This window comes from Epinephelus fuscoguttatus, linkage group LG13 (genome assembly GCF_011397635.1).
Source record: "Epinephelus fuscoguttatus linkage group LG13, E.fuscoguttatus.final_Chr_v1".
NCBI lineage: Eukaryota > Metazoa > Chordata > Actinopteri > Perciformes > Serranidae > Epinephelus > Epinephelus fuscoguttatus.
In genome coordinates, this window is record NC_064764.1 from 31888832 (window position 1) to 31995782 (window position 106951).

A 106951-nucleotide genomic window follows, 5' to 3' on the forward strand; every position below is an offset into this window, starting at 1 on the left:
TTTCCATGTCAACCCACAACAGCCGCTCTTGTCGAAGCATCCTTGGCTCTCTGTCTACAAATGTGCAGGAACAGGAAAACAGTCTGTTACAGTCACAATATCACTGACGCACAGAATGTTAAAGGTCCCATTAAACAGTGTTAATACTTCCCTGATGAAAAGCATTGGTGGAGATCATTAAACAGTCAGTACGCTGAGCAAGGAAAGAAGAAATATCCCACAAAAATTAGCAAGAAATTAGTAAAAAGGGAAAATTAAAAACAAGAACAAGAACTGACTGTTCGCTGGGAGAGCTCTGGAGACAGTTCCTCAGGTCTGAGTCTAACTACCTTACCTGAATGTAACTAATATAATAAGGGTGCTTTCACACCTGCCCTGTTTGGTTCGGTTTAATCAAACTCAAGTTTATTTACCCCCTAACTGCGGTTCGTTTAGGCAGGTGTGAACACAGCAGTCACACTCAGGTGTGCACCAAAACAACCAGACTGAGACCTTCTTGAAGAGGTGGTCTCAGTCTGGTTACAAACGAACTCTGGTGCGGTTCGTTTGTGGTGAGAACGTGTTCCGACCTGGATGTGAACCAACTGCAGTCACATGACACATTGTTTGGGTTAAACATGAGCATGTTACAGTTCTGGAGGATTATTAATGTGCACCTCCTCCTGTACTGCCTGAATATGCACATTCAGCACATCCAATGCATCAAAACATTGTTTTCTAGTTGGAGCCGCGCCTCGTTTTCAAACTGTATGCTTTGACTAAAATGAACAATGACAGCAATATAGTCCACGATGAGCAGCGCTAAAATCAACCTGCGTAGTTGTCCCTCCATTGTGACATTAGAAAGTGTCACATTTATCTTGCAAGTGTACTCTTCTTCAACGTTTGCTTTACTTCCTGGATTTTTCCCACATGGAAATTCTGACCAATCAAGAGCAGCTTTCTCACACAAGGCATTTGATCTGGACCTCTTGTAAATACTGCCGTGAGAACACGAACCAACTCTAGACAATTATACAACTTCGTGACAAAATTAGTCCTTGATTCAGACCAAAGGAGACGACTCTAGGTCTGAAAGCAGCCTGAATCTCAAATCTTAAATTTGTTGTAACTACTGTAGTTTGCTGTTTCTGCGCTAATTCAGCATGTTAGCACTGCATTAGCATTTAGCATTTTAACATCTCCATTTCACAACAATATTCTTGACAAATGGTTTAAATTCAGTCTGCTGAAAAAGACTGTTCGATGTGATTGAAAGCTCCAGAGCAGCCACTAATGGACCTTTTGGTGAGACTGTTTTGAGGCTCCAAAACCAGCTCAAAGTTTGGTGAGATGACAAACGATAACGTGTCAGTTTGTGGCTGGCTGTCAGGTTGTGATCTCAGCCTCAGACTGAGCCGAGAGAAGAAAACAGATTCCCGTGAATAAAAAGGTGCACGTAAACCTGCCTGAGTGAATATGCATATTGTCTGAGAGCACGGGGAGCTCAGGGCTTGAATCATTTGCCTGTGATGTATGTCGAGCAGCGGGCAAATTGAAGCTGAGTGTTGACCACGCTTAATTGTCATCGCCAATTAGTGCATTGTGGGACGCCCACAATGGATCAACTGTAGCGAGTAGAACGAAGTCCTTTGTGCTTCTCCAATGGCCCGCGGGCCAGTCAAGACTCATTTAGGGCTCGAACAACGACGGAGCAGAAATGCCAACGAAAATGAAAACAAAAGACAGTTTAAGGAGAAAAAGAGGACGGAGGAAAGAAAAAGAGAGGAGGAGGGGGGGAGGTGGACAACGGTCACAGGGGAGTGAAGGACTGGGCCTCTGCTCTCCCAACATGAGAGGAGGGTGTACACACACACACACACACATATAGTGCCCCCTCCCCTGACATTTAGCGAGCTGCTACACAAAAGCTGGCAGGGCCCCAGTGTTCCCAGTGACCCGGTTGTTCAGAGGCTCGTTTGGCCACGTTGAAGCTTTCAGCAGGTTCGAGCTGAGCAGATTGTCTGTGTGCTTTTGTCAGTGTTAAAGGGTACATCCACTGTTTCTTTCTGCTACCCAAACTCTTATTAAAATGTGTTCGTAATGTGGCATAACATAACTTCCTCACCAGGCGACAGCACGGTCACAACAGGAAATCACTGAAGTAACAAACAGGAGTAAATTAATCTTATTAAGTTCACAGGTGGCGTGATAACCGCTGCCCAGTTTGACTATATGTCTGCAGCTCACAAGCAGTGATTGACATGACTGACAGCTGTGTTAAGCCCTGTTAACCCCGTTCTGTGGACAATAAACGACGTGCAGACTTCCATCTGTGTCACCGGTAATGAGGAGATACAGTGAGTGACAACAACCCTGCCCATATTTAAGAGCAAGTTTGTGGTGGAAACTCTAGGGTCTAGGTAGGTCTGCTTAAATTAATGTTAATTAATTAAAGTTAATGGAGGGACTGACTGAATTTAAACAGAACCGAGTTCACCTATCACTGGTTTTAATAGGCTGTAGCTCCGCCTCTGTCAGGAAAAAAATAAAACTGAAAACAATAAACTACAATCCAGATATAACTGATAACACTCAACGATTGATGAGAGATTAAATCAGTTACTTTTAAACATTTGTCAGAGTCTTATCACACATCAAAATGTGTGCATGTGTGCATGTGTGTGTGTGTGTGTGTAGAGGCTTTGTGCAGACACCTGTATGAGCCGACAGGGAGGGGAAATTAAACCACAGAGGAACAGATGTTGTTTCAAAAGGCTTTGACATGTAACAGCTCTGATATCTGAAGCTGACAGCAGCTGTTTCAAGTGACATTTCTCTGTTAAAACAATATCATACTGAGGCATGCTAACGTTTGGGCACCCCTGGTCAAAATGTCTTTTACTGTGGAAAGTGAACTGAAGACGAACTGATCTCCAAAAGGCATGGCGTCTAAGATGACACATGCTTAGCGACTTTTTAAGCAAGATTACTGCATTAATTTTTGTTTTGTGCAATTTTAGAGAGAAAAAAATTAAAGGAGCGCTGTGTAAAAGTTTGGACTCCAAGACATTTGAGCTCTCAGACAACCTTTAACAGGGTCTCAGACCTTAATTAGCTTGCTCACAATCATCATTAGGAAAGGCCAGGTGATGAAAATTTCAAAGCTTTATAATTATTCTGACTCCTGAAACCTTGTCCCAACAATCAGCAGCCATGGGCTCCTCTAAACAGCTGCCTAGCTCTCTGAAAGCTAAAGTAACTGATGCCCACAAAGCAGGAGAAGACTGTAAGACGATACCAAAGTGTTTCCAGGAAGCTATTTCCTAATTTCGTCATGTCATTAAGAAATGTCAGTTGACACAAACTGTGGAGGTCAAGTTGAGGTCTGGAAGTCCAAGAAAACTTTCCAAAAGATCTGCTTGTAGGGTTACTACAAAAGGCAAATCAAAATCCCAGTTTGACTGCAAAAGACCTGCAGGAAGATTTATCAGACTCTGGAGTGGAGGCGCACTGTTCTACTGCGACACCTGTACAAATATGACCTTCATGGAAGAGTCATCAGAAGAAAACCTTTTCTGTGTCCTCAACACAAAATTCAGCATCAGAAGTTTGCAAAGGAACATCGAAACAAGGCTGATGCATTTTGGAAACAAGTCCTGTGGATTGATGAAGTTAAAACAGAACTTTTTGGACACAATGAGAAAAGACATGTTTGGAGAAGAAAGGAACACCTGTCCGGCTGTTAAACACAGAGGTGGATCGATCATGCTTTGGGCTTGTGTTACAGCCAGTGGCACAGGGAACATTTCACAGGTAGAGGGAAGAATGGATTCAAGCAAACATCACACCATCTATAAAAAAAGTTGAAGATGAAGAGAGGTTGGCTTCTACAACAGCACAATGATCCTTAACACACCTCCAAATCCACAATGAACTACCTCTAGAGCAGCGAGCTGAAGGTTTTGCCATGGCCCTCACAGTTCCCCGACCTAACCATCATTAAAAATCTGTGGATAGACCTCAAACAGCAGTGCATGAAGACGGCCCAAGAATCTCACAGAGGTAGAAGCCTTTTGCAGGAAGAATGGGTGAAATCCAACACATTCTCACACCGACCTCGTCACATATCGACATTTGGTCATGGAATTTCCATGCCCAGAGACAACTTGAAAGGCACACTGGGTGCGTTGGTTGTTGACGTTCTGGGATGCCGTGTCAAGTTCTGCCTGGTACATGTATTGTCTTCTTTCAAAATAAAAGCACTGCATTGGTACAACACCACAAATTCATGTTTTTTTTTCCTTCAACAACTAACGCACGTGGTCAGGTTTAGGACAACAGAACAGGGTTTGGCTTTATAATCTTAGGGGACATGAAGACTGCTCTCGTGGGTTAAAGTCCGTGTTTGTTTGACCCATCCACCACCACTCTCTCTCACCCTACTTGGACTTTTGTCACCTTAACTTTTATTCTTGTTTGTTATAACTGTTTGCGTATCATGCCAGTGTTAAAGGATGGCTTTTTTCGTCAGTGTCTGACACCGCAAGTCACTGTCTAAGCACTGGATTTTGACGACTTCGGAGTGAGACTGGGGAGGTCAACCAGAAAAAAGGTCCAGTACTAACAAGCTGTAAGGGGGCATTTCGCCACCTATCAGAGCGGAGTCAGACATACTTCGGTCAATAAATTGATTCCACTCCTGTGCTTGTGTACTGGGACAGGGACAGTAGTCCAAATAAATGGCCTAGTCGAGCTACAACTGTACCTTGACGTAACTGTGCAGCTAAACATACTGAGTGACTTGTAGCGTCTTGTTCTTGATGAAAATGCCAATAAAGTCTACAGATTTTTGTACTCTGAATGCATCAAAATCAACAATATAAGCCCCTGTAGTATCATCAAACAAAATTAACAAGAGACTCCCACAGCACCTCTGCCTGTAGAAATTCACAGCTTTAGATATTAAAGTACTCTCAGGTACGTCACTGAACTCTAAGTTTTAAGACTTTTCAAACTGTCTCTCTCGATTTGTTTCCATTCATTCCACCACCAAGTCAAAATCAACTTGCAGGGACTCCATGCAGCCAGACGTAAACACAGATCAATGTAAGAAAGAAAGTCTGCCACAACATTAACTGTGACAACAAAAGCAGACGTGATGTTTGTTCACTGTGACAGATCACCTCACTCAAACAGGCGCCAAGTCTCTCCATGTTGATTCTCATGCAGCGCTGACATGAAAGTGGCTGCCACACAATCTACAGTACGCTTTGAAGAGAAAAATGTTCTGTAGTAAAGTTTGTAAGTAAATAGCCTCAGAGGTGTGTTCAGACTGAACACAAAGAGAGGTTTAGAGGCAGAGAGATTATAATCAAGTCAATAGAAACTCGCAGATTTGTTTGCCCGCGTGTCCTCTCTGTCAACCATCATGATAAAGGCAGAAGAAAATAGATTTGGATTTAATCAAGAAAGTGGTCATTTAGCTGAAGACAAGACCACAAGAGCTGCAAAAACTCTTTAAATATCCGACTACAGCTACAGCTAATGTTTGTACAGTCGGTGAATTCGTCAGACTAAAAGACAAACTGTTCCACGACCAGGACAGAACCCGCATTGCTTCTCCTGAATCCAAGTTCAACAATCAGTCAGAGCCTCGTTTCCAGCAACCTGGAGTAAACTTTCCCAGGGAGGCTGAGCAGTGTGACACCCCAGTAGTTGGAGAACACACTCTGACCCCCTTTTTTGAAAATGGAAACCACCAACACCCGGGTCTGCCACTCCACACGACACTGAAAAGGTTATCAGCCAAGACAGCCATATCCACGGCCTTCAGCATCTCAGGGCGAATCCCATCCACACCCTGCACCTTAAATACTTGCAAAGGGCGTCTGAAAGCAGCACAAGGAAAGAGATGTCGTTCCAGGTTTCAGAAGGTTAAGGTAGAAATCTACATCAAAGAATGCATATGTTGATAAGGTAGTATAATGTCTCTTGTGGTTACAGAGAGAGCTGAGTGAAATCTAATAAACTGCCTTGAGTGATGTAACCCCAAATTGCTCCTGATGGCTGTTCCATCGGTGTGTGAGTGTGTTAAAACTGAGTAGCAGGTGGCACCTTGTATGGTAGCCTCGGCCACCAGTGTATGAATGTGTGTGTGAATGGGTGAACGTGACTCATAGTGTAAAAAGCGCTTTGAGTGGTCACTAGATGACTAGAAAGGCGCTATACAAATGCAGGTCCATTTACCATTTGAGTCAGCATCTGTTGGTGCAGAGTTAGGACGCATTCACACTGCCGCTATTTGGTCCGCTTTAAACGAACCATGGTCCGCTTCCACAGATAGTTTGGTTCGTTTGGAGTGGTGTGAACACTCATTCGAACTCTGGTGCGGTCTGAATGAGCGAACCCTGGTCCGTTTGAAAACTGGGGGTCTCGGTTCACTTGCAAGTGAACCCTGGTGCGGTTCGCTCACTGTGGGAAATGCAAATGTACTATCCAGCAAACCAAAGAGAGGAAGTGAACCAAAGAGAGGAAGTGATGTAGAGCGCAGTACATTGTTTTTGTGGTGACCAAACCGGCTGAAGGGGATGGATTTCTGTTTTCGGCCCTGGTCAATTGATGAGCTGTGTTTTACTTCTTCCTCATGCTTTTTTTCTTCCTGCTCAGTGGTCGTCTCGGGCAATACTGCCCCCAAACGGGAAGCTGTTGTAACCGCGTGACGTTGTCCAGGCAACATTAAATTAAATTATTTTGCTTTAACATATTTATCATTCAGCATCCAGAAATAAAATGAAGACAAAGTACCACCCTCAAATCACCTTTTTGCTGGTCACCTGACCCGACCTGATTCAGGACTCTCTGATCCAGCTGTCTGTGGTGGAGGTGCATTATGGGTAATGTAGGCAGCAGGTTATTGGTTTTGGTTACATATATACATCGAACACGACATATTTGCATAGTTTGTTTCAGGTGTTGTGGTCTTGTTCAGATGTGTGTGTGAGGGTTAAAGGTGGTGGTCATGTCAGTGAGGGTCCAAGTACAAATCTGTGTGTGTGTGTGTGTGTGTGTGTGTATCATGTGGTTACCTGATCAGCAAGTGATGCAGGTCACATCTACGTCTACTTGTGTTCTCACCTAAAGCTGGGAAAATCACCACAACACGTCACATAAGCGTGTGTGTGTGTGTGTGCTTGTGTGTGTGTGTACCCATGAGAGATTGATTCGGTCCAGGCTTTACACATGAACTCGTCACTGTTTGCTTTCATTAGTCAAAGTCATCTGAGTGAAGGTAAATGAAACGCAGAGAGACTTGTCTCCGCTGATGTGTTGATCACACACACATATACACACACACACAAACACAAACACAAACACACCCTTTAAGACCTTTGTCCCCCAGAGAGCGTTGTGACCTTTGTCCGATGTGGGATGTTGGTTTGTGTGTGTGTGTGTGTGTGTGTGTGTGTGTGTATATAGAAGGAGAGCAGAGTCATGCAGTTACTGAGCTCCACAGATTTTTGATGTAATCAGGTTTAGGCATCAATGTTCAGTACTGGCAGTGTTCACTCACTATATGCGTTTGGTTCTAGAAAATCATCATGGTAATACTGAAACCAGGAAACTGGCTCTTAAATACTCTGCAGCACACACGTGGAACAATCTGCAGAAGCTTGTGAAGTTAGATAATATTCCTACAACTCAGTCTGGGTGAAAATGTGTGTGTAAATTAAAGTTTTTGGGATAGCAGCCATATTGGTAACATAAGAGATCATGAAGAAAATATAATATGATTTAAAAAATAAATCATAAATCTGAGTGTTCAAATGTGTTTCTAATTCTTAGAAATATGAAACAGACACCCAGTTTTCCATAAGAGTGAAAAAAAAAGAAAAACTTATTTACAAAGGAAACGTGATGGAGGATCTGCAATAAATTCTGCAATAAAATAACTGATACTTGAGTGCAAAATAAAAAGCAAATAATTCAGCAAATAACAGTTTTATTTTGAGACAGATTTAGAAATAAAACAATCAATAAATAGATACATTGAAAACAGATTGAGTGATCAGGAATATCTGTACATTAATTCCAGTTTTAAAAGAGAAAAAAAACTAAAAAGATTGATTTACACATCACGTTTACGTACAGACTTCAGTCCGTTCCCTAAACAGAGGGATTACATTGTGAATTTTCTTTTCGGGTCAACACCCCTGACATCATTTATGTGACAGTCCTGTTGGAACTTTAGCTGTCGGCCCTTTGATGTAACAAACTCTTATTGTCTCACTGACTGTAAAATCCTCTGAGGCAAATCTGTGATTTGGGGCAATAAAAAACTAAAATTGACTTGAACTGAGAAATGAGGGGTCCTCTTTGCCATGGCAACAAAAAACTTATTTGAAAATACAGTATGAAGGTTAGGAATAAATGGTGAATCATAAGAATTCAGATTGCTATGAGTGTGCATGTTTTTATGTCTGTTGTATGTGTGTTAGATGTGTCAGTCCATCCTGTCCTGTTGTCGTCTTCAGTGAAATCAGAGCTGAGAGGAAACGACAAACTTTGACAGGAGGTCTGTCAGAAGTCAGGGACAGTGTCTGTGAACAAACTGCATCTTAATATCCCTGTAGAAATACACCTGGGTATGCATGATCATGTTGAAAGCACTGATTAAAGGATAAATTTGCTCCCTCTGGGAACGCTGGGGCAAAAAGACAGAAGAAAAAGGAGCCTCCAAGCATTAAACAATGGACGGACATAATCCAGGAATGGAAACGATAAAATTTTCTCAGAGGTTTAGAGGAGCAATATTCCTTAGAAAATGGGAGAAATGAACTGTATTTATTTCAGAAGGCATGGACGCAGCCTCACCGTGAATGTCTGTGGACAATTAAAAGGACGTTTATGACATGGACTCGTGAATATTCAACTGGTGTCCCCACACAGTGTTCTCTGTGGCGTTTGTGTTTGTCTAAACGTCTAAAAATACTTCAAATAAGGAGTTAAAAAAAAAATTAAGAATTGCAGCATTTGCTGGAGCGACGAAAGAAACAAGCAATGAGCAGAGAAAATAAACTAAAACTGTAAAATATACCTGTCACTTTTAACATTAACTATGTGTGTGTGTGTGTGTGTGTGTGTGTGTGTGGTCGGGGTGTCAGTGGGTGGAGAGACCTCATCCATCATCCAATACCTTCAAGCTCTCCTGGTGAACTCCTTCCTCCTAATGCAGGAAGTCATAAATACAACTCACTGATGCGTTCAGGTGCTGTCGGTTGGAAACCAACCCAACATGGAGCGTGTCAAAAGAAGTTTTTTGGCTTCAGGCTTCACTGAGCTGCAGAATGAAACAGGAAATAAACAAGTCAGTTTTAATGAATTCAACCTGTGTGGATTCTACGTGAAGTGTTTTATAAATGACACATCCAGATTAAGACGGAGAGTTTTCTTTAGATTATACTGGAGACCAGAAGTTTAACTGAATTACAGTGTTTAAATGAATAGTTAGTTACATCTTTTCTTTAAGTGGCAAAAACACTATTTAGATCATGTATTCAAAACTTGAGGAAAAGTACAAATGTTACTTAATGTTACAGCAAAATGTACTTAAATCAAAAGTAAAATCACTCATTACAGAGAATCATTTTTTTTTCAAAGTGAAACATTAATTTATGAAGTTTATTATGGGCTAATATTGGATTATTAATGGTGATGCATTCATGTGCAAACAGCATTTTCAGGTTTTATACTTGTGTAGAAAATAAAAGCCAAAAAGTTTAATAACTGACAAATTGGTGAAAGTATTGTGTTAATAAAAACTGTCATATGAAACAACATATAGAAACATAAAATGGAAATACTCAAGAACAAGTACATTAAAATTACACCGAGCACTGGAGTAAAGTGTACTTTCTATTACTGCACTGAAGCTACTGTTAAACTGTATTATGCGCTGTTTGTCCATTTTAATTTGAGTTCATTCTTTAAAGTTCTTTAATTTTCCTCATTTTATTATTTTATCAAACTTCAATACATTTTCTCTCATTGTGTCTATTATTTTTAAAATTATTTCATTATTCATCATATTTTTTTTAATTATAATTACTTTTCTTTGTCTCATATAAAGCACTTTATATGCAAACTTGCTTATGGCTGGTGATGACAGTCCAATATTTCACAATTCAGAATTAAACGCTGAGTAAGAAAAATGTAGTCAGACAGTAACGATATCTAATATTCATCTCAGAACTGTCAATTTAATAATGAGAATAATAATAATGACTTATTAAGGACAAAGGAAAAGGTTTAAATCATTCAACATGTGCAAAATTTAATAGATACAATTAATAAATTGTCATTATAGTCTGCTGTATGTTGTCATAAATCAAATTATTCAACCGCTTTTGAGGAAACCTTTTATTCATTCATTTATTTAACCTTTATTTAACCAGGAAGTCCCACTGAGATTGAAAATCTCTTTTACAAGAGAGACCTGGCCGAGGTAGCAGCCAATCAAAACACATTTAAAATACAACTAACACAACATATAATAAAAAAAAAATCCACAATAAAACAAAAACTTTACTGCTGATGCTGTTAATCTTGTTTATATTTTTGTCATTATGGCTATTTTGACTTTGAAATGAGCTTATTAATATTTTTATTCTTGCACTTTTATTGATATTTCACATTTTTGTACTCTACATATGTGCACTTGTTCCTACTTTGTACTGTAACCTGTGTATTTTAGTATATGTAGTGTGGTTTATTGTGTCTTCCATTTTTACAGTGTATTGTGGTGCTTATGATGTTTTAAACGGTATATTTTACATAACATGTTAGGTCTACATGTAAAAACCCAACTAGGGACCACTGCTGAAAATTAGCAATACTTATAAACTCTCTGTGCAACACATCAGTCTCTCACTCTGTACTGGAGCTATGCTCAGTCGCTTTGTCCCTATCAAATAAAATGAAAAGCTGCACAACAAAAACCCTCAGGATAAATTAAGTCCCTTTTTTAATATTATCTTATCCATGAAATGTGGTTTAAAGAACTGACTTTGTTGCATTTCCCCTTTCCCTACCTGCTGCTGACATTTCCGACAGCCCCTGAAGGCATCAGTCCCTGTGTGTGATGAGGAGGTGCTGCAGCTTCAGACGGACTTTATTCCGTCCCGGGGTTCAGTGAAGGCTGCAGCCGCACAGTGCTGCTGCTGCTGCTGCTGCTGCACATGATAACACGGGACAAGTTTCTCCCCCTGAAGGACGCCTCGGATTATTCCTGTGTTTTATTTTATCTCCTTCAGAGGCAGCAGAGGAGACACCTGAGAAACTTTGACAAGGAGAAACTAACATGTGCCTGAAGGCTGTTTTCATGTTGCTGAGGGAATAAACGTCAAGTGGATTTTACGCACCGCGCACAGACTTTAAACACTGATATATGATTTTTGTTTTGCTTTTTTTTTTATTTTTAGCTTTTAGTCTTTTCTTCAAGGAGCGTGATGCGACTTTTAGAGGCGTTTGCAGCCCGTCGGGAACAAGCAGGGCTGGTGAAAATGTTACAAGGTCGTTAAATTTATTGGAACGTGACCACCGGAGATTAACTTTCTCCGTGATGATTGCGGAGCTCTGGTGAATGATTGACAGCAGAGACTCGGCCTGACGCTCTGTGGACTAACTGGATCCACCTACAGGAGTTTAACTGGTTTAGTTTTAATCATTAAGAGGCTGGAAGGAGCAGAATGAACCTCTGGACCTGATGCATGCAGCAGGAGAACAAAGTTTTTAAGGTTTCCGAGATGAAGTCATAAATTAAAGAAGATGTTTCACCCTCTTTAATTTTATTTTTATTGTTTTAATGACTCTAATGTTTCTAAAACATTTGATTTTCTATATGGCATCTTTGGTGAGGCACGCGCCCTGCAGCCCGCGGCCCCTCGTGCTGCTGCTGCTGCTGTTCCGGTGTCCGGGTCTCACGTCAGGAGCCTCCAAGGACCTGGTGTGTGAGCCCATAACTGTGCCCATGTGCAGGGGCATCGGCTACAACCTGACCTACATGCCCAATCAGTTCAACCACGACACCCAGGAAGAGGTGGGGCTGGAGGTGCACCAGTTCTGGCCCCTGGTCCGGATCCGCTGCTCACCAGACCTGCTCTTCTTCTTGTGCAGCATGTACACCCCCATCTGCCTGCCGGACTACCGCAAGCCTCTGCCGCCCTGCAGGTCCGTGTGTGAACGGGCCAAGCGAGGCTGCTCCCCTCTGATGAGCCAGTATGGCTTCGAGTGGCCCGAGAGGATGAGCTGCGAACAGCTGCCACAGCTGGGCGACGAGGTCTTGTGCATGGACCAGAACAGCAGTGAGACTACCACCCTGGCTCCGCCTTTCCCCAAGCCCACCCCTAAAGGCCGGACCAGACCGCCAAGCCCTCCGCAGTGTGACAGGGAGTGTCGCTGTCGAGACCCCCTGGTCCCCATCAAGAGGGAGTCCCACACCCTGTACGGCCAGGTCCAGACCGGCCCCCTACCCAACTGCGCCCAGCCCTGCCACCAACCCTACTTCTCAGCAGACGAACGCGCCTTCACCAGCTTCTGGGTGGGACTCTGGTCGGTGCTGTGCTTCATCTCCACCTTCACCACCGTTGCCACCTTCCTCATTGACATGGAGCGCTTCAAGTACCCAGAGAGGCCCATCATCTTCCTGGCTGCGTGCTACCTCTTTGTGTCTTTGGGTTACATCATCCGCCTGGTGGCAGGTCATGAGCGGGTGGCGTGTGGTGCCAGCGGCAGTGTCGGTGGCGACCAGCTGCACATCCTCTACGACACCACAGGCCCCGCTCTCTGCACCCTCGTCTTCTTGTTGGTGTATTTCTTCGGCATGGCCAGCTCCATCTGGTGGGTGGTGCTGTCCTTCACCTGGTTCCTGGCTGCAGGGATGAAGTGGGGCAGCGAGGCCATTGCAGGATACTCGCAGTACTTCCACCTCGCCGCCTGGCTCATCCCCAGCGTCAAGTCCATTGTCGTCCTGGCGCTCAGCTCTGTGGACGGGGACCCTGTGGCTGGAATCTGCTATGTTGGGAACCAGAGTCTGGAGAACCTGAGGGGATTCGTACTCGCACCTTTGGTGGTTTACCTCTTCACTGGCTCACTCTTCTTACTCGCTGGTTTCGTTTCCCTCTTCCGCATCAGGAGCATCATCAAGCAGGGCGGCACCAAGACGGACAAACTGGAGAGGCTGATGATCCGCATCGGGCTCTTCACGGTGCTCTACACCGTCCCCGCCACCATCGTGGTGGCCTGCCTGGTCTACGAGCAGCACTACCGGCCCGGCTGGGAGCGAGCGTTAGCCTGCACCTGCCCATCCGAGCGCCAGCGCCTGGGCCCGGACTACGCCGTCTTCATGCTCAAGTACTTCATGTGCTTAGTTGTGGGCATCACCTCAGGAGTTTGGATTTGGTCAGGGAAAACTCTGGAGTCCTGGAGGAAGTTTGTGGGGCGATGCTGCCCCTGCTGGCCGCAGAAGGCCACCGCTCCTCCCTCCATGTACAGTGAGGCCAGTAGTGCTTTAACTGGACATACTGGGACTGGGCTGACATCAGGGATCTACCACAAAGCTGCTCCGTCACATATATGAACAGAGTAAGGAGGTGTGATGTTCGAACAGTCTGGACACTCGTAAATAAATTGTCCAAACAGAAACTGAGTGTGGACGAACATCTGTGTGCTCTGAATTTCAGCTCTCACAAAAACTAGATGAAGATTCAGAGTGTAAAAAGGGAAAAATAAAAAGGTAATAGGAATTTAAACGACAGAAAATCCAACACAGCATATTTAAGAGTCTGACTTTTCCAACTCCAACAGTTGCTTTTCTACGAGGTCGAGCGGACGAGAAAACAACCTTTAAAAAAAACAGTTACACACATGCTTCTTCCTACCTGCTTCTCCTGAGCACTGAGAGACAAACATATTTATTAATGTACATATTGTATAAATGTGCTGTAAAGAAAATTAGGTGTATAGTGTGATATGTTTAGTTTGTAACCAACCAATGCCACTGCCACAAGCTAAGTTCAAGACACCAGAGAAACAAATCTGGTCTGATTTGAAACTGTATAAACGTGTACATAGATGTGCTGTTTGATGTCAGTGTTTGAATGTGATGTCTGGTGTGCGATTTCAAAGTGAAACTGTGCTGAGAGGGATCCAAACAAAAAAGGAATTCAGTCTTTATGCTGATACTGTTCTGACCTGTGAGCTCCGTTACAGGTTTCTACTTTAAGTTTGTTTCTGAGCGTGTTCTGTTCATGATGTGTGAACTAAGCAGCTCTGATTAGGTTAAAGCCGCAGGATGGATCTGAGCCTGGCCTTTACCCCCATCTGCTGGCTGATGGTGGAGCTGCTCACTGTGTGTTCCCACATCATGAACTCCCTTCGACTAGATCCATATTAGACCACAGACCCTCAGTCAGATAAGATTTTTTCAGACAAAAAAGGCTACGAATTACTGAAAAATAATGGTTAAAGTCATATTTACTGTTAGAATAATTATTTGTCCTCAATTATTTATGATTATTATGATTTCTGTTGGGGTCATAGACTGATAGATATTTCAAATAATAACTCGATTAATTGATTAGATGATTCAGTTTTGACAACCAGCTAATAATTAAAGTAATTTAAAACAGAAATGCCAAAAAATAAGCAGTGTCAGTTTTAAAAATATTACATTTTTCTGCTTTTCTCAGTTTTATAAACATTATAAACTAAATTTTAGCTGCTGATTGGAGAAAACAGACACTTTGCAGACATCTCATTGGTGACAGGCATTTTTCAACAATCAAGATAAAAATCAGTAGCTTAATTAATCATGAAAATTATCATTAGTTGCTGCCCTGTTTATTGTAAAAGTGTGGTGAGAGTCTAGATATTTTTTGTGGCAACATCACTTTGTCACATTGATGCGAAGTATTGATATTTTATTATATAAATTATTAAAATTACAAATACAAATGAAACGTTTGGTAGCCTACTAGAATAATATTTTTTTCAGTCTTCTAGATACATTTTGCTGCAATAAAAATGGCTGCAGTCGGATGAACTGACTGAAAGTTTAATCTTATTGGATAAAACATGATGACAAAGTTTTCCTTTGGGGACATACAGTAATTTACAGTTGAAAAAAGGTAATAAATTGCAATATATTTCAATATATTTTATCGTGATGCTCAGCATATCGCAACACCTGTCAAATCGCAATAACATCATTTTAAGTATCGTAATAATATTGTATCGTGGGGCCTCTGGTGTTTCCCACCCCCGAGAGAGTTATACATATTATTTTTAAATATTTCGTTGTCTTTATGCATTTTTTTTATTTAAACTTCAGTTAAACTAGATTTAATTAATCCTTAATTAGGTATAAACAGTGCTGAAATATATGTGATAATCAAATTTATAGAAGAAAAACAAAATGTTTGTTTGCTCTGCCTTATAAAATATGCGAACTTATGCTTTTAGATGATCTTTAAAAAATTGTAAATTTAATATTTTCAAGGTTTTAGGCTGTTACTTGGACAAATTAAGCTCCTTTAATAGTCCAATTTATTAAGTGTCAATTCAATTTTACTTATAAAGCTCAATATCACAAATCACAATGTGCCTCAGGGGGCTTTTCAGCATGTGACATCCCTCTGTCCTCGGACCCTCACAGCAGATAAGACTTTAAGTATTTGTTATATTTTTTACTATTAATAGCATAAACCAGCACTTTCAGACTTTTGGAAGATGCTACTTTTCTTTAATCACTGTATTCTCACTATTTATGAGTAACTAGTAAGTAAATCTGTGCAGAGATGAATAAAACATGAGTTCTGTAGGGCAAAATCTTATCAGCATGGATCTGTGGTCTAATGTGGATCATCTGTTTTTAGAGGCCTTCACAACAAACACTGAAGGACCCTCCCTGTCTCCTTATAGATCTCACTCGAGTACAAACTGTCTTAATGTAGCCTGAAACTTAAAGACATAAAACTACAACGATCTATCTTGCATAGTTCTGTGCAAAATGTCACATTACAGGACAGGCTGTGGATTAAATGACAGATTCGGTGAAAGTGAATTATTTGTCCTCTGCTGTGATGGTCTGTGATATTTTCATTCAGTGCTGTTTGGCCAGCTGTTGTTGTTTAGACTACTGTGTTACCACACGCTAGGCGATATCTCTAATTTATTAGCTTGATTTGTGTGAGTGAATGTGATCGTGTGAGTGATGATGAACTCCAGTAAGTGTTGGTTTAAACGGACATTTAGGCTTGTTTAAGTGTAAATCTGCTTTCATATTGATAAGAGTTCCTAAAAGGATATTAAAAAATATTGTAGATTTTGATTCATATTGTGGAATTAAAACTGAGTTGACCTCAACTTTGGTGCACGAGTATTTGGCATTGATTGTACTGATTTATACTGTGGTCTCTAGATTTGTAAGCACAACTGTTTCTTGTTCTGGTGTCAAAGGTTCAAGTAAGCAAGAATACATGTGTGTGGAACAGACTGACAATGTTTGAGCTACGTTTGTTTAATAACATGATTTAAAAGTTGAATTTGGGGACAAACTGCAGCTTCAGCTCTGATCATATTGTGAAAGTTTGGTGACGACAAATCAAATTTATGGACATTTTTTACAACCTCTTCCCCAAAAAGGTCTCCTTTCTTGAGAGATGTGTAAACATTGTTTCTTACTCACTTCATGCAGGCTCCTGTTTCTCTGCTGCACGTGATGTCACGCTGATGGCAGCTTGCTTGCCTGCTTGCTCCTCCACTGACAGTCGCCTCATAGACCAAAATACAATGCAGCAAGACATTCATTCATTCACAAACACCTATTCACTCTATAGGACTATGGGATTTGTTTTTTCTATTAAGTATTAAAGGACATTTGTCACATTCATAGATCAGACACTCAAATATGCTCCACTAGACTGCAGACAGGAAATGATTTCAGACACGCAAGCTCGTTAACGCAAATATCTAATCAGCCAATCATGTGGCAGCAACTCAGCGCATGTAGGAATGTAGACATAGTCTGGGGCCGTTTAGTGGCTGTTTTGGTAAGGAACCGGAACCAGGGCGAGAGAGACAGGATCTGGAATTCAATGGATGCGCCTTTCCGTCAAAATAAAAGCACCAAGCTAATAAAAATGCGGTGAAACTTTTTAATTTAAAGAATATAATTTACAAGAAAAGCCCCAAGCCATTAAGTTAACCTTTTTCTTTTATTGTAAATCGATGGTGCGCCAGAATTTAAAGTTTTACTTTGGTGAACACTTTTACTTTGGTGAATCTGGTGAACTCCGGATCCACTCTCTAGACTGGAACCAGAACCAGACAAAATTCAGAGTGAATGGAAACCAGGCTCTTCGCCGTACGTGAAGAGCCTGGTGACGCGAGGCTATGTAGACATGGTCAAGACGACCTGCTGAAGTTCAAACTGAGCATCAGAATGGGGAAGAAAGGTGATTTAAGTGACCTTGAACGTGGCATGGTTGTTGGTGCCACAAACTGCTGATCTACTGGGGTTTTCACACACAACCATCTCTAGGGTTTACAGAGGATGGTCTGAAAAAGAGGAAATATCCAGTGAGAAAATGCCTTGTTGGTGCCAGAGGTCAGAGGAGAATGGCCAGACTGGTTCCAGATGATAGAAAGGCAACAGGAACTCAAATAACCACTGGTTCCAACCAAGGTCTGCAGAAGACCATCTCTGAACCAACATTGTAGTAAAGGTCGGTGACCCCCTGGTATAGATCATCATCATCATCGCCAGACACTATTCCAGGCTCTATCATGATTTGTTGACCGCAGCAGCCCTGGAACCTCAAAGACTTTGTGAATAGTTTCAGACTGTCTCAAAAACTGTCTTAAACTCACTTATTACATCGGCTGTACAACAGTAAATTCAAACACAGAAAATATCTGCAAAAAAACTGTTTTTAAACATTAATGAGAACATAATTCACACTTATTCAACATGAGAAAAATCTCAGCTACAGTAGAGGAAGAATTGTTCCTGAAATCTTCATTAGCATCTGACGGATGTTACAAGAGTTTCCCAAAAAACTGTCATTAGAACAAAACTCATCAATCCATCCTCACTGTGACGTCATTAAGTTTAGTACTCTATCAGTTTTAAATTCGGCACACAAAGAGGGACGTCTGGAATACTTTGCTCAGCCTGCTGCCCCAGTGACCTGGCTTTGGATAAGCTGTTGAAAATGGATGGATGGATAGTTTTCAATTCACTTTATTTAACAGTACAGGCTCCGTAGTGTTTGTATGCTGGCGTTTCAAAATAATATACAAAAAAGAAGCATAATGAAAGCTTAAAAGGTGAATATACTTACAACTCGTCCAGCTGGTGAGTCACAGTGATCCTGACGCATCTTGTCTTTTCAGTGTAGTTGAAAGATGATGGCTGATACGACTGCCACACTAAATACAATGCCTTTATCCTTGTAAAGGCTGCTTCCCCCCATGAGAAAGGTTATTGTTATATTTCACAAAATTTTATTCACATTTTTATGTTTCAGGTCAAACACCACAAGACATCCTGCAACTGAGACTGGTTGTCCTGGTTAAATCCTCTTGGTGGTTTGATTGATTGATGATTTGATTACCATTCAGAAGATTACAATGCCATTATTATATATTGCCATAATTATCAAAGCGTTTTTATTAGGAATGCATAATATTGATTTGTTTGCAGATATCCGATATGTCAATACGTATTAACTTATTTGACTGATAACCAATACCGATATCAATGTATTCACTTTTTTTCCCCACCAAAGTTTAGTGATCATCACATTCTCGGAACCCATCGGCTGTATTCGGCGTCTGACTTCCGGGAGACGGCGATACAGCCTCTGGGGGCAGACCCCCGATTTTTTGGCAATCCGGTTTGATTTGGGCGGAGGAGGCGAATTTCCGTTTCCGACTTCCGTTTATATATAAGTAAATATGCTGAACCCTTGCGATGGATTCAGAGTTTGCAGTGACGCCAGTTATGTTCCGCCTCATTTGTTCACCGCACGGACCATTTAACCTGGCAACAACTGCAGCCGGCTCAAACGTGATTGGTCAATATCACGCGGACTACAAACAGCCTACAACCGGAAACCAGGGCTCTTCCGCTCTTCCTCCGGAGGCAAGCTCTCCGGGGTTTGCCTACAGACTCTATATTCACTGAATGTAGAGTCTGTATATAGAGACTATGATCATCAAGTCTCTTCTGTAGTGGAATTAACATCATATTATGCAGCGTAGTCTTATCATGACGTCAGTGTATGTAATATTCATTCATAGTGTAAATCAAGAAAAAAGCATGTTGGCTGATTCTAATGGTTAATTTTAAAGCCAACATCGGCAGATATTTTCGTATATCCCTAATTTTTATGCATCTAAATTTTTGGTTTCAATACATGATTTGTTTTTTTAACGGTGACAACTTGCTACTTTTAAAAACACAGCGTATTTATTGCGATCCATGATTAAAAGAAACAAATGAATTTACTTCCATAATCTTTACATTATACAGTAGTACTAAAAAATGTTCTGTGTAACCTTTCACTGTCCAATTGGTTCAGCCGTAACGAACGTAAAGCCCGGTCGTACAAAACTGTTTCAGGCAATCATCATGTTGAGAACTGATTATTTACCTTTTGACATCAATGGAAATGGGACCCTATTTAAACAATCTATAGCTCACAGTCTAAAGTGAATGGTGCAAGTACATTTAGGGCTCATCTAACTCCACTTCCGCTGGGGGTTTAAGAGTTCTTTTTAGTCTCTTAATTAATCATAGGTGTGTTTTGGGTGAAACCAGTGTCATCTCAAATTCCCTTAAAACACCACATGCACCTGCACCCAGGTAATACAGTCAGAGCTGTGACGTCACTGCAGCAAATATCGTGGGTAAGCAGCAACACTAAAAACTGTAGTTACAAATGTGACAGAGGAAACAGAACTAAACTTTTAGCCTGTGAAATAATCAATGAAGTTATGCCGCTCCTTAAATGTAAACGTGCAAAGCATCTCTTGTAATGGGGAGTCTGACAGCAGCTCTTGTCTGTTCACATTTAACAGAATGTAATTAATATTTCCCTCATTAATGATGTATTATTTCATCCACCCACGACCCATCTGCATGTTCCTGTGTGTGTCACAAGCAGAGTGTACATGTGTTGTGAACCCATTATGTAGGTGCATCTTACTATCTGAATATTGAGTCCTTCAAAGATACTATGAAGTTCTGACTTTAGATCAGGTTTCTGTTGAGCCTCAAAATAGCAACACACCAACAATGTGCCTGACCATACCGCATTTTAAGATGTACACGCCCATGGGAACACAGACAGGCGCTGTCTACCATATTTTGTGTCGGTTGTAAGATAGAGCCCCTGATCTTTCGAGATCATCCAAGAACTGATTTTTCCCCCACCTTCAAGTACCAAACACTCACAATCACAACACTTACAGGACACCTTGAAAAAGGTCACAGATCAGACATACAAACATTTTGTAAATACCACAACATATCTTTGTTACATGATTAGTGTTTATTTAAAATACTCCATCTGCAAATTTTTTTTTTTTTCAATTTAAAAACAAGACAAATTTCACAGCTAAGTAGCCTACATAGTAAGCAAAAAGGAGGGGAGTATCCATCAGTCTCTTTTCTCCCTCAGTATCTATGTAGTTTGTTCGAGAGCTCTGGCCGGGGGCCTGGGACAAGCAGGGGGTTGGTAATCTGATGACGGGCTCTTTGAGGCGGGGTCAGGGTGGCAGGATTTGAGGGGGCACAATACTGAGGGTGGACAGCGTGGACCCAGCCTACATTTTGTCGACCTAACTGCTACATCGAGCCGCTCGGTAGCAATACTGATCCTGAATCTGTGAAATCGCTCCTGTTTGCCCACTTGGAGTGTCTCTGGAAAGTGAAACTGACCCCAGATTGGCACTCCTGATTCTCAGACACATTAGAACAGAAGGTTTGCTAAATTCAGCCAACTCCTGCGGAATAAAGCTGACATGCTGTTGAGTCTATCCCAATTCAAATGTGAACATAATTTAAATAGTGTCCAACACCAGTGGAATTCACGTTAAACACCTCTTTTTACACTCTCAGAATTAACTTTTGGGATTAAATCTAATTTACAAGGAACTGCTTTGACATTTTATCTGTCGGGTGATATTTGTTATTTCCGTATTGTCAACAAATCCCTTGAAAAGACCAAAACCAATGATGAATTGATCCAACAAATACGGTCTGTTTATTTAAAACATGACATTATTTGTCTGAGCCATAGAGCTCCATTATTGTTCAGAAACTGTTAGAAACACATCAGCCACACTCTGGGCTGGGTACTGAACCCCTGTGCAACAGGTAGATTTTAGTGCCAGACTGCGTACGTAGCGAGTGTGCAAGAGCCAAAGTGTGCGAGAGATTGTGCAGAAGAGAGGCACGCTACAGTGAGGCTGCCGCAACCATCGCAGTGCGTGTGACGTTCAAACATAGTGCAATGTGAGTAAAGTTTAGTCTATTTGTCAGTGAATACATGCTACAACTCCTCAAGACCAAAGCCATGTTCCTGTGTCATGCTTGCCACCTGCTGATTAAAGAAGCAGGGTTAGCCCTGAAGTTAATGAGCGAAGTTAGCCTCTCATTCCAACCTGATCAGGTTCATTTAATTCAGCACCGTAGCGACTGTTTCACCGCTCCTAAACAGATAATGGAAAGATGACTGGCTTCTAGTTCTCTCCTGAGGTAGGGTTTTTAGAATCACCAATTAACCTGCATGTCTTTGGACTGTGGGAGGAAGCCGGAGTACCAAGATGAAACCCACGCTGACACAGGGAGAACATGCCTCAGGTCCTGTTGCGCCATTTTATGGACTCTCCAGAGAACTTTGCAGCGGGTGGTGCTTGAGCTGACGGAGGGACATCCCACTGGCCACACCATTACCATGGACAATTTTTTCACAAGCCATGCCCGGGGGAAGCTGGCTATGCTTGGGACAATTCGAAGAAACAAGCCGGAATCACCATCATCCCGCCTGGGAGGTCCTCTCCTCTGTGTTCGCTCACACCCCCACATGCACAGCTGTCAGCTTCCTGGCCAAGGGCAAGAGGAGGAAGCTGGTCCTGCTACTCTCCACTCGGCACAGGTAGGCTGAGATCGCTGACCCCCACCGCAAACCAGTCATGATCCTGGACTACAACAGGACGAAAGGAGGGGTGGATCATTTGGACCAGGTAATTATTCATATATGAATAAACATATTTTTTTACTTGTAGCTTACGCATGATGACAAATGTTTGTGTAATCATTTATTAATTTTTCTCTCTCTCTCCAGCAAGTTTCCCTGTATTCCTGCAAACAGAAGACCCAGCGCTGGCCACTCTGCCTCTTCTATAACCTGCTGGACATCTCCTGCTACAATGCCTTCGTCCTGTGGAGCAACATCAACCCTGATTGGAAACAGGGATGCTCATACCGGCGCCACCTCTTCATTGAGGAGCTGGGTAAAGCTCTGGTCACGCCGCTTATCCAGTCGAGAGCCAAGCTACGGTGAGCTCCCTTCGCCAGGGCCTATGTGGAGGCTGTCAAGGGGCAGGCAGCAGCTACAGCAGCAGCAGGGTCATCTGCAGATGCCGGACGAGGGGGAGAGAGAGGGGCAGTCGCATGCAGCACAGCTTGTGTCCCCCTCGAGCAACCACTGGCAAAAGGCAGAAACGGGTGACAACCAGATGCTGCAGCTGTGGCAAACCCGTCTGCAAAGATCATTCTTTCTTCCTTTGCAAGGACTGTAGTTCCTAAGGTTCTGGACATTTTTTCTTATAGTTCAAAAACTCAGTCTGTTTTATTGTTAATAATAATAACAATTGATGATAGTCGTTTTTAACAGGACCTGAGGGTTAAATGTATTGTTTGTCGCATTGGTATTGAGGAAAAAGCCCCAATGATACCCAACGGTAGCCAAACTGTTTCAGTGGGTGAAATTTTCCTTCATTACCATGAACACAATGTCGCTTACTTTGACTGAACCACATGCACACCATCCTGCTGCTGTAATAAATCACTCAGAGCACCGAATGTGTATTAATCCGCCACTAAAAAAGTCCCTGACACACGTTTTCCTTTTCTTGATTTAATGGTTGAAAAACCCTGGCAGCTGTTTTGTTTTTAATTATTGGATTATATATTTGTGAGCGACGTTATATTTATACCTTCAGCACAAAGCAGTGGGCTTGGGGCTGAATGCCACAGATGGACACATCGTTGGCTTTGGTCTTTTCATGGAATTTTGTGACCACAGCTAAAATATAGAAAAGCACCAGACTTGGAATAATTCAAATATTTAGGGGGGAAAGTTACATTTTTATGACAATACAAAGACTACCCCTCAGAGACAACTGCAGGAAATTCCTACTGAACACTTTCTCTGGGAAATAAGAAACAAGTAAAAAATAAATAGGGGATTTGTAAAAACAAAAGTTGTGTGGTCACGTTTTGGGTTAACACCTCAATTTCAAGTGTAATTTGACGATCACGCAGCTCTGCAGCCGTAATGCAAATTACCGTGTGGGCCGGTCTTACAGTAGCATTTCAATCCTGACTGACGTGGCCATGTTGAACCTGGGAGACAGCTGCATTTGTGCAGGGTTGGCTGTGGGTTAGCTGGGCTTTGGGAATGAGAGGGCAGCAGTCTGGCCTATGACAGCACAGCATTGGAGCGTCGTATACCTATCAGGTTGTCAGCGCTGAAGGATCGTCTCATTGCCGCTCGACTCAGGTCCTTATACTTGTCTTCACATAGTCTTGAAATGGCCTGGACGGATGGACAAACACACAAAAGGAGTTACTGAAAAGTTCTCATAGATCACTGTGTTTTAATAGCAGGTGTTTGAATTCAAGAACTACGTAGAATCAAAAATGATCAGTTGTTTCTCTGCAGTTTAGATCATGAGCTAGTTTAATTCACCCAAGTCCAACGACACAAACACACTTACGAACATTTAACCTACAGAAACAGCTGCTGAAATAACCAAGACAGCCTCTAATCTGAGAAATCAGATGCAGTACAAGAAGAGAGTGTTGGGCTCGCTGCAGAGCAGACAGATAAATATTACACGTGCATCATAATGAAACCAAGTGGAAGACCGGAAACTACTAATCAACATGATCTCTCGCTGCTCACCTCTAGTTTCTGGGCGCGTTGGTTGTTGAGAGGCTCCAGGGGGAAGCTGAGGTTGTTGTCATCGGCCAGCTGACGCAGATCAAAGTAGTACTTGGCGTAGACACTGGCTGGCACGTTGATATTAAACTGAAGAAGTTCCAGGAAGTGGCGTTCCATCTCATTCCTGAAGGGTGGAGAGAGGCCTGAGGGTTAATCCAGATGGACAAAACTTCCTACGAAAACTCTAGCTGATAAGCTTTCTTCTATAGTTAATAGGCTATCACAGGGCTGACACAGAGACAGATGACATTGCACACTCACACTGACACGTACGAGCAATTTTGCGCTTTTGTTAAATAGTGTTAAATATGTATTTTCAAATTCTATTCTTACTGACAGCGCTGAGTTCTGAAAATTCTTTGAACAATCTTGGTTTATCTGCTGAAACTAGGGATGTTCCCAACAATTAATTTCCTTGAAGTTTTAAACAGAAGTTTAAAGACTATTAGGGCTGCCCCTTGAAAGCTGAAGATCCGAATCATCAGTCAGAGCCATATTATGGATTTTCTGGGGACATTTCAATCCCTAGATTTAGCCGCAGGGTGAGCCATCCTTGCTGTCGTCTTACTCTCTGGTACACGTAGCTGCAGACCCAGGCCCAGGTTGAGTCTGAGTGAGACGGAGGAAGAGAGGATATGCTCAGTGAGGCTCTGTGATACATTATTTTCTGCCTTCTGCTCTGTTAACTTGGCTTGTTTACTATATTACTCGAGGGTCAGTGTCACCCTGAACGTCCCGCCAAATCCCGTTCAAACTCTCAAACTCTGCATGGGAAAAAAAACGTAATAATTAATATAATATTCATTTTGAAAAGTGCAATCCGATTCGACTGACATAATTCTGAGCCGGGTGCAGCCCCACAGAAAACCCTAAGTTAGTACAATTGTTTAAACAACATTGTTCTTCTGCTGAAACCTGCACACAATTTGTTTTCCCAGCAAAGCCACTGTAACATGATAATCACAAGAGTAGCAACAAATAAAAACCCTGTTTCCCGTTTAATTCTATTCTTCAAAGACGAAAACACTTCCTTCATCAGTGGTTACAGGTGATATTTTACTAATGAAACTGAAGGTCAGCAGCAGGAAGTTGTAGATCAGTTATTTGTGCACTGACTTTAAAAATTCAACATGGGAAGTACTTATGGAGATGGAATCAAATCTCTTCCACACAGACACACACACACAGACACACACACAGACACACACACACACACACACACACACACACACACACACACACACAGGCAATCAGACATGCATCTCCGAGCACCCACTTGGAGCATCACAGCTCATCTTTTTTCCAGACTACAACCTCCATCATCCTTCCTCCTCATCATCATCACAGCCATGAGAACAGCTAAGGGAGGTGGTCGCCAAGGCGACAGCATCTAGGATGCTTTGTTGGTCAGCAAAGGTGGTGAGAGTGAGCGTGAGTGTGTGTGTGATGTCTGGTCTCCCGGGGCAACTAATGGAGTGGGCGAGAGCCAGGGCCATTATGTAGAAGCAGTGAGAGCACTTGAGACCCTCCCCTGCATTTCTCTCCGTCTGTCTGTCTGTTCCTCTCTCTACCCTTCTTCCCATCCCTCCATCCGGACGCGACTGCGCTCACAAAGACACTTCAATGGCAGCAATGAAAACAGAGCAGAGAGAGTGTGGGTCAGACGTATATGAGAGGACAGAGAGGGAGAGAGAATCAGAGAGGGATGGGGGCTCATGGACATGCAGGCAGCGCACGCACCAAATCACAAAAAACAAGGAGGCACTTTCAACCTCTTTCATACACACACAAACACACACAGGGAAAGCAATTGTAGGAAATAAAGCCAGGGTGCTCCAAGTGCAGCCCCTGGCCTCTTCACCGGCTTATAGTCCAAGCGAGAGCAGAGATGCTCCAGCCTCCATCTATTCCACCACTCCTCTCCTTCTGTCTGCTTTAAATGCATCTTTGTTGTTATATTTCATTTATTAGGAGGACAAGTATGTAGTGCTGGAGGAACCATGCTGTATTTGTTGGCAATGTTCTTCTCCGTAAATATCTGGAGCTCAGAAGCACAAACACCCACAGCTACCAAATTTAGGATGATTTTGAAATGTCAGTCACAACTCAGGACACATCATGTTCAGATGTATTTTTATCAAACAAGCTGGACAAAGATGAAGCTACGCCAACATTTAAGTCATGCAAAGGGCTCCCTGGGTCATACCAAGGGAGAGGGGCTCGAACCAGACAGCCCTTCTGTGTGCAGTTTGCATGTTCTCCCTGTGTCAGAGTGGGTTTCCTCCAGGTACTCCAGCTTCCTCCCACAGTCCAAAGACATGCAGGGTAACTGGTAACTCTAAATTGTCCGTAGGTGTGAATGTGAGTGTGAATGGTTGTCTGTCTCTATGTGTCAGCCCTGTGATAGTCTGGTGAGCTGTGCAGGGTGTACCCTGCCTCTCACCCAATGTCAGCTGGGATAGGCTCCAGCCCTAGTATTAATATCACAAAATGGGTTTGGGTTGTGGTGGCAGCTAGGCAGTCTGGATATTCTTCCACCAAACCACATCCTCCAGCATTTGCTACAGCATACCAAGGTATTCTCAGGCCAGGTATGAAATGCAATCGTTGCTGTGTGCTCTGGATCTTTCCCTGGAGTTTCCTCAAGGGACAGGCATGAGTACTCAAATACTTGTTTGGATGTCCGACACAGTTGAACCGTTTTCGTGTCAGTGTTAGTTTGCTAGGACCACCAAATGGCTTGATGACAGATGTTAGCCACTGCTGTATTGGCTCATGCTAACTGGGCAGAGGTTGAACTGACTAAAAGGTTTAGTGGCTCTTTCATTGCTACATCTAACCTATGTAATGTTAACAACAGTGACAGAATGTTTGCTGATTTTTCTAATGTTCACTTTGAATTTATGAACTAATCAGAGGTGTGGACTTGAGTCACAAATTTGAGGACTTTAGATTTGGCTTTACAAAATTAAAAAGAGACATGTAACTCGACTTGGACTTAAACACCAATGACTTGTGACTTCACTTGTTCTTGAGCCTTTTGCCTTTAAAATACTTGAAACCCTCCCACAAGACCAAAAAAAGCATTTTATGTAAAAAGTGTGCAACCAATCGATTCATTTATTTAATGAACTAACATTAACGCTCGTCGCTAGTTAATGCTAGAAACTGACATCCTCATTCCTGATTTTTTATTGTGTTTTCATATAAAACCAACTCACATGTCCTCCACGGTGATGTCTTTAAGGATCTGGCAGTAGTCGACGTTCCACACAGCCTGGTCGTCCCAGACTTTGGAAGCCAACAAGATGGCTCCCAGGACGATGCGTTTCCAGTTGGCGGGGCAGATATCCAGCTCGGCGTAGGTCAGCAGGCGTTCCAAGTATACCTTTAAAAAGAGGAACGTTGAAAGGTCAAAAATGTAATGAGAAAGTGACAAGGGTTTGGAAATTGAATGATTATAATCCCCTTGCTATTTCCCTATGTGCTACCAGAGACAACTGACAGGTTAAAGGTGGGTTATGGCTGTCTATGTATTACTATGTACCAGCAAATTCCACTGTACCTGTATTTAGTGGTATAATACACATGTAACTGTATTACACCCACTAATCAACGAATGATGATATACTCATCTCCCTCCATCTTATAGCCTCCTGACAAAGTGTATCACAGTGAACTGTGCTTCATCACAGGTGATACATTTATCACTCACCGCTGCATCTTATATGAAAAGGCAGGATGGACCTCCTTAAAGGGGAAATTTCAGTTTATTTCAACCTGTCTCTTATCGTCCTAAATTTGTTTCAAGTGGCCAGTGACATAAAAATAATAGTTAGCATGTTAGCCGTTAGCTTAGATACAGCCGGGGCGCATTAGTAGGCCGCGCTTTGGAAAGCAGAGCTAAATGGTAAACAAACATGGCAGCACACCGGTAAGGTAAGACAACACGTTTACATGTTGTTTTCTATATGTTCTCTGACATTTATCCTAACGATATGAGGCGGTCTTTGTGGAGAAAAAGCTTGTTTAGTGGACTAACTTTGCACTTGAAGGTTGCCTGTTCACTTACGTTTTAACAGGTCTGACGCTACGGCTGTATCTAGGCTAACGGCTAACATGCTAACTATTATTTTTATGCCACTAGTCACTTGAAACAAAGGACGATAGGAGACAGTTTGAAATAAACCGAAATGTCCCTTTAACAAACAGAAGGCAGCAGCAATGTGTGTTGTTTATTTAAAAGCTCTACTGCAAACACTGCCTTTCTATCTCGGCTCTGTAGTAGCATTTATGTACCATATGTACAATGTCAGGTCAAAACGTGGCTTTAAAACTATACTGTGTAGAAAAGAAATGAGCTAAGTTATATTCTCTTACTCCACCTGAACATTTGAACACCCTGAATTTTGCACTTTTGCTAAATACTGTTACTTAAAGGACAACTAAAGTTGTAAAACATATATTTCTAAATTTTACACTTGTCATTGGTTTTCTTAAGTGTAAACTAGGGATGCTGCGATTGTGAAATTCTGGGCTGATGCTGCTGTTAAAATAACAATTTGGCTGATACAACTGTATTTATTCCAAATTTTGATGAAAACAACATTTTTTACAAAATAACATTTGATCACATCGTTACCACCACCTAATACTCAATTTTACTAAAGAGAGCTTGTCTCTAGTCCTTACTTTTAGCTCGCAGAACTGATATGACACAACATGAAAACTTCAGCCACAGCCATTGGTGAATGTCATCTTATCTACCGATAGGCTGTTGACAGTCGACAGGGTGAATATCAGCCAATAAATCAGTGCATGTGTCTGTGTTTCAGCTGTATATATTAATTTTGTACACAGTTAGTTGTCTCTTGAAAAACAGACAGATCTCAACATGACCACCTGTTTAAATTAAGGGTTAAATAAAACAGTGGTATCTTTCTTTCATACTTTACTCACTAGAAACAGATAAAACCAGAGCAAATCAAACAGTCTGCATGCTATTAACTGCAAAAACTACAACACTGTGGTGATATCAGTTTGGGCCAGCTTGCCATTTTAAAAACAGAACATGCATGTTCTTGGTTTTCACTGCTCTTTCATATATACAGTCTTAAACAATTTTGCTCAGTTTTTAATCATAAACTTTCATCTCATCAAATCATCTCTGATGTAGAGACTGTGATGTGAGACACTCACCTGCCATTTGTAATGTTTGGGAGGCATCAGTTTGTAGGAGTTTACTGCCCTCTGGTGCCCAGCTTATAGTAATACCTCAGTATTTAACTACATGAACTAAAAACGTTGCTTCTGTGTCCTAAAACTCCACATTGAACTTCACCAAATGTAGTTTCAATGATGTCATGTTAGATTTCGGATCAACTACAAAAATATTTAACAGATTTCAGCTAGAAGCATCTTTACAAATGGCCTTGGGACCTAATAACAGTATTTCATAGACTGGAGTGTCTATGAAATATTGTTCTAGTGTCTAAGACTTTAAGGCCCCTTTTAGGCTTGTTTTGCTCTCAAGTAAGCCTGTATTAAACTCCCAGGTTACCAAACAATGACATCATTATTCTATTAATATATTGGTGTAAGCAGAACTTGGTGTGTGAACCACAGCATCATACAGAGACAGACTTACTAGAGTGACGATGGCACATTCTGCGGTCAGCTGTGCAGCACTGAAGAGTGTTCTGACGAAGCGGTAGATCAGTTTGTGTTCTGGGTCGACACGGGAGTAGTCCTCTGGCACTGGCTCTCTCTGTATGGGACAAACAATGGCACACATATGTCTGAGGAAAGGAAGTACAATGTTAGGTTATAGATACATCTGGACTGATTTGAATGCAGGTGGTGAGTGCCAAATTAGCACAACTTGTGCAGTTACAATACCCACATCTGGAAATGAAAGACCACAATCTAATTTACTGAAAAGCAGACATTCAGCAGCAATGTTTGTTTCATCTGAGTGTTATTCTTACAAGGGCAGTTGTGATATTGTCTACTTGGATATCAGCTTTGTCATTGATTTTCCTCTCAGCCCTCCCCTCTATCTGATGTCATCTTCAGGTTGGAGTGGCCCTCCCAACAATGAGCTGTGAGGGTCAGTGGGAAAACAACTTCATCATGGAATGAGATGTCACACACGTCTCATCATCACTAGTCTACAACTAAACGGAAACCATTCATAAAAAGCGCAAGAGAGGATAAGAAAGGATGGTGTTTCGCTATGTTTATTTAAACCAGTGAATGACATCCATTATAATGATTCATAAGGACTCGATCAGACAGATTGCGTCATAGCAGCGTGGGTCGGATTTTTCATGTTCTTTCCGATGACAGTGAAGTGTTTTGCATACTGCTTTTACATTGCTGAGGACTTTGCGTCTCCCGCTCTATGTGCCTCGCATTTTCACAGGAGCACCCTGAACAGCTCGAGATGAAAATACTTCAACTCAGAGTAGAAGGAGCGCCCGACGTCATCAACGCTCTTCTGCATTGTCCATTCAGATGAACAGAGAGGCGGACAACAAGTAGTAGCATTCATGGTTTGTGCCAAACTAATGTTAGCTCACTTGCTAACATGTCCTACTAGGGGAGCTGCAAGGCAGATATGAACAAACTGACTCCTCAACCACTTTCTAACGTTCTACAAGTGTAATGAGGCGCAATGATTGACAGCAGATTGTCTAACTGTCCCTGACTCATCCTAAAATAAGACTTGAACCGACCATCATCCAGGTGAAGCTCCTGGACCAGCTGGTGGTACTCCCCATGATTTCTTCTCTTTCTAAGAGTCTGATGTACCCACACAGATATACATCTCCCTGAGTTCTGAGTCCAGTCCCCAAGTCCCCTCTGTCTGTCCATTTTTTATGCAGATTTTAATGGTAGAGATCACAAAATTATCACAAAATCCCACAGCACACTTGGATTGGCATCACGGCACACTGATACTGTATAAATCAAAACTACGGGCTTGACAGAATGACTTTTTGTTCATAACATACTCACTGATAAGGGGTGCAACTTCTCATCAAAGATGTCCAGTGACCTGTCTGAGTCCCTAAAGAACACACAATACATCTGTCAACACACTTCAAATATGTATCAATTTAAGCAACATAATTTGCCAAAAACGACATGATTAAGATCAACTTAAAAATGTACACCAACCTGTTTTTGATGTGGTAATATATTGCTAATGTGACACTGGAGAAAGAGAAATGAGGGGAGACAAACAGTGTGAATTCATTTTTGTGTTTCATAGCTTTAATACATACAAGAATACACGTGTCAGACGCTGTGGTGTGATAAAACATGTGCACACATCCAGCAAGGAGGCTTCATTTAAACACAGAGATAATCCTGATGCAATGTATTTCCCCGGTCTCACTGAAATAATGTCATTACAGACGACTGCCCTAAATTAGGCGTGCGAGCATCTGCTTTAGTCACGCATCCATTAAGTATTACTCCAGGATTACCATGCTGTGATGCAACAGGATTTTCTCATGTGAAATGAGCGACGTTTGGACAACACGGCCCCGTGTGTTTGTGTTTCCTGTGTGTGTGTGTGTGAAATTCTCTCACCATTTGATTGTGCTTTTGAGGTTTGGCTGGCTGACGGTGTTGTCGTCTATAAAGATTGTGGAGCAGGAGCTGTATTTCTTTGACAGTGGACCAGGAGATACCTTGAGACATCAAAAACAGACAATTAGAAACTTCAAATGATCACAGGACAGAAAAATTCTCGATGACAGCATTTCATTAGACTGGTTACACAATTCTGAATAGTCTCTTGCTTTATAATAGGTCTGGTGTTCTGCTCGCTGACAGCTGTTTCCCCAGCCTGAGCCAATCACAGTTTTGTAGGTACAATTTTAAATCACAGGGAAGTCATCCTACCTGTGCCAAAGCAAGGAAAAACACACCAGATAATGGCCAGATAAATGGTGACAAACTTTCATGAGGTGTTGTAAACTGACGCATCTACTTGACATTAGGGATGGGTATTGTAAGATTTTAATGATACTACAACTCTTACCGATAGTGCTCATCAATCCGGTATTTTAATGGTACTCTTAGGTGTTTTTTGCACCTTCAAATTCATTGTTTTCAATGTAGACGTGCAGCAGGCACACACTCAAATGCCAGGAATGTGCCTTAAGATAAACCGAGTTTAACTTTTGGAAAGCAGCAGCACACGCCACATGTCACGTGACGACGACCAACCAATCACAGCCAACAGATATCTTTCCCTTCCTCTGTAAACATCAGTCTGTGGTAAATATGGAGGACAAGTTGATCATGTTAGTGCAGGACTACTCAGAGCTTTACATCTGTACCACAGACGATAGGCCCACAAACTTCAGCTCCTGGAAGAGGATCAGCTCTGCTCATGATTTTAGGTAAACAGGCCATGACATGGTACTTGTTAGATGCAACCTGCTGCCACGCTCTTGAAAGCGGGCTCAAAAAAGGCACAAAAGTAGCGCCCGGTGCCCGACCTTGCTTTTTCCAGGTGGTTAAAGACATGTGAATGGCACCTTAGCACTTTTGGGGGGGATTTTAAGAGAAAAAAATAAACAAAGTAAGAACAGAACTATCATTGCTTTAGTTTAGGCCCTATGTATGCAAGTACAGTATATAAAGTAACAGTAACCGTAACAGTAACCAGAATGAATTACTGTTACAGATTATAACATACCTGAGGTGGACGGGGTAATGGGAGATAAACTACGAGCATAGCAGTCAAAAACTGCATTTCTCCACCTGTATGTGATGCACTTTCACTAGATGTTTCAAAAGACAGCTCGTGCTTCTGCCCTTACAAGCAACAGAGTTGTTGAACTTTCTCTGCCTTTGTCACCACGAGCAGTGCTCCCCCAAGTTTTTGGCTATGTGCAATTATCACAGTGCTGAGCTTTACAAGAAGGCGGCTGAAGGAAAAAGAAAAGAGGAAAAGAGGGAGGCTGAGTTCTCTGTTCCTCTTTTCCATATTCTGACGTGATAAAGGACATGTTAACTGGCGTATACATGGCTGCATCTAAACTAGAATATTAGTGGAATATTCATTTTATTAGCCATTTTGTCTTTCTGGGAATGAGGGCACGACAGTGAAAATTATGTGCATGTAAACAGAGTGAGTGTGAACTCACCTCCAGGTCAATAAAGACAATACAACTCAGGTCATATATTATTAATTCACGATTAAGATGTGTGATCAACATTTAGATCTTGACACTTACATGACTGATATGATTTATGTGGTTGCTTTTCCTCTTGTCTCGTACTGCAAAGGAATAGAAACGTTTTAACAAAGTCAAGTTTGAAGCAGGAGTCAGCGTTTAAAACAATTACGTAATGACTTTTAACACCAGTGCCAGGATTGGCACGACAATAAAAACAGGGCTTGTGATTAATGTTAGACAATGTATGAATATAATAATGTGTGGCACAGAGTTAACACCTCAGTTCCTGAAAAGTGAGAACATATCCTGCTTAACATTCAACACTGAATCGTGTGTTTCAAATGTGTGTGTTTGCTCTTCAGAGGATCTCAGTGAAGACAGCTACTGTGAATCATTGCTCTGTGTGTGATCATGTTAGGATTGCTCACCGTCTGTCTGGGACTTGCTAAGGAAGATGGTGCTTGCTCGGGCGTGGTCAGACGGGTTAGACTCCAGAGCCAGCTCTGTGAAAACAAGAAATGTACATAAGTGCTTTATAATGACAATCTGTCAACAAGCGGCACCTCGTGTGCTGCTTAGCTCTCACTTGTGGGTAGTGAGAAAGCCAGAGAAGAGAACAGGAAGCCATTAACTGACAGTGAACAGTATAATTCTGTTAATTGTCATTATCCGCCATGAAGAAATAATCCAAGTCTTCGGATTTATCTCGCAACAAAAAGCCTCAGAGACAAGCAGGAAGTGAAGTAAATCTGCAGTGCAGACTTGGCAGAGCCTCACCGGGGAAGATCGCCTATCTGATTATGTCTGTGGACTGGAGGCTGCGAAAGACTTGACACCAAACAAGACTTAAGATAAAGAAATGTTAACTTGACAACTGTGTATAATAAAATGCCACAATCTTTACACAGTTCCCTTTCTGCCGAAATTCATAACTTTACCCCCATAATGACCACTTCATTTCAAATCGGATGTGCCTACGTAGCAGTGTTTGCTCCTATTACTTTCAGATATTATTGAAGATTTTACCCATAACTCAGTGTTAGCATTAAAAGCAGACACTGAACTTCTACCAGAGACACATTTGATTTTTTCATCAATATTCCCACCACCACCCAGTGCAGAGCAGTGTGCAAGATTTAGGGGTATTTAGCGGCATCTAGCAGTGAGGATTCCTGGGGTCTCATTTATAAAACGATGAGTAGATTCCATACTAAAAATGTATTTACCGTCAAAAGCCAAAAAATACTCAGTGATTTCTACAATCAGTCATCCACTTCACCATCTGCAAAATGTTCGTTATTATGAGTTTAAGTTTCTTTAAGTCTCCCATCAAGTCTGTTTTTATAGATTACAACTTCTTTACATCGGAAGTGGCGTACACCTGAGCAGGAAGCAGTGACAAAGGCAACTTCAAGTTACAAATCAGCGTTTCTTCATTGTTGTTCCACTTATCGGAGACAGGCAGCAAGCCCAGCACCTGCTAATGTGTCCTCTCCTTTTTTCTCTGATAACTTAAGATCCACCCCTGTATGAGGTTTTTACCAGGAGCCAAATTATTTGCAGAGGTCTCACCTTCTCTCCTGCTTGTCTTGGAGCGCCTGCTAACCATGGTGGCCGACTTGAAACGCAAATGGCCCTGTGTAGAGTCAGCGTTTGGTTTGTCCATTCTAGGCTATTGTTGAAACATGGCAGTGAATATGGCAATCTCCATAAACGAGGGCCCGCTCCATATGTAGATGTAAATGGCTCATTCTAAGGTAATAAAAACACAACTATTCTTATTTGCAGGTGATTATACACTGAAGAAAACATACTATATTTCTGCCAGTATATCCCCTTCAATCCTACACACTGGACCTTTAAAGAATTGTGTTCTTTATCTAAATCCGTGCAGACAGCACATTACATAAAAGACAGGGGATTAGGCGATGGCAGCATTTGTGAAGTGAGGACAGCAAGAAGAGACATGAGGAATGTAGGAAGGACTGTTGGACAGATTCTGACCCTCACCCTGCCAACAGCTGCTCTCAACAAACTGCTCTCACACACTTCTGTCCACAACAACATGAACTGGAGGAACACTGATGCGCATGTCTGGGAGCGAATGAGGAGTGGCGACAGTAGGACTTATGGTACCAAAATGAACTCGGGCCTAGATCACAGAGAAATATCTGAGATGCTTTCCCAATCGGGGGGCCTGTATCACAGCATGTGATCACAGCATGAACAAAAAAAACTGAGGGGGTACTGTTTGGAGACATGGCCCATTTGCTAACCTTACACTATGTCTCTGTAACAGTGGGCACTGTGATGCAGTGATGCAGTTTGTGCACAAGTACATATATTTACTAAAAAACATCATGTTTGTTCTGGTTGAGGTGTCCCACATAAAAGCGTGACAGACGCAGAGTACTTTTATTTTATTTTTCTAATTGATACAGAAAAGAAAAACCTCTCATTTCATATGTCCAACGTCCAAACAAAACTTACGCTCTGGCCTACTTAATAACAGACTACGGAAATAACACTGAGGGTGTTAAAAGTCATTAATGAAGCAGGGCTTATTTTTTATTGCTAATCTCTGAGTGGTTAATGTGGCGCCAAGAAGATGAGGGATTTGTTTTCATTGTTAATGTCTGACTTGGTAATGTGATGCCAGTGTGATGAACATGATGCAGTGCCCTACTGAAGACTGCAAAGAATGCCATCGCCATTACATCATAATCATCAGTGCACTGCTGGCAAGGGGGTGAGCAATAAACAAGTCTGGAAACTTGGCAGTAACTATAAAGAGGGGGTTTGTGTGTGTCTTTCCCTGCAGTTGCGAAAGAGTTAAAGGTCCAGTGTGTAGGATTTAGGACGTATTGAGAGGAATGGAACATAATCGTTATGTTTTCTTCAGTGTATAATCACCTGAAAATGGGAAGTGTTGTGTTTTCTTTACCTCAGAATGAGCCATCTAAGTCCTTCATGTTGCACCACACCATGTTTTAAAGTAGCCAAGAGAGCACAAACCAAACACTGGATCCAGACAGGGCCTCGTGTTTTCGCACAGGTCACTGTCGTCAGATAGCCATCGAAAGGAGAGCTTCAGAAAAACACTTATGTTTTTGACATGAAACTGCTTTATTTACTCTTTTTACCTGTTCTGACCACCTGGGGTCTCATTTATAAACATTGCATACGCATAAAACAAGGCCTAAAAGACCACTTCCCAGGCAAATGTTGTGATCTATAAAAACAGGCTTGATGGGAGAAACTTTGACCCATGCTTAGGAGCATTTTGGAGACGAGAAAATAGTGGTGCTGATGGTGAGGTGAAAGCCTGATTGTAGAAAGTGTTGAGTGTTCTTAGGCATTTGTTCGTATGTACATTTTTAGTATGCATCCTACACACTGTTCTATAAATGAGACCCCTGGTCCATTTGTTTTGTAAGAGGAGAACTCCACGGATAACTTGGTTCCCAGTAAAAACCTCCTGAACAAAGAATACTGACTAAATTCTAACCAGGAGAAGATTCAGCTGGTTGCAATCTGGCCTAAATTGTACACACACTTCCTTTAAGTTGACGGATGTTTTTATATGAAGACTAACCTTTTGTGTGTCAATGTGTGTGAAGGGGATCCTTACACTGATCCAAGTAACTATATGTGTACATATGAAGTGGCTATTTGCCAACTCTGTCATCAAAGTCAGTCTTGGGAGTCATGTGAAGGAGCTTCTTCAATGAGACAGTGACTAGATTAAGATAAACCACCCAATAAATAAACACTACGGGTGGGACGCTTTATGGGTTCAAACACAGCAAAGGAAAAGTTCAAAGTCATCATCACGTGTGCTGGGAGTCAGGTGAGACACCTACCATCAGGGACCTCTCTGTCGCTTATGTGCTGCAGGTAGGGCACGGTGTTGTCATCGCTCACTTCGGTGCTGGTCTGGAACTCCTCCAGCCGCTCCGCCGGTTGTCTCGACGGGAGTTTGGGGCTCGACTCGGGAGAGACGCAGCATGACACCGTATTCCCCATACCAAACCGGGCGTAAGCTTCACACTATCGCAGCCAAGTCCAAGCAGTGCAAATATTTGTGGCTAGCTAAAATTAGCTTCCCCCAGCTTCATAAACATTACCAGGCTTTTGTCAGTATTAGCACAACACTATCTCTGCGTGGTAAATCGCCGCTGTCCACCAACTCCCTGGAATGGCATTCCTGTCCATTTGAGGGGATGTAACAGTCAAAGAGTTAGCCACACAGGCTCACCCTGTTGTAGTAAACCCGTGTCGTCTCATGAAATACTCGACGTGTTCTTGTAATAACAGCAAGCACTTGTTAGTTAAATGCAGTGGGACGCCGATTCATTCATTCATTCATTCATTCAACCTGCCGGAGTTTCGCTGCTAGGTAGCTAACTAGCATTATTGCAAGCTAGCTAGTTAGCTTGTAACTTTTTTTTACTACTCCGCATTAATTACAGTTTTCGCTGTCGTGTAAACACAAATGACTCTACAAAATAAACAGGTTACAACTTCAAACCGTCAAATTCAGGCAAACACATTTCACGAGACTTTCCAAACAATCCCGCAGATGTCCTCCTGCACTCGGCTCGGTGTGTAGCCAAATCTAGACCGAGGCTTCTGCGGCCTCCGTTGGAAAATGTAGGCAAAAAGAGAAAAATCCAAGACTGTAGGCGAAAATTTCTCAATGAGGTCAGACTGACTAAGCGTTGTTCCGGTTCCTCGTCAGATAACCAAGTCTGGTAGCAGGTCCGGACTCCCACATTAGAGCCTCCACCCCGTCAGATTTGTGCTGGACGTAACGTTACTCCCCGCCACCGCCGCCATCTGTTGCCGGAGCTCACAGACGGCACTACTTGGCACAGGGATGTTGTAGCCCCGCCCACTTAGTTATTCCATTCACTCTTATTGGCTGAGAAATCAAAACAAGGTCCATCTGAAGCCGCTGATTGGCTCAAGTAGCTGTCCGTTAAAGACGATTTAGACCGATGAACTGTATTTACAACGCTACTATTTTCGTATCGTCACCGACCCACACCCTTTTTTGACAGTGGAAACTAAAGCCAGTCCCCTATTGCACCATCCACCTGCCAATCAATGCATCCCTCCTCATTCATGCAATATGAAATATGACATTTTCAATCTTTTTTTACAGCTGATATATTTTTTTTTTCAAAAATAGATGTACCTGAAAAGTACAGTTACTTTGCAAATTAAGATTATTCAAAGCATATGACCCCATTGTAAAGTATGATACATAGCTATACTTTTAATACTGCTTTTCCCTCTTGTTGCTGACAGAGTGGTGCACAGAAAATAACCTTACTCACAATATCAAGATGGTTCCATTAATTAAGCGCTTGATAGCTAAAGGCTCTGGCTCCCATTCTACTTATTACTGCAATATAATAAAAATGCAACATCTGCATCATGAGTATTTTACTTATGATACTTACACAAGTACATTTTACTGGTAATACTTCTATACTTTTGCTTTAATTTTGAATGCAAACTTTAAATTGAGTATTTTAACTATTAGTATAAAAAAATGGTAACCTAGCTCTTCAAAAAGCTACTCAATTAAAACAGTTGACACACTACGTACTGTTATAATGTTTGTATATCAACATATATACACTGAACAAAAATATAAACGCAACACTTTTGCTCCCATTTTTTAATGAGCTGAACTTAAAGATCTAAAACATTTTCTATACACACAAAAGACCATTTCCCTCAAATATTGTTCACAAATCTGTCTAAATCTGTGTTAGTGAGCACTTCTCCTTTGCCGAGATAATCCATCCCACCTCACAGCTGTGGCATATCAAGATGCTGATTACACAGCATGATTATTGCACAGGTGTGTCTTAGGCTGGCCACAATGAAAGGCCACTCTGAAATGTGCAGTTTTATCACACAGCACAATGCCACAGATGTCGCAAGTTTTGAGGGAGCGTGCAATTGGCATGCTGACTGCAGGAATGTCCACCAGAGCTGTTGCCTGTGAATTGAATGTTCATTTCTCTACCATTAGCCATCTCCAAAGGCATTTCAAACAATTTGGCAGTACATCCAACCGGCCCCACAACCGCAGACCCCGTGTAACCACACCAGCCCAGGACAACCACATCCAGCATGTTCACCTCCAAGATCGTCTGAGACCAGCCACCCAGACAACTGCTGCAACAATCGGTTTGCATAACCAAAGAATTTCTGCACAAACTGTCAGAATCCGTCTCAGGGAAGCTCGTCTGCATGCTCGTCATCCTCATCGGGGTCTCGACCTGACTGCAGTTGGTCGTCGTAACCGACTTGAGTGGGCAAATGCTCACATTCGATGGCGTCTGGCACATTGGAGAGGTGTTCTCTTCACAGATGAATCCCGGTTTTCACTGTTCAGGGCAGATGGCAGACAGCGTGTGTGGCGTCATGTGGGTGAGCGGTTTGCTGATGTCAACGTTGTGGATCGAGTGGCCCATGGTGGCAGTGGGATTATGGTATGGGCAGGCGTATGTTATGGACAACAAACATAGGTGCATTTTATTGATGGCATTTTGAATGCACAGAGATACCGTGACGAGATCCTGAGGCCCATTGTTGTGCCATTCATCCACAACCATCACCTCATGTTGCAGCATGATAATGCACGGCCCCATGTTGCAAGGATCTGTACACAATTCCTGGAAGCTGAAAACATCCCAGTTCTTGCATGGCCAGCATACTCACTGGACATGTCACCCATTGAGCATGTTTGGGATGCTCTGGATCGGCGTATACGACAGCGTGTTCCAGTTCCTGCCAATATCCAGCAACTTCGCACAGCCATTGAAGAGGAGTGGACCAACATTCCACAGGCCACAATCAACAACCTGATCAACTCTATGCGAAGGAGATGTGTTGCACTGCGTGAGGCAAATGGTGGTCACACCCGATACTGACTGGTTTTCAGATCCCCCCAGACTCCCTCAATAAAGCAAAGCTGCACATTTCAGAGTGGCCTTTTATTGTGGCCAGCCTAAGGCACACCTGTGCAATAATCATGTGGTCTAATCAGCATCTTGATATGCCACACCTATGAGGTGGGATGGATTATCTCGGCAAAGGAGAAGTGCTCACTAACACAGATTTAGACAGATTTGTGAACAATATTTGAGGGAAATGGTCTTTTGTGTGTATAGAAAATGTTTTAGATCTTTGAGTTCAGCTCATGAAAAATGGGAGCAAAAACAAAAGTGTTGCGTTTATATTTTTGTTCAGTGTAGTTGTATTATATCATTTCCATGTATTAATTTTTGATATTTACAATTACAGTACTTTGAAAACATCTCAGAAATGGTGAAAATCATACTAATATTTTTTAATCAAATATAGAATGGAATAACTTGTACATTTATTATCTTAGCATCACTACCGTCACCATTTAAGGACAATTCAACTGTTTGGTTTTACATGGCTTTAGACAGTTAAAGAAACTATACTTATAATATTATTCAGCATACATATCTATATATATATATTGGATAACATTAAATGCATCACTGGACAACAATGAATGATCAGATGTGTTTTTCTTTTGCAGCCAAAAGTCACTTTTAGTTACATTAGCTTAGCTTCACTATCTTAAAAATAAAAGGACAAAGTAACCATTTGGTAAGCAAGTTTAAAAAAAAAAATTTTTTTGTATTAAGTACATAAATCTGTTAAGTAAGACCTCTGCAACTGTAACATGATGAAAAATATGCCTACCTTTGAAAATCCTCCCATATGTTCCAGTACCCATACTACCATACTACATAGTATGCCAGAAAAAGATTTACTATGTCCCATTGTGCAGTATGGCAAAAATACCAGGATGTTCTGCTCCATCTGGTCCAATTTTCAATGTTCAACACATTTTCATTGAGATATACGGACTCAAAATGTGCTCTACCATGTACTTTACACCTGTACCTAAAGCATAAGATGCTATTCTTGCTCCTCTCTACATCACTTTACTCCCTCTGTGCCTCCCGCCTCTTAACACGAAACTTCAAAAACACAAGTTTATTAATGGGGCCTTCCTTTACCTGTCACTCGCACCACCATGTCATGCAATTTTATGATATAAAACACAAAGCAACTGGAACATGTATTGTTTTTAAAATGTTAACCCTTTGTTTCATCAGTGTCTGTCATGAGAGGATCGTTCATACATATATGATTGACAATAAAATACATAACAATCTTCAAGAGCAGTTTATTGCGACATAGCAAGTGTTTACAAAAGAGTGATGTAATGTCAGAGTAACAGCACTTTCAAATAATGGGCTGGTATAGTTTCATAATGTGACAATGTTAAAAACAAACAGTATATAATGCATCATTTGGTGACCTTGTCTCTACAAGATACTTTACAATACATGGCATTTTAAATCGATAACTTGTAAAAGTGGCAATATATAAACGGATCACATTAAAAGTTAGAAAAAATGTTATTATTACTGTTCTAGAAATTCTCTCTATATATACTTTTACACACATGGATATCAACCTGTTTCATGCACGAGTGAGGCCCGTGGGTTTAAAACCGTTCTGGCACAGAAATGAAAAAACACTTTTGGTTTCATTGGTAAAGATATTGTATAATTGCACGACAAAGTTGAGCTCACTATATCAAATCAACAGAAAAGATTTTTTTTTCAGCACCAGCACTGGATGTGTGAATTACAAGATACACTTACAAAAGTTTTCATCTAAGTAACTCAGGTATCATAATGGCACCGGTATCTAAAAGTTTTAAGTGCTACCCCGCCCCACACACATATTTAACCCCTCGCACTGATTACTCTGTTATTCCTTAATAGTGATTCTGTCAAATTTACTGTTTCCTCTGCTCTGAAATTGACTTTACAATCAGCGAGGCCAAAGGTTTGGTGACACGTGTGGCTGCAGCACATGCCGATGTGTTGAGGGCCAGAACGAGATGATTCGCACAAACCCTTCTGAATTACTCCAAATATGAAATGCTGTGTGATCTCTTAAGCTGATTTAACCCTTTAATCCTCTATATATTACAAATACATACTGTACAATATCAAAAATGTTTGAAACTAGAAAAATAAAAACTGGCAGAGCTACCATGAACTGATGATCTTTTAAAAAGTAATACAAAAAAAAACAAAACACATTTTAGGGAACACACTAATTGTTAGAGCGAGTGTTAGTGGCCCCAAAGTTTCCTCGAACCTCTTGATTTTTAAACTTATCTGTGAAATACAGAAGTAGATTTATCATCAAAATAATGTTAACTCAAGGTCCTCTTACTAGCTTTCAACCAAACGAACCAAAGACCACCCATACTTTGTCATGTGCTGACAACTGAGCTTTGGAAAAAGCTGTAGTGGTTTTTTTGTAAGCCGACCTGGTTAGCGTAGCGCTGGTTCCCTCACCAACAAGAAAAAGCTAATGTTAGTCTAAAAACAAACTATACCACAGTCACGTGACTGGTGTTACCACCACAACAAGGATGTAAAGCCGTGTTCGGCAATGACCTCTGTAGCCTCATGTAGCCACTTGTTAGTAACTGCCTTTTTTAAGATATGTAAAAGCTTCAAAATTCACAAGTGGGACATTTACTGACACATTCTATGTCATAGAACAAAGCAGGAACATTTCTTAATGGTTCCTACAGTTAAAGGGAAGTTAGATTTAAGAGTTTTCAAGACTTTTTAATGACACTCAGAATAAAATTTAAGACCAATTTAAGACAACATGGCTTGACATCAATTACTTAGTGTTATGGATAATTTGGCCCAAATGTTTGGGGCGATTTTGTGTTTCTCGCTCTGCGTGTAAGCTTTCCATTTCCTGAATTCCCATCATACTAACTTTCAAAAACTTTTTGCGTAAAATACACTGAGCTATGTACGCATTGTGTTGTACAGGTTTCAATCATGCCACAATATCTTGGTAAACTTTTCGTTGAATTTGCACTTCCCCATGTCACTTGGCTATCCTGATCAGCATGACGTTATTGCGAGAGGCACTCTGTAAAGATGTGATCAATTATTTGTGACATTTTACATACTATGCCAAACAAAAAAATCCTGCCTCCCACATCTAAAAATCTTTAAGACTTTTGATAGATTGATTTAAGACACTTACATAAATTTAGGCCTTATTTTTTGATTAATAATTCAATGCTTTTGAGACTTTTTAAGGATTCACAGAACATCTACTTAAGCTTGTGTTAAACACAGACATTAATCCGCGCATCATACCAAAAACCCATTAAAAAAAGCCATCAACTTCAAGACGAGGGAACCTGAAGTGCTAAAATGCTAACTCATTTCCAAGTATTAGGACTCATTCCTGCAGCACTCGAAAAGGACCTTGAGTTAAGTAACAGAAGCTACCAGGATATAACTCCAGCTCTATGAGTATGCTCATAACAAGTTCAGCAGTGAGCTGGAGAAAGCATTAAACTTTGGAGTTTCCATGACAAAATCTCAGAGTATCTTATACCCCAAAAATGTCAAATATATTCGTTTACAGAAGATTCAGGTTACTTCCAGTTGAACTGAGCAAATACTGTGGTTGAGGATCAACTGAGTTAATCTGAAATTAAAATCTAATGTAAATTTGTAGTAAAATAAATGCAAAATACAATTTAAAAAAAAAACATAAAAAGGGCTCCAGTGGAAAAAAAGTTGTGCTTTCGTTTGATGAACTGGAAGGTATAAAAACAGTTATTGATGGAGCCATTTCTGCGAAAATCAATGAGATAAAAATACATTTACAGTTAAGAACTTGTGCGGCCGAGTTTGAAGCCACCGAGGGTTCTGATGTGCAGTTTCCAAATAAACAAAACAGTCAGTTATTAATGGTACATGTTGTGGACCTCGACTGCTTGAAACAGACTCGCTCTTCTCTACAAACATCCTACACAGAGTACAGCACTCCGAAATATAACATCTCCAACAAAGGCCTTTTCTCATACACTTAGCTGCCATGACGGTGGTAGGCCTGGTGGATTACATGAATACACACATACATTGTCTCCTATTATACATCGATGTATGTTACAAATATGCAAAGTCGGTTTTATACAAGCCATAAGAACATTTTTCATATCAAATAAACAGAAATACATGGTGGTCTACACATGCTGTAGAGTCTATGTACAGGAATATAAAAAAATAAACACACAAATACGCACATGTATCTTCTCAAAAACCACGCACAGTCCCACAAAAGTGATCTCTTTTCAACAGAACGCACGTCGTCATGGATTATTAGTGTTAAACTCATGTAGTTGTAGCCTATATCACAAAGAATCTGCTACACATTTAAAAATGGCTCACACATTGTCGTAATCCATATTTTACCTCCGTTGAAAAGACTTTGCAAAACAGACAATATTATTATTGAACACTTAAAAATAACATGTAATGGGAAAATGATAACTTTGATCATGGTGGTCTTGTTCTCTTTTTTTTTGGACTACAAACGTTTACAGTGGCACAATGAGATGATCTGTGACCTCGAATTTATCGCTAGCTGGGTTTGGAAAACATCTAAGTCTCTGGTGTTAAATTAGCTCAATAAATGTACATTTTTGTACAACCTGGAACTTCTTTTTAACTCACACATCACACTGATCTCTTATGAACCAATATTTTACCCACTCATAACTGGTGACACAGTGAGCCCAATTATCCAACCCAAGAACTAATCTGAATGAGCTCTGCTTTGAAAAACTACCTGTCTACAGAACTAAGTCAAAGCTGGACCACTAAGAAGTTCTGCAAAGTTTTTTGTCTTTTCTTCTTTTCTTTTTTTAGCCCTGTTTCCACTGTGAGAAGTTGTGGATGGTACCAATGGAACCGTTCCGTACCGTCCCCATGTTTGGTCCCCCCTCTGTTGGGGTACCTAGAACACAGATCTGGTACTAAAAGGTAGAGCTGTGAACACTGCAGTCTGATTGGTCAGTAGAGGACGGTCACTCTGCTCAGGGCTGAGTTGTGTCTGGTTTTGAGGCTCATGTAACCACTGTTCATACTGTGGAGAGTTTTATTAGTAAACTGTAACTATAAAATGAAAGGATGTTTTGCTGCCTCTCACAGCAGCTGGAGTCTGAGAAAAAATAACTTCATTCACTGGGCCGACTGCCGGCAACTTTTAAGGTGGAACGTTAACTTGTACTGTCACTCAATGCATAAGCTGATGATGAGAATCCATCAGCACACCTTAAATTTCACTGTGACAACTTAGACTATTCCCTTAGTTTCAGTGTCTCTCTTGGATGGCACAGACTTTTAGTAATAAGTGGATCTTCAAGCGTTTATATATATTAATTCCGACCAGGTTATGTGAACTGCATATATTCTAATCCTCACTTGGAGAAAAAAAATCATTGTGGAGCGTCGTTCCTGTGGGCTCCAGCAACACTAAACCCCTGCACTTGCCGGAACAGGACTAAATCCACAAACCCACTATATAAATATCCCATGGAGAGAGACTCTCACTGCAGCCTGTTTTACATCCCCACCCACATTTAAGGGTACTGTTTGCGGTGGAATCACTAGGGTCTAGGTACCATGTCTGAAGGGTTACTGTTGGTTCCAAAGGTACCATACCGAAAGCGTTTGGTGGAAACGAGGCTTTATACACAACCAGGTTAGGTGATCATTTCACTTCCAAATAATGTGATGTCGATAACACGGCCCTTTGCGTTGCTGCCCCACTGGACTTTGGCTAGTGTGTAAAATGTTTGCATAACTAATAGAAATGTTGGCCAAAACTATAAGGATGTGACCGCAGGTTGTAAAAACAATAATCTTTCTTTTAAACTGTGCTTCAGCTTGCTAATGATCTCATTTTAACAACATCTCTTGTGCAGGAGACTAACTTAAAAACAATCTACTGTCTGCTTACACACACAGCTCCACTTCCTAAAAGATCGGCAGTTGGAAGCATCTTTAAAAACCCTTAAAAAATGACATGTTTGTGCCCAATCAGTTGTAGAGTCCGCTATACAAGAAGCCATATATTTGAAAAGTTGGTTCACATCATGTGGATCAAGTAGAGATTCATAATTCATTCAAAGCCTTTAACTGCAACTGACTGAGCTTGTCTGATATGGAAGTGTCCCAATCTTAAGTCCACAAATGTTTTTAGGATAAAGTATGTTCTGAACATACTTTCAATGCAATAAATAGACTTCATAATCACTGCATTTTTTTACAAGCTGGGTCTTGTTGTCATAATTTTGGCCACTCACCACCGTCAAAGTAAAGTTTCACCACTGCAACAGGACATATTCATCCATGAATAACTGGAAGCTGTCCATGAAATCACATACAAGGACGCCTTAATCATAACTGCAGGTAACCATAGCAACAGTGGCTTCAAGAACAACTTGTTGGGCATTATTGCTTACCCAAATGCTTGACTGGAGTCCAACAAGGCCAATTAATTACATGCTTCAGACTGATTTTCAACACCTTAAAAACAACACTTGAGGTCTGAGCAGAGCTGACAAAAGTTTGTACCCCAGTAAAAACAGTATGAACCATTTGCATCAGAAGGTTGTGCACCATTTTGTTTGTTGTACTCTGGCTAGGACAACAAACAGAGGCCATGTAGATGGTTGATAGAACCTCAGGGAGAACAGCATTTCCTCAGCCTCATTGCAGTCTGTGGTCAAACATTTTCCAGTGAAGCATCCCTACAATGACCGTGATGAGTACAGCATTACACTAACTTATTTGGGTATAAGCCAAATCTACGACAATAAGACGCAGGCTCGGGATCGCAGCTTCTGTTTTAGACTTAAAGTTTCAGTTGGCACTTGTCTAACATCAGACCTGGATGACAGTACGCACGGGTTTTAATGTTCTGATACGGGAAAGGTTTAGTGTGTTTTAAATTCATTGTTACTGAAGATAACGTAGTGTAAGCAGAACTGGATTAGGCTGAACCAGCTGTGTGCAAACTGGAAGGCCAGGCAGGCTGAAACAGTCTGAGTATTTGAAGAGAACTGAAATGCTACTTGGCCCAGCTCGCTGTTCAGGACACAGCTACTCAGATTTATGGCAGTAAAGGTCTTTAAGGGCTTTCAGTTCTTCGATTAGCGTCTTGTTTTGGTTCTCCAGGACGGCGACTCGGTTCTCCAGACACTTAACATACTCCTTCTTCTTCCTGCGACATTCGCGAGCTGCCTCTCTGTAGGAGGGATAACACACAGTTTGTCTCGCTTATTCAATTTGGGGGGATTTGGGGCCACTAGTGTGACAATTTTAATAAATAAAAACCCTCGTTAAAACCCAGGCTGGCCTGTTATACTGTACATTGAGACATATTTCTGTCGTTAACCTTCTGAAGCAGCAGCAAAGCCACTATTGAGACCAAACGTACAAAGACACAAAATCCGTTGGTGTTCTTACCTGTTCTTCATGAGGCGGACTTCCCGTTTGCGGGTGACCTCCTCAGTAGCGCCCTGGGTGGGGAGGGCAGGGGATGAGGCCATGACCACCCCTGGGGCGATGGTGCTGGCGGGGGCTGCTCGGATCTGATAAGCCTGGACGTCACCGGAGGCGGCTGAAAGGTGGATGTTACATTTTATTTCTTGGTGGAGAGAGATCCACTTTGACTCGGAGAATCAATCAAGTTCACACGTTTGTTTGGCTGATTGAGAACAGTGACTTTTTTTTTTTTTGCTGCCAACATCTGAAAATGACCATGGATCTAGGTGCTGAATATCAGATACCACTTGCTTCTGTACACACCAGTTCATTAACACAGCTCGCTCTTACCTTGCACCACCACCTGGTTACTGGGAACCAGTATCTGCTGGCCGTCACTGGTCTGTGCGTACTGGAGTATGGTGGCTCCGGGCTGGGCGGTGGCTGCTGCATTTGTCATGGTCAGAGTCTGAAGGCCCTGGACTCCATCTGTACCATTGTTAGCCAGCTGAATGGCCCCACCCTGTGTGATTGCAACTGTGTGTTTGGGGAGAGGGAACAAATGAGAGAATTACTCACACCTAAGAAAAGGAAAATGACACAGTAGCCAAGAAATAATCTGATATATTGATCTATTTTTATTCTCTTTTTATTATCACTCTTTCACTGCTTTTATTCTTTTCATTAATATTTGCTTATTATCACTGTTGTCTTGCTCTTGTTTGGCCTTACTGTTCGACTTTCTGTTGTTATATTGTCTTTTGAGTATCCTGCGCCTGCTTAGTCTGCCTAAGCATTTTGTAAAGCCTGTTTTTATTTTTCTCTGACAAACTTTCAAGGATTTCAAGGACCTGTGGGAACCCCTACAATGCGATAATCATTTTATCCTATAAGCCATTTGTGTGAATTTTTGTCATAATTAGTGTATGAATTCTTGAGATATGGCCAAAAAACATGTCTTGTGAGGTCACAGTGACTTTGACCTTTGACCACCAAATTCGAATTAGTACATCCTTGTAGGGGTGACCCTAAATAGTTGATGATTTGATTCGGAGAAGTCTGATTCGACTGCCAGTCTCGCCGTCGCAAAATGTGGTTATGAAACAAGACCGTACCATTCTGACTATATGGGGGTGCTCACTGCTGCTGAACATCTTGATTTGACATAGAATGTATTTGTTTTCTAGTCATTCATGATATATAGCCTATTTTGATACAAACATCAGCCTAATTTCTGTTAATAAAAAACTGAAAATGACGCGTGCGTTTAATCAGTAGGCATAATCATTACTACGAATGATAAAATCACCCAGTTGCTCGATCCAAATAAGCTGAGGTGAGTGAGTGCGCTGCAGGACCATCAGAGCAGCATCGAGGCCTACGGTGATTTACGGTGGCGGAGTGCATAAACAAACACTTTGGAGGAGGTATGTGCTCTCAAATCAGATTTTTTGAAGGATTATTCATTTACCTGAAGTGTCTTGAAAGGAATTTCACCGCTGATTGTTTTCTTGATAGACTCTGATTTTTTATTTTGTCCAACGTGGCCAAACAATTGAGAGCAGTGACGTACGGTCCGTGTGGATGAACTTCTTTGAATCTGAGTTGATTAATGAAGTAACTTTAAGTCAGAAAGAAGGAAAACTGTTTTTAAACCTTTTGACGATGTTCATCATCTAGAGCATCATACCGTGATGAAGTGAAAGGAATAAAGATAAAGATAAAATGATAACCCTTTTACTTTTATTATTATCTTATTATGCCAACTGAAGAATTAAATTTGTTTATTTGGGTGTTTTAGCTCTTTTCTCTAGAGCGGAAACTGACGCAAATGAGCTCGTTAATCAATGAAGGGGAAAACAACGTGATTCCACGATTAGTCGGCGAAAGGAAAAATCTGTCAAATCAGATTCGACTATGAAAATTCTTAGTTGGGGACACCCCTACATCCTTGAGTCCAAGTTGACGTTTGTGCCAAATTTCAGGAAATTCCCAAGAGGCCTTCTTGAGATATTCATAAGAATGAGACAGATGCAGGGTCACAGTGACCTTGATCTTTGACCATTAAAATCTAATCAGTTTATTTTTGAGTCCAATTGGACGTTTGTGCCAAATTTAAGGATATTTGAGATGTTCTTGAGATATCACATTCATGAGAATGCGACTGACAGGCAAGACGGATGGACAATCTGAAATCATAATGCCTCCAGCCACAGCTATTGTTGGTGCAGAGGTATAAAAAACAGATCTATAAAATCCAAACAACCCTTAATAGTGACACACGCTGTGAAGTTTGAACAGGGTGTGATGGGTGGAGTTCACCACCCAAACTATGATCTTTGAATCACATCAACCTGCAGCCTCAGACTCAGCTCCACCAACCCTCCATCACCTACTGTATTGGCCGCTGCTGGTCTGGTAGATGGGCGTGGGCACAGTCACTGTGGTGATCGAAGGTGTGGCAGCTGCAGCAGCGGCAGATGAATCCTCCTCAGCCTTTTCCTCCTCGATACGAGGGACAGCAGGTGCGTCGGACGAGAGATCATTCAGGATTTTCCTGTTGGAACAAAGAACTGTATGAGTCACTCAAAACATGTTGTCCATGTGATGTCCTGTGCTGTATTATAGGCAGCTGGACTTGCTTGAGTTTCTTGGAGATGTTTCACCTCAGGCATCTTAACGACTCTGAAACCCAGAGCTCACATGTGACCTCAAGTACTCTGTAAGGGATCATATGCACAAAGGGTTTAAAGCCTGCTACCCTGCACCAGACATTAGAGCTCAGGAAGCCTCTTTGACGAGAGGTGAAACGTTGTTAAGAAACTCAAGCAAGTCCAATTGCCTACGATATAGTACTTAGGACACCCAATGTTTTGTGTTGTAGTTTGTGCTATTAATGCAGGGGAACACCCTTTAAAAATACAAATGTAGCCAAAAAATACCAAATTTTCAGTGTTTGATTTAGTTATGAAATATCCTGATCATCTTGGTGATCTCCTCAAAGTTTTGCACTGACCTGTATGAGGGGCGTCGTGACAGAATCTCTCTGCGCTTCTGGGAGTCAGTCACACTGTCCACTGACTCCTGTGAATCCTCACTCTCTGCTATGGTGGAGATCTGGAACAAACAAACAAACCCATAAAGAAGACAGAAAAACACTGCATATGTTCTTCATATTGTGGCTATGAAACATCTAAAACTAGAATTTCACACGTGTTTCACCTGTACAGCCTGGACCTGTGGGGACTGGATAACAGATGGCTGTGCAGCCTGGATCACACCGTGGACCTGAACCGTCTGTCCGTTGGGAAGCTGTACGAGTGTTACTGTGGGACCTGTTGCTGAGGCATGGCCTGTTGTCATGGTTACCTGAAATCAGAGGTGATTCATGTACACTTGAACTATTTTGTTTTTGGCACATTTGTGGCATTCAAAAAATTTTTTTTTTCAAAATGGTTGGAGCCTCACAGCTAAACACTACTTTCCCAACACCTAATGGCGCTGACGTCCTCTGTTACCTGTGCCAGAGTAGCGATCTGTGCCTGGGCGATCTGATGGGTCTCCGCCTCAGTCACAGCAGCCTCCACTCCCTGCTGAACCTCCACTGACTCCATCTTCATCGGCTAAGCTGAGGATGAAGATTAAAGAGAAGATGTTAACACTGACCTTCACAGCAGCCGCATCATCTGAAGTATCTGATTCACAGATGGTGTGTGTGCTGCAAAGACAGCAAACAATACAAACTGAAAAAACACACAAGTAGATTCTGTGTGCTGATAGTTTTATTATTTCTTGTTGATGACAAGATTTCACTAAAGTCAAAAGGTCCAAAAAAGGCAGAGAGATCATTTTATAACTCTCTGCGACTGATAAAGAGCCGACTGGGCTCCAAAAGCTGAACGTTATCCAAAATGTAATCAGGTGAAACAAAGGCAGCATTATTTCAACAGTGTCGCAAGTCATTTTGAAGCTGAAATACAAAACAACAATGAGGCATTCAGAGGGACAGCTTAGGTTTCTCTTGTTTACATACTAATGCCACCATGACCAACAACAACCAACATGAAGCCAGACGGTGACAAGAAGACTGGCTCCTCTGTGACATCACATGACCCTTCCTCCTGTGATAGACACTTTTTAAACCAAGTGGTGTGAATGACCTTTTTAATGGCCAGCCATAATTATTAACAAGAATACACTGAATGCATCACTTTCATTGAGGGTCAGGGTGTGGTAAATTAAAATTTAAATCTGAATTTAAGACTTTTTAAGGCCTTATATTAAGAAAACTTTACTTCAGGCCCTGTAGACACCCTATTATTCTTATTCTATTAATGTATATATTGTAGCATTATACATATTTTATATTTCTCATTGTAGCACTAGTTTATACAGTGTAATGTAGAACAATGCACATATTTGTATATTTTTTACACGCTTTGTCTCAGCACAGTGACAATATATATTTTACTTTTACTATCTTAAGTACTGTTATCAAACACCATCATATAATGCACATTTTGTTTCGGATGCACATTTGTATTTCTATTTTATTTTATTTAATTGCTTTATATTTATATACTTCTATCTCATACTCTTATACTTATTTCTTATAATTCTCTATTCTGTACATCATTGACTGTAATGAATCAAAATTTCCGCTTGGTGATCAATTATTCATATAATAATAATTATAATTATTAATATCAAGTATGTCTGATCCTGATTTACACACTTATAGTTTCAGCACAGCGACGATATATATATATTTATTTTTAATATCTTAAGTACTAGTGTTATAATGCACATTTTTATTATATTGCTTTATATTTAAATACTTCTATTGCATACTCTTTTTCTTACTTCTTATAATTCTCTATTCTTTACATCTGAGCGACAGTAACGAATCACAATTTCCCCTTGGGAATCAATAACATATATCTGATTCTGATTTTATAACTTTACATCACACCACAATGTCCCCTTGCTTGAGACAGTATTGCACCAGTATTAATTCAAATACAACTCTGTTTGCATTGTAATGTTTAGTCTAATCTAGTTTTAGATACTTCTATTTATTTTTATTGTGTGAATCTGTAATTATTTTTTGTCATTGATCTGCTTCAACACTCCAATTTCCCCACGTAGGATTAGTAAGGGTTTATCTTACATTATCTTAAAGTACAAGTACCTCATAAGTAAATGAATAAATGTATTTAGTTGTCTCAGCCTCTGGGATTCAAACTAAACACCAAACAGTATAAACTTATGAACAAACTCTGCACCAATCTAACTGCACATTTATTATCAGTGTAATAATCTGCAGAGGCTCTCAGGTCTGACTCCAGGCGCTACAGTGAGTGTTGATCTGGGGACGTGTTGTTCAGTGATCTCACACTGTGCGTAGCTTCTCTCCGCTGCATGATTGGCTTTACACATTTCTCCCTCTGCTTTTCAAAAATCACTTGTGTGACAGCAGAGCCACATGGCCGGGCAACGCCCCCTCAACGCACACACACCGGTCACATCCCGGGAGATAACCAGCCATTCAAACTTCACACACAACATGACGAGAGTTAAATCTCCAGGCCCGGAGTTTATGTTTACAACGTGCATGTGAACGCGACGGCCTGCATATGGCCCATATCTACCAGGAAAATTAATATAATAATAACAATAAGATAATAATTGACAAGGTGAGCAGATGTTGAATCAGAAATAATCCACATAAGATCGCAAAGATTAAATAAATGGAGCAAGCAGCAGGAATAAATAGACATATCGTGAATGGTGGGTTCAATGCGCTGTTTACGGGAAAACAGCGCAAATCTGTGCGCATAAATGTATAAAGGTTACAGCACCATCTGACATTTGGGTGTATTAACAAGGCTAAAGTCCTGTCAGGGTTCCTGGTGTGTTCACACACACACTGTCCCTCCTGGTTCACTGTCAAAGGCGCGTATTAGCCCCGTTTCTGCCCCAAACAGCCGCAGCCTCCCCTCCCTCCATCCTGCTACAAACACACCGCGGCGCCATGATCTCTTTGTTTCCTTCGGGCCGAACCCGACCAGACCGACACTTTCTAACGGCCGCGTCCCGCCTCCCTGAGACCCGGACACTGCTCCGTCCTTACCGATACAGACTCCCTTCGTCACTCCCGGGCCTCCGGAGCTCCACTTTTATTCTGGCCGACACGTAAGAGCCCGCGTCAGGCTACACCTCCGCCGCGTCACCGGGAACAACAACACGGAGATTGGAGAAGGACGAGAAAGCAGATGGCGACACTGGCCGGAAATGGCCGACGTGCGGACGGAGAAAGGCGGAAAGTGCCGAAGAGTGGCGGAACATAACGACACCCTCCTGCCTCGTAAAGCGTTTGGCTAAACGACAACATTTTTTTTTTTTTATAATAAGCAGTTTAATAATTATGTAACAAGAAAACCAATAATCTGTTGGATAAACACGACGGCCATTAAAGCTGCACCTGCCATAGCCTATTATTAACTACAACTTAAAGGGTCATTGAGTTCACCTGAATCTAATAACCTGTATTTTTATTTAAATATGGAAAATAGTTTTGGTTTGAGTACAGATATACACAGTATGGACAATTTTAATGAGGGGATGTAACAAAGAAAATGTACTTAAATACTGTACTCATTTATTTATTTATTTATTTATTTATTGAATTAATAATACTTTAAGTAAGTATAGTTTTGAGGTACTTGTACTTTACTTGAGTAGGCTATTTTCATAGGCATGTCCAAAGTCTGGCCTGGGGTAGTGGCATAAGGTAGTTACGATGGGCCCAGTCCATGCTATTGTGCACATACCATCTCCTCACATGACACTGGATAACATCAACATACATATTAACCAGCTATCATCATTTCATATCTTTATATAACAAAAAATATCTAAGAAATTATTAATCTAATTTAACAATTTTAATAGCTGATATATAATTAAAGAATATTTGATTTACATAATAGTTGATTTATTGTTGCAGAATAAGCATATCATTTTGTTACAGATGTGACTGACTATTTTACAAAGAAAGAAAAAACAAACTGCGCAACTGCACTGCCTTCAATGACTATACTTACACCTGGGGGCAAATTGTGGCCCGCAGGCCAATTTTAAACGGTCCTCTGGTCGTTGTTCAAAATAAACTATATGTAACATTGTTTGTTAATCAATCAAGATCGCTTACACTTTTTTCACTCACCTCACGATGGCAAGACTAACATACAGTTTGTAGACATGCACCAACCAGGAACTACCCACGCGGAATTAATGTGTTTTCATAAACAGACAGCAAACTGCAAACGAACGGCCACCTAATGGCAGACATTTTCCACTCCACTGTAAACCCCAATCCATCCATGACGCAAAATTTTATTGCAAAGTCACAAATGCCCCAGATTCTCAAAATGACTTAAAAACTTTATGTTCACTTGACACAACCTACTCATCCCTTGTGGTCTGGACATATCTTTTCTATATGAAGTCAACTGTTTTAGGATTTTGAGTTAATCTGACTAAAAATCATAAAGCCGATTTCGCCTAATTAGTTTAAGACCAATGAACAATACTACCATTGTGCACTTAACATATTGTGGTGTGTTGGGGCTAAATGGGTGGAGTTTCCCAGCATGCCATGAGACAATGTGTTCACAGCCACTTACATTACCCATTACACATTGATTAATTGATTTCTGTATTTCAAAATGGTTCTAATGGTCACACTTATTGTTGTGGTAAAAGAGATTTTACACCATGAGTTAGGTCATATACACAGTTAGTGACATCCCATCTGTGTGGCCAATAAGGTAATAACATAGAATTGTATTAAGGAGAAATGTGAAGGACTTCCCAGTTCAGACTTAATCTTATGCCTGTCATTCTTGCAATAAAGACACCAGAGTTCACCACAATAATCTTTATAAAACAATAAAATGTAAAATAGCAGTAGTATAATGTGTACTTGAAGTTTCTATGACATATAATTTTAATGTGCATACAAGAACACCATAAAGTTATGTTAAAATGACATAAAATTCCTGCAAGGCAATGATCACGTGCTACATTTATTTTATGTCTGGAACTCTCAAAACTTTTATGTCACCGTACTGTACTAAACTAAAAGTTTTGAGTGCAAGCTGTTTCCAGAAAAATGTAAGTTGAGTGAGTGAACTGGGGTTGTCAGTGTAGATAACAGAAATGGCCACAACAAAGAAGTGTCAAATTGACTGCAAGGGCTGCTGCCTTCATGAGAGGTGTGAAGTGTGAATACTTTTTCACTGAAAGATGAAACAGTTCAATTCAATTCAATTCAATTTTATTTATAAAGCCCAATATCACAAATCACAATTTGCCTCACAGGGCTTTACAGCATACGACATCCCTCTGTCCTTAAGACCCTCACAGCGGATAAGGAAAAACTCCCCCAAAAAAAACCCTTTAACGGGGAAAAAAAAAACGGTAGAAACCTCAGGAAGAGCAAATGAGGAGGGATCCCTCTTCCAGGACGGACAGATGTGCAATAGATGTCGTACAGAACAGATCAACATGATAAATTAACAGTAATCCATATGACACAGAGAGAGAGAGAGAGAGAGAGAGAGAGAGAGAGAGAGAGATGCAGGTAATGACAGTAGCTTACAACAACATTAATGAAAGTAATAATATTATAGTTATAGTTCTGGTTACTGCGGTACAATATGTTGAAAGTATGTATTAATACCTGGCAGTATACATGTGTGACAATAATCATATGTGTATAATAACAGAAGAAGTATGACTAATGACTAGACAGTTGCGTTTGTCTTGTTTGTATGAGATTTTTTTAATAACTTGTATTACGTGAGAAGAAGCTGGCTGCAAGTATTTTCACATTATCTAATCTGACTCCCATTCATAAAAGTTTGGACACTCCTGGGCTTGAAGCAGGGTCCATCCTTGAGAGGTTGCCGGTCTATCATTCTCATTCACACATGAATTTAGTCCTCAGTAAAGCCTAGGATCACCCTCTCGCTGTGAGGGGACAGTGGCAACCACTGTGCCACCATCTGGCTTACATACATCACTGTGACATTACCTAAGAAAAAAAAAATCAATATACTAATGCTACTCACTAGTCATCCAAACCCCTCCATATGCATACTTTGACATTTTGACATGTCAACGTAGGAAAAGCACAGGTTTAGATTGTACTGTAGCCTCAACAAGTCAAAATGTTTACAATAGAAAGAGGTCTATTTTGGAGAAAGCATTCTCACTGTAACCACCAGAGGGAAGCATGAGACCATTAATGCACACAGCAGCTGAGCTCTGCAGGTATACGGGAATACATACCTCACATAAAATACATATAGATAGTCTTGAGGTTTTGAAGATAATAAATCTATAAATAATAAATAGAAAATAACAGGATTTTGTCCTCATGCTTCATTGTGATAATGACGTGATTTATTTGACCAAATTACCACCTCCAACCCGAGGCTCAAACCATACTTTTTGCTACCTAATCCTGGGATAGAGTTTTGAGCACCATTATGCCTCAGGATGGGATGCATAATTAAATCTTGGTACCAGATTCTCCACCACTCACCTGAGAATGATAAAAATACATCCCTTACATTTATACTAGTGACAGCATTACCACATCTTTAAACACAGTAATCTGGCTCTCCTTATTTCTGATCCAAATGTTCAGGAAGTTTTTAATGGGAACCAAATTATCCAAAAAGGTCTCCTCCCCAAAACAAACCTACTAAAACTGGTAAAAACACTGAATAAAGCAGCTTCATGTCACCAAATCAATGTTTTTCTGATGCTCTCATCACAGAGGAGCTGCGGTGGCTGACGTGAAAACAAGAATGGCTCTAACTAGAGCCAGTGTTTGGTTTGTCCATTCTGGGCTACTGTAGAAACATAGTGGTGCAATGTGGCAATCTCCATGTAAAGGGACCTGCTTCCTATATGGATATACACTCACCGGCCCCTTCATTAGGTACACCTGTTCAACTGGTCCTTAACACAAATAGCTAATCAGTCAATCACATGGCAGCAGCTCAGTGCATTTAGGCATGTAGACATGGTCAAGACGACCTGCTGAAGTTCAAACTGAGCATCAGAATGAGGAAGAAAGGTGATTTAAGTGACTCTGAACTTGGCATGGTTGTTGGTGCCACAAACTGCTGATCTACTGGGATTTTCACACACAACCATCTCTAGGGTTTACAGAGGATGGTCTGAAAAAGAGAAAATATCCAGTGAGAAAATGCCTTGTTGGTGCCAGAGGTCAGAGGAGAATGGCCAGACTGGTTCAAGATGATAGAAAGGCAACAGGAACTCAAATAACCACTGGTTACAACCAAGGTCTGCAGAAGACCATCTCTGAACCAACAACACGTCCAACCTTGAAGCAGATGGGCTACAGCAGCAGAAGACCACACCAGGTGCCACTCCTGTCAGCTAACAACAGGAAACTGAGGCTACAGTTCACACAGGCTCACCAAAACTGGACAATAGAAGATTGGAAAAACGTTGCCTGGTCTGATGAGTCTGGATTTCTGCTGCAACATTCAGATGGTAGGGTCAGAATTTGGTGTAAACAACATGAAAGCATGGATCCATCCTGCCTTGTATCAACGGTTCAGGCTGCTGCTGGTGGTGTAATGGTGTGGGGGAGATTTTCTTAGTACCAACTGAGCATGGTTTAAACACCACAGCCTACCTGAGTATTGTTGCTGACCGTGTCCATCCCTTCATGACCACAGTGTACCCATCTACTGATGGCTACTTCCAGCAGGATAACGCACCATGTCACAAAGCTCACATCATCTCAAACTGGTTTCTTGAACGTGACAATGAGTTCACTGTACTCCAGTGGCCTCCACAGTCACCAGATCTCAATCCAATAGAGCACCTTTGGGACGTGGTGGAACGGGAGATTCTCATCATGGGTGTGCAGCCGACAAATCTGCAGCAAATGTGTGATGTCATCATGTCAATATGGACCAAAATCTCTGAGGAATGTTTCCGGCACCTTGTTGAATCTGTGACACCAAGAATTAAGGCCGTTCTGAGGGCAAAAGGGGTCCAACCTGGAACTATCAAGGTGTACGTAGCAAAGTGGCCAGTGAGTGTAAGCAGCTCATTCTTAGGCAACAAAAACACAACAATTCTTATTTTCAGGTGATTATACACTAAAGGAAACATACTTGCAACATTATATTCAATTTCTGCCAAAATACCTCCCTAAATACAACACACTGGCCCTTTAAGGAGCAAAAAAATTCCATTTGAACTAAAGTTTCAAGCCTGACAATAAAAGCATCACATATAATATGAGAGGACGCAAGACAGAGAGGCAGCCTGTTTTTTTTAATCTCCCCAGATGGTGTCGCTGTAGAGCTGTATAAACTCTCTGACCATGTGCTCCTCAGTCTGCCTCCCCTCCTCCTCCCCAGCGACAGGGAGAAGAGAGCTGCTGGTGTGTCATCACGCAGATATGTGGAGTTTATCAAGGCAATTCCTTTTATAATCCTCCTGATGCTCGTTGCCGGTGTTTTATCTGTTTAATAGCATTTTACTGCTACACGCCGTAAAAAACACCCTTTTTATTGTGACACCAAACACATTGTTTGGGGAATTGACCCTGCCTGGGTAATGAACAGCACTGAATTTGCAGCCAGTTATAAAAAAACCAGGAGGGGCGGAGGGCGGAGGGGGCTGAAGGGGGGAGACAATTTTGACCCAAAGAGGAGAGGAGGAATATTTTACAGGAAGGGGGAGGAAGCACGTCCCATTAGAGGTTTCAACACCGCTGATTTTTAGTTGTCTTCGGGTTTCGCAGGATTGTCGCCTATTAGTCAACATTCAGTGACAAAACAAGAGTGCCACATGTTTAATGGCACAGCTTGAGTGCCATTTTGTAATTTGCAATTTTGAATTAGTATCAGCAGTAGGAATATTGCAGTAGTACAAAGCTGAAGAAACCTACATATAAAAATAAACAAAAAGGAAGCAAATCAAAGGAAAAGCCTGAATACATGAGAGAGGAGAAACATAATGAACACAGAGGCTTTCATACGGGTCACCAGGGCTCACTGAATGTTTAAACATTATGTGAATCATATGCTATGGCCTTCACCAACTAAACACCTATGCGACATTTCGGAGCAACATGTCAGACAGTACTCTCCAGCATTAACACCAAATAAGGTAGGATCTTTCCGAAGGTGTTCATCCCTCCGGAGACTTGAAGAATCTATGCAAAGAAGCACTGATGCTGCTCTGGATGCATGTGGTGGACTAACACCTCACTAACAGCCCCTCTCCACTGCAGGAATTTAATAAAACATAACCTATCATGTAGTCATCAGAGGTTCTGCATTTGTTGCCTCTGTTCATCCAGTTCTTCAAGACTAAATACTACTTACTAGGTACTTTGAAGCCTCAAGGACAACCACACATTAATGCTTGTTGATCAAATGACAACAAGTCCTCCAAATTAATACCTCTCCAGAACCACACATATAAACATTGTCTGATCTGGTTCCACCTTGCCTTGTATCAGACAGAACTGTCAACTCTTTCCACTCCATGTCCATCTTCAATTTGACATTTCGTCCACTGATTTGGAGAGGAGGGGAATTAGATTTTCCCAAATCAGTCCTAAGAGACCAACGTAACTGATGCATAGCCATTCCAACATACTACTTTTCAGAGTGGAGCGGAGCAAAGTTAAACAATCCCTTGATAGCAGTGTTTTCTGGTCTATACCGGTCGCCATTGTTGTACTCCTTATTGGTCCCGATGCACAGCTTGACAACAGCTTGATGGCATTAGTTTTACAGCGATGGCGCTGACTGGGACTTACTGATTCATCTGGCATTGTGTTTCATGTCACAATGCCAGATGAATGAGTCAACTCAGTGGAGTGGGAAGATTCAAAGGTCTGGACCCAGGCAACTATTGGCCTTCAAGAAGTGTTAAAACTGCCATTGGGGGCACCCGGTAGCTCAGTGGGTAGAGCAGGTGCCCCATGTACAAAAAAAAAAGGCAATGTCCTTGTGGCAGCAGGCTCGATTACAGATCATGGCCCTTTGCCGCATGTCGTCCCTTCTCTTTCCCCTTTCATGCTTCTGTCTTTGCAAACTGCTATTGCAAATGTGAACCCACCCTCTGATCTAACACTGCTTTGGTTACGGTTTGGTTAGGTCTAGGCATAAAAGCTTCATTTCCACTACATGTTACGGCACGGCTCAATTTGTTTGAACTGTTCTTTTTTGGTTTTCCATTGGTAAAAGTTGTGGATAGTACCTGGTACTTTTTTTGGTACCACCTCGGTCGAAGCTCCAAGAAAGCTGAACCGAAACTAGAAGGTGGAATTGAAACATAGCAGACCACTGATTGGTCAGAGAGAACTGTCACGAATGCGACACAGGACATCCTGCACAAACCTGGTATTTTAAAATAGCCAACCTACCGTCAACGGCGACTGCTAATTTTTTTGTCACTCGACCCACATTTTAAAAAATGGCAGTCCACAATGCCATGCTGCAGCCGGTTGATTTACTGCACTCATTTCTCCTTAGTTGCCAAAAAAAGAATCCAACAATGGCTAGACGGAGCAATGTGTGCTGTGTCACGTTGAAGATGATGTCACAGCAGTTTCACGAGGTGAAGGAGCAATCAGCTAGGAATCCTGGGGTGCTACTTTTCTGGGGTACTATCAGCAGTGGAAAACAAAATTGAGAAAAGCGCCTGGTACTAAAAGTGAGATAAGCAGAGTTGAGTCGAGCTGCACTACGCAGTAGAAACGAGGCCAAAGAATACCCTGATATGGACAGGGAAGATATCGAAGGAATGACCCATCCTACTCTTTCTATGATTAGCTAGAGCTCTTTGCCTTCGTTGGCTGGATTTGATAGATTGAGGAAAGAGGAGTGGGGTTGGTTAGGGTTAGTGTTAGAATATCAGGGTAAGCCACAAGGAGGCAGGGTAACGCCACAATCACACAGAAAGCATTTTGCAGGTTACTTTTTCCACGGTAATAAGTAGCTCGTTCCTAAAATGTTGAGGCAGAGGGTACTTGCTGCAGCTCTGGCTGAGGGTGAGAGGCTGTCGGTAAATAGTTTGTCGGCCACAGGGAAGCGGAGATCTGTGTGGGTACATGAGACCCTAAAAAAGAAGGTGGATCATGGTCACAATCGTGAGTACCACCAGTTGGTCCAGGAGCTTTGCCCCGATAATGGCCTTCTCCAGGCATATTTTAAGATGACTCAGGGGCAGTCTGACAACCTGCTGTCTCTCATCGGTCCATATAGCTCGGAGTTCAGAGCACTCCGGCAAAAACACTAGATGCCTAGAGCGCAGAAACACAAGGCGTGTTGCAATGCAAAAACCTAGAGCAAAAAGCTTCATTCTTATTAATAACAATTACAAAAAACTGCCTCCAGCTGCTAAAATGCTTTCTGTGTGATCAGGACCTAAGGTGGAGTAAGGCGGGCCATTTCTTCACTATCGTAGGACTGGCGAATTTGCGGTCAGGGGACCTTCATCGTCATGGGTACAATAATAACCATCTAAGATAAGGGGAAAATCTGGGACAAGGTTAAAAGAAACTAACGCTGATTGTTGGTAGGAACCAGGAAGCAAACAGGGGTCTCCAATATGAATGTCCAATGTCCATGACTGTAGCTCCATAACAACGTCACACCAGTTCCTACTTTGCTTCCAAAGAGCAAGTGTCATAATTCCGTCCCAAAGAAGGCAATGTCATCCTAACATTAACATAATTTTGGGCATTTGTTAAAACCACTGATGCTTTTGTCTTTCTTGGGACGGCAGTTTCACACATGAAGACGCCCAAGCCTTCATTAGCATTTGGGGAGAGGAAGCCAATCAGAGGATGCTGGAGTAAGTGGACTCGAAGAATACAGATACAGAACATCTATAAATGGGGTAATATTTTCTTAATTTGCTGTGACCACTGAACCTTGAACATTTCCACGGCTGCTCCTGTTACAAACATGTAAAATCAGATCATGCCATCACTTCTTCAGGTGGAACAGGGTGCTGCTGCAAGGAGAAACACATGTTCATGTTTCATATTTCTCATGAGCAGCATTTTCTGTGTTTGTGCTCTGTGTTTTAGGCTGACAAGGATTTTCAATTTCCACTGAATTCAAACCCCCGCTGCTCATTTTCACTAACACTCGGAGTGTTTTTGACACTTTCCGAAGAAACTGTGAAAGGTTACCTTTCTGGCAAGATCTTGTTTGTGTGTGCTCGGTGTGGTTCAGCAGCTGTACACATTTTGTTTTTCCGTGTGTGCAATTTTAGGTGAAAAAAAGAATGGAAATTATAATGAACAATAGATTTCCAGGATAGGATTCGATAATAAACGGTGAATGATTTATGGAGAAGTAGGACATTGTGGAGTGAAAAGGAGAGCAGGGGAACAGAAGTTTGTTCTCCATGTAGGAATAAAACTGATTCTACATGCACACACAGACGCAGACAGACACAGAAAGAGAAAGAATCAATAGAAGCATTTGGTCTATTATCATAAACACACAGTGAGCGAGTGTGTGTGTGTGTGTGTGTGTGTGTGTGTGTGTGAAGAATGGTGTTTTTATCTCCAGATGGTTGACTGAGACTTGGCTGGTTGGTACAGAGAGTCAGAGAGAGAAAAGCAGGCAGAAGGCGTCTTTTCTACTTGAGCTCGACTACGTGTGTGTGTGTGTGTGTGTGTGTGTGTACCATGTCTGCCAACCTGCCTGCCTGTGTGTGAATGTGTACATGTGTGTGCACGTGTGTGTATGTGTGTGTGATTGACCTTGACGAAGGAGGCTCAGTTGGAGGAGAGAGGGATGAGGAGTCCACCCCCCTCCATCCCCCACCCCCCCTTCACCTCCCTCACCCCCCGCTGAGCCCCCAACCCCCCCCCTCGGGTAAAGAACGACTGGCTTCTCATCCTCCTCGTGTCCTCTCTCCTTTCTTCCTCTTTCGTCTCCTATCCATTTTTTTCTGCTTTCATACACTCTGCTCTCCTTTCATGTGCTGGTCCCCTCTTTTTCATCCTCTTCTTTACTCTTCTCCTCTTTTCTCCTTGTATCCTCTCCTCCTTCCTTTCCCCTTTCATTTTCTTGTTTCCTTTCCTCTCCCCTTTTATTTCATCCTCTCCTTCCAATTGTCTCACTGTCTCCTCTGCTGTCCTCCTCTCCTTTCCTCTTCTCTCTTCTCCCCTTTCATCTCATCCCGTCTCCCCTTTTCTGCTTGTTTCCTCTCCTCCTTCCTCTCCCCTTCCATTTTCTTGTTTCATTTCCTCTCCCCTTTTATTTCCTTGCCTCATCTCCTCGCCTCACCCCCTTTCTCCTCCTCACCTCTCCTTGTTTCTTGTACTCTTCTCCTTTATCTCCTTTCCTTCCAATTGTGTTGTCTCCTCTGCTGTCCTCCTCTCCTTTCATCTTCTCCCCTTTAATCTCCTCCTGTCTCCCCTTTTCTGCTTGTTTCCTCTCCTCCTTCCTCTCCCCTTCCATTTTCTTGTTTCCTTCCCTCCCTTTTATTTCCTTACCTCATTTCCTTGCCTCAGCCCCTTTCCCCTCCTCTCCTATCCTTGTTTCTTTCACTCTTTTCCTTTATCTCCTTTCCTTCCAATTGTTTCATGTCTCCTCTGCTCCCCTCCTCTCCTTTTCCTCTTGTTTCCTCTCCTGCCCCCCCTTCTCTTATCTCCTCTCCTTGTTTCCTTCTGTCTCCTCCATTATGTCCTCTCCTTTCATGTTTCCTCCTCTCATCCCTTTTCTCCTTGTCCACTCTCCTGTTATTTTTTCTCCTCTCCTTTCATGTTTCCTTGTTTCCTCCTCTCTCGTCTTTTCCTCTCCTCTCCTTGTTGCCTTGTTCCTCTCTCTGCTCCTCTCATTTTTTTCTCATTTCCCTTCATCTCCTCCTTTATGCGCTCTCCATTCCCATTGTCTCCTCGTCCCCTTTCTTTTCATCTTTCTTGTCCCTCGTTTTCTCTCCTCTCCTCTTTCATTCCATCACCTTCATTACATTTGTCTTCTCCTGTTTGTCCTCTTTTCTTCATTCATGTTTCTTTGTTTCTTCTTCTCTCCTCTTTTCATCTCCACATCCCCTTTCTTCTTGTGTCCTCTCCTCATTTCCTCTTCTTTTCTCTGCTCCTCTCATTCTTTCTCATTTCCTCCCATCTCCTTCATGCCCTCTCCTCTACTGTCGTCTCGTTTCCTCTCCTTACATATTTGTGGTCCCTCGTTTCCTCTCCCTTCAACTTTTCTTATTGTTTCCTCTCCTCTTCCCTTTGATGTCCTCAGCTTGTTTCCTCTCCTCTTCTCTCCAATGTCCTAACCCCTTCTTTCCTTTCCCCTTTGTTTTATTGTTTCCTCATTTCCTCTCATCAACCCCTTGCTCTCTGCTCCTCTCCTTTTTCCTCATTTCCTTTCCTTTCCTCTCCTTTTTTTTAAATCAAATATCCTTTCCAATTGTCTCCTAATCTGCTCTACTCTCCCACTCTCCCTTTTTCTCATTTCCTTTATTACCTCTCTTTTCCCAGTGTCTCACATTCTCCCTTCCTTTCTCCCTCTATCCTCTCCTTGTTTCCTTTCCTCTCCTCTACCCGTTAGTTTCTTCACCTTGTTTCCTCTCCTCCTTTATGTCCTTTCCTTTCCTTTTATGTTCCCATGTTTCATCTTCTCTCCTCTTTTCCTCTCCTCAGCCCCTTCTCATTGCCTCCTATTCTTTTACTTCTTGTTTTCTTTACCCTTGTCCTTTAGCTCATCTCTTTTCCAACTGTCTCCTCTGCTCTCCTCCTCTCCATTCGTCTTTGCCCCTTTAGCACTTCTTTGATAATTCTCCTTTATTTCCTCTCCTTTCCCACCGTCTCATCTCCTCTCTTCTTTTCATGTCTCCCTCCCTCCTCTCCTTGTGTCCTTTCTTGTCCTTTCCCTTTCATTTCCTCACCTTGTTTCCTCTCCTCTCTTCCTTTATGCCATCTCTTCTGCTTTTATGTTTCCTTGTTTCCTCTTCTCTCCTCTTTTTCTCTCATCACCCTTTTTCTCTCTTCTCTCCTTTCCTTTCCTTTCCTTTCCTTTCCTTTCCTTTCCGTTCTTCCCGTTGCCTCCACCTCTGCTCTCCTCCTCCTCCTCTCCTCCTCTCCTTTCGTCTTCTTTCTTCTGCCCTTTTATCTCTTCTTCTTGTATACTTTGCTCTCCTCTCCTTTATGCCCTCTCCTTTTCAACCGTCTCATCTCCTCTCTTCCTTTCCTTTAGCCCTTTCTCCTCTCCTTGCTTCCTTTCTTGTCCTTTCCTCTTTCATTTCCTCACCTTGTTTCCTCTCCTCTCCTCCTTTATGCTGTCTCTTATCCTTTCATGTTTCCTTGTTACCTCTTCTCTCCCCTTTTCCTTTCCTTTCCTTTCCTTTCCTTTCCTTTCCTTTCCTTTCCTTTCCTTTCCTTTCCTTTCCAATTGTCCCCTTGCCTCCACCTCTGCTCTCTTCCTCTCCTTTGGTCTTCTCTCCTCTGCCTTTTTATCTCCTCTTCTTGCTCTCCAGTCCTTTATGTCCTCTCCTTTCCCACTGTCTCATCTCCTCTCTTCCTTTCCTTTCTCCCTCTCTCCTCTCCTTGTTTCCTCTCCTCTCCTCCTTTATACGGTCTCCTCTCCTTTCATGTTTCCTTGTTTCCTCTTTTCCTCTCATCACCCTTTTTCTCTCTACTTTCCTTTCCTTTCCACGTGTCCCCTTGCCTCCACCTCTGCTCTCCTCCTCTCCTTTCGTCTTCTCTCCTCTGCCCTTTTATCTCCTCTCCTTGTATGCTCTCCTCTCCTTTTCAACCATCTCATATCCTCTCTTCCTTTCCTTTCTCCCTCTCTCCTGTTTCTTTTCATATTTCACTGTATATCCTCACTTCTTGTATGTCCCCCTCTCTCCTTGTCTCCTCTCCTCTCCTCACTGAGTAAATGTGGACTCCTCCAACAGTCCCTCTCGGCAGCCAAGGTGCTCTGCATGAAAGAGAAGAAAAGAAAAAAGAAAAGCAGACACGTCTAAAGAAAAGGAGAGCAGGGAATCAAATGCCAAACTAAAAGCTCTTTGAAAAGCTTTGGAGACCGCAGGATGTCCGGGGGGTAATTTAAAAAACCTGCCACGGGAAACGGTCAAAGAGGAAGGTGTGACAGTCTGTCTGCGATACGCTTCATATTCACAAAGGGTCCGAACACGGTGCTTTGATTCCTTCACAACACTTGTATCAGCATGTTTCAGTGTGTTGCAGGCTGTGTTTTCTTTCACATGATTTGGTTTTGTTCTCTTGTCCTTTCAAATAATGCCATGGATGTGGAGTCTTCACAGCGTGTTTGTTTGCCGCATCGCATTTTCTCCTCAGTCTGTGGCGGAAGTGCACTTAACTCACCTTCGTTTGAATCTTTGTCTGTCTTTCTCTTCCACTCTGGCACTCTCATCCTCTCCCCAATAATCACATGGTTCAGAGTAAAAGGGATGTGAGTTAACATTTTGGTGCTTTTACAGAAGGAAGTAGATACAACTTTAAACAACAAAACAACACAGCCATCAGTGACTCTTAGAGGCACTGAGATGTGTTGAATTTAAGGGTCCTGACCCACCAAGCCAACCTCAAAGAAGAAGAATAAAAGACCAAGAAGTGACTGATCAAACGTTTTAAGTCGCTTCATGACTTCTTTTTTCTTGGTGATAAATGTTTTTCTGTTTTGTTGGCAACCAACCAGAGCAAAACAAACTAGCAAGACACAACAGATGCAGAGAAGTATCATCTAACAGCCTGATAGTGCAGCACACACCGGTAAAATATGTAAAAATAAAAAGAGATGACAAAAATTAAAAGTTGGACTTCAACATCCCTTTGCAATTAAAAAGAAACTATTTGCAGACATGCCTGTGTGTTCTGCACTTGCATGAAAGGAACTAACTAATAAGTAGTCTGTGCTCATAATGTACTGCACATGGACATCTGCACGTTCATATATCAACTGCTGTGGGCTCTTACCACACTCTAGACAATTCACGTTCTTCGTGTGTAAAACACTGGATGTCTGCACTTATTTTTCATACATGTGGAGTTGGCAAGCTCACTTTTTATTTGAAGTTGACTTGAAGACGTTTCACCTCTCATCCAAGAAGCTTCTTCAGTTCTAAATGACTTGTACGGAGTTGCAGGCTTTAAACCCCGTGTGGGTGTGAACCCTTGCAGAGTTGTTGGGGTCACATGTGAGCTCTTAGTTTCAGAGTCGTTAAGGTTACAAAAGCCCTTTTTAGATAGGAGTTGTGCAAATTTGATGGAAAGCCCAGGCAGTCTTCGTTCAGCATTGGCAGTATAAAAACAAAATCGGGGAGTGCAGCAAAATGCCACCTACCTACTTTTGTTTATACAGAATGTGCCTTTTTCGGGGCAATGGGGGGCGTGAGCAAGTAACAAAATATGTAGCTCAGCGCGTGACGCAAACAGTGACGTGGGAGGGAAGCCACGGCTGGTCAGTCCTTTGGCGATTCTCTCATAAGTCGGCCCGTTCTTCACCGTCCCGTCATCTGGCGGTTAATGGCCTCTTTGTTTGCGAGGGCAAGAAGGGTGTGCAATTCCTTGTCTCCTCAGTTGCTCATCTTTACAGTGTCTGTCAGGTTTGCGTTTCCCTCTTGCTACTAGCTGCTTGCTAATTCCTGCTATCAGCTGTTTCTTGGTTCACTGCCAGTGGGTCGCACATGTCAGCTCTTCCCACAAGTCATCAGCAGCCTCTCCTGGGCACCTCATTCTTTTTAAACCAAAAAGGTTCTGCTGATATGTTTAACCCTATGCAGCGGAAAATTGGGCACCTCGGATCAACTCGCCAATCCGGCTCTGTGTGTCTAAACGCTTGCAACTTGCCGGCAAAATGGCCCAACGCTCGCCAAAAATCTGGCAATGTAAAAGGGGCTAATGTGTGTCTGGGGAGGGATCCCAAGACTGCATTGTAGGTGAGTGATAAGTGGTGTCGTAGGCCACCCCCTCTGTTTAACGATGATCGTTCCAGTTTGACGTAGATGGCTTCTTTTATGCCTCTTTCAAACCATCTTTCTGTCCACATCGCTGTCCTCAAAGGAGTGTCCCTTCTCCTGTAGATGTAAGTGGACAGCTGAGTCTTGATCTGGGTAGCTGGCTCTTCTGTGCTGTGCCGTGCTCTTGTGGAGTGGAGTGGAAGTATATTCAGAAAAGACACGATGCATGTATTAAACGAAAATTGACATGTCATCCCTGAACGTCTGAAACTGATGCAGAAGGGTACCTTGTGTGTCATATTTTGGCATGTAGGTCCAGAGCTTACCTGTGGCATAGGCAGTAAAGGTCAATGCTAAGGGCACTGTCATCCATAGGGGGCGCCACACGTGGGGGTAGAACAAAAAGTCAAAATATTTCTTTTACTATTTTCTACTGATACTATTACTACTATTATTTTGAAATATTACATAAGGCCAAAACAACATAACTACATAGCAAAGCCTACTGTTCTTGTCCCATCACGTTTCCCCCTGACGGCAACTGGCCACGTGCCATGCCTTAACAAGGGCGGCTTTGTACGACACCGCAAGTCACTGCCCAAGCGCCAGAATTAGACGGCTTCAGAGAGAGAGCAGGTTGGTCAGCAACCAACCTGCTCTCTCTCTGAAGCCGTCTACTCCAATTTAAACCCATCTACCTCATAGTTGGAGGTTCAGAGCAACAGACGCAGTATAAGAGTGAGGAAAGTCTGCTCAGGGTGGGATGGAAGCAAGATGGGTTCAACAAGCACAGGACTTTGAATCAGATGACCTCTGTTCATGTGAAACTAAAAGTCAGCTTGAATTGTTTCGTCATGTGGTCGGGTGAATCGTAGGCCCTCGTTTGTCATGTGCAGACCAAAAATGGCCAAAAATGCAGCCGCCTTTCAGTCCCTTAATGACAACAAATTTGTAGTCACCTAATAGCTTGTCAAACAGTGAGGCAGTGGAGGCACAGACAACAGACAACAGACTGTTTAGAACAGACGATGTGAGCGGCATTTGAATTATAGTAAGTTTAATAAACTACATTATGACTGGGAGTTATATTATTTAATTTGATTTATAGAGCTTGATTTTTTTTCAAAGTAACAGCCCTAAAGGCGTGCTTGTAGCGATGTAGACACCCATGGACATGAAAAGCTGATTAACTTAATGTCACACAGACCCTTTGTGGATATGGAAAGTATAATTAGCCCTTTTGGTCGTGGTGTGTCTGTGGTATTCCAAGCTGAAAATTATTGGACAAAAAATGTGGAAAATTATATATTGGTGATAATTTAAAGAGCCCAATGGTCTCCTTCATATGTCAGACAGATTCAAAACTGGGAGAGACAGAATGTTCCCTGGAAAATGATCTCAAATATAATAAAAACATGAATAAATATCATAAAAGTGAGAATGCATACTAAGTAGAGGGTGGTTCACTTCATGAGCAGTGACAAACTGCTACTCAGCGATATCTAACACACCACTCATGATCATATATGACATACTGTACATCTTTTTAAAATGTTGCCACCTTGAAGGGTACCAAGCCGTGAAATTTGGGTCTCTGGCCCATAGATCACTTCCTCTCTTTCTCTGTCTGCTCTCTGAGGGTTTAAACTACAGCAGCCTGTCTCCTCTACCTCAACTTTACTCAACTCAACATACCTGAAGTCAGTTTCACTCTCTGACAGCCACAGATCTTCATGTGTGTGTTGAGGGAATGTGTGGGAGGAGCGTCAGCTCCACTCTTCAAACACGTCTTCCACACGAGACACGGCACGGTGTTCAAATCCTCTCGTTTTGTCGGCTCCATCTATCTTCTCCTCGTTTCCGCAGTGACCTTTAAAAGAGTGGAGGAGGAGACACGAGAAGAAGCATGAGCAGAGACCTTTATCAACGGAGTGTATCATCATTTTCCTCTCTGTCTCCTGTTTAAAACTGGCTGCGAGTGTTCACTAACTAGACGGCAGTTCCCCGCTGTGTCAAAGCTGTTACTTCCCATTTGCTGTATAAATAGCTCATCATTTATGGTATCAAATCTTAAGTAAGTCAGTGATGTGTGGTTAATCATCCATGAAGGAGATACTGTAGAGGCATCAAATAGATATTTAAATTGTAAATGAATGAAAAAGTATTCCCATTTGACACCTCACTAAACACCCCATAGTTACTGTTGCTATACCTGTCAGGCTTTGTAGTACAGCTGTCTGGAATAACACTGAATTAATAGTGACTTGTGATACAAAAAATTCTGACTCCGATCTCGTCACATATCGATGTTTGGTCATGGACTTTCCACATCAAGATACTAAGTGAAAGGTACCCTGGGTGCGTTGGTTGTTGACGTTCTGCCTGTTACATGCATTGTCTTCTTTCAAAATACACTTCTGTTTTCACAGGAAATTTACAGTTTGCATATAGTCTTTTTCAAAATAGACGAAAAAGCCGTCCTTTAATGTCGGCTTGATAAGCAGCTAGTTGCCATCATAGTCTCACTCTGAATATGCTGAAATCCGACACTTGGGCAGTGACTTGCAGGGTCAGACACTGACGATTAAAGCTCCACTCAAACGTCGGCATGATATGCGGTTATTGTTTAACAGCACTTGTTGGCATCAAGGGGAAATGCAGCAGGACAAGAATGAAATTTAAGGCGGGCAAAAGTCTGAGTGAGGTGGTTGGAAGGGGTGGTGGATGGGTCCAACAAACATGGACTTTCACCTGAGAGAGTGGTGTTCATTTCCTGTGACATTATGAAGCCAAACGCTATTCTTTTTTCCTAAACCTAACCATGTGTATTAGTTAGGGGAAAGCAAATGTCAATTCCTGTTGTCCTACATTTATTTTGAAACAGACTAGTTGTGTCTCAATTCAGGGGCTGAAGCCTTCGAAGGCTGCATTTGAAGACAGACTGCATCACATCGGCACAACCAAGGCTGTCCCATTTTGAAGGCTCCTTCAAATGCAGCCGAGAAACGCAGCCTACTTTCCCAGAATTTGGAGGATGCAACAGATGAATCTTTCACGGCCCAGCCTATCCCAAGATGCATTGCATGCCGGTGAAAATAATAAGTTAACAATACTGCTGTTAACAATACTATTAGTTAAAAGCACACAGCTTAAACAATCTGAATTTAATAAGCTTACCTGAAAACAGTCCATCAGCCTGAAATATATCAAACGGCGGAGTCTCGTCTTGAAACATCTCGTCAAGTATTAAATAAAAAATGGGGTCCGTGATTTAGGTCTAACTAACTTACTAGCTTACTCCTTCTTTTGTCAAGTGCAGCTGGTTGCTAAGTAACAGGAACACCAACGGGTCAGGGCGAGAACAACTGGTGATGTAATCAGGAAATCCTCTGCAGACCAGACCCTCCCATTTTGGAGACCGTTCGGTTTGGCTGATGCGGGTACCTTTCGCGTCGTATCTGGGTGTGAAAGGTCTCTGGCTAAACGTGAATATGTGACGAGGTTGGAGTGAGAATGTGTTGGTTACTCAGAGAAACAGTCAGTCAGTTTTTTTTCTTTCTCCTCAAAAAATCTTTACAAACATTTACAAAAGGGGCAAACTTACTTCAACCAATCAGTTTAATGTCACTTACAATGAAGCATGATACCTGACTAATACCTTTATCATGCTAAAAAGAAAGACACAATCCATTTAACTCAACAACAATCCAGATAAAGCGACTTGCATCGGTTTCTTCCATCTTCCATCCCCTATGAGTTTATTTGTGTCTCGACAAGGAACTTTATTATTGCTTTGCATCCACAGAGAAGGAGCCGGCATCTTATTTTCCTGTCTGTGCATCCTAGTTTCTACATTTAATGTCTGAGCAGAGCAGCTCCTCATTTCCCCTGAGCAGAGACTGAGTGCATGCAGAGGAGGAGTGGGAGGCGAGAGAGGAGGCGAGCGGCGGAGAGGCCTAAGCAGGGCTATTTTTATGGAGGCACATAATAAAGATATGGAGATGAAGCATCTATATGCTACCTTAGGACTTTCTCTCTGCTCCCAGTCTGGCCCGACAACCTCTCGTCTTGTTTCTGCTCTGCGGCTCCCGTTGAGGATAGAGAGAGAACATGCTGAGATGAATGAGAGTAATAACCCTACTGTCAGGAGGGAGGGAGAGCAGTGGGGAGGGTCATGATGGTGTAAACACAGGAGCAAAAGCTTGCAGGTCTGTGTTTCTATTTTTACTACAGCACAGTGGGGCAGCGGAGGGGGGAAGAGAAAATGGGATGGAGGGAGGGAAGAGGAAGTGCTATGAAAATGTGAGTACTGCATTATTCATGGGCCCAGTGGAGGAGCATGGACAGCGGCTGGGACACCTTTCACAGCCTGCACACACACGTCTGTACTGATATACCCATGAGGATGATCAGTGACATAAGACACTCCACAGCCAGTAAGATTAAAGGGGGATTTCACTGATATGATGCATTAAAGATTCACTAATCATACATTAACAAGAAATTGAATGTGTTATGTGTAAGGGATCAGTCACAGTGACAAACCCACAGTGAGTTATCACCAGCTCTGCACTTCTACTGAGCTTTTTGGCCTTTGTTAGCTCATGGTTTTGATTTAGCCGTACATTCACTGTTTGGTTCAGTCTCTCATAAACCAGCAGTTTCTGGCAGCAGTACACTACCTGCCGAGTACTGTGGATGTATAAAGAAAACTGGATACAGCACTAGAGTCAGGCTCCCATTAGTTCTTATGAAAGTTGCTCAAAGGCACATGAAGCCAAAAAGCCTCGATTTACGGGAATGAAATTTCCCAGGTCTTCTGCATCATGGTGACCATAAAGCGAGCGCACTACAGACTTATGGCAGCGAAGCACAGCACAGTGGCTAATGCTGTGTTCATATGCAATCCAGCAGACAACAGATGGCAGATGTAAAACAGTTTCTGGACGGCATGCAAAAAACAAAAAAACTGTCTGACGGAATGGCAAGACAGTAAAATGAAACATTCATGTTGACATACTGTGATGGTGATGGAATATATTAAATAGAGTTATTTCCATCTATCCATTCTCAATCGCTTATCTGAAGACAGGTTGAGGGGGCAGCAGGCTGAGCAAAGCACTCAAGACGTCCCTCTCCCCAGCAACGCTTTCCAGCTCCTCCTGGGGGACCCCAAGGCGTTCCCAGGCCAGATGAGATATATAATCCCTCCAGCGTGTTCTGGGTCTGCCCCGGGGCCTACTAGTGGGATGTGCCTGGAACACCTCTAACAGGAGGCGCCCAGGAGGATCCTGATCAGATGCTTGATCCACCTCAACTGACCCCTTTCGACATGAAGGAGCAGCGGCTCTACTCCGAGCTCCCTCCAGATGTCCGAGCTCCTTACCTTATCTCTAAGGCTGAGCCCAGCCACCCCACGGAGGAAACTTATTTTGGCTGCTTGTATCCGTGACCTCATTCTTTCGGTCACTACCCAGAGCTCATGACCATAGGTGAGGGTTGGGACGTAGATGAACCAGTAAATCGAAAGCTTTGCCTTCCGGCTCAGCTCTCTTCATCACAACAGTCTAGCAAAGTGCCCGCATCACTGCAGAAGCTATGCTAAACCGCCGATCCATCTCACACATTCTGGGCTGACTTGTGAACAAGACCCCGAGATGCTTGAACTTCCTCTGGGGCAGTAACTCACCCCCACCCCAGAGAGGGCAATCCAACGGTTTCCAGCAGACAACCACGGCCTTAGATTTGGAGGTGCTGACTCTCATCCTGACTGCTTCACACTGGGCTGAAAAACATCCCAGTGCATGCTGGAGGGCACGGTGTGATGAAGCCAACAGAACCACATCATCTGCAAACAGCAGAGACGCAATTCTGAGGTCCCCAAACCGGACAGAGGAGGGGAGGACGGAGTTACTAGGAGTCATAGCTGTAGGGAGTAGCTTACACCCAGTCTGTAAAAACAGATGCATAATGTCCTCTATAGAGGAAACTTTGCAATGTCATAGAAAATAACCCTCATACATTATATTGTATCTCATGTCTGGGGCAGTAACCTATTCTTTTTTAATAGAAAGTCTGCTTTAGAAACTGGCTAATCACCTCAACTTCTCCAAACACATTCTCTTCTTACAAATGAGCTCAAGCAGTGATGTAGTTCCCACCTCGCTGTTTCCACCTACTAATATTTTTACAATCTCAAACAGTCATTCTATTATAACTGCACATGGTGTTACCTTACTGTTATGTGTTTTGGGCTACTTTGATGGAGAGTGAAAGAGCGAGATGATGCCAGTGTTAGCTCTGCAGCTCTGGCATTGGCAGCACACCACAGCTCTGGCAGTGACGTCTGTGAGATGAATGAACAGCAGGGAATAAACAGTAGCTAGTAAATATAGTTTAAACTACTTAAACATCACATAGTTTAAAATGATGTATTTCCTGGATATACCATGACTGTCAGCTGATTATAGGATTAAATTTCAGGTGTAAGGAGTTAGCGGAGATGTTTTGTTATCAAAGCTACAGAGGTATCTTTGATATTGGCAACTTGTGTAGCTTTAATGTTCGGTAAACTTGTACAGACTGCAGAATAAAACTTGACTTCTGTTTTTGGTGCTTGAGTAGCCTACATTTCACTACGGAGAACACACTTACTATATTAGTAAAAAAATAAAGTATGGTGTTTGTTATTGTTTAACAGCTGTTTAGCTCCTCTGTTCGGCGTCTGCTTGCATTAATGTACATGTGTGTGTGTGTGCCTCATTTATATTTCCATATGTGCTCTGACCAGTAACTGTCTCCCCTGGGTCACATATGCATCTCATATTTCACATTATTTTATGGATTTATTCACATTCACATCTGATACTCTGATATCCTCATGTGTCTTTGGATCACCGTCCTGCTCTCTGTGTGTGTTTGTTCATGGATGCCATATTATTTACATGGATGGGTGACCTTCACAGGGTCGTGTCACGCTCGGTAAAACCCTCGGTGCTGTAACTGTGCACAGTTTTTCAGCCCTCTACTCCCTCTTTCAGACTGGCAAGAATATCGTGTTTCCTCACGATGGAGCTTCAAGAATCACAACACGCTTTATGTTACACACTGAAGTCACGTGACAGTGAGGTTCAGCGGAGGGTTTGTGGTATAAATAGGCTCTGCCTGCTTATGTGATGTATTAAATATACTCCAGGGTGCCATGAAAATAAACAAAGGACAGTACAGGACTGGGAGGCATTATCTGGAGTACAGAGGTGACAGTACTGATATAACTTTAAGGGAAATCTGTCACTTCTTGGAAAACAGTGAATCTTCTATCACCACGCACTAAATGTGAACATGTAACCGTCTGTTATAAGACAAAATGTCATCTTTACGTTTTGTTTTTATACAGATTTAATAACAAGATACTATTATATTTAGCATAGCATTAGTTCATGATGCCAAGCTCAGCTCACATCCCAGCTACATCAGCTGGTCTCAAACAGCCAATCAACTGATGGAGCAGCTGACTGATGGAAGGGAGTCAGCTGATAGATCACAGGATTCCTTTCTATGCAACCAATTGGTGAATCTCATTCAGGGCGCCCTATTGAAACTGCTCTGGCCTGCTTACTGTTGCTGCTTCCTCTGTAAACTGTTTTACAACCTGCCTCCACCCCAGCTCCTCCTTTTGCATGCTGTGTCTGACTTATCAGTGTCATTTCTGTTTGTCGTTGATGCTGCTCTGTTTTGTTCCCGGGGGGGTCTTTGATGCTGCTCTCTCTGCCTTAGTCTTTCTATGTAAGCAAATGGAAGGGCAGAGAGGTGTGCTTTTTCCACCTTATGCTTTCCATACAGGTGCATGGAAGGGCAGGGAGGTGTGCTCTCTCTCTGCCTCAGGCTTTCCTCATTTACATGTGGAAGGGCAGAGAGGTGTGCTCTCTCCGCCTTATGCTTTCCACACAGGTGCATGGAAGGGCAGGGAGGTGTGCTCTCTCTCTGCCTCAGGCTTTCCTCATTTACATGTGGAAGGGCAGAGAGGTGTGCTCTCTCTGCCTCAGGCTTTCCTCATTTACATGTGGAAGGGCAGGGAGGTGTGCTCTCTCTGCCTCAGGCTTTCCTCATTTACACGTGGAAGGGCAGGGAGGTGTGCTCTCTCTCTGCCTCAGGCTTTCCTCATTTACACATGGAAGGGCAGGGAGGTGTGCTCACTCCGCCTTATGCTTTCCACGCAGGTGCATGGAAGGGCAGGGAGGTGTGCTCTCTCTCTGCCTCAGGCTTTCCTCATTTACATGTGGAAGGGCAGAGAGGTGTGCTCTCTCCGCCTTATGCTTTCCACACAGGTGCATGGAGGGGCAGGGAGGTGTGCTCTGCCTCAGGCTTTTCTCATTTGCATGTGGAAGGGCAGAGAGGTGTGCTCTTTCTACCTTAGGCTTTCCATGTAGGCACACAGAAGAGGTATTCTGCATAGGCCTAGGAAAGGACGAGAGGCCCCAGAACAAAGCAACACCACCAAATATAATACTACAAATGGAAATTAAGTTTTCTTTGACTAAAGCGGTCCTGACTAAAGTTAATTTGTGAGCTTTAAAGGCTTCTGGAAGGATGATTTTGTTAACTTTAGACAGAGCCAGGCAGCCGTTCCCCTCTGTTTCCCATCTTTATACTACGCTCAGCTAACCTGCAGCTGGCTCTGTATCATAAATACTGTACAGGCATAAAAGTTGATCATCTCATATAAACGCCTTTGCACACCAAGCCCATCTGAGATCGCCTCTACTAAACTCAGACCAGACCTTGTACTTTGGTCCTCCTCACCGCGCCTGGTCTACATCATTGAGCTCACTGTGCTCTGGGAGGATGCTGTGGAGGAGACCTACAAGCGCTAGAGACTAAAGTATGCCGAGCTGGCTGCTGACGCTGAATGACATGGCTGGAAAGCGAAGGTTTGCCCACCTGAAGTCGGCTGCAGAAGCTTCGTAAACAAGTCAACTACCAGGCTGCTTAAAGAAATGGGAATTTGAGGCCAAGCCCAACATCAAGCAATCAAAGTCCTCTGTGGCACAGCTGAACAGGCAAGCCAGTGGCTCTGGATCAAAAGAAGAGACACCACTTGGGCCCGAAATACCACCAACAACAGCAGGGTACGAGGAAGCAGAAGCGGAGGGGGGGCACACCTGGGATGCTAGGTGATGCCGATGAGCCTTTTGGAGGTGTTGTGGGCCTATCATCGAAACACCAGTGAAGGAAGGTACCCACTTGATGATGCCTAAGAAGCTTTTACCCTCCCTAAACCCCCACCCCCATCCACACCCCCAGCATGGCTCCAACTTTTATTCACATTCAGTTGTGACTTGTGACAGTCAATGGACGATGGAGCCTCCAGTGTGTCCGTCAGAGAGTGATATTTAATTAATCCCAACATAATGAGGCACTGTGTCAGTGGTAATAAACCAGTAAAATATGCTTCTGAATTTTTACCTTTCCACTTTGTTAATTTCCTCCCCTTCAGTATCCTCTGTTCCTCCACTCTTGCACCACCTGGCACCGAGTCATGAATTTATTTTATCCTGTAATGGGACTCCTCATGATCTATGATTCACTGGTGGCTGTGGAGAAACTGTGGAGTTGTGCCACCTGTCCCCTCACCTCTCCACTTAGCTCGGCTCACCTCCATTCGACCCTGGGACCTGAGCCGACAGCAGCAGTGTCCTGCGGAGACACAGAAGACAGAGAGACGGAGACTGAGGCAGAGACAGAGGAGAGATAAACAGAGAGTATGTGAAATCTATCTGCAGCCGCTCGGCTGTTGGCCAGGATGCTGCTGCTGTAACATCCTTAATCTGACTGGCAAGGCCTGATGCTGATCTGACAGCTCCTGCTGATGTACTGTGGAGAGAAGAGATAGGAGCCACACACACCCACACACCCACACACACACCCACACACACACACACACACACACACACACACACACACACACACACACACACATCTTTCTTGTCTTGTTGCAGCGACCCCAGATCCCAAAGACATTTCAGGATTTTGGGATGTTATCCAGGAGTGGAATTAATATTTAGTTAAGTAATCCAACAAGTCGTCCAAATTAAATGACAAAGTATGTTTAAAACAACACAAGTTTCTGATCAGATGTCCCCATCGTCATTGTTGTAACTCACGGGTGGAAAAATAAATCAGTGTTATGATGTGACAACACTTTGGTTAACAGTTGGATTGGGGATGCACTGATTTATTGGCTGCACACTGGCTGATATTTGCCTTGCTGACTGCTATCAGTCTATCTGCAAATAGGATGGCATTCATAGATGTCAGTTGCAGAAGTTTTTTTTGTTCCAAGTCAATTTTGCACACGTTAAAAGACAAAGGCTTGAGACCAACAACGTCCAGTCTTCCAGGGAAAATAGAAAACATATTTGGGATGAACAGAAATCGTCCCAAGACGCCTTCTGGGTGAAAGGATGCAGTAAACTCACAATTGACGTGTCAGGGGATGCATCCTATTTTTACCCTAATAATGCTACATTATGAACAAATCTGTGTCGACATCAGCAGGCAGAAAGCTAGTTAATGTTAGCACAGCAGCTAGCTAACATGCACAAAAACTTGGGAACTTACGGTAAGCTGGGCATACACTGTGTGATTGAAACCATTTCTGACCTGATTTTTTGAGCTGCAGGATTCATTGTACAGTTGGACCCAATTTCAGCTTTGTTGGGTGTTATACAACAAAAACCATTCTTTCATGCCAGCATTAAACATGGCATGTCACCGTTACTGTTTGATGGCACCTGGCGGCATCAGCGGAAACGGGACAACAATAAAAGTTAGGGCTTTGGAAGTCTTAGTAGGGCGGGCAGGAGGGGTGGTGGATTGGTCCAACTTACACCAGCTTTTACCCATGAGGCTGGTGTTCGCTTCCGGTAAGATTGTTAAGCCAAACCCTGTTCTTTTTTCCTAAACCCAACCAAGTGTGTTTGTTGTTCAAGGAAAAAAATGTCAATTTATGGTGTTCTACCAATGTAGTGCGTTTATTTTTAAAGAGACTGTATGCAAACTGTACATTTCCTGTGAAAACTGAACTGTATTTCAAAAAGAAGACAATGCATTAGCAGGCTGAAGTTGACACTGCGTCCCAGAACGTCAACAACCAACACACCCAGGGTACCTTGCATGTCGTATCTCAACATGCAAAGTCAATGACCAAACTTCAATATGTGGCAAGGTCGGAGTGAGAGAATTTTGGTCAGCCATTGTCAGGCTCTTGCTGAGGTAAAGCAGAGGTACAGGTTGACTCCTCAAGGTCAGTACCTTTTTTTTTCTAGAAATGGCAGTCAGAAAAAAATAGCGATATGATGCATTATCAGGGAGGAAAATATTTAGGATGTAAACATTTATATTAAACTATCTAATGTGAGGAACAATGATGTCATTGCTTGTGCAGTCATTTTTTTTAGCTATAATGTCACTTACTAACATCAGCCAGTAATTAAACAGTAAGAATACATCCAGGAAATCAAACTAACATCGTGTGTAATAAAGCTAATGAGCTTTGACACCTGGGATTGTCCCAGGTGATCACACACACACACACACACACACACACACACGGGAATAGTGTTCCTGGAACAGCATCATAGGGGAGGGGTGTTTGGCGACACTGTTCTTCGCATGATGCTCAGAAGGAAAATCACAGTAAAAACACTAAGAAAAATAATTTACTTTTCAGCTCAAGCCGGAGTTCAACACACCCAGCAGCTACATCCACAGTCTGATCTCTCGCCCACTGAGTTAAGTGCACTGAGCTAAGTGCATTCCTTGAAGGCTCTGTCACATCTCCAACCATCGCAGAACGTCTGCCTCCTACTTGGTGATAAACATGTCATCTGACATGTGAAAACAGTTTTGACATGAAGGTGACATGTCGTTTGGGGGTCACGCACCTGCTCTGCACCTGCTTACTGATGAATGTGTTGCCGTTACTGATGCTTGGAAAAATGCAATGGAGCTGATCGTCGGAGCAGAGAGGAGATGTATAGAAGTATACCTCCATCAGTGTCCCTCACCTTTCTGTCAGTTTTCTGCTGTGTTGTCTTTGTTGTATGAAGCTGTCAGCTGCCCTTAGCCGCCTAAAAACAATCAAAAATTGAATGTTTTTTCATCTAAAAATATCCAACATTTGATCATGTGTTTGTTCCTGTCATGTGATGGAGTGGTTTGTGTTTGTCCCTTTCCCTCCATGATCAAAGCAAGGCCCGTTGACAAATGGTTCTCCCAGTTTGTTGTGGAAGAACTTGACTGGTCTGCACAGAGTCCTGTCCTCAACCCCATCTACAAGGACATAGTTTTTGTTTGAACATTGAGGGTGACACCTATGAAACAGAAAATTTCGAGCATCAAACACTAACTTTCCTGCGTTCTGTAATTTCTTTAATGCACCAATTCGGGCCTTTTCTACATTTATTCATAGTGTAAATATCTTTCATTTTGTCAGAATAAATGTCTCCTGCTATTTGTTTTTTGGAGGAGACACATGCAAATGCTGTAAATGTTAAGGTGGCTACTATGAGACCTTCTTGAAGAGGTGGTCTCGGTCCGGTTACAAATGAACTCTGGTGCGGTTCGTTTGTGGTGAGAAGGTGTTCCGACCTGGATCTGAACCAACTGCAGTCACATGACACATTGTTTGGGTTGAACATGAGCATGTTACAGTCCTGGAGGATTATTAATGTGCACCTCCTCCTGTACTGCCTTAATATGCACATTCAGCACATCCAATGCATCAAAACATTGTTTTCTAGTTGGAGCCGCGCCTTGTTTTCAAACTGTATGCTCTGACTAAAATGAACAATGACAGCAATATAGTCCACGATGAGCAGCGCTGAAATCAACCTGCGTAGTTATCCCTCCATTGTGACATTAGAAAGTGTCACATTTATCTTGCAAGTGTACTCTTCTTCAACGTTTGGTTTACTTCCTGGATTTTTCCCACATGGAAATTCTGACCAATCAAGAGCAGCTTTCTCACACAAGGCATTTGATCTGCTCCGATTGTAAATGCTGCCGTGAGAACACAAACCAACTCTAGGCAATTATACAACTTTGGAACAAAATGAGTCCCTGATTCAGACCAAAGGAGATGACTCTAGGTCTGAAAGCACCATTAGGAAAATCTGGTTTCTCTAATCTTCTACCCTGATTACAGATTTCTCATCCACATTATGTGTAAGAAATCAGTTAACTCGAGAAAGCTGACTGTAACCCCGTCATTTAACTACATGTAAACACACACATTGTCAGAGACTATCTTCATCTGTCTGATTAGGACTCTCACAGTCCATGAAACTGTGTTTCATACGTAATGGTGACTTCACAAGAGAACGCAAAACATAAATAGCTAATTAGTGTATAGTATAAATTAGGATTAGGGTGCAGTGTAAGATTATATCACTATAATCTTGTAACAGTACACTGATAATGTTACATAAAGACGAAACACCCAGAACAAAATGATGCATAATCAGTACTGACAGTCCCACAGCCCTTTGATCCTTTTTCTGTCCTGTGTGTGTGTGTGTGTGTGTGTGTGTGTGTGTGTGAGTGTGTGAGAGAGAGAGAGAGTGAATGTGTGTGACTGGAATAGCAGGTGACTTGTTTTGGTGCTGAGCCCCATATGTGCTACGTAGAAGGGAATACATATGCGTGTGTGTGTGTGTGAGTGTGTGTGTGTGTGTGTGTTTGTCTAGCTAATCATGTGTGGCTGAGTGCACTCAACAACAACAACACCCCATCACCAGACAGACAGGCTGGCCGGCAGGGACCCCTGTCCACCATCTGTGTGTGTGTGTGTGTGTGTGTGTGTGTGTGTTTTGTCTGTGTCATTTACACACACACACACACACACACACACACACACACACACACACACACACAGACTGGTGGTAGTGATGGTCTGGTCTCCACCTGTCCCCCCTGTCATTACCCAGGAGGTGATGGAGGGGAACAGAGAGAGAGATGAGGGAGGATGAAGAGGAGGAGGAGAAGGAGGAGGAGGAGGGGGCAAAAGGGTGGAGATAAACAGAAAAAGAAAAGAGACAGAAAGAGCAGAGACCTCAGTGTGACACAGTCCCAGGTGTGGAAACCAGAAAGAGACATTGAGAGACTGCAGAAGAGACCTGAAGTGACAGAGACAGGGAGACAGGATGAGAACGGACAGACTGAGATGTGGATGGTGAGGGAAAGGACAGATCAAAGAGGAACCATGAGGGACGGTGAAAGTAGAGAGGGAGGAAAGAAAGGTGAGTGATTCTGAAATAGAAGATGAAGAGGCCCAACAGTCTGTTAAAGTGGAAAATAAAAAGAGGATCGTAGCTCCAGTGCTCAGAGAGAAAGCTGACAGAAAATAAACTGAAAGTAAACACGCAATAATATAAAAAAAAATTCAAAATAAAAACTGCAACCCAATATTTCATAGCCTAATCAGAACTGTAGATATATAGGCTACCAAAGAGAAAGTTAAAAAGACATGGTAAGTGCTAACTAGGGCTGCCCCCTGATAATCGACCAAACGAAAGTCGACCAGAAACGTCATTAGTCGACAAGATTTCATTGGTCGCTTAGTGGCAGAAAAAACAGAACAAACAAACAAAAAAAGTGAAACTCTACTAGGAGCTATGACTGGACCATGTGGGAATTTAATTTGAAAGGACAGACACAGGAAGTGTCCACGCTCAGCAGTCAGACAGGAGTCAGGTTAATTTCCAGGGCTGGTACCTGTGGTTATTCCACAGGCTAGTTAATAACATGTCGGGCAGGAAATCCAAAGTGTGGGATCATTTTGAGAAGGTGAAGGACGAACCCAAGGTGATATGTAAACTCATCTTCATTGGTCGACTACAAACATGACGTATCATCTGAAACATGGAAGTAGCTACATGCCCATTAGCCCACAGCGTCATTAACAGGCGGCTCGCTCAGTGTGTGACGTGCACTTGTAGATAAAATATAGGCCTCTATTAATGAAGGTTCATTAGTACGGTTTTGTATTTCTCTGTAATGTAGCACAGTGTTAACAATGTTACTGATACTATTCTTTCTCATGCCTTCAACTCAAACCACTGTGTTGCCCCACACAAAATATATAATTTCATTATTAAATTAATATCATAAACATGCAGGCGACTAGGCTGTGGAGTTCCTCAAGGCTCAATTCTGGGACCTGGTTAATTTGTCCTCCATGTGCTCCTTTAGGTCACATTAGCTGCTGGTTTGGTTGCGTCTCTTATCATTGTTATGATGATGATATTGCTGCACATATTTGGGACACCCAGTGAGCTCTCTAAACTTATCACTTAATGAAATATCTCATGGCTTCAATTAAATCACAACACAAGTGAAGTTCTTATACCTGCACTTCCCTGGATGCTATTTCAAAGTCAAAATTGAAATACGTGACTTGTGTTATCTGTCATTGAAAAATATTTAAAAGCCAGTGCCAGTGGTGAAAAGCTAAAGTTACTTAGCACATTTACTTAAATACTGTACTTCAGTACAAATTTGAGGTACTTGTACTTTAGTATCTTCTTTTGATGCCTCTTTCTACTTCTACTCTACTATATGTCAGAGGGAAATATTGTACTTTTATGTTGCTACAATCTTTGACAGATTGTGTCACCAGTAACTTTAAACATTTTTGAGATTCCCAACACACAAGCTAAAACTACCCAACAGAATGTGCAAGTAAGCCAAAAAGATTCGTCAGTGAATCAATAGAGATTAATTGGAAACTATTTTGATAATCATTTAAGTTGTTGCATGTTTTCATGCTAAAAGTTTTGGGTCCAACTTCACTAATTCAAAGATTTGCTTCTTTTTGAATTATTTTAACTATTAAACCTTTTTTATTATTATTTAATTCTTTTTTCTGCATTGGATACTTTTACTCTTAATACCTTCATCTTCCGCAGTTTGCTTAAACTTTTACCTGTGTAACATTTTCATCTTCATCTTCTAACCGCTTCATCCTCTTGAGGGTCGCGGGGGGGCTGGAGCCTATCCCAGCTGACATTGGGTGAGAGGCAGGGTACACCCTGGACAGGTCACCAGACTATCGCAGGGCTGACACATAGAGACAGACAACCATTCACGCTCACATTCACACCTACGGACAATAGAGTCACCAGTTAACCTGCATGTCTTTGGACTGTGGGAGGAAGCCGGAGTGCCCGGAGAGAACCCACACTGACACGGGGAGAACATGCAAACTCCACACAGAAGGGCTCCCACACCCGGGATCGAACCGGCAACCCAACAGCCACAGGTAATTGTCCTGTCTTTGGTCTCAATAGACTTTTATGATGAACATTATTCTTTTTATGTCAAGAAGCTGTAGGACATTTACAAGTCATCCAGAACTCTGCTGCATAATTACCAGCCAACAGTCCTCAGTGGCCTTACGAGCCAAGTCACTGAGGAAAATGTTGGCACTGTATGTTTCTGCAGAACACGAATATGTTACATTTGCACGTTTCATATGTATCATATGAATGTTTTTAAAATGACTAAATATATGTGGTGACTTGTTTTTGAGAGATAAAGGAAATGTTGCGTGGAGTGTCACCTGCTCAGAGCTGCAGACGACAGTAGACCACTGTTTGAGACCAACAAACAATAAAAATGGTTGTTTTTTAGTGAGTCATTACTGTGTTCCCAGTGGCTTTTTAGGCACCAAACATGGGTGTTTCTTAGGGACCTGCTGCTGTTTACCTGCCGCTCTTAAGCCTCCAAATGTGGGTGTTTTTAAGGGACCTGTAGGTCTTTGTCCAGTGGCTTTTTCTGCCGGGATTGCGCACCCCTAAGCGGATATTTTAAGTGTTCTTCTTCTTCTTAAGCGTTACATAATAATTTTTTTACTGGTGATTGGGTTGGCCTCACACACCATATATTAAACCATATATTAATCAAGGAAGCTTTGGTAAAAACCAGAAAACAAAACAAAAGCAATGTCTTGCTGTTCCAATCATCCATTCACTTTAAGCCCAGCTCAGACCAAAGATTTGCGATGAGATGGGTTGAAACATGCAACTACTAGCTCTGCAATGTTCTAAAAACCTGCCAGTTCACACCACTGCAACTAGATGAGACAATCCCCCAATCCCAAATAGATCCCTTACAGACTTGTTGACTCAAGCCCTAAGCCCTGACAGACCTAGGACCAATTCCATTTCTTACCCTTAGCCCTTGTCTTGTCCCTTCCTCTTGGTTTTGCACGTTCACGTGAGGGGAAGTGGTGTCTCAATTCTCCATCAGGTTAAGAGCTAACATGACGGAGAATTGGGGCACCACTTCCTTCCTTGAGTCAACGAGTCTGTAAGGGATCCATTTGGGATTGGTGGACAACGTTTTGTGCTTCTGTAATCACATACAGTGAGCAGCAACAGCAACCCACCATCCAACACTGGCACACCATGAGGATGGAAACAGAGGGCTTGGCTGGAATCATGCAGGTGAACACACCCTTTGGGGTCATTTTGACTTGACCAGCAGACTTCACTACAAGCTGATTGGCTGTAGAAACAGGTGACGTGCTTTACATTTTAAAACCGGCTGCCGGTGATTTGACCAGCTGAGTTGCAGGTGACACCATCAGCTGGTTTGAGTCAAGCTTGGACCAGCCAGTTCATGCCGCTGCAACTTTCTTAAATAGTTTAGTCTCGTCGTGAATTCGTCGTTAATTTCCCTGAGGGAGTCTTCCCAAGGGATTAATAAAGTTCTATCTATCTAATATCTAATCTTTGGTCTTTACAGCTTTTGCAGATTCCATCATTTTCAGAATCTGAGCTTCAAATACAAACAGGCTGTTGATACTATTTTTCTCTTTGAAACAACCAGCAAACAAATCGTCTTAACTGAGCGTGATATAGGATTAAAAACACACACTATAGAAACGAGATGATAGTGATGACACCGACAGTGTTTTCCCTGGATAATACTGCTGTCGGGCTCTGTGTCTTTGACACACACTGCAGAAGTGAATATGGTTCCTCCATATTGGTGTGATGAAGCAGTTCATTGTCCATCTGTTTTGTGTTTAACTCCCTCCATCTGGTGCAGCAAGGCGCCTACAGAACAGCTAATTCATTGTTTCGTCTCATTCGATGTTGCTTCACTCCTACGTGGATTTTATATTGAAATAACGGCAAACAAGTTTGGCAAATTTTATTCTGACTTTGATCACAATAATGATCACTGAGGTCCGGCTGTGGGGATAAATATGATCCTGATTATTTTAGGTTGTCATTGCTAAGGAATTTATTTTGTACTCTGGAAAACACGATATGTTTTCTATTAGAACATGGTGTTCTTTTCAAATTCAAGGTCATCTGTGACATAGGTCAGTTCGCAATAGGAAAACATGGCAGTAGACGAATAAATGGTGACTAGTTACTAATTACATCCAAAATTAATTGCATCAAGTGGTACATGTGTATTAGATTTAATGTTTGTGCACAAATGTCAGCAGTTTTTTATTTTGGCCTGGTCTCTTTTGCTTTACTCTAGGTTTCATAAATTAACCTTGAACTTGTGCTCTGCTGTTCTTTCTGCGTTTTGCAGCTTGAGGGTTGACACAGGGTTAAATCAAGTTTTCAAAGCAGCGGCAAGCTTGGAAACACACACATACATACACACCCACACACACACCCCCACATCTACAAATTTCCAGGAACCCTCCTGTCCCTCAGGCTCACCCCAATTCAGATGTCATATGTGTATTCTCCCCGGATCAAAGGGAGGTCACGTTAATTAGCCAATTTCACACTCGTCTGCCAGCATACACACACACATACACACACACATGCTCCACTGTCACACAGACATGTTAATTAAAGACTTTAGACCACAGCAGTGAGAACCAATCGAAGCTTGTCGTCAAGGGTTACAGGCCTGTTTGTGATGAACTGTTGATCTGCTGTGACTGTTTTGACTTTGACAACAAACACAAGTCTCCATCACAAAGGAAGGTGTTGACGTCTCGTGTCATATGTTAAGTTATACATGTTTGTATGTAAGCTGTAATGCTTGACAATGAGTCCAAACAGACAAGAACAGACAAGTGGTGTTTTGTCCACAGTGTTGATGCGAACAACAAGTTTAAACTGAAGAATGTGAAGTGGCCTGTATGAACCAAAGTAAAAAATAATGAACTCCATGTAGGAAAGACTTCCTGTTCCAGATGTTAGTGGGTACTAGCGAATTTTTTGTGCAGTGGAATAGGAGCTTAAGACAGAACAAAGTATAAAAAGCAGCCCATTCACCAAAAGAAAATGTTCGCTAAACCCAACCACGTGCGTTAGTTGTTGGAAGAAAGAAAAACAACAATTTGCGTTGTTGTACTGACGTAGTGCTTTTGTTTTGAAAGAGACTGTATGAAAACATTACATTTTCTGTGAAAATGGAAGTGTATTTCAAAAGGAGATAATGCATGTGACAAGAATACGTTGACACAGTGTCCCAGAACATCAACAACCAATACACCCAGGGTAGCTAACACGCTGTATCTGGACGTGGAAAGTCCATGACCAAATGTTGATATGGGACAAGCTCAGAGTGAGAATGTGTTGTTTTGTTGTGATTTAATTGAGGCCATGAGCTATTTTGTTAAGAGATATGTTTTGAGAGCTTGCTGGGTGTCACAAATACGTACAGCAATAACATCACAAACAAACCAGCAGATAACGTGACCTAAACAAACATGTAAATGCAAAATTAAAGGGGACCCAGAATTGAGCCTTGAGGAACTCCACAGCCTAGAGGAGGAAAATTAGATTCCTCATCAGCAACAGATACAAAAAACTTCCAAATCGTATCTGGACGTGAAAAGTCCATGATCAAACGTATGTGATGAGATCGGAATCAGAATGTGTTGCATTGTGTTCCTCTATATGTACACACACAGTGTACATATAGAGGAGACATACAGGCTCAACCGAATTTTTTTTAATTCACACAAATATTTCATATCTATTTAATATCTTGGATTTAAGCCGGTATTTTTCTGTCTGAGCTCAAAATCTTATACCACTTTCACGGCTCCAAAATGACACATAATCTGAGGAAAAGGTCCGGTTATCCTGCGGTGTGAGTGGGATCAAGTCCACAAGAAAAATGTCAAACTGCTTTAAAACTACATCAATAAACTTGATATTTCTAACAGAATCTGCAGCCGCCAATCTATACTGCCACACACACACACACCAGGCTCATCCTATTTCAGCGCAGGCAACTTGACAGAGAAATTCCCAAATACCAAAAACCAATGTGGGCTTGACAAAAACATCGCTATAACCTGGCCTCGTTTCTATATTGAATCTGGCAGATATGATTTTTTATCTCTCCAGGTTTGTCGAAACGCTTAAGAGGTCCTTGATTCTCCTTTGAATACATATCTCAAGCAGCTGCCTTAATATTGACATCTCAAGGCGATGCAGAGAGATTCATTTTGAAATAAATCGATATACGATGGCAGTCTGGGCCCTGATAAAGGTGTATAATGCAGCCAAATATAAACTCCAGCCTGAGGCGTGTATACTAAAGGCAGTGAGTCCCAACGTGGAGGTCGAGACCCCCTGGGGGCTTACGAGATAAATCTGATATGGTTGTGAGAAGATTAATAAGATGGGAGAGAAGAAGAAAAACATTTCTGCTGCACAAATATAATGTTTGTTTTTCTTTCTCAATCTGCTTAAAGTTTTTATCAGAATCCTAAAAGCTAGGTGTGAATTACCTGACTATAAACTGTCACCACAGCCAAAATACAGTCTCTCCTGAGACCTGACTTCCCTGCAGCTTTTCTAAAAAATTGCAATGCATTTGCAATGAAATTTAACGGGCAAGTGCAAATTGCAAATATAGTTATGATGCTGTAACAGGTTGAGAGCTTATTATTATGAGAATTCAATGTTTGCCACAGAATTATTTTCTATTCATGATGGTGGTGGGGGCAGCAGGAGCTAATCAGTAAAGACTGGCTGTTGATGCTGTTCAACACAGTGCCAAAAGACTGTCCCCATGAGCCACTCTCCTTCTGCTGTCTCTGCATGGTTAGTATGAGCTGACACAACACAACACGATCTCATCCCTACGCGTCATATTTTGCCGCTTGGACAGAAGCCTTGCAACAGCGGTTAACATCCAACACTGAGCTGTTAATCTCACACCGACACCAAAACAGCTTGATGCTTTTGTTAATCCACTTGGATAATGGTAGTCGGGTGATGCTAACAGTTAGCCCTGTCACTGTGTGAGATTTTAACCATTTCTGACTAAAGTCTGCACTTTAAAAATTGTTATACACGTTGCAGGACTTCACAGACAAAAGTGCAAACGTTTCGTACTTTGATTCTGCACTAAGGTAAGTGAATCTTTTTTTGTTCCATGTGTGAGTCCTCTTTTGCTACATACATTTGCTTCAGCTTTGTGGGTAGTGTTTATCAGCAATTGTTAGCATGCTAACATGCTAAACAAAGATGGTGCACGTGGTGAACAAAATTTTGAAACAAAAATCTTAGATCAGGGATTTTTAATGATTTGATGTCTTTTTTTTATGACATACTATAGTACTTTAAATGTTTAATGACATTTTATGACCTTTTATGACATACTAACACTTTACAAAATCTATAACGATCAACACTGATATAGCCTTGTAAACTCTCATTACATTCTTGTTTTCCACTCCCCCTCAATATCTATTATAACAACCCGGTCTCACTCCAAAGTTGTTGAAATCCGACGCTTGGGCAGCGACTCATGGCGTCAGTGACGGAAAAATCCGTCCAATTGATGTGCGGCTATTCGCTGTTATAGTTTAACGGTACGCGGCGCCGTCAAGGGGAAACACGGTGGGACAAGAACAAAAGTTAAGGCGACGTCCGAGTAGGCTGGATGGGAGGGGTGATGGATGTGTCAAACAAACGCCGACTTTCATCTGGGACAGCGGTGTTTGCCTCCCGTAAGATTACAAAGCCAAACCCTGTTCTTTTTTCCTAAACCAAACCACATGATCTAGTTGTTGAAGGGAAAAAATGTTACTTTGCTGTGTTGTACCAATACAGTGTGTTTATTTTGAAAGAGACTGTATGGAAACTTTAAATTTCCTGTGAAAACAGAAGTGTATTTTGAAAGAAGACAATGCATGTAACAGGCAGAACTTGACACGGCGTCCCAGGACGTCAACAACCAATGCACCCAGGGTACTTTGCACGTTGTATCTGGACGCGGAAAGTCCATGACCAAACATCGATATGTGATGAGGTCAGAGTGAGACTGTGTTGATTATAAAAGAAATCATTGCCTAGTGGTGAGCAGTATACCTGTTAGACATTAGTAATGTTAGCTTTGTCATTGTGAGCGTTAGCATGCCGATTGGCTGCCGACTACTCTTCTTGTTTTCACTGTAAATGAATCCTTTAGTGTATAAAATATGAGAAAAACCAACCATCTGTCCCGAACCCAAAGATTTATACAGTTGCAATTAGACAGCAAATCCAAAAAAAATCTAGTAAGTACAAATAATTCATCAGCTTTTAAAAAAGATTCTTGCCAGTTAATTTCCCATCCCTTAAATAATCAGTGAATCAACTAGTTGTGTCAGCGCTTGCTTGTCCATGTGGAGTCTTATCAGATTATAATTAACATTCTGAAATAATTCAACACTACTCATGAAAACTAGTGTTATTCCTTCAGTTTTAGCGTCCTGTGGTTTGATCCCGGATGATCTCTTTGTGAGACACGTCTTTATAAAAGACACTGAATAAAACATCGAATAATATCTATTGATATTGAGAGCTCCAATCCCTAAACATGAAATTGTTATGGGACTATAAAAGCTCTCATCAAGCGAACCCCTCCTCTTTGTACAAAGATGAAGCCCTGCTGTTGAATTCCAGGCATGCTCCCTCATTGATCCCGCCTGCTCCACTCGGCTCTGCCTTCGTTCATATTGCTGTGTTAAATTGAGCATAACCGGATGGCACGGCGCTGTAACATCAAAGGCCAAGAGGTCAAACCCGCAGGATCCTAAACAGCCTCAAGCAGCTGCTGCTCCCTTTGACCTGGGGACCCCGATGAAAGAGGCTCGGAGGACGGAGAGAAAAGGAGGACAAAGGGAGGAAAGGGAAGAGACTGATGGAAAATAGATCAGTAATGCGCCTTCAAACACGCGATAATAGAGTACAGCTCTTGTTTGCACACATGGTGACCATGTACATAATAATGCAGGTACATTTTGAAATCATTCTTTCTCTGCTTTTCTAAGATTTGGCCTTCAGTCAACACTCAGCCGGCAGATTCCACCCCCGAGCTTTTCAGAAACGCTCCTCGCAGTGAATACATGGATGGCCTTGCTTTTCAATGTGGAGAACAGAGCTTTTAAAAAACACTGCTGAAAGGCTGAGAACCTTCAGATCAATGCACTCATGGTTAAATCATAGCAAAAAAACACTGGCTATGAATATATGAGACAATATAGGACACAAGATAAAAACCACGGCCGCCAATATGCTTTTTGCTGTGCTAAATAAACATCACATCACTGACACTGGCCATAAATCACTGATGCAGAATCGACAAATATAAACATACAGAAAAAATATTCAGGAGTTCCATTAACAGAAAACATTTTTTACAATATCCTTCTGACACCTGAACTTTTGTTTGGCATGCATCTTTAATTTCTCCTAGCTAGTTGGGATCAGTAGGATTTTTTTGTGAATTTCATGCAGGTAAATATGATAATTTTAGAGAACTACACTGCCAAAAACAGTAGTACACAGTGATATATGGAGTTTAACTGTGAGATTATAGTGAAATGCAGTACTTCATGATCAGGTTTGAGCACTCAAAGCACTTGTTAAAGATTAAGGAAAGTACCAGGAATCACAAATAACATCCTCCAGACTATGATTACATTTTGGCGCTGCAGAACCAGACGTTCCTGGGTCTACACTCGGTCAGACTCACTACCATGTTCCCTCAGCATCTTTCCACACAGTCTCAGTCCCCTACCTGTCCTCCAGATGCCCTCAGCGTGTCCCCACCTTTCCCAGACACCCCCCTGCACACCTGCTCCTCATTACCTCATTAACTCCTCTGGTATAAATACCTGCTCTTTTGCCTCTCGCTGGGTTGTTTATGATAACAAAAGAATTCTCTGTCCATGTGTCCACCTCCCAAGAAATGTAACTACATGTCACGGCGACACAGACTGTCTATTTCTGTAAGCTGAAACCATTTCCCTCAGTGGAAACAAAGCTTTTATTTACTTTAATTTCACAGATCAGAAACAATAAATTGTGAAGACAATAAAGCCTCCACTAAAATAGCATTCTAATTTTTGTGTGTGATTTATCCTGGCTTCAAATGAGCACAGGAGATCTCTGCTAGTTGCTGGGCTAATTCATACGATGTAAAATGTCATAGGCTTGTGCTAACAATGTTAGCATGTTGTATTTGTTTGGAAAACATGTTTAGTATAAGACACTTGTTTTGTCAGTGAACCTTGTGAGTTGTGATGGAGCTGAATTTTGTAACGTTACCTTTATTAAATGTCGCTGTTGTCCCTGGCTTCATATGAGTAGAGAAAAAGTCTGCTAGCCACTAGGCTAATTTATACAATGTAAAATGCCATAGACTTGTGCTAAAAGCATTAGCATGTTGTATTTGTGGGGAAAATGTGTCCAGATAAAGACAAGTGTTTGTCTGTGAATGCTGCGAGTTATAGTGAAGCTGATTTGCATACTTGTGTTTGAAATTTTCACTATTAAGCCATGTTTAATGTGTGTTTAATGTGTGTTTTTAATCAACTAAACTTTACAGAACTTCACAGAAACCCCACCATTGACTAGTGGTTTGCCAGTGTAACAGACACACCGATGCACAAGTATAAATGCTCACAACCGCGTAGGCCACGTGCATTGGCTTTGCATAGAGCTGACACACATGCATAAATCCCACTCGCAGTCTATGGGGACCATATGGACCCAGCCTGTCAGCCCCCAAACTGTCATTCTTTATGATATTATGGGTTATAACCTCCTCTGATCAGAGTGTTTACTGGCCATCGAAAAATAGAAAGGAGTGTGAGCCATGTCTGGCCTTTAAGGCGGCGTCGGTCTTGAAATGCACAAACACTGTTTCACCCATGAACTTTGCTTTTCAAATGTAGCCAAGTGTTGATGTAGTATACGACTGTGACTGCAGTCTGAGTTCATCCATGACTCCTACAGCAGTGCAGCTGATTAAAGCTATAGAACTTGTTCACAGCTCTATGTAGCCTTTACGAAGCAGTGCACACCAGCAGTGTGAGGCATGGAGTCAGAACTCAGAACAAGGTTACTGAGCTGCAGGAGTATCAGACTGGTAATTACTGAGGCAGTTACACAAACACACACACACACACACAGGCATCTGACATCTGTAGGCAACTGGTGCCACTGCAGCTAGCAGCTAATTGGATCATTGTCTGGAAAGGAGAGAGGAGGAGCGAGGGATGAGGGAAGGAGAAAAAGAGAGGAAAGCAGGCAGGGGAGAGAAAACAGGAGATTAATGTGAGCAACAGCTCTCAGAAGACTGCTGGGCAAGGTGAAACTCACCAGGGAAGAGCTGTACATTCATCTGTTTTCTACCAGTTATGCAAAAACAATTTATATAACCGTGTATAGCACCTGTTTCTTCATAGAATCAGATCCTGCTAAATATAATATGTGATCCTTCATCATTCAGCCTGGTGTGGCCTCATAATAAAATATACTGAGCTGTGTAGATGGGTGGCTGAAATGTTTAAATTTCATAAGTGAATATGAAAATACACTCGTACTTGAAAGCACCACTTTGTCACTATCTGTCAGTGATGGCCTGCAGAGAATTATCAGAGTATCAGAGCTCATAGTTTTGGTGTTTGCAGCAAATTTACTTTCTCATCAACTCTGTTTCCTGCAGTAAACAACCTCTGATAAACACTGCACATATCACATGCCCCGTATGTCGTAGAGACATGAAACTTTGCACAGAGATGCCTCTCCTCATGAGGAACAAATTTACCTCAAGAACCCATAACTTCCGGTTATATAGATTTTCTGCCATTTTGAATTTTTTGAAAAACACTTAAAATCGATCTCTTCCTAGGAAGTTTGACTGATCTGCATGAAACTCAGTGAACATAATCTAGGGACCAATATCTAAAGTTCCCTCTTGGCAAAAGTTGGAAAACTTACTAAAACTGAGCTTCTATAAGGCAATGAATATTGCGGAGGGCGTGGCTCATCACATAAAGGTGTATAACATCTCAAGGGTTTCACTGATCACCACCCAACTTTGTAGGCATATGACCACACATAATCTGAGGGGACCCCTCCATTATTGACCCCATCAAACAAAATGGGGGCGCTAGAGAGCTCATTTCTTATCTAGGCCTAACTGCCATATGGATTTTTACTAAACTTGGTAGATATGTAGAACAGGACACCTCAAGGTGACTGGAGAAATTTAACTCTAATTGGCAACTGGGTGGCGCTATAACAACAGAAAAATGCTTAAAAATGGCTAAAATGCGACCAATCGCTGTGGCTCCCCCTGTGGACCAATGTTGTTGGGTTTTTTCCTAATTTTTGGTATGACTAAGTCATGGTATGGTATGCTGTACTCAATGGGTATGGACAAGTCTTAGTAAAAACAGAATGCAGGAGAGAAACTAAACTCACAGAGATTCAGTTAGAAGCTACAAAGGTTGTTAGCAGCTTCTCTTCAATAAAGGCAGGTCTAATAATGCCACAGGGAGGAAGAGTGGAAGCAGAAACAGCCACAGTGAGATGATGATGATGAAGAGCTGCAGACAACAGGCTCTTACTGCACCTCTGCAAACAGCTCACCTCCAACAGGTAAACTTCTTTGCCAGGGGACTAGTCGTGGATCAGCCCCCTGCTTTTTAACGTCATGAGAAGAACAGTCGTCATCAGTTAAAGACAAACCTTCAAGAAGGTAGCCCTCTTGTAATGGAAATGCAAATCCCTGCTGTGCCAGGCTGATGGCCCAAACCAAACCAAACCAAACCAAACCAAGCCTAGCCAGCCACTGTCGAAAAGGAGTAATGGCTTCACAGCCAAAGGTGACAGTGGAAAAGGTCTACAAGATCCCCAGTCTTTGTGAAATCTTAGAGGGTATTATTGTCTCAAGATGTGAGAGGGTGTCGGACATTAGTCTTTTAAAATTCTTATAAATCAAGAATTTTTTTTTTATAAACAAGATTTTGGATTCTTCTTCCCACAAACAGGGTTTCATTTACTTTATGAAGTGACTGAAAAAGAACACTTTCTCTGAATAGTTGAGCTTTTTTGCTGTTAGAGGCCACATGTGTTGATCTTTATTGTAGCTGAATAAAAAGGGACAAATTGTTGTGTGTGTGTGTGTGTGTGTGAGAGAGAGAGCAAGAGTGTATTTTTACTGGAAGCTGCAGTCAGGGGAAGAATGACTCATACGGATAGTCTAGTGAGACAATGAGGGCCGCTGGAGGATATCACTCTGCATGTGTGAGCATGTGTGTGTATGTTACAGTGCTGATTGAGGGAATGTCACAGAGCAATGAGAAGGAACCAGGCCAACTGCCACCAGAGCGCTGGCGGTCAATTTGGATGGACTGTCGCTGCAGCTCGCCTCATGTCCACGTCGCCTCCTTCCCCCTGTTGCTCTCCAAGTGCTAACAGCCCACTGTGTGGAGGATCAGTGTGTGAGTGTGTGTGAGCATGTGTGTGTTCACTGGCCTATATTTGACATCAGTATAGCCTTATAGCCAGATGGTAATGATGCCCCACTGGCCCCCATGTGGAACAGAAACACTGACACGTTGTGAGCGCTGTGGATGTGAAGCAGCGATGAGCAGTGACAGGACCAAAGCTTCTGCTGTCACCGCTGGACACAGCAAGGACAGGCTGACAGTACACACACACACACACACACACACACACACACACACACACACACACACACACACACACACACACACACACACACACCAACATCACTCATACTAACTTAAGAATTTATCTGAGTATTTTTTATTCTGAATGCTGAAGCTCCATTTAGTGATTTTTTTGGACACGCTCACTGAATCAAATGACTCACTGTACTGTGATAGGGCTGCTGCTGCTGCTGAGCTGTATTTAAGTCAAGTCCTCAGAAGTAAACTGTAAGTCAAGAGGCGAGTCTTTACAAGGAATAGCTCACTCAAAAAGAAAACTGCATATGGTCCCCACCTCCCTCGGCTCTCCATGGTCCCTAATAAAGTTTTTTATTGAATAGCTTTGGAGCTACAGTTGGTAACTTTTATAAAAATATCTTTTGCTTTACTCTCACTTTATCCACACAGCAGTACATTTAAAAAAAATCATGTTTGTCTGCCTCCTTGTAGTGCTTCTTATGGCATTTGCAATCCACCGCACATGAATGGAAACGACCAATCAGAGCCAAGGAGTCTAACGCAGCTGTTAATCATGCCGATCACTGCTCGTGCACCTCAGTCAAACTGTCAAACTATCGCTGGTCAAATATGAATCAAGATTCTGTAACTGCTTTGCCTTTTTCTCACCTCAGACATTCAGAAACATAGTTTAGTGCACTGTTTAGCTGTGAAATGAGAACTTTTGTGACCCGGCCGGTGGGCAGTACTTTATTTTGGCTTAACTGTTTCCAAAATGGCGGCATGGTCACAAAAGCAAACATTAGAGGTGAGAAATAGGCAATGTAGTAACATAATCTTGATTCATATGTGATTAGTGTGGCCTATAGTTTGATAGTTTGACCACAGTTTACAAGCAGTGATCAACATGATTAACAGCTGCGTTAGAGATTCCTTGGCTCTGATTAGTTTACATGGTAGATTCTTGCAAATGCTATTAGACACACTACGAGGAAGAGGAGGAACATGATTTTTTCTCAGATTATCTGTCTTTTATATTCCTGTCTGGATATAGTATGACAAAAAATGTTTTTACAAAAGTTACCAACTATAGCTTTCAGGAGAGGGGAGTGCCCAAACATTAAACTGCCTGGCATACATTTATTCATCACTTCAAAGTATGAGTGAGTAAATGCGCAAGAAGATAATCTGGAAATGCTTTGTTTAGTGATAGGAAGTCTGTTCAAACTGACACGCTTTATTTTTCAGGTGCTCCACTCTCTTTTACAAATGGTATCTAAATATGTATGCAGAATATCTGGGCAATGGTGCAAGATATTGGTATGTGGAGTGTTCTGGTTTCCATTTGTAGCCTGTTCGTAGTCCGAGAAGTATTGACCAATCATGTTGGAGGCTGAAATACTATACTGGAACCCACTGGCTATCATCTGATGAAAATTTATCTTTATATATATATATATATATATATATATATATATATATATATATATAAAATTTATCTGCTTTCATATGCAGGTATCTGTTTATGGGGTTGTTTATTGAAATGTCTCTAAGCTGAAATGATGGGCGCATGGAAGAGGAAGCCTTACCCCAGATATCCACTGGCTACACCAAAATATTGGCTGAAATATCGGCCGTAGAGATGTCTGCCCTCTCTTGAATAAAATGGAGCTAGATGGAACTCAGCTTGTGGTGCTCAAAGCACCAAAAAAATATCATTTGAAAAACTCAACAGCAATGTCTCTTTCTAGAAATCGTGACCTGGTTACTCAAGATAATCCACAGACCTTGTTGTGAGCAGTTTCATGTAGGAACTACTTTCTTTCTACTGAATTACATCCACCAACTAGCCTGGAAATCCAGACCCAAATCTAGAAAGATTTAGGGTCTGGTCATGAGTAATGAAAATGGCCCAACTCGAGGGGCGGCACCAAGCATGCATTCGAAAATATCACTGCACGCAAATGGATAACACTACAACCAATCAGAACAATACACGGGGTGACGTATACACTTAGCTACCAGTGGAGCTAACTGGTCAGCAAAACAGCAAAAACGTCCTTCTTGCAAAGCAAAGACTCGAGCGCCGTCTTCTGTTCCTCTTTTAGAGAAAAAGCCAAGTCTAACTCGTTCATTGTAGCGGCCAAAGCCGTTTCAAACAACTGATGTTCATCCGTAGCCATCTTGCAATGTTTACTGACTGATTCCGGACTTCATTGTCGCAGCGCTGTCGTCATCTGTTTAGCTCGCCTCTGGCCCGCCTATATCAGATACACCGATGTGATTGGTGCAGCTTGGTTCCAACAGCATGGGTAATGAGCATCATTACTGATTGCCAGAGTGACTCGCTGAGCAAATTCAGATTGTGCTCTCGCAAGAACTCTGGATTTCCAGGGTACCCACCAACCATATTACCGTGCAGAAGGAAGCGTGCATCTACTGCTAGCTTACCTAGCATCACTGAGCTAGCTAATATTACAGTTCAGCTAAGGAGGACGACATCAATGTTTACATCTCATGCTGTCACGAGCCTCTCGTCCATGAGTAGATGCACGCTTCCTTCTGCGCAGAAATACAGTTGGTGGATGCAGTTCAGTAGAAAGAAAATAATTCCTGTATGAAACTGCTCACAACAAGGTCTGTGGATTATGTTGAGTAACCAGTTCATGATTTCTGGAAAGAGACATTGCTTTAAGCACCACAAGCCATATGTCATCTAGTTCCATTATACTGGAGAGAAGACAGACATCTACGGCTGATATCTCCAACATTCTGAAACTCACACCAAAACAATCTAGACTGATAAATACCACTGCAGATGAGAGGAAATATATGTAATTTTCATTGTGGGATGAATTTCCCTTTAAACATCAATCATTTAACCTCTTAAAGGGAATTTTCTTGACAATCACTGCTTTTACTTTTCATATTTAAGCACATTTTGCTGCTCATACATGGTCAAATGTACACATGAAGTCTTGTGAGTCCATGACCATGCAGCATGTACAGTATTTTTTACAGTTTAAGATACACACTGTGGAAAAATACAGTCTTCACACACACACTGCGCTCAACGTGGCACCGTGTTGTGTTTGTGTGCTGCTGTTGTTGTGCTCTTTGTTCCAGTTCTATCAGAGCCGATCCTCGAACGCCGACCTGAGACCTTGACTCAGACCAAAGTGATTGTGTTGGAGTGTGAATAGCCTGCGTGTGTGTGTTAGTCCAGGCTTCCTCTTCCTTTTCCTCTTCCACAATGGGGTGCTGCAGGATGCACCAGGTGCAGAAAACACACACAAATGGACTCTGAACACACACGGAGAACTGAGGGATATACACAGGGGAATAAATTATTACCAGTCAGACTTTACTGACTCTCACAGATTACTTAATATACTGCTTTTTTTGTCTTTTTGTTTTCATTCAGAGCACATTGCTGCAGTGTATCCACCATGCATGCAGAAAGTGTGACAATACCACATGACATGAAATATGAAACGCTCTGCATCATTAATCACTGAGCTGAAAAATTACTCACAGTTTTAACCAGATCTTATAAATCACGCCCCCTGAAGGATACTTGTTGTCTGTACTGAATATTAAATGCCAGAGGGTGCAATTAAATGACATGTTATTGACACTGTGAACTGTCACAGGTCTCAGCTGCAGCTGGAAAACCTGATTTCTTTAAAAAACAACCTTGTCCTCAGCGAGAGATATTAAATCCATTTCTCTTAAAAAACAAATTCTATCTATCCAGAATCTGGAGTGTCTCAACAAGGACAGGGTCTTATTGTTCTGCTCTGAACACTCTGCTTCTGTTCAACCATCTTCCTGTGAGGAGAAACAGGCCCTTCAGCAGCTCCGCGCTTCACTCTTTTTATACTGTTTCATGTTTGATGATTACAGACTGACAGAAAGGACACAAAGAGCTCGAGGCTTTTTAGCTTCATGGACAGGAGGAATCCACGATGCTCTTTCAGGTCTCTTATCAAAGGCAGACGTACCATTACGAACGTACATCTGAGGAGAGTCGATAGCTTTTTGATTAAAGGAAAATGAATGTTTTTCTTTACAGTCTGGGTCTGATTTTGTTGTTGTGGCTGTTATTACTTTGGGTTATGATTACATTTTGCTCTTAAAGAAACCCTGACCTCCTGTTTCTAGACGTATAATAGACTGTTCCATCAGCTCCATCAGCAGGATGCCATAGATTTCATTTGATTATGCAGTGTCTCTTTATCTCTACATTTACATTTCTATCAAAGTGACAGGCTGGAGTTATAAAGGTGAGTCAACTGCATGAACGTCTGTCATCTTAATGATGATGAGACAGTGAATGAACAGAGACTTTTGACTCACATAATGAAATTCATAGTGAAACTAGATTCCTCTGAGATAAAAATCAGCCAGATTGTCTGTGACATTTCTTTGGCGAATGATTCATACACAGTATTAAAGGACGCTATAGATCCTTTCACTGTTATTAAACAGTATGTTGTTTTTGGTGGGCGGGGCTTAGCTGGAGGCAAAACAGTTCTCCATAGACATTAGCCAGCGCTCAGTGTTGCCAACTTGGCGACTTTGTCACTATATTTAGCGACTTTTCAGACCCCTCTAGCGACTCTTTTTCAAAAAAGCAACTAGCAACAAATCTAGCAACTTTTTCTGATGTTGTTGGAGACTTTTGGAGATTCTGATGTGAAAGCACGTATCATTCTTATTCTTCTCAATGAGCAGCGGATGATGCCGTGGGCCCCTCCCCCACCCCAAAGCACTCACAGGCAGCCCAGTCCTCCCTCCCAGCTGCAATCAGAGCAGGAGATGTTAACCCCTCCACGTCCAGACTGCAAATGAATCGCGCATGCGCGGAACCGCCGCTGGCTGATCCCGACCTGGCTTATTGTCAGGGTGGGATGTAAATGTAAAATTTTCTTTGTCTCATATAAATCACTGAAAGAAGGTTCATTTGTAGTTCTAAACATATTCAGGGTGTTTTTTAATCAGTTTTTGTCTCTCCCGTGATGTTATTCCTCTCTCCTACAGCAGCCATTACAATTACATGCATATGGACAATTATGCAAATTAGGTGATGACATCATTTAGCGACTTCTAGCGACTTTTAGGACAGCCAATAGCTACTTTTCTTACTGAGGAGTTTGCAATGATGCCAGCGCTTGCTAACAAGTTCTGTTGGCTTGTTTTAGACAATGGAGGAAGATGATACGAGTGGCGTATACTGATTTTGTGTTCCAAAATTTGGAGCGTGGTCAGAAAGTACTGTTCAGTTATCCAGAACGCTGCATTCTGGGAGTAGCACTCTGTCCGTAGAGACAGAGCAGAGTGAATGTGTGATTAACTTAACCATTCATTAATTTGACCAACAGGTCTCTCATTTTAGAGTAGAGCGTCAGTCTGAATTTACAACGCACCATGTCAGGTCACTCACTCTCCGGGACTGCAAGCGTTACTTGAATAAGAAAACACTGACCAACGGCACCAGACAGGCCGACCCATATGCTCTCACTCAGTGGATGGATGATGTCACAGGAAGCCAATCTTACAAAGGAGGATGACACTTGAACAGTTTCCTCCAGTTTGTTTTGCTATCAAAGCTAACGTTAGCTAATGCGCTAAAAAGTTAGCGTTCCAGATAAATCCAATATTCCTCTTAATACCTCCCCAGTTTCTGATGAGGTGGACATGATAACCCTTAATACACATAACGTTATTCATCCCTACAACAGGAAATACTTTTTCCCTAACCTGATATGAAGTGTGCGCTGCACATGTGAGCATTTTTGATGATGGCCTCTGTCCAGTCCTTTGGTCTTATGACATTTAACCATAGCTGTCTTTGTTTTTGTTGACGGGCAGTGGCGGCTGGTTTTGAGCCATGACTCCTTCTATTCTGGCTCCCAATAACACAACAAGAAGACATTTTATGACTCCTGTGTAGCCTACAGCCCCGTGGGGGAGAGGCAGGTTTTGCCTCCAGATAATACAGTGATGTCATTGTGACATCGGCCTTAAAATGGTCTGTAGTTTGGTACTACTACGTACTACATTTTTCTTGTGTACTGACTAAAAGACTCTCAAGGTTATAAGCTAACCATGAATTGGAAATAATTTACTTGAAGTGTACTAATTGAAATAAATACTATAGGTAACAAGAGCCAAACAATAGAACACTATAAGATACTATACAACAGTACTGTAGGACACAAGATACGATACGATACAGTATGGTACGATATGGAACGGTAAGATACGATACGGTACGACATGATACGATACGATACCATGCGATACATTTTACAATACAATAAAATAAACTGTAGGGAAATTTGTCTTGGACTCAGGTGCTGTACACTATTCCTGCCTTACAATAACAGTCATAAAAACACACACTACACATACCAAGATTGCACATTGGCCAGGAAATTACGAAAGAGACATATCATACTGTAGGACATTTTACAACAACACTATAGAAAAAATGAATAGGACGCCAGAACAAACACCAAAGGGCACTGTGCAACACTATCAGAAAAAAAAGGTAATTTGTTTGAATATTTTCCTTGGATGGAAATAATTGAAAATCTGAAGCTTGTAAGTTAAAAGTAATTTGTTAAATTGTACATAGGAAAGGATACCAAGTACCCTGCTGCAGTGTAGTGTATTTCAGGTGAGTAAGGCACAGTGCAGCAGTCAGTATGACTTTAGTTGTTTAAGTGCATCAACATATTGTTCCACTTTATGTGGATCAGGATCACAGTTCAGGAGCTGATAATCTGCAGCTGCTGAATAAACTTAACACTTGTGTCCAGTAATGTAACTCCACAGCAAACAAGAGTGAGAGAGCATGGAGAGGAAAAGCAAAGAGCAGGAAGGAGGACAGGGTTTATTCTGGTAAACACTGTCTGAACTGATGTGCAGTGAGACGGAAGAGGAGAAAAATAGAGGCTGCTGTCAAAGATAATGTCTCTCCCCCCCATTTCCCACTCTCTGTCTCTCGATCTGCGCAGGCACTGAATAATTTAAAGCTTTACAGTACAGCCGGTGATAAAGTCAAGCAAGCGGCAGCGGCTCCGACCGAGACAGAGGGACACGAAGGTACAAACATCACGGCTCGATATTTGACTCTGGGTGATAAGAGGAACACGTGGCGCTCATTGTGTGCACAAAAATGAACGATTTCACAGATTACTGTTCCAGATAAAGATGTAATGCTATCTGATTACATCTCAATTCTACGTCGTCATCCAGGGAAGCTTTAGTGTACTCCAGTTGTGTGTCTGCATGTGTGTGTTCCTCCTGTGGCTACATGATAACACTATACTGATGTAAAAGAGCAGACATGACACTGAGTGTTGTGCTCTTTACATGTTGAGATGGTCAGGGTTTAACAAGGCAAATAATGAGAATAATTTATGGGAAAAAAAATAAGAATATTCACAATTAAACGAATGTCACCTTCCCATTGCATCTATTAAATTTTAGATCTTGACTGTGGTGTCACAACCTCTTTAAAACCATTGTGAGATATCAAAAGTGTTGAGATTTCAGCAACAAAAGAGTCTAATATTTAAAATAAAACATAAATATCAAATTAAGGCAAAACAAGGGTTCAATGTAGTTTAATGACTTTATGAAAAATGACATTTAACCCAGACAGCTGGGGGGTGTACAGTAAAAAGTTCATGCCATTTCAGCATAATAAAGTTATGGATCATTCTCCCTCAGGAAAAAAAGATGAATGTGGATTTGTGTATTTTAAATTCAAGCAAATGTACACAGTGTCAGTGGGGACATAATGCAGGAGGCCCTGGTTGCAGTATGTGACTGTATGTTGACATTACAAGAACATGTCTCTGCAGCGGAATGAAGACTGAGACAGGAAACCTGCGTTTACATGCAGCTGGTCACTTTTCAGATTTCACCGACACCTTCCTGCAGAGTTCAATGAATATTTGGTGTTTTAGAGCAGATTTAAGGTTAGAGCTGTAATTTTTTTTGAAGGAATACTTCACCTACCAAATGACCATTTATATAAGAATTACTACTTACCTCACTGTAGGCTGTAGCTCTGACTGCTTCTCTGTGCTCTGCGCGAGAGTGAGGACTCTAAAACTTCACCAGGGCCTCCGTCGGCATATGGGTGAGTAGATAATGGCTGAATTTTCATTTTTGGGTGCACTATCCCTTTAATCAAATATTGGTCAAATTGTGTGCAGAATTGAAATAGTCCAATTTATACAATTCCAAGTCTGTTAAGAGACCCCTGTATATTTAAATACAGCAATTTGAAAAATGTGTAACTTTGGAGAGTTATCTGGCCCCCTTTTGACAAGACAGCCTTACATGGTTGGTACCAATGGATGCCTGTGGTCCTCTGGTTTAATATGATACCTGTGTCTTCACTGTAGCTTTAAAACTGAGCCTGATACAGCAGGTTTTATTTGCTAAAAATGACTCTGCCTCTTATCTCACCTTGAGCTCGCACCTGGTGCTTTTTCCCAATTTTTTGTCAGACATTTGGCCGTTACCTCTCTGATCTGTTCATTTTCTTGTTCTCTCTGTGCCCTGACTTTTGTCTTAGGGGCCTCTGATTTTTTGGTGAGGCATTCTGACTTAGCTCATCAGGCAGCAGTCTGACTCACATGTTAACATTAGCGGCTCTTAAGAGTTCTGCGCATCGCACACCTGACCCATGCCAGATGGACCACACCATTTCACAATACCTGCAGGGAGGGCGAGAGTATCAGACGGCATGTTGAAATGTGTTTTAAATATAAAATGACATATATGTATCATGTAAATACAGTGATACTGTCAGTGATTTAAGTCAGTAAGTAAATTATTATACTTGATCCAATTTAAGGGTCAACCATAGACCTTTTCATGGGAGCCCCCTTCCTTGGCCCCGGGTCATCTGTACCCACCCTTTGACCCCCCAACGACGGGCCTAGAGAGAAGGTTGACATCTCTATGGCCGATGTCTCCAACACTCAGCAACTCACATCAAAACAATCTAGATTAATAATTAGCACTATACATGTGAGGAGAAAAATGGCATCATTTTTTATTTTAAGGTGAACTGTCCCTTTAAATCAGTTTTTAGGTTTTAACTAATTGGACACAAGTAATAATCTTTCAAAACAGCACAGAGGTACTTTAAAAAAATACATCATTTCTGAACATCAGTGTTAATATTTGATACTTCTTTTATATTTGTCATATTTGTTTTGTGATTTTTATATCTTAATCTTGTTTTTAACCATCATAACCTGTTTTTATTTCAATTATTATCCTATATATTTAGTTAATCTCTTAAAGATTTTGATTTTGAATCATTTTGTGTCACCTATTCTTAACACCTGCTTTATTGATTTGTTTGTAAAGCACGTTGAGCTGCATTTTATGGTATAAAAGATGCTATATAAATAAAGTTTATCATTACTACTTTATCTCACTGAGGTGTTTGTCATGCACGTATGAATATGGAAAGAAAATCCCATTAAAAGCTGGTTATGTGTCTGAAGATGATTAAAGGAAACAAGCAGAAAGACCATAACCTGCTGACTTAATGCACTATGTGTGTGTGTGTGTGTGTGTGTGTGTGTGTGTGTGTGTGTGTGTGTGTGTGTGAGAAGGAGCTACTGAAGTGGAGTGAGGAGGAAGCAGAGACTGACAGGGAGACAGAGATTAGCCGTGATAGCAGGCTAATGTGTGTTTGACCTCCTGAGTGGCTGTAAGCAGCAGATAAGCTAAAGACTTGATTGTCTGCGGACCTCTGCAGACACTCGCTGTAATTAGTTCATCTATCTGAACATGTAAAGACAGAAGTTACACAGACCACTTCTGCTGACCCCGAGAGTCCAGACTCTTGAGCTTTGACCTCTGCAGACTATAAGCTGCTGCAGTCTCAGAGACGCGCTTTATTCCCCTCACTTAATATTACAATACATGCAGGCTGCTGCAGATATGAGCCGAGAAAATGCTGCACAAATCAAGAAAAGA

General features: G+C 42.0%; 3 protein-coding genes across 3 annotated transcripts; 1 reads left to right on the forward strand and 2 right to left on the reverse strand.

Moving 5' to 3' along the window:
- Positions 1 to 11090: 11090 nt before the first annotated feature.
- fzd5 (frizzled class receptor 5) lies at positions 11091 to 16408 on the forward strand. Its single transcript, XM_049593709.1, has one exon. The coding sequence runs from the start codon at positions 11843 to 11845 to the stop codon at positions 13613 to 13615; it is 1773 nt and encodes a 590-aa protein (XP_049449666.1). The 5' UTR covers positions 11091 to 11842; the 3' UTR covers positions 13616 to 16408.
- A 6326-nt stretch (positions 16409 to 22734) lies between these two features.
- ccnyl1 (cyclin Y-like 1) lies at positions 22735 to 38305 on the reverse strand. Its single transcript, XM_049593719.1, has 10 exons — positions 37339 to 38305; positions 33904 to 33978; positions 33533 to 33576; positions 31875 to 31975; positions 31458 to 31493; positions 31296 to 31347; positions 29923 to 30042; positions 27497 to 27663; positions 24237 to 24399; positions 22735 to 23867 (listed from the first exon to the last, which is right to left on the reverse strand). Exons 1-10 carry the CDS (start codon positions 37499 to 37501, stop codon positions 23751 to 23753), a joined length of 1038 nt encoding a protein of 345 aa, XP_049449676.1. The 5' UTR covers positions 37502 to 38305; the 3' UTR covers positions 22735 to 23750.
- Positions 38306 to 41727: 3422 nt separating this feature from the next.
- creb1b (cAMP responsive element binding protein 1b) lies at positions 41728 to 54214 on the reverse strand. The gene is made up of 8 exons (XM_049593722.1): positions 54068 to 54214; positions 51453 to 51562; positions 51157 to 51303; positions 50951 to 51051; positions 50331 to 50491; positions 48286 to 48471; positions 47917 to 48070; positions 41728 to 47695 (listed from the first exon to the last, which is right to left on the reverse strand). Exons 2-8 carry the CDS (start codon positions 51552 to 51554, stop codon positions 47551 to 47553), a joined length of 996 nt encoding a protein of 331 aa, XP_049449679.1. The 5' UTR covers positions 51555 to 51562; positions 54068 to 54214; the 3' UTR covers positions 41728 to 47550.
- Positions 54215 to 106951: the final 52737 nt, after the last annotated feature.

Coding starts and splice junctions, on each gene's coding strand:
- fzd5 (XM_049593709.1), top strand. CDS start 11,843: ATGACTCTAATGTTTCTAAAACATTTGATTTTCTATATGGCATCTTTG.
- ccnyl1 (XM_049593719.1), bottom strand. CDS start 37,501: ATGGGGAATACGGTGTCATGCTGCGTCTCTCCCGAGTCGAGCCCCAAA. Junction 31,976..33,532: donor ACATAAATCATATCAGTCAT/GTAAGTGTCAAG, acceptor TGATGTCTCAAG/GTATCTCCTGGTCCACTGTC. Junction 31,348..31,457: donor TATTACCACATCAAAAACAG/GTTGGTGTACAT, acceptor TGTGTTCTTTAG/GGACTCAGACAGGTCACTGG.
- creb1b (XM_049593722.1), bottom strand. CDS start 51,554: ATGAAGATGGAGTCAGTGGAGGTTCAGCAGGGAGTGGAGGCTGCTGTG. Junction 48,472..50,330: donor GACCAGCAGCGGCCAATACA/GTAGGTGATGGA, acceptor CCAAACACACAG/TTGCAATCACACAGGGTGGG. Junction 47,696..47,916: donor GTCCGCCTCATGAAGAACAG/GTAAGAACACCA, acceptor TCCCTCCTACAG/AGAGGCAGCTCGCGAATGTC.